The 143148-nt window shown below is 43.9% G+C and overlaps 2 protein-coding genes and 4 pseudogenes across 9 annotated transcripts, besides 10 other annotated features; 5 read left to right on the top strand and 1 right to left on the bottom strand.

Annotated features, from left to right (window-relative positions):
* CD99 (CD99 molecule (Xg blood group)) lies at positions 210 to 50224 on the top strand. 7 transcript variants are annotated; one of them, NR_135623.2, is made up of 11 exons: positions 210 to 342; positions 23337 to 23369; positions 26520 to 26567; positions 28576 to 28620; positions 29271 to 29339; positions 31542 to 31589; positions 32229 to 32279; positions 35175 to 35288; positions 42272 to 42289; positions 47118 to 47171; positions 49694 to 50224. NR_135623.2 is itself a non-coding variant. In NM_002414.5 (10 exons), exons 1-10 carry the CDS (start codon positions 276 to 278, stop codon positions 49717 to 49719), a joined length of 558 nt encoding a protein of 185 aa, NP_002405.1. In that variant the 5' UTR covers positions 210 to 275; the 3' UTR covers positions 49720 to 50224. The 7 variants fall into 7 exon arrangements, 6 of the variants coding, with proteins under 6 accessions (NP_002405.1, NP_001308297.1, NP_001308299.1 ...); NM_002414.5 differs by lacking the exon at positions 42272 to 42289 and having other exon boundaries at positions 47115 to 47171; NM_001321368.2 differs by lacking the exon at positions 42272 to 42289.
* On the top strand, positions 61211 to 83911 carry XGY2 (XG Y-linked 2 (pseudogene); annotated as a pseudogene). Its single transcript, NR_003254.2, has 3 exons — positions 61211 to 61250; positions 79465 to 79506; positions 83631 to 83911. The product of NR_003254.2 is annotated as an XG Y-linked 2 (pseudogene) (transcript).
* RNU6-1334P (RNA, U6 small nuclear 1334, pseudogene) lies at positions 93664 to 93768 on the top strand (annotated as a pseudogene).
* Positions 95770 to 96597, bottom strand: SRY (sex determining region Y). Its single transcript, NM_003140.3, has one exon. The coding sequence runs from the start codon at positions 96516 to 96518 to the stop codon at positions 95904 to 95906; it is 615 nt and encodes a 204-aa protein (NP_003131.1). The 5' UTR covers positions 96519 to 96597; the 3' UTR covers positions 95770 to 95903.
* Positions 96519 to 101519: a promoter, noted in NCBI's record as "-5 kb promoter". NCBI's record gives its function as "drives expression in the genital ridge, migrating truncal neural crest cells, and epiblast" and the evidence as "EXISTENCE:transgenic organism evidence [ECO:0001131][PMID:16411204, PMID:22539273]".
* Positions 96583 to 96614: a protein binding site, noted in NCBI's record as "CP2-2 site". NCBI's record gives its function as "positive regulation of transcription" and the evidence as "EXISTENCE:protein binding evidence [ECO:0000024][PMID:19902333]".
* Positions 96615 to 96928: a promoter, noted in NCBI's record as "HindIII/HpaI fragment for -300 promoter". NCBI's record gives the evidence for it as "EXISTENCE:reporter gene assay evidence [ECO:0000049][PMID:8434602]".
* Positions 96615 to 98589: a promoter, noted in NCBI's record as "PstI/HpaI fragment for -1975 promoter". NCBI's record gives the evidence for it as "EXISTENCE:reporter gene assay evidence [ECO:0000049][PMID:8434602]".
* Positions 96643 to 96657: a protein binding site, noted in NCBI's record as "FP1 DNase I footprint; Sp1A site". NCBI's record gives the evidence for it as "EXISTENCE:nuclease protection assay evidence [ECO:0001106][PMID:9582429]".
* Positions 96643 to 96675: a protein binding site, noted in NCBI's record as "WT1 site SRY2". NCBI's record gives its function as "required for promoter activity" and the evidence as "EXISTENCE:protein binding evidence [ECO:0000024][PMID:9815658]".
* Positions 96660 to 96683: a protein binding site, noted in NCBI's record as "FP2 DNase I footprint; Sp1B site". NCBI's record gives its function as "required for promoter activity" and the evidence as "EXISTENCE:protein binding evidence [ECO:0000024][PMID:9582429]".
* Positions 96817 to 96845: a protein binding site, noted in NCBI's record as "NHR1 (nuclear hormone receptor site 1); -327 to -298 SF1 site". NCBI's record gives its function as "positive regulation of transcription; antagonized by cyclic AMP" and the evidence as "EXISTENCE:protein binding evidence [ECO:0000024][PMID:11207191]".
* Positions 97502 to 97534: a protein binding site, noted in NCBI's record as "WT1 site SRY1". NCBI's record gives the evidence for it as "EXISTENCE:protein binding evidence [ECO:0000024][PMID:9815658]".
* RNASEH2CP1 (ribonuclease H2 subunit C pseudogene 1) lies at positions 98721 to 99354 on the top strand (annotated as a pseudogene).
* Positions 100145 to 101519: a transcriptional cis regulatory region, noted in NCBI's record as "-3.3 kb to -5 kb region". NCBI's record gives its function as "required for expression in the genital ridge" and the evidence as "EXISTENCE:transgenic organism evidence [ECO:0001131][PMID:16411204]".
* On the top strand, positions 136897 to 137133 carry TOMM22P2 (TOMM22 pseudogene 2; annotated as a pseudogene).

A 143148-nucleotide genomic window follows, 5' to 3' on the forward strand; every position in this document is an offset into this window, starting at 1 on the left:
GTGTACCGTACTCCCCTCGGCGCTGCCTGGGCCACCCCCGCCCGCCTACCCCCTCTGTCTCCTCCCCGGGCCCGGCGTTCCCGCCCCTTCTGTGCGCGCGTGGAGGCCGGGGCGGGGCGGGCGCAGCCGGCGCTGAGCTTGCAGGGCCGCTCCCCTCACCCGCCCCCTTCGAGTCCCCGGGCTTCGCCCCACCCGGCCCGTGGGGGAGTATCTGTCCTGCCGCCTTCGCCCACGCCCTGCACTCCGGGACCGTCCCTGCGCGCTCTGGGCGCACCATGGCCCGCGGGGCTGCGCTGGCGCTGCTGCTCTTCGGCCTGCTGGGTGTTCTGGTCGCCGCCCCGGGTGAGCGAGCGGAGGGATCCGGGTTGGGGGACGCGGAGGGCGCGGGCCGGGACTGGGGATCCGCTTGAGATGCGGCGTTGGGGGCGCCCCGCGGGGACACCCGGAGCCTCCTCCCTGCCCGGCAGGACGCGCTGTGCCCACGGGGGCCCAGGCCCGGAGGAGGCGCCCACTTTCTCCCCAACGCTTTTCCTGGAGCCGTTCCAGAGAGAAAAGTCAGCGTTTGTTGTCGGAGTTGCAAACTCTTACATGTGGGGCGGCCTTGGGAGAGGTGCGTCCGATTTTTCCCAATCTAGGGGACCTTCTTACAGATCTCTCTCCCTTTGCATGAGCCCCTCACCCCACCCCGTTATCTACCCCCAGGGTTTGGGGACCTGCGTCTTCAGGCCGCGCGCGGAGGCCGCCCTGGAGTTGCCTGTCACAGCCACGCCCTGCGTCCCGGGCCTAAATTTGGAATCGCTAGGAGCCTGAGACCCGGGTGGTGGGGGGAAGGGAAGGAAAAGTTAGAAAAAAACTTTGAGCCCTGAAAATGTTCAAAAATACTCTGTGGATGCGGGCTCCGGGAATTTCAGCGCGTGCTGTGCGCCAAGCAACACGGGGCGCAGAAAGAAACGTGTGCTTACCAAATTGTCCATCTGCGGCGGTGGAGAATTCGGAAAACAGAAAAAGTGGGCAGGGAAGAAAGAGCCACGGTCACCCTCCCACGCCCTAAACCGGGCCTATTTCTAATTATTACTTTAATCATGTTTTTCTGTTTCCCTCCCTTTGAAACGGAAACGGAGACCCTGCCGGATGTGGTATGTTATAAATTCTTTTTTCATGTTATAAATTCTTTTTTCAATGGTCAGTGCATTTTTTGCTCTTCGTATGGGCAGGCTTTTAAGTAGACCGGCTTGCGGGCAGTGTGGACTTCAGGACGGGCCTTATCAGGGCTGGACGTATTTAGGAAGGAGACGCGGGAACGCCCGGCCCTGGGGAGGACGGAGGAGGCCCGATTTGTGTTGATAGGATCTAGCTCAGCCTAGAGCTGCGGTGACTAGGCCGGGTCTCTATTTTTAGGGAGGAGTTGCTAATGGATTTACACCCTCTTTAAAGGGGTCCCGGGTATCCTAGAAATTGTGCTTTCACTTGGTAGAGATTAGAGATAATGAAGCCTGCTCCGTAGAGGAAAACTTGGAGGACTTTCCAGCCTGCAGGGGAGGTTCCAAGCAGAGCTTCCTGTTTCTCCCTTTTCTTCCTAAATGTCCTTCTTGCGGGCAACCTGTCACCACGGACGGGATGGCTCTGTAGGGTTTTATCAGCTGCATTTGTTCCCCAGGCACCTGCAGATGAACGGGTTTTTCACTTGTCTCTCTGCGAATGCATTCCTTCATCCTTCATGCCTGCCTTCCTTCTTTTGCACCTACTGTGGGCTTGGGGTCAGGGAAATATATCCAAGGGAGTGCTGGTGGCCTAAGAATTCAGTTTCCTGGAGAACAGAGGCATCTGAACAGGCAGACGGGAGACAGGGCCACAGGGACCTTTATAGTTCCATCACGAAATAACTCAGGGGTTCCCAGTGGTAAATCTTGGTGAGGGGCTTGGCTGGATTTTGAAGCCCTAGGGACAGATTTGCCGGCTGGTCTGGCGTTCCAGGTCATTGGAGCAGAGTGAGTGGAAAGCCTTATATTCTCTAAGCCCCAAACAAGTCGTTGCACAGTTTTTTTGTTTTTGTTGGTGGTGGTGGTTTTTTTTTTTTGGACGGAGTTTCACTCTGTCACCAGTCTGGAGTGTAGTGGCACGATGTCGGCTCATTGGCGTTGCACAGTTTTTAAACCCACAGCAGTGTTCATCTGGAACTCCTGATTTTGGAAGCAGACTGGGCTTAGGAACTCCAGCTGCTGATGCTTTGAGTAAAGGGAAGAGTACCTGTCTATGGGGTGGGTGGGTAGGGAAGAGCAGTGGGATAGGGGCATAACAGGGGCCAACCTATCCTTCCAATTGCAGAGGAGGGCCTGGCCGTCAGCACTGATGGATCTCCTTGAGGGACGCTTCTCACCCCTTCTTTGCAGTCTGACCCTGCTAGAGATGGAGACAGAAACAGCCTGTCCCAATAATATTAATACACGTTTCATCGGGAAAGTTGACTTTTGAGTTGGTGATGCTCAGAACACACTTTCTTATAGCAACGTGCATCAGGCTGCAAAACCCCGTTGAGCCTGAAGTAGGTTCTCAGACTGGTGCTGATAGCTCTGGCCTGATCTCAGAGTGTTGGGGACCCTGTGTTCCTTGGTTCCTTCATAAATTCTCAGGGGTACAGGTGGGATGTGGTGAGGGATGGATGGACAGAGGGAGGTGTATAGAGGAAAAGAGGAGGCTTCAGCTTTGTAGAGAGCAGGATGTCCCCACAGGGCGACGTTGGCCCCGAGGAGACACTTTGTGATGGTTGCAGACATTTTTGGTTGCCACCCTGGGGTGGGACATCCCACCATCCTGCAATGGGTGGGGCAGCTTAGGGAAGCTGCTCAGAATCTTTCAAGGGCCAGGACGGCCTCCAGCACAAAGAATTCATCTGGTCCCAAATGCCAGTGGTGTTGAGGGTGGAAAACCCTGAGGAGGGCTTGGGAGTTGCATGTATGCGCTGATTCAGGGCTGCCCCTGCAGTTAGGAGCCTGCCGTCCCGACAGTAGAGTCGCACACATCCGATGCATCCCTGCTCTCTGGCAAAGGCTGATTTGCCCCACCCCCCGGGGCAACGGCACAGCGGCCTGTGCGGTTTGAAAAACTCCAAACATCTACGGAACCGACATCTCTTGAACAATACCAGGCCTCTTCAGGATTCCCTCGCCCCAGTAGAGCAAGTGTGGGCTTCGTTGTTTTTTTTTTTTTTTAACTCTCTCCAGAGCTCTTGTCTCCTGCCCCTGTGGGTGTGTGTGGAAGTTATTAGGAGAATGTTTCTGGGCAGAGGAAGTGGGTTTTATCATCCAGCGAGTTTGCCTTGATTTTCCATCAGCGCGTTTGGCTCTGGTAAAAGTTGATTGCTTTGCATTTAACTCCCTACTTTAGGCCGAGCACGGTGACTCAGGCCTGTAAATCCCAGCACTTTGAGAGGCCGAGGGCCGGTGGGTCACATGAGGCCAAGAGTTCGAGACCAGCCTGGCCAACATGGCAAAACCCCGACTCTACTAAAAATACAAAAATTAGCCGGGCGTGGTGGTGAGCGCCTATAATCCCAGCTACTCAGGAGGCTGAGGCAGGAAAATCACTTCAGCCCGGGAAGCAGAGGTTGCAGTGAGCTGAGATCGTGTCACCGCATTATGGCCTGGGTAACAGAGAGAGACTCAGTCTCAAAGAAAAAAAAAAACTTCCTGCTTTAGCTCTTTCTCCTTTCTCTGTGTATGAGACAGAGTTTTCATGTAAAGACAAATACATGTCTTTACACTTTGGAGATACTCAAGTAAATGATTGTTTGTCTGGAAATCATTTTTCTTCCTGAAGGTCCTATGGTGGGTACATGCTGTCATTTAGAAAGAAATGCAGCTCATACAATACTTTTCCCAATTCAGCATTTAGGAATCATGGCGGGATTTCATGGATACTGTCTGGAATGTTTTCGGACTCAGATATCTTCCCCCGGGGAAATAGACTTCTCAGTAGCCACGTGGACCTTGTGCTGGTTTTCAGTCCTGCTGAAAATGTTCTGAGCACTCTTGTTACTTTAGGGGAAAAGAATTACGTGTCCTTTGTGATTTATAGACACAGTAAGAAATAAGACCTGTGTGTCTCTCGGGGTGCGAAGGAGGAAAAGTCTTTTTTTTTTGAGATGGAATTTTCCTCTGTTGTCCAGGCTGGAGTGAAGTGGCACGATCTCAGCTCATGGCAATCTCTCCATCTCAGGTTCAAGCAGTTCTCCTGCCTCAGCCTCCCAATTAGCTGGGACTACAGGCATGCACTGCATATCTGGCTAATTTTTGTATGTTTAGTAGAGAAGGGGTTTCACTATGTTGACCAGGCTGAAAAATATTTTTTTGAGGTGGGGTCTCTGTTGCCCAGACTGGAGTGCAGGGGTGCAATCAGGGCTCACTACAGCCTCCACCTCCTGGGCTCAAGCAATCCTTCCACCTCAGCCTCTGTAGTAGCTGGGACTACAAGCACACACCACTGTGCCTGGCCACTTTTAAATTTTTTTGTAGAGACAGGGTCTTGCTATGTTGCCCAGACTGAAAAAAAAGTCTTTTTTTTTTTTTTGAGACAGTGTCTCACTGTGTCACCCAGGCTGGAGTGCAATGGCAGGATCTTGGCTCACTGCGACCTGTGTCTCCCGGGCTCAGGCAATTCTCCTGCCTCAGACACCTGAATAGCTGGGAATACAGGCACATGTCACCACACCTGGCTATTTTTTGTATTTTTAGTAGAGACGGTGTTTCACCCTGTTGGACAGGCTGGCCTCAAACTCCTGGCCTCAAGTGATCTGCCCACCTTGGCCTCCCAAAGTGCTGGGATTACAGGTGTGAGCCACCTGAAAAATCATTGTAAAAATCAACTGTCCTACATTCTTATTTGGAAGTGACTCCTCTAACCAAAGACAGGGAAAAACAAACCAAACTTTATTAACATGCGTTTTTCATTGATACATGAGAGATACCTAGAAATGGGTAGTTTTCAAGGAAGTGGCTTGGATTCTAGCTGCTCTAGTACCCTCAACAAAGAACAGTCCATTTTTAGAGAATTGGCAGAGAAAGACAAAGGACTTTGAGTCTTCAGGGGCAGCAACAAAATGGCAGAGAAAGGCTGGTTATTGAAGCTTGTTCATTCTGAGTCCTGTGTTCCATGTCCCAGGCCCATGTGGATTTTCTGCTGTCTTCCGTGCTTCACCTCTGTTCTCCCAGTTGGGGAGGTGGGGTTCGGATTGCTTGTGAATGTGGGCTCATCGTTGCTGGTGTAGCTGCAGGCTGCAGGCTGTCCAGGGCTTGAGGATTTGCTGATATTCTTTCTTTTCTTTTCTTTTTATTTTGAGATGAAGTCTCGCTCTTTTTCCCCAGGCTGGAGTGCGATGGTGCGATCTCGGCTCACTGCAACCTCTGCCTCCCAGGTTCAAGCAATTCTCCTGTCTCAGCCTCCTGAGTACCTGGGATTACAGGTGCCCGCCACCACACCTGGCTAATTTTTGTATTTTTTTAGTAGAGGTGGAGTTTCACCATCTTGGCCAGGCTGGTTTCGAACTCCTGACCTCAGGTGATCCGCCCGCCTCGGCCTCCTAAAGTGTATTCTTTTTTGATTTATTCCCAGTCTCTTGGCTGAAACATGGTAGCTCACCAGCATTTCTACTCCCATTTGTCCAACTGACGGTATCTTTTCACATCTCTAGAGACCAGAAGGACTTCCTCTTCTTGAATTTCCTGTTCAGTATTCTTTCTTGGCTTGGTTCCTTGGTGAGTTTTGAGGAGATGGTGCATGGGTGTGTTTTTCGGCTTTGTTTTAGTATGACTCAGGGTTGCCACCATGCCTTGTACGGTCTCCTAGTCATAGTATTAAAGTTTCCGCTTAGCAGGAAACCAGAAACTTCCTTTCTTCTCCCCCAGAGTCAGATTCAAACCAGTGTTTCTCAAGTGGGCTGTGAAAGTAGCTTGCAGCCACCCACCTTGCAAAGAAGAAAATTCAACAGAGGAGAGGAGAAAATGCCCACAGGGTACATGGAAAGCCTTGCTAAAGAAGCCGCATGGGCAAAGCTTTTGTTCCGCTCCCTCTGTCCCGGTGGGCTGGGCTGAGATATAATATATGTTTGTCATTGTGGACGGCAGCTGGATGAGTCTGAAAGCGGTTGCAAACCCCTTTAATTCACTTTGCTTTCTCAACTTTGAATGGTGTCGTGGGCTGGGGTGGGTCCCCTGTTTTTGAGAATCACCTGAAAGAGTCTGATTTTCTGCATCTTTTCGGGGAGTAAAGCTGTTGCTCCAAAGCGCTGTTTAAAAGCTGATAATAGTGTATCTGGTTGAGCTAACAGCCCTTCTTGAGGAGGCAGCAGACTGGCCAGAGGGTTCTGCAGGCATTACTCATCAGCGACACCTGAGTTTGCCCAGGTAGCCTGACTCTTGTTTGTTTCTGCTTTGCCTGACCCTGCAAAATTATTGTCCAAATGCACCCTGGCAAGCATTGATCCACGAGGGGATGCTGACCAGAAGGAGCTTTCGTTTCTGCACGATGGACTGGAACACGATGGACTGGAATGATGACAAGAATAAACACACTGCATTGTCTTTTAGGGCCAATGGACTTGGAGGCATAGAGATTTTATAACTACTGCCAGAACCCAAATATTGCCAGTCGGCCTCTTCTGCTGCTGTTGCTAGCTGTCTTCTTCTGGGGGAAATGGGTTGGGTTCTAAATATGAATTAACACAGGGCTGTCTTCGATGAATTCAGCACAAAATGTTCTCAGCAATTGAACACTCGGAGAGAAGTGTTAGGCATTTAGTGCAGACTCATAGAATAGCAGGACAGGGAGGGATTTGGATCTGGGCAAGCAGGAGATGGATATGAACATCTGTCTTTTGAGACCGTGCCGAGGTGGCAATGAAGGTAGAGGCCCCCTGTGTTGAGGTCTTTACTCAAGAGGCTGTGGTCCTTTGGGACTAACATAGCATCCGATAGACAGACAAGATGGACAGCTACAGCCACCTATGGGAAGCGGTTTCTACTCTTAAACCACAAGCCCCTAGACACTCATCATATCATAAACATATCACCGGGCAGTGGCTTGCAATCTTTTTTTTTCTTTGTTTCTTTTTTTTTTTTTTTTTAGACTTGCCCAGGCCGGAGTGCAGTGGCACGATTGTAGCTCACTGCAGTCTTGACCTCCTGGGTGCAGGTGAATCTCTCACCTCAGCCTTCCAAGGAGCTGGGACCACAGGCATGTGCCACCCTCAGCTAATTTTTAAAATCTTTTTGTAGAATCGGAGTCTGACTACATTGCCCAGGCTGGTCTTGAACTCCTGGGCTCAAGCAAACCTCTCGCCTCAGCTTCCCAAAGTGCTGGGGTTACAGGCGTGAGCCACCATGCTCAGCCTGCAATCATTTTTTTTGAGACAGGATCTCACTCTGTCGCCCAGGCTGAAGTGCAGTGGTGTGATCTCAGCTCACTGCAGCCTCGAACCCCCAGGCTCAGGTGACCTGCCCACCTTAGCCTTCTGTGTAGTTGGGACTATGGGCACATGCCACCACACTCAATTAATTTTTACCTTTTTTGTAGATACAGAGTTTTGTTCTGTCGCCCAGGCTGGTGGACATATTTTAATCCTACAGAGTCCAGGCTAAAAACACACCAGTAACTGTGATGCCCATCCCTCCTGCATTCCTGATTTCTGAGTGATGGTTTCAGACACAAACCTGCTTGACCACCCTCCAGTAGCTCTTGCTGACCTAGATCCGAGGTTCTCAGCTTTGGCCCCATTGCGGGAAGCTTGGAAACGTCACTCTTGCCCAGGGTTACCTGGGTAGTCTGGTTTATAGACGTGTTAGGTGTTTTAATTTTTTTTTTTTTTTGAGACAAGATTTTGCTCTGTCACCCAGGCTGGAGTGCAGTGGTACAGTCATAGCTCACTGCAGCCTCAACCTCCTGGGTTCAAGCAGCCCACCTACCTCAGCCTCGAAAGAAGCTGGGACCACAGGTGCACCTCACCATACCCAGCTAATCTTTTCTTTCTTTTTGTTTTTTTCTTTTCTTTCCTCTTCTTTTCTTTTCTTTTGTTTTCTCTTCTCTCTTTTCTTTCTTCTTCTTCTTTTTTTTAGACAGAGTCTTGCTGTGTTGCCCAGGCTGGAGTGCCTTGGTGCAATCTTGGCTCACTGCAACTTCCGCCTCCCTGGTTCAAGTGCCTCTCTTGCCTCAGCCTCCTGAGTAGCTGGAACTACAGGCACGCACCACCACGCCTGGCTAATTTTTGTATTTTTAGTAGAGACGGGATTTCACTATGTTGGCCAGGATGGTCTCGAACTCCTGACGTCGTGATCTGCCCACCTCGGCTTCCCAAAGTGCTGGGATTACAGGTGTGAGCCACCGCGCCCAGCCTTTTTTTTTTTTTTTTTTTTAAATTACAGAGTCTCACTCTGTCACCAGGCTGGAGTGCAGCGATGCAATCTTGGCTCGCTGCAACCTCTGCCACCCAGGTTCAAGTGATTCTTCTGCCTCAGCCTCCCTCAGGCGTGAGCTGGCACGCCCAGCCAAATTTTTCATTTTTTGTAGAGACAGGGTCTCCCTATGTTGCCCAGTTTAGTCCTGAACTCCTGAGTTCAAGCCATCCACCTGCCTTGGCCTGGCAAAGTCTTGGGTTTATAGGCGGGAGCCACTGCATCCCGCTATTAGGAATTTTTAAAAAGCCCCTCGGAGGGTCTTCATGTGTGGCTGAGTTGTCAAGAATCATTGTTATTTTACTAGATATTCTGTTTCTTCCCTCCTACATGAGATTTCCCATGACCGCCTCTCGGATGTGAATGTCTATGCCATGGATTACATTTTTCAAAGAGCATTCAGTTTGTTATTTCATCTTCAGCGAGCCCTTAAGATATTTCTCATGGGCCTTTTGTAGATAAAGACACTGGGGTCAGAGAGTTCAGGAGCTTGCTGGTGATCACATGGTCAGCATGGGGAAAAATGCATGTGGACATGAGTTCTGTTGGTGGTGAGACGTGGGCACAGGGGTTGCTGGGCTTGGGAGTTGGTGGCTGCGTGTGTGGGCTGAACAGAGCTCCCCAGGCACGGCCTTGTGGACCTTGAGGGATGCCTGCCTTCACCACTAGTGTGACTTGAAGGGGAGGAGAATGTCCTGAATCAGTGATGGGCATTTTGATATGGAAGAGAACTCCCTTGAATCCTGGTGGTGAACTTAGACCAGTCACTGAGGCCTCTCCAGCTCCTCAGGGTCTCCGTGTTCTAGGTATCCATGTGTCCTTCCATCCATTTATCCATCCATTTATGCATCCATGCATCCATCCAGCCATGCATCCTCCTTTTATCCATCCATCCATCAACCCATCCTCCCATTCATTTACCCATCCATCCGTTCGTCCATCCATCCATCCATCAACCCATCCTCCCATTCATTTACCCATCCATCCATTCATCCATGCATCCATCCATCCATGCGTGCATCCATCCATCCATTTATCCATCCATCCATCCATCCATCCGTCGTCCCATTCCTTTATCCATCCGTTAATGCACCTGTCCATCCATCCATCCATTCTCCATTCATCTTTCCATCCATGCATCATCCATGCATCCATCCTTTTAGTTCATCCAGCCACTCATCAATTGATACATCCATCTGTCCACCATCCACTCATCTATCCATCCATTCACCCATCCTTTCATCAATTTACCCATCTACCATCCATCCATTTATCCGTTCACCCATTCATCTATCCATCTGTCCATCCATCCACCTATCTGTTCATCCATCCATCCATTCATCTATCCATCCATCCACCTACTCACCCACCCACCCATCCATCCACCCACCCAACCATCCATCCACCCAACCATCCATCCATACCTCCATCCGTCTACCCACCCACTCATCCACTTAACTACCCATCCATCCACTTATCCATGCATTCATCCATCCATCCACCTACCTACTCACCCACCTAAACTCATCTATCCACTCAACCATCCATCCACCTATCCACCCTTACCTCCATCCATCCCCTTACTGCCCATCTTTCCACTCATCCCATCCAACTACCCATCCATCCACCCAGCTGTCCACCCAACCATCCACCCACTCACTAATTTATCCACTCACCCACGCATGCATCCATCCATCCATCCATCCACCCACCCATTTACCCACCCACCCATCCATCCACTTACCTGCCTGTCCATCCACCCTCCCAGTCCATGGCTCTTTCATGTATTCCTTCAGCCAGCATAGGTTGAAGTTAAATGTACTATTGGTGCTATTTGCTGTGGTCCCTGTTTTTTGTTCTCTGCTTTGGAGGTAACAACCAGGGCATCAATTTGGGCATAAAAGCACCATTGTGGATGGAAGGCCTGGATGTCTGGAGGCACAGAGCAGGGACTACACTTGTTCAGGGGGTCAGAGAGAGTTCTCCCAGGAGGGGCCCTCCCTGGACACTGAGCTTCCAAGAATGAGCAGAGGAAACCAGGTGTAAGGAAGAGGAAGGGCCTCTTCTCAGCCTGGTAGACAAGCAGTAAGAGTGATGATGGGGCAGCTGCAGTTCATCTCAGACTAGAGGAGCTGCAGGGGCCAGATGGTGGGCAACCTCTGTTGCCACTGCTGAGGAGTGCAGATTTAAGCTCCCCTGAAGGGTTTGACGCAGACAGCTGTGCGGGGACGCTTAACCTGCCTAAGGCCCGTCTTTGGGTAACAGCATGCAGAACAGGTGGGAGGGGCTGGGGCTATTTTTGGCAGAGCGTGGATAAGTCAGTGGAGATAGAAGAGAAGGCACAAGCTATTTTAGGAGATATTGAGGAAGTTAAAATCTGTAACAGGTCCCTGCCTGCAGAGTTGACCACACGTTTGCATCACATGGGTAGGCTTTAAAATATAGATGCCTGCATCTCACCTTGGAAAGTTTCTGATTTAATTAGCCTGGGCATCAGGACTTAGGAAAACCCCACAGATGTGTGTAATTTGCTGCTGGAGTTGAGAACTGGGGTGCGGAGCTGTGCTCCTTAAACTGTAATGTGCTTACAGATCACCTCTGGTAATACTTGTGAGAAAGCGCTTCAGGTGGGCTAGGGAGAGGATCACGGAGGGCTTCCTGGAGAAGGTGACATTCTCCCAGGGCCTTGAGGGGTGAATAGACATTTTCCAGGTTCAGAAAGAAGGAATGGGCTTTCATGGCCAGGTAGAGGATCCAATGAGGCAGACGAGGGGCCCAAATTCTGTGACCCCCTACCCCTACCCCACCCCCAGGATGCCCCTGTATCAGTCCCATGGTGTAACAACCAAATTCACAAGATGCTGCAGAGGGGAAGAGATTTTAAATTTTCTGAGAAAGACAATGATATATTTTGGACACCATGAGAAATACTGTTATTAACTTGTTTTAACCTAGGTACACGCAATCTTCATCATTCAGTGATTCTGTATTTGTGACTTGCCTGCTTACTAAAATGTATTTGTCATCCCCACATCAATATTCCTGGCATTTAATTTTTTTATTTTAAACTTTCATTTTAGGTTCGGGGATACATGTGAAAGTTTGTGACTTAGGTAAACATGTGTCATGAGGTTTTGTTGTACAGATTATTTCATCACTGTGGTATTAAACCCAGGACCCAATAGTTACCCTTTATGTTCTTCTCCTTACCCTCGGCTATTTTGTTCATGCACAGAACGGCAAAAAAATTGAACTTTTTTTTTTTATTTTTTTTGGATGGAGTCTCCCTCTTTCGCCAAGGCTGGAGTGCAGTGGCGTGATCTTGGCTCACTGTAACCTCCGCCTCCTGTGTTCAAGTGATTCTCCTGCCTCAGCCTCCCGAGTAGCTGGGATTACAGGCATGGGATTACAGCCACCACGCCTGGCTAATTTTTGTATTTTTAGTAGAGACGGGGTTTCACCGTGTTGGCCAGGCTGCTCTCAAACTCCTGGCCTCAAGTGATTCACCCGCCTGGGCTTCCCAAAATGCTGGGATTACAGGCGTGAGCCACCACACCTGGCCAGAATTGAGCTTCTCAATAGCACATGTTCTCAGCTGAGGTTCAACAAAGCCAGACCCTGCCTTCTCGGGCCAGCGCGTACTGTCAACAGGGTTCTTTGCAAGGTCTATTTGGTGTCCCGTGTTTTGTGTTTTCGTGCTTTTTGTCAGTGATTTTGCGCTTTCAAATATCCCCAAGTCGGTGCTGACATGCTACCTAGCGTCCCTAAGTACAGGAAAGCTGGCATGGTCTCACGGGGAAAATACACATTTGATGAGCGTCATTTAGGCACGAGTTATAGTGCTGTTGGCTTCGAGATCAATGTGAGTGACTCCACAATGTCTATTCACTGCGGTGTCTTTAAACAGAAACCCACATAAAACGCGCTTAGGTAGTGATTGGTTCATGACCTCTGGGAACGTAGTCCTGTATTTACGTGGGAGCAATAGTTCACTATTCGCTAATTCAGTGTTCGCTGAGACTTTATAAAACGTAACTGCTTTGAATAACAAAGCTGTAATTAACAAACCGAGCTGTTAAGTGTGTGTGTGTGTGTGTGTGTGTGTGTGTGTGTGTGTGTGTGTGTTGGCCTCACATCATTTTACAGAGACACACAGGGCTCTGTGAACTGCTAATAGTTGGGACCGGCGGAGGGGTTATTTCAAGCTAGTCCAAAACTGCAGGGCAGAGACCACTTTGAAAGGAGATCAGCAGTCGGGGAGTGGCTGGGATGAAGTTGGAAAAAGTGCTGAGGCCCCTAAGTCAGTTTCCGGTGTTTCCACGTTAGCCTTGGGGGGTGATCACTCAGTTTCCTGTAGGGATGGGATCTGGGCTGGCATCTGCCTGTGGAAGGGGTGACAGGGACGGAGAGCAGGGAACCCCGAGCAGCCCTGCCTTGCTGTTGTCTGAGCCTCAGAACTCCTGAAGGCGGGGTCCTTCAGCATCACCCTGGAGTTTGTTAAAAATGCAGGCTCATGAGCCTCACCCCAGACCACAGAACGAAAATGTCTGGGGGTGAGACCCAGGATTCCACGTCTCCCCAGGTCCCTCGCAGGGCGATTCTGAGAACTGCCGGTGTGAGGCGTGCTCAGCCCAGCCCAAACATTCACACCATTCTTTGGCCTCTTGTAAAACTTGGCGTAGCTCAGGGGACGTTCCCAGAGTTATGGCACACGAACAAAAGAAAGTTTCCCACTTCTTACCAAACATATTGTAAAATTACAGGAAAGAGCTTGTTCTTTCACGTCTATACCCTTGTGCCGTCGTCCTAGTTAGGATGAAGCCGAGATGTTACCTTGTACCTTAGGCCACCGCAGACAAGGAAGTATATGCAGTTTAACCACCTGCATATAATCTTTTTCTTTTTTCTTTTCTTTCTTTTTTTTTGAGACAAAGTCTCATTCTATCACCCAGGCTAGTGTGCAGTGGCACAGTCTCGGCTCACTGCAACCTCCATCTGCCAAGTTCAAGAGATTCTTGTGCCTCAGCCTCCCAAGTAGCTGGAACTACAGGTACACGCCACCATGCCCAGCTAATTTAGCAGAGATGGGGTTTTGCCTTGTTGGCCAGGCTGGTCTCGAACCCCTGACCTCAGTGATCTGCCTGCCTCAACCTCCCAAAGTGTTGGGATTACAGGAGTGAGCCACCATGCCCTGCCTATTTTTTGGAGGCAGGGTCTCTCTCTGTTGCCCAGGCTGGAGTGCCGTGGTGCAGTGTCAGCTCCCTGCAATCTCAACCTCCACAAGCGCAGGCCATCCTCCCGCCTCAGCCTCCCAAGTAGCTGGGACCATGGGAGTGCGTCACAACACCTGTCTAATTTTTGCATTTTTTGTAGAGACGGGGTTTCATCATGTTGCCCAGGCTGCTGTTGAACTCCTGGGCTCAAGCAATCCTCCCACCTTGGCCTCCCAAAGTGTTGGGATTATAGGCGTGAGCCACTGTACCCGGCCACCTATGTATAATTTTCAAGCTAAGAAGACAGAGAGACGAGTTTAACTATTGCTACAGACATGAAGCCCTTCCCTTTCCATAGTTTGCTAGCAGAGAGTGTTTCCAGGGCCCGGCGGCCACTATCACCCACTGCGTTCATAGCTTTCCATGGGGTGAACAGATTGCGCTGGACTCAGCGGTTAAATCTAAAGTGTAGGATGTTTGGTGAACTCGGAGTTCCTTGCACTTGTCTGTGATCTGGCACATTGTGTTTTCTGTACTCAGATATGCAGTCACTGGCACACATCCTGTTACTGACGGGAAGCTGGACCCAGCACTGGAGTATTTCTGAGACTATGACACTCTGGTGTATTCCTGAAACTATTTATGACACTATTAAGCTCTTTTCTGTAATTTTACAATATGTTTGGTAAGATCTCAGCGCCAGATTTTTTTAAATGATGTGTTTATTTCTTTTAATTGACAAATACACATTGTATGTGTTTATGCGGTTGCACATGGTGTCTTGATGTATGTATCCATGGTGAGATGGATTTAAATATGCATGACCTCACAGACTTTGCAGCACTTTTTTGTGTGTGGTGAGAACACTTATTCAGAATGGGCTCCTTTAGTCGTTTTCAAATATTCAAGCCATTGTTACTAATTGCAGTCGCCATGGTGTCTCTGAGCTTTCCTGAAGTTATTTGTCCTGTCTCATGGACGCTTTGTGCCCTGTGACCGATCGTCTGCCCGGTGTTAAATGACACATCTTGAAAAAGAGGACAATACTTCCAGAGCGATTCGGTTTTATAGCAACAGAAAAGTAAGGGTGTTTTGACCATTTGAATAAAATAGTAAAATGAAATGTATCAGCTGCCTCCTGCTATTCCCACACAGGAGGACTTCCGGTGCTTGCTCCAATGTGGAGGCATTTTCTCTTGCAGCATTCTGAGCTACAATTATCTCTAGGCTGGGGACCCTTCCCGAGGCCCCCCAAACCTGGAATGAAAGTTTTTAGGGTCAGACCATGTGACTGGTTCCACTCGACCTCCAAAACGTTAAAAAGAAAAAAAAAAAAAGAGCCGGGCGCGGTGGCTCACGCCTGTCATCCCAGCACTTTGGGAGGCCGAGGCGGGCGGATCACGAGTTCAGGAGATCGAGACCATCCTGGCTACCACGGTGAAACCCAGTCTCTACTAAAAATACAAAAAAATCAGCCGGGCGTGGTGGTGGGCACCTGTAGTCCCAGCTACTCGGGAGGCTGAGGCAGCAGAATGGTGTGAACCCGGGAGGCATAGCTTGCAGTGAGCCAAAATCGGGCCACCGCACTCCAGCCTGGGTGACACAGAGACACTCTGTCTCAAAAAAAGGAAAAAACAAAAAACAAAAAACGCTTTGCCTTTGCTTGGCATCAGAGGACTCAGCAGCAAGTAAAGAGCACACACGTGCCCTCTGCACCACCTCCTCCTCCTTTTCTACAATGTCCTGAAAGTTTCGTGTTTAGTGGGCTTTGGAAAAGGGTGTGGAAAACCAGCAGGAGCAGATGAGTACTGGAGTGGCCAGCAGCAGGTGTGAACACCCTGGGGTGATGCTGGGGCTGAGTGAATTGGACATTTTTCAGCAGGGACACCCAGGCCAGTGGCGGGTCTTCATCCTCCCACCCTTAATGGAGATGAACGGCATTATTGAGAAAGCTGCAGGCACACACAGAGCACTGCTTAAATGATGTCCCTGGCTGCTGCTGTTACTATGTAATGATTGTGTTATTCTTATGAAAATCTGAAAGTTACAGGAATCTTGGAACTGCCTAATTTTTTTTAATTAATTAATTAATTTATTTCGAGACAGAGTCTCACTCTGTCGCCCAGGCTGGAGTGCAGTGGTGCGATCTCGGCTCACTGCAACCTCCACCTCCCGGGTTCAAGCGATTCTCCTGCCTCAGCCTCCCAAGTAACTGGGACTACGGGCGTGCACCACCACGCCTGGCTCATTTTTAATTTTATGTGAAACACCTGAATGATGTGATGATGGGGTTTAAGATAACCCAAGTGTTCGGGCGCGGCGGCTCACATCTGTAATCCCTGCACTTTGGGAGGCCAAGGCAGGCAGATCACTTGATGCCCGGAGTTTGAGACCAGCCTGGCCAACATGGCGAAACTCCATCTCTACTAAAAACACAAGAATTAGCTGGATGTGGTGGCACATGCCCATAGTCCCAGCTACTGGGGAAGCTGAGGAAGGAGAATCACTTGAACCCAGGAGGTGGAGGTTGCAGTGAGTTGAGATCATGCTACTGTACTCTAGCCTGGGCAACAGAGCAAAACTCTGCCTCAAAAGAAAAGAAAAGAAAAGAAAAAAACAGCAAAAAGAGAACCCAGGTACTGGCTCTCCTCCTGCGTTTGCCCCGGTTGAGTGCATTCCTGCATTAGTGCAAGCCTTAGTCACGTTGCAGAGGAACTCACACACCCCATGTGGCCTCGGGGACTTCACTCTGGGTTCGTCCTGTTTTTTGAGTTGCCTGGCTGATGAGAAAAAGTAAACATGGTTTGAATCAGTAGAAAGTGTCTTGTCAGACTGACTCATGCCATCTGTCGTCCGTTCCGCCTTGCCCTGATGAGCCATTACCCTGTCCCGGAAACATCTGGAGCTTTGAGAGGGCCGGGTGGAAACAGCAGTGGCAGTTGGGGGTTCTGCTGAGGGTCTGGTCTCTTTGCAAATTTGCAGAGAGGCTGAATGCCGTAAACGTGCAACACAGGCACCTGAGTTCTCCACCAGGCTCCTTCTCTGAGGGCATGGTTGCAGCTCTTGCTGGGTGGGTTTTGTTGGTGTTTTCTTCACATTTGTAGCCCCGGAGGTCGTTTTCAGGAGCAAAAAGGCAAGTGGGGGTGTCTGCTGTGAGCCCGCAATTTCCTGCCTACCACCTGAAAGCTCAGGGAATGTGATGAATTGGGAGATGAATCCTAGGCAATAAAGAGAGCAGTGGACTGAGTTAGGAGACGATAGCTTCATTTACAGAGATTCCTTTACTGACTGATGATCATTGATTGGGTTTGCTTCCCCATGAGGCTTCAAGCCAATAGCACGTGCATTTGCATCCATTTATATACACCTGGGGGACTGCCTTCCTCACACACACCTGGGGGACTGCCTCCCTCACACACACCTGGGGAACTGCATCCCTTCACATACATAGGGAACTGTGTCCCTCACACACCTGGAAGATTAGCCTCAGAGGTGTCTGCAGTACCAGATTCCACCAGGGAGTGAACGTCTGATTATGGGTGATTCAGGGTGCCCACGTCTATATGAAATCGAGAGCGGGTCACCTCCCTTTCCTCCCTACTCTCTGTGGGGTGGTGTTTGGGGAGCTGTCTTAAGTGTTAGTCACCCGAGGAGAAAATGGTGAGGGTGGGACTCTGTATCTGGGAGAAAGGAGACCTTGGAGGCAGGGGACAGACTGACAGAGCCTTGAGCGATGGAAGCTGAGGTCGAGGGCCCAAGGTCGATGATAGAATGCTTGGGGTTGTCTCTCCTCTGGTGTCCTTGTCCTTCAGGCATCCTGGAGTGACATTGAAATTGTTTCAATTAAAAACTGTAGAAACAGCACAGAGATAAGAATGGAAGACAAGCTCCAAGTGCGGGGCTGAGGCGAGTTCTCCAAGGACTAGGGCTAAGGGCAGAGGGTGGGAGAAGGGGAGAAGGGCGTGAGGGGCATACTGTGTCCTTTGCCACCCACTCTCAGACTTGTTGTCTTGGACCTCCGTCGGCTGAGCTTGGGGTCCGGGGAGCAGTGGGTTTGGACACTCAGTGGTGACGTCAGCCGTAGTCCTGAAGCAGAGGGGAAGTTGGCAATCCAGGCTTGCCTGGGGGTGACACTGGTGGCGGGAGGGCCTGTGCCCTCCCCTGTAACTGGGTTTGTGTGGGGTCCATGGGGGCATTGGGGTCAGTGGAAGGAACATGAAGTGAGCCAGAGCATCGTCACTGTGGCCTCTGAGGGCAGGTGGAGCAAGAAAAGGAGGAAGCTTCTAAGTGACACCTGGTCCCAGCTCAGTGGCTATGACCAGGGAAGTCATGTGGAGGAAAAGGCTGGTGGACTCTGAGGGTGATGGAGGAGGATGGGAGGGGCAAGCTAGGCTGGGGAGGTGGCAGGCCATGGACACACACCAGACAGACACACATGTGCATGCACACATACACAGGCACATACATGCATGCACACTCATGCCATGCATATATGCATGCATGCACACGTGTGCACCCACACAGCAAGTCACATGTGCACGTGAGCACACATGAAAACACACAAGCACATGCACATACTCCTGCAGTGCACATGCACACCCATATATGCATGCACACAGGTGTGTGCTCAGATAGCACCCTCACACATATGCACACAAGCACACAGGCAAACACGCAGACACATGAACAAATGCACATATATATTCATGCAGTGCACTTGTGCACATATACACATGCAAACAGGTGTGCATTCAGCACACTCACAATGCACATGAAAACACGTGTGCACACACATGCAGTGCAATACATATATGCATGCACATGTGTGCCCACACCATACACCCACACATACGTGCAGGAGCACACACGTGCACACACAGAAACCACATGAATGCATGAGCACGCGTATATGAAATACACATGTACACATGAGCACATCCACACGCGCACATGCATGAACATAGACACACACATGCATGTACATAGACACGCACATGCATGTACATAGACATGCACACGTATACCCAGGCCCTGCATTGGAAAAAATCCAAAATGTGGCTTGGTTGCAAAGAGCACATGAAGAGCTGTTGAATGCAGAGGTGCCCAGCAAGAAGCATGGACCTAAACCCGAAGGTGGTTGGGGGAAGCTTGGGGACACCTGGGTGGGCAAATGGCCCCCCTGAGGCCCAGGGACAGATGCAAAAACCCAGCAAGCCAGGAGGGTCTTTGAAAAAAAAAATGTGTACCACATGTGACATTTCCCATGTGAGGGAAGCATCGAGATCATACTGTGTTTTCCCTGTGCCCTGCGATTTTGCAGCTGACATGCCCTTTCTGTGGAAATATATAGCAGTCCTCATGCTAGGATTGCGTGTTCTGTGTCAGGCAGCTGGGCATGGGAGTGCAGGGTGTGGGGTGGAACCTGGGAGGAGAGTTCTAGTTTTACCACTGTGTTCCGGCCGTGGGGTGTCCTGGGGAATGGAGGCCACCTCCTGACACTGGAGTTTCCTGGGTTCTGCTGTGAGCGAGGAGTGGGAGAAGACAAGACTCTGGTCTTAGAAACCTTCCGAGTCTCGTACGCCCTTGACTGCCGTTTCTGAGTATTTCCTGAAGCTTGGGAAGGATGAGTCACTTTAAGGGGATTGTCCTATGTTGCTTTGTTTTGTTTCTTTAGTGACGGTGTCTATGATCATCTTCTGTTTATGAGGGTGAAATTACAGAAATAAGAAGGGTTACACTTAAAATAATATCTGTACTTTACTTTCACGTGTGGGGTTTTTTTTTGTCATTGCTGCTGCTTTTTTTTCTTTAACATTCTGACAGTTCTGTCTGCTTATTATTAAGTCTTCCTACCTTTCTAAAGAGAATGTCTTTCTTGCTAAAGAATACATTATGGACTCTTGGAATCTCTTTGTTGGGGTGGAGGGGGTGGGGACTTGCCCTGACTTGCTGGGAATGCCCATAGGGTTTAGAAGTCACGTCTACCGCTGAGGCACTAACAAAGGTAAGCCTTCAAGGAAGCACTGTCATTTCCGGGGAAGAGAGTTTTGAGGAAATTGAAACAGTTACGAATTGATCTAGCAGTCCCTCTACTAATGTATCTACATATGAAGATATGTAGAGATGACTTTTTTTTTTTTTTTTTTTTTGAGATGGAGTCTCCCTCTGTCACCCAGGCTGGAGTGCAGTGGCATGATCTCTGCTCACTGCAACCTCTACTTCCCGGATTCAAGCGATTTTCCTGCCTCAGCCTCCTGAGTAGCTGGGATTACATGCGCATATCACCACGCCTGGCCAATTTTTTTGTATTTATAGTAGAGACGGGGTTTCACCATGTTGGTTGGGCTGGTCTCGAACTCCTGACCTCGTGATCCTCTCACCTTGGCCTCCCAAAGTGCTGAGATTACAGGTGTGAGCCACCGCACCCGGCCCCAGAGATGACTTCTAAACCTTCAGGGTATTCCCAGCAAGTCAGGGCAAGTCTATATATATATAATATATATATGTGTATATATATATTTGTATAAATATATAATTCGTATATATAGTATGTATATATAGTATATATAGTATGTATGTATATGGTGTGTATATATGTAGTGTGTGTATACATAGTATGTGTATATACAGTATGTATGTATATAGTATGTGTATATATAGTATGTGTGTGTATTATATATATATATAGTATGTGTATGTGTGTATATATATATATGTTTATTTGGGATAAGGAAAGGAAATCAGTATGTCAAAGAGACACTCCCCTCCCATGTTTATTGCAGCACCATTCGGAGTAGCCAAGACATGCAGTCAATGGAAGAGCCCATCAAGGGATGAATGCAGAAAGAAAATGTGCTATATCAACTCTGTACATTCACTAAAAGCCATTCATTTGCACAGTGAGAATAAGTGCCTTTCATGCTATGTAAACTATGCCTCAATAAAGCTATTAAATGAACAAAGAAAATAGGGTATATTCACAATGGAATGGTATTCAGCTTTAAAAAAGAAGGAGGTTGGCTGGGTGCGGTGGCTCATGCCTGTCATCCTAGCACTTTGGGAGGCTGAGGCAGGTGGATCACCTGAGGTCAGGAGTTCAAGACCAGCCTGGCCAACATGGTGAAACCCCGTCTCTAGTAAAAATACAAAAAATTAGCTGGGCATGATGGGCGGGCGCCTATAGTCCCAGCTACTCAGGAGGCTGAGGCAGGAGAATTGCTTGAACCCAGGAGGCGGAGGTTGTAGTGAGCCAAGATCATCGCACTCCAGCTTGGGCAACAGAGTGAGACTCTGTCTCAAAAAGAAAAAAGAAGGAAGTCCTGCCATTTGCAACAACATGGATGGAACTGGAGGACATGATGTTAAGTGCAGTAAGCCGAGCACAGAAAGACAAATACCGTCTGACCCAAACACGCTTACGTGGAATCTAAAACCACTGAACTCACAGAAGCAGAGTGGAATGGCGGTGACCAAGGGGTTGGGAGTGAGGGGTGGGGGAAATGGGGAAATGATGGGTAAAGGGTACAACATTTCCATCAGATAGGAAGGGATAAGTTCAGGGGTCTACTGTACTCAGGGTGACTGTGGTTAGTAAGAATGCGTTGCATACTTGAAAATGCCTAAGACAGTAGCTTTGAACTGTTTGCACCACAAATAAATAGGCGAGGTAAGATGTAAATAAAGAAAAAAAATACTTCAAAAAATACAATTACAGATTTCTATGGAAACATATGAACATGAGTGCATATATATATTTATATGTGCGTGTGTCTGTACCTGCCTTATGGTTTATTCTGGATCAGTAGGATCCTCCCTTGCTACCGTCTAAAGATCTGCCGCATGCTGCAGGAGGAGCTGTAATTGCATTTATGATGTCTGGCAAGTGTCCTGTTGTGGAAACAGCCATTTCAGGGCTCTGAGGTTGTGGAAACGACTCCACTCTGGTTGCCGGCATGGGGCCCACAGAGCTGTTCCGAGCGTTTTGTCTACTTTCTACTTATTGTTGACACACACAGAAACACACACGCAGCCATGAGTACACACACACACAGACATACAAGCAGACGTGGACACACCTACCTGTATGTACATACTCAAAACACACCTTCACACTATACTCACCTACCCATACACACACGTGCACACAACTACATGTGTGCACACAAACACATGCATACATGCACCTATGCATATGCACACGTGGAAACACACCTGCACACTACACACACCTACACATACACACACAAACCCACAAATGCACACACCCACACAGGCACAAACACACAAATGCACACACCCACACATGCACAAACACACCTACACACATAAACATATTGACACATGCACACATGCACATGAAAAACACATATACACACTACATCCGCCTACACATACACACACAAACCCACATATACATGCACCTACACACATGCACACATAACACCTACACACATGCATACAGAACCCACACATACATGCATCCATAGGCACACAGAAACACACCTACACACTGTGCACACCTACATATGCACACACAAACCCACATGAACATGCACTGACACATATGCACACAAAAAACACACTACACACACAGAAACCCACAAAATACACCTCCACACTTACACAAAACACGCCTACACATATGCACATACACAAACCCACACATACATGCACCTGCCTATATGCACCCACAACACATACACATATGCACACACAGAACTCACCTACACACCCCATACATGCACACAAAACCCACAAATACATACATGTGCACTGCAAATGCCCAAATATACATGCACACTCACACACACATACCCCTGTGACATATGCATGCACGCTTCATTTATACATGCAGGAGCATAGCCTGGTCGTTTGCACCTGTTGTGGAACTGGACACACTTCCGGTGTTCACAGGGCTCCTGCGGGTTGTTCTTGGACCCCTCGCCACCCACCGCCAGGTGCTTCCTGACGGTTGAGAGATGTTGTATGCCTTTGGTGCTGAGGAGTGGGGACGCTGGATGTTGACGATTATCCTAACTCTTCCTCCAGTTGACCAAACAGTCCAAGTCGACTTTTCCAAATTTTCCTGAATTTGGCTTTTCTTCAGTGCGCCAGAGATGGCCAGCCACGTTGAAGTAGCATTGAAATTGTTGTAATTAAAGACTGTAGAAACAGGGTAGCCTATCAATAATTCAGCATGCCAGTTTCCTCATTCCGTGGGATTCCATGAGATTTTTTTTTAATGCATAATGCACGTGTCTTTCTGGGTTGTCTAGTGTTTCTACTATATTTTGGTTTGTAATTACAGGAAAGTTGCCAATAAAAAAGGGAGAATTTTGTTCCCCATGTTGTTTTCAGTACATATTCAAAATTGTTATTCATCTGTTTGAAAGGAACGACCTGTTAAGAATAATACACAAAATGATCGTGTTTTTACACTATTTTAATTTCTACTAAGCTTGAAGGTCATCATTTATTTAAAACCTAGGCTAACATATTCTTACTTTTAGGCATGGAAGTGAATATTTAGAATGAGAAGAGAAATCACGCACCTTGTAAATTTTTTTAAGTTGCTGTTTTAAATATCACAAAAAGAAAAATCGCATATCTTTTTTATCTCTATAATATTCAAATTTATTTTTATTTTTCTTGTTTCTAAGTTGACTCTTTTTTTCTCTCTTAGATGGTGGTTTCGATTTATCCGATGCCCTTCCTGGTGAGTATCAACATCATTTTTTAAAATCCCGTCAATATTTTATGTTAACATAGTATATACAGGCATATCCCAGCCATTTCCAGCTAGGTTCTAGACCACCGCAATAACAGGAGTCATAGCAATTTTTGGCTTCCCAGTACATATAAATGTTATGTTTACTCTCAACTGTAGTCTATTAAGTATGCAATAGCATTACCTCTAAAAACAGTATACTCCAATTGAAAATACCTTATTGCTAAAAAATGCAGATACAGAGACAGGAAGTGGGGCACGTGCTGTTGGAAAAAATGATGCCGAGAGTCTGGCTTGCCACAGGGTTGCTGCAGGCCTTCCGTTTGTAAAACACACAGTATTTGCAAAGCACCTTAAGACAAAGTGCAGTGAAGGAGGTCCGCCTGTATGTGTCCACCTGCCTTATTATAAAAACTAGACTCATAGATGACGAGGAAAAGCAAGATGCCCTTGTTAAGATAAATGAACCACCCTGGTGGAATAATTCACAGTCCTGTGATGGTCAGAGGCCGAGCAAAAACTTGCCAGGTCCTTGGGGAGGGGTCTAGAGGAGGTGAGCAAATGGAGGTCCCCAGGAGAGAGGGGCATCCAGTGCTGGCATCCTCCCTCTCGAAATCGGCACCCGCTGTCTCCATGGGGCCACTCCTTCCTTCTTCTGCAGCTCTTCCTGTCTCCCGCTCCTCACCCAGAGCCCTCGGTGAAGGGCATGGGAAAAGGAATTGAAGGAATTCCGTCTTATCACTCTATCAGCTTCTGGGTCTTGTCATCCCTTTGTATTTGTTTTCCGGGGCTGCCATAAAAAGGTGCCACCAACTGGGGGCTTAAACCACAGGGATTTATCATCTTCCAGACCTGGACAACAGAAGTCTGAGATCAAGGTGTAGACAGACCCATGCTCCCTCTAGGGGCTCTAGGGGAGGGTCCTTCCTGCCTCTTGCGGCTTCCGGGAGCTCCAGGTGTCCCTGGACTTGTGGCCGCATCACTCCAGTCTCTGCCTCCTTCTCCGTGGGGCCTCCTCCTCTGTGTCTGTGTCTCCTTTTCTTTGTCTTACAAGGATACTTGTCATTGGGTTTAGGGCCACTCTACTCCAGGATTATCTAATCTCAAGATCCTTCTCTTAAGCACATCTGCAAAGACCCTATTTCCAAATAAAGTCTCATTACCAGGTTTTAGGCTTTAGGATGTAGATATATCTTTTGCGGGGACCACTGCTCAATCCACTGCAGTTATATCCAGTTCTTTTTGGTGGCTCTAGGGGAGGATCCTTCCTGCTTCTCCCAGCTTTTGAGGGCTTCACGTGTCCCTGTGCTTGTGGCTGCATCACTGTAGGCTCTGCCTTTGTGAACGCTGGTCTCTTCCCTGTGTCTCCATGTATCTAAATTTCCTTCCTATAAGGGCACCAGTCATTAGGACCTATCCTAATCTATTATAACCTCATCTTAACTGATTACAACTGCAAAGACCCTGTTTCCAAGTAAGATCACCTATTGAGGTTTGGGGTGGGTGTGGATCTTGGAGGAATGCTTTTCAACCCAGGACAGCCCTCTTCATTTTTTTTTTTTTTTTTTCCGAGATGGAGTCTCTCTCTGTCACCCAGGCTGGAGTGCAGTGGCACGATCTCGGCTCACTGCAACCTCTGCCTCCCGGGTTCAAGTGATTCTCCTGCCTCTGCCTCCCGAGTAACTGGGATTACAGGCATGCACCACCATGCCTAGCTAGTTTTTGTATTTTCAGTACAGACGGGGTTTCATAATGTTGGTCAGGCTGGTTTCGAACTCCTGACCTTGTGATCTGCCCGCCTTGGCCTCCCAAAGTGCTGGGATGACAGGCATGAGCCACTGAGCCCAGCCACCCTCTTCACTTTTTTATGTTTTACTTTTTTTTTTCTGAGACACTGTCTCGCTGTGTTGCTCAGGTTGGAGTGCAGTGTTGGGATCTTGGCTCACTGCAGCCTTGACCGTCTGGGCTCAAGCAGTCCTCCCACCTCAGCCTGCTGAGTAGCTGGGACTACAGGCATGTGCCACCTCACCTGGTACAGTGAGCAACACGGGGTCTCACTGTGTTGCTCAGATTGGAGTGCCACGGTGGGATCTTGTCTCACTACAGCCTTGACCATGTGGGTTCGAGCAATCCTCCCACCTCAGCCTCCCAAAGTGCTGAGGCGTGAGAGGATTGCAGACACGAGCCACTGCACCTCGCCAGCTTTTAATTTTATGTCCTGTGGTGCAGTGCAGATGGTTTGAGCGGAAACAGTGCTGATGGGGATCATCTCTTTCCTGACCACCTACCCCTTCTTGGCCCTTGGGAACAACCATTCCCTGCAGTGGGAGGTGCCCTTAGTCTTACAGCCTCCACCTGATTTGCCTGATTGGCTTCCATTCTCAGAGGGGGCAGCCTAGGCAGAGGCCTGACGGGGCCAAAAGTGTGTTTCATATGAGAAATGTGAACAGCCTTTCAGCCATCAATCCGGTGTCTCTCCTTCTCATGCATAGATCTCGGGCTCTGAAAAGGGCAGTTTTTCTCCTAACTTTGCCATTCTCCTGCCTTCCTGGCTTATGTCTCAGTCATAGTCCCATTCAACGTCAAGAAGTGGAGAAGGGCTGGGCACGGTGGCTCAAGCCTGTCATCCCAGCACTTTGGGAGGACGAGGTGGGTGGATCACCTGAGGTCAGGAGTTCGAGACCAACCTGGCCAACGTGGTGAAACCCCATCTCTGCTAAAAATACAAAAAATTAGCCGGGAGTGATGGCATGCACCTGTAAGCCCAGCTACTCGGGAGGCTGAGGCAGGAGAATCGCTTGAACCCAGGAGGCAGAGGTTGTGGTGAACGGAGACCACACCATTGCACTCCAGCTTGGGTAACAGAGCAAGACTTGGTCTCAAAAAAAAAAAAAAAAGAAGTGGAGAAGGGGCTCCTGGTCTCTGTGGAAACCATGGCCGGTAGCAGCCTCTGTGTCTGTCTTCTGGGCTCAAGAGTCGTTGTATAAACCTCAGCTCGGTGTGGGCAGGTGAGAAAAAACAATGCTAAAAACATTCTCCGACTGTTTCCAAGAAAATGAAACATCCTTAACCACAAAAGAGTTGACACTTGTTTTCCCAGCTGCAACTTTTACTAACTGAAATATCTTATCTCTTTAGACAATGAAAACAAGAAACCCACTGCAATCCCCAAGAAACCCAGTGCTGGTGAGAAGGGCTTCTTCCTAGTATGCAAAGAAAAAGAGCAAATCATTTTCTCGGACAGCAGGACGGGACTTAGGCAACTAGAAAGAAGACAGAAGTGATTTGAGTGCTCCGGCTGGAGTCTGGTTAATAGTTAATACTGGAATTGTGTTATGATGTTACATTTCATGTAGTGATTCCAGTAAAAGAATGGTTGCTGATGTGAAATGTTTCGGGGCCATTTGGACAACATCTCTGTGTGCTTTTATTCTAAGGGTCTGAGTTACTCTGTCTTTAGATTTTCTTCCCTTTTTTTTTTTTTTTTTTTTTGAGATGGCGTTTCATTCTTGTCTCCCAGGCTGGAGTGCAGTGGTGTGATCTTGGCTCACTGCAACCTCCACCTCCCGGGTTCAGTGATTCTCCTGCCTCAGATGCCTCAGTAGCTGGGACTGCAGGCACCAGCCACCACACCTGGTTAATTGTTGTATTTTTAGTCGAGACGAGGTTTCACTATGTCGGCCAGGCTGGTCTTGAACTCCTGACTTCAGGCAATCTGCCTCCCAAAGTGCTGGGATTACAGCGGTGAGCCACCATGCACGGCCTGTGTCTTTAGATTTCAACTTCCTAGGAGAGAGAGCATTTGGTGCTGAGATCTCCCCCATGATGACCAACAAGTGAACTCATCTCTCAACCTGTGGGCACACACCTCATTTGTTCTCAGTGCTTGCTGTTCTTTCTTTCTTTTTTTTTTTTTTTTTGAGACGGAGTCTCGCTCTGTCGCCCAGGCTGGAGTGCAGTGGCGCAATCTCGGCTCACTGCAAGCTCCGCTTCCTGGGTTCACACCATTCTTCTGCCTCAGCCTCCCAAGTAGCTGGGACTACAGGCAGCGGCCACCACGCCCAGCTAATTTTTTTGTATTTTTAGTAGAGACGGGGTTTCACCATGTTAGCCAGGATGGTCTCGATCTCCTGACCTTGTGATCCACGCGCCTTGGCCTCCCAAAGTGCTGGGATTACGGGCATGAGCCACCACACCCAGCCCTCAATGCTGTTCTTTCAAACAAAAGTCAGAAACGAGGTCCACGTGATGGAATTGCCCAAGGGTCAACCCCACTGGCGGATAAACAGAGTAAAAATGATGCTAAAACTTATGGCATCAGTGTCTTACAGCTAAGACACTGTCTTGTCTTAGCACTTCTGAGTTTTCTAATATAAAACATTAATAGCTCCACTTCATTATTGGGCTTCCTGTCTAGAGTGTCAGCTCATGAGCAAAGGGACCCTGTGTCCCCAGATCCTTGAACTAAGCAATCATGCAGATAGCACCAATGAGTAGGTGTTGAGCGTCTGAATTTATACTATCATAGTCTCCTTGAGGAAGGGACTGGAAATTCCCATATGTCACTCAGGATGGCTCAGTACATGCTGTTGGGTGGATGCCAGCAACCATTCCTCCATCTTAGTTGGGTTTTCAAAATCATTCTTCATACTAGAAGACAAGATCTGAGGCCATGGTGAACTGTCACATCAGTTGCGGAGCACATATGGGTTGCTAGAGCCATGTTTTAGACACCCTCTAGCCTAAATCTGATCACAGTCATCTGTCCCCTTCTCTTAGGGTCTACCTTTCCAAAGTTGTTAGGGACCTGGGAGGAGAGGATGATGGGATGGGGAGTCAACAGGAGAAAATCATGTGCAGGCAGAATTGGAATTTCAACTTGGTCCAGGCAACACAATTCATTTATAAATTACTTTATTTCTCTCTCTCTCTCCCCACTGCCTCTCCTCTGAGAGCTTCTCTCCTAGCTTTTTATCTGTCTCTGTCTCTCTGTTTTTTCCTCTTTTTATCTGAGAGAATAGTGATGTAAAAATGGTCAGGAATTCACTTTTTCTAATGAGATCCTGGTCAAGCTGATATTCAGAAAAGTATTTAGGAATGTGGGGCCGTGGTGTGTTTTTGATCTGTTCACGAGGTCATTCCTTCCTCGTTTCTCTCTGGAATTTGGTATTAACTGCTCTTTCCCCTCTTTTAGGGGATGACTTTGACTTAGGAGATGCTGTTGTTGATGGAGAAAATGGTGAGTATTTTCCTTTAATCTCTTCTGCTGCTGATCTGCTTATTATCACCCAATTATGATCATTTCAGAGAGAATTCTCCCATTTAAATTATAAAGGGAACCAGTTTTCACAGTGGAAACCTAGGGAATAGGTGTGTCGGTTTGTTCTTGCTGTTGTCGTTGGGTTTTTCTTTACAACCAGTACGTGTGCTTTTATTTTAAAACTCTTACAGTCTTTGGAAGGACATGAGACAAATGTGCCTACCCTGGCCAGGGCTGGCTTCACCAGCATGTGACCTGTGCAGTGGCACAGGACCCCATGGCATGTTGGTTTGGCATGGGAACCATACTGGTTTACTGCTCTGTTGCCGCCATCTTGGAATACTTAAGAAAATTTGAAAAATGGGTCCCACCTTTTTATTTTGGCCCTAGAAATTCTGTAGCTGGTGTGGACACCCGCTTTAATTTTTATTAAACATAGTTGACATTAAGAACTGTGGCTGAAAGTTGATGGGAGGAAACTGGCAGGAGACTGTGTGTGTACAGGTATCCCCACCAGGACAAAGGCCAAGGTCCAATTTCTGTTCAGGGAACCATCTGTGTGTAAACTGATGTTTCATTTTCTTTACTGCAAGGCACTTAAAATTGCAACTCTCATCTTTCACAAACAGACGACCCACGACCACCGAACCCACCCAAACCGATGCCAAATCCAAACCCCAACCACCCTAGTTCCTCCGGTAAGAGTCTCTGACCCTGTGGGATGTCTTCATGTTGTTCAGAATTCAGCGATATTTATGTCAGCTGAGAGGAGGTGATTTCAGATGAGTGTGTGCTTACTGTTGACTGCCTGTGCAGTGTAATGCCCATGTTCATGTAATGGAAAATGTACATTTCAAAAATATATATTTAGCTTGGATTTTATTTTTAGTTTGCTTTTTTTTTTTTTTTTTTTTTTGAGACAGAGTCTTGTTCTGTCACCCAGGCTGGAGTGCAGTGGTGCCATCTTGGCTCACTGCAACCTCCACCTACTGGGTTCAAGTGATTCTCCTGCATCAGCCTCCTGAGTAGCTGGAATTACAGGCACACACTGCCATGCCCGGCTAATTTTTGTATTTTTAGTAGAGACAGGGTTTTGCCATGTTGGCCAGGCTGGTCTTGAACTCCTGACCTCAAGTGATCCACCCACCTTGGCCTCCCAAAAGTGCTGGGATGACAGGTGTGAGCCACTGTGCCTGGACTAGTTTGCTACTTTTGTTTCCAAGTTCCATCTTATGGAACTTCTAAAAAATTGCATACAATAATTTAAATGTAGACTTGATAAAGAGAAAAGTATTGGCATACACATTCCTTGTGGAGAAGCTAGTGTGTTTTAAATCTTTCTGCCCTTAAATATTTAAGTCAGTTTTTCTGACATATCACAGCATTTTCAGCGTAATTCGAATAGCACCAGTTTTTTTTTTTTAGCTGAATGGTTGTCGAAAGTTTATATGTTTAGGTTTTTTTGTTTACATATTTAATTTTTAACACAGAAGAATATTAATGATGTCCATATCTTGTTGACATTTTGATGGCTATTTGTGCTAGTATTTTATATATCTTTTTTTTTTCTTTTTTGAGACAGGGTCTCACTCTGTTGTCCAGGCTAGAGTACAGTGCTGTGATCATATTAAACATAAGAGCATACCACAGCCTCCAACTCCTGGGCTAGAGAGATCCCCCTGCCTCAGCCTTTCAAGTAGCTGGGGCTACAGGCACACAGCATCGTGACCAGTTAGTTTTTTCATTTTTTGTAGAGGTGGGGTCTCAGTATGTTGCCCAGGCTGGTCTGAAACTCCTGGCCTCAAGCAGTCCTCTTGCCTCAGCATCCCAAATCTCTGAGATTACAGGCACGAGTCACCTCACCCAGCCTATATATTAATCTAAATGAAATAAATTTTAAATAAAGTTCCAAGTCTTTTGTTTGTACTGCATTGTAACATTACTTTTTGCTTACTGATAGTCCATGAACATTTTTTCATGTCATGTAATCATTTCTATCGTATGAGTTTTACTGATAATCATGTACTATTACATACTACATATATAATTATATTCTTCCTGTAACTAATCCCTAATTCTGAAAATGTTATGTTTCTTCTGGCATTTTAGAATTATGAATTAACAAAGCAAATCTGAGTCAACTCCATGCGCTATTTTTATTCCTTTGAAGACATTTCTAGCATTCAAATAGTTTAGATCAACGTATATGAGTACTTTCGTAGCTTTTGACCTGGTTGTTAATTTGCTGCAGATTTTTACCAATTTATTTTGATGCCAGGGGTGTGTGCAAATGTCCCTGTCTTCACACCATCTCCAATATTAGTTATCACCTAGGAAACCTTTGCAAATAGTGTGAAATTTTCTATCAACTTTCTCCTGGTTTCATGACTTTACTTTTAAAATTAAAAAAAAAAAACAAACCTGCATCAATTGGCCGTGGATACTTCTTATTTTGTGTATTGTATGCTTTGCCTTTTATTCTTACATTCTGATATGACATTATTGATTTATAAGCCTTCTTCATTTATTTACAGACATAAATATTGCCAGCATGCAATATTATGCTCACGTTTTTCCACTTTATTTATGGTTTTTTGTTTTGTTTTGTTTTGAGACTGAGTTTAGCTCTTCTTGCCCAGGCTGGAGTGCAGTGGTGCCATCTTGGCTCACTGCAACCTCCACCTCCAGGGTTCAAGTGATTCTCCTGCCTCAGCCTCCCGAGTAGCTGGGATTACATGTGCCTGTCACCACATCCAGCTAATTTTTATATTCTTAGTGGAGATGGGGTTTCACCATGTTGATGAACAGGCCGGTTTTCATGAGTTTTTCCTTTATTCTAAGACATGAAGACCCTTGGAGGAGTTCCAGGTTGACAGGTGATGCTGTATTTTCTTTCCTAGGTAGCTTTTCAGATGCTGACCTTGCGGATGGCGTTTCAGGTGGAGAAGGTACAGTTATCTTGTTTTCTGTCTCTTTTCTCTCTCCATCCCATGATGCCCACCTGCTCTGTAGAATCACTACAGGGTCTAAACTGTCAGCTCTCTGTGAACTCACAGTGAAATGTTCAGCCATCTCTGTGGGAACTCCGCCTGTTTGCTGAGGCTTCAAGGATGTGGGAAGTAAAGGCTGCCCCGTAGAGGTTCGGTCCTCGGAGAAGAGTTCAGGGCCCAGGCAGCTGCCCCACTTTTCTGAGGGACAGGGCGTGATGAATGGGCCCTTGTCACCACCTCCTCACCCATCCGTTCACCTGTGTGTTCTTGCAAATAACTAGTGTTGTTTCAGCTTCATTTTATTAGGCTGTTTTCTGTAATTTAAGGAATGTGAATATTAAAGCCCTGAGAATAGTGATAATGCCTGGGAGTATGCGTTCTCAGAGTACCCCTAGAGTGTAACAGGCAGCACCTCAGCTCTGTAGCTGTGTAACATGCACCCTTAGAGTGTAATAGGCAGGACCCCAGCTCTGTAGCTGGGTAACATGTACCCCCGTAGAGTGTAAGAAGCAGGACCCCAGCCTCTTCACGGTCCTGGCTGTGAATTTTTCCTTGACCCCAAACCTTCCCATTGCAGACGTTGTTTTTGTCTTGCAGGAAAAGGAGGCAGTGATGGTGGAGGCAGCCACAGGAAAGAAGGGGAAGAGGGTAGGTGCACCTGGCTTCTGTCTTCTTGTCTCTCCCACGTGGTGTTGAGAAGGGGAAGCAGAATGTCTGAGAGCTGGCGGACTGCACTGGCATTGGCCTCCTAAAGCTACTGGCAGGAGGCACGGGTGTTCTGTGCCAAGTGCTCCCAAGTGATGTAGCTGCAGAGGTCCCCCAGCAAACCAGCCCTGCTCCGGGTGCCCACGTGACGCGGATTTTATGTTTGGTCACCTGCCCACGATGCCCTGGCTGGCGACCCGACCCCTACATCACGCTTCGCCTTGTCCTTGTGTTTACAAAAGCTCCTACACTCACCCTAACGATCAGAGGCTTGTGACGCAGTATCCTCGGTTGCGCTTGGCCCTTGAGAACGTCAGTAACCAGGTGGGAGGTGGGAATGTGGATCGCTTCCACCCTGGCTGTAACAGGCATTGTGTTCTCCATGGAAGTGCCGGTGATGTATCTCCTGTCTCCTTTTTCATAACCTTTTCCCTTAGATGGGACAAGAAAATAATGACAGACAGAATTCCTTTTAAAACTGTAAAGAAAACAAAATGAGGTAAGAAAGAGAAACAGAGAAGTAGGGAGGAAGAAAAAAGGGAAGGAGGGAAGGAAAGAAGGAAGGAGGGATGGAGAGAAGGAAGGAAGGAGGGAAGAAGGGAAGGAAGGAAGGGAGGAAAAGTGGGTAGTCTACCCTTGTTTTAGGTATTTATTATTTTTATGGGTACAGTTCTTGAATTCTAGGCTTTCTTTGAAGAGGTAGTAATCTGTAGCCCTCACCTAGGACTACAAGGTCATTTTTTAAAAAATAGCTAAGAAAACACATGTCTGGCATGTTTATCTCAGGCCATCGTTCTTGGCCTTCTAGAGAGTTAATGTCTACTATGTCACTTCATCAGGGAGGGGTAGTTAAGCTTGAAAAATCTTTCTATGACATGACTGTGTCCTGCACATATTAAAAACTGGCCGAGTGAACACACCACCGACAGGCCATGTTTGGAGCCAGTGTTTTTGCTGAAAGTCAGACAATTCTCCTTCCCCGTCGTGGAGGGCGGAGAAGATTCTATCTGGAGAAGGGTCCTCTGAAGCTCACATCTGGCATTTGGAATGAATAATCTCTTCAATGGCCAGGCACGCTGGCTCATGCCTGTCATCCCAGAACTCTGGGAGGCTGAGGCGGGAGGATTGCTTGAGGCCAAGAGTTCGAAACCAGCCTGGCCAACATGGTGAAACCCCTTTTCTACAAAAAATACAAAAATTAGGCCAGGTGTGGTGGCTCACACCTGTAATCCTAGCACTTCGGGAGGCCAAGGTGGGTGGATCACTTGAGGTCAGGAGTTCGAGACCAGCCTGGCCAAGATGGTGAAACCCCATCTCTACAAAAAATACAAAAATTAGCTGGGCGTGTGCCATGCACCTGTAGTCCTAGCTACTCGGGAGGCACAAGAATTGCTTGAACCCGGGAAGCAGAGGCTGCAGTGAGCTGAAATCGTGCCACTGCACTCCAGCCTGGGTGACAAAGTAAGACTGCATTTCAAAAAAAAAAAAAAACTAGCCAGGGGTGGTGGCACACACCTGTAATCCCAGCTACTTGGGAGGCTGAGGCAGGAGAATAGCTTGAACCCGGGACGCAGAGGTTGCAGTGAGCCGAGATCGCACCACTGCACTCCAGCCTGGGCAACAGAGCAAGACTCTGTCTCCCCGCCAAAAAAAAAAGAATTATTGCTGGAATAACATAAAAAAAAAAAAAAAGGCTGAGTGTGGTGGCTCATGCGTGTAATCCCAGCATTTTGGGAGGCCTAGGCAGCAGGCAGGTTGCTTTAGGCTGGGAGTTCGAGATCAGACTGGGCAACATAGCAAGACCCCAATTCTATAAAACCACAGTAATTAACCAGGCATGGTGGTGCACACCTGTAGTCCCAGCTACTCGGAAGGCTGAAGTGGGAGGATCTCATGAGCCCAGGAGTTTGAGATTGCAGTGAGCTGTGATTACATCATTGCACTCCAGCCTGTTTGACAGAGCAAGAACCCATCTCAAAATAATACACAATAATAATAATTAATTAAATAGAGATAGATTTAAAATGTCTGCATTGAAACCCAAAGCTATCTTCAAGGGGTGAAAAAGGAGCATTCTAACGATACAAAACGCATTGGCAAATGCCCCAAGCATTGCAGGTCTTTGCTTCTTTATCTTCTGCCCCTGCCTGGGCTCCTTCCTCCAGGTTTGATGTCCAGCTCTCTCTTTCTTTTTTGTTTTGTTTTGTTTTGAGATGGTGAATTGCTCTGTCGCCCAGGCTGGAGTGCAGCGGCACAATCTCGGCTCACTGCAACCTCTGCCTCCCAGGTTCAAGCGATTCTCTGGACTCAGCCTCCTGAGTAGCTGGGATTAAAGGCACCCACCCTTACTCCCGGCTAATTTTTGTATTTTTCGTAGAGACGGGTTTTACCATGTTGACCAGGCTGGTCTCAAACTCCTGACCTCAGGCGATTCACCTGCCTCGGCCTCCCAAAGTGCTGGGATTACAGGCGTGAGCCACCACGCCCAGCCCCAGCTCTCTTTCCATCTGTCTTTGTCTTTTTTTGTCTCTGCCTTGGTTCTGCTGAGCTTCTGCCCGTACCTCGCTGGCCTCTCTTCATGTCTCTTTTCTCCTGCTCCACTCCCTCCATGGTCTGACCAGGTCTGCCCAGCACGTGCGATGGGAGATTGTGCCTTGCTTTGCCTTCCTGTGTATCATTCTCGGCATGCTTCCTTTGCAAATCGGTCAGCTCAGGCGTCTGAGATGTTCTGAGGATCTTGGTGCTCTCAGACTGACTGTCTCTGCCAGCCACTGCCCCCTGGGATCTTCTCTGCACCGTGCGTGTCTCAATCACGATGCTGTGTGCTTCCTCCTGCAGCCGACGCCCCAGGCGTGATCCCCGGGATTGTGGGGGCTGTCGTGGTCGCCGTGGCTGGAGCCATCTCTAGCTTCATTGCTTACCAGAAAAAGAAGCTATGCTTCAAAGAAAATGGTAAGTCTCAGTCCGCCGGTGCCTCTCCTTCATGCCTTGCTGATTGGAAAACTGTGCTTTCTTTAAAAGGCAGAAACCAAACTCGGGCTGGCACGAAACAGGTGCACGATGGCTGATGGTTCGTGAAACTGCTAAAATTCTGGAATCGAACCTTCTGGCTTTGATTTCAGGGCTGTTCTGCCTTGTGTTTTGTTGTGTGAAAGTTTACAAGTTCCCCACTGCTGCAGTGCTTGGGTTGTTTACGTCTACCAAGTGGGAAATGGTTGGTACATATGCCGCGGAATTGTTGCTGGGGTTAGAGACAGTCCTGCAGGAAAGCCGCTACAAGTTACCCTGCAGAGAGCAAAGGTGGAAGACACTTAGCTCTGATCATTCCTGCCCTGTTATTTACAACCGATGTCATCATCAGGAGGAGAGCCGTGACCAGGGGGCCGCCACGGTCCTTTCTCCACTGAGAGTTAAGTTAAAAGCCGGCACAAGGCCGGACATGGTGGCTCACACCTGTAATCCCAGCACTTTGGGAGGCCGAGACGGGCGGATCACGAGGTCAGGAGGAGATCGAGACCATCCTGGGTAACATGGTGAAACCCCGTCTCTACTAAAAATACAAAAAATTAGCCGGGCATGGTGGCGGGCGTCTGTAGTCCCAGCTACTCGGAAGGCTGAGGCAGGAGAATGGTGTGAACCTGGGAGGCAGAGCTTGCAGTGAGCTGAGATCATGTGACTGCACTCCAGCCTGGGCGACAGAGTGAGACTCCGTCTCAAAAAACAAAACAAAACAAAAACCAGCACAGCGGATTCCCTTTCTGTTAGTACCGAAAACCCACAGGCACCCAGGACCTGGGAAGTTTCTTGGATCGGGACTAAAATTTACAGGGGAATTAGGAGGAGGACGTACTCACCATTGCAATCCTCCTAGGTCAGCTGGCAGGCTCTTTGGGACCTTGTATTGGGATCCGCCGTGAAGCTGGGAAGTAAGCCCTGCTATTTGGAACACAGCTAACGTGCATGCATCACTGGGCACTTACATTTAGCTCTTGCCTTCCCTCTTGCATGACCAAGCATTGTGGTTTGCAGGAATCCCATCGACCGGGAACAGCTACTCTTATTTTTTATTTCTTGAGACAGAGTTTCGCTCTGTTGCCCAGGCTGGAGTGCAGTGGCGCAATCTCAGCTCACTGCAGTCTCCACCCCACAGGTTCAAGTGATTCTCCTGCCTCAGCCTCCTGAGTAGCTGGGATTATAGGCACCCGCCACCACGCCCGGCTAATTTCTGTATTTTTAGTAGAGATGGGGTCTCACCATGTTGGCCAGGCTGGTCTCCAACTCCTCACCTCAAGTGATCCACCCGCCTCGGCCTCCCAAAGTCTTGGGATTACAGGCGTGAGGCACCACACCTGGCCAACAGCTACTGTTTTATGGAGGAGCCCCTGGGGTCCCTCACGCCTCTGGGTGTCTGAACTTCTCACCCTACTTAGATCTTAAGTCCTTATTCATTCTTGGTCACTGATGTCATTCACTCAAAGCACTGCCTCCTGAAGATTTTAGAGGGATTCCTAGAACATTTGAATAGATGCTGGTGTGGACAAAGTTAGACTGTAGGGGTGGAGTTTCCCCGTAATCTCCCATCATTCCAGCATTTGACATCCACAAACATTATTTAGAGCGTGAAATGGAGAGTCCTAAACAGCTTTCGGATCTCAAGACTTTAAATGAGCTGCTCGTGTTTATTTCCCCGTTCTTGCTGTGGGGTTTTGGGCAGTGCGTGGAAGACAGTTGCCTCCTACCTGGTGGGCAGACGAGTGGGAAATGGTGTTTGGTTGTTTCTTTTTTTTTTTTTTTTTTTTTTGAGATGGAGTCTCACTCTGTCACCCAGGCTGGAATGCAATGGCTCCATCTTGGCTCACTGCAACCTCCACCTCCCGGGTTCTCCTGCCTCAGCCTCCCGAGTAGCTGGGATTACAGATGTGCACCACCACGCACAGCTAATTTTTGTTTTTTTAGTAGAGATGGAGTTTCGTCATGTTGGTCAGGCTGGTCTCGAACTCCTGACCTTGGATGATCCGCCTGCCTTGACCTCCCAAAGTGTTGGGATTGCAGGCGTGAGCCACCGTGCCCAGCTGGTGTTTGGTTGATTGAATGGCAGTTTTGAGCGGGACCCAAATGGACAGATGACCACATTCAAGGAGATGCCTGTAAGAGACGTACGATTAGAATCACGTTGGAAAAAAGCAAACAGCATAACATTCTTCTCCCCTCTTGCTTCTTCTAGAAGTAGCGGAGGGGTTAAAACAGTAGGGACTCAATGGAAGGGAATTTTTGTTTGCTTTTCAATGACATTTCTTTTTCTTTTCTGAAACTGTTCAACTCACAGCATAATATTCAACCAGGAGGTAAGGAAGGCTTGTTTGCCAGGACAGGATGCGTAATATTCTAGATGTTGTATTTCAAACTCTCTGGCTTTTTTTTTTTTTTTTTTTTGAGACGGAGTCTCGCTCTATCGCCCAGAATGGAGGGCAGTGGTGCAATCTTGGCTCACTGCAACCTCGCGGGTTCAAGCAATTCTCCTGCCTCAGCCTCCGAAGTAACTGGAATTACAGGTGTGCATCACCACACCCGGCTAATTTTTGTATTTTTAGTAGAGATGGGGGTTCACCATGTTGGACACACTGGTCTCGAACTCGTGACCTCAGGTGGTTCCCCCCCGCAATCTTGGCCTCCCAAAGTGTTGGGATTATAGGCGTGAGTCAAAGCACCCGGCCTCTTTTTTAGAATCCCAGACAATTGTTGAACACTTTTGCATTAAACTACAAAGTCTCTGATTGATGATTCTCTGAAAATCTTTAGGTCAACCCAAATTGGATTCATGAGTTGCAAAGGATGTTTATTACCTTGTGCGTGCAGACGTAGGAACTTTTGGGATCTTGTAAGCCTATTTCATATTCACATCCTGTATTAGTCCGTTTTCACACTGCTATGAAGAACTGCCTAAGACTGGATAATTCATGAAGGAAAGAGGATTCATTGATTCACAGTTCAGCATGGCTGGGGAGGCCTCAGGAAACTTAACAATCATGGCAGAAGGGGACGCAAGGCACCATCCCATTATCACGAGAACAGCATGGGGGAACCTTCGCTATGGTTCAGTGACCCCAACCTGGTCTCTCCCTGGACACATGGGGATTATGGGAATTACAATTTAAGATGAGATTTGGGTGGGGACACAGAGGCTCACCATATCACATCTGAAGACACACAAACTTGGGAAAGCACCCAGGAGGCTTAATAGACTTGATTTTGTCAAAAATTTTGAAATAGAATTGGGAAAAGGAAAAACAACTTTTCCTCTACCTTATCCGCCCCGCCACCCCTGGGTCTTGGTCTTGGGTGGAAGCATTATCTTTTTTTATTGCAGGAGGTGGGGCAGGCATGAACAATGAAAGCTCTCACTGGGTAGAAACAATTTTCCTAGATTCTTCAAGAACAAAAGCAAATATGTCCTGGCGAGGTGGCCGACACCTGTAATCCCAGTGCTTTGGGAGTCCAAGGAAAGAGGATTGCTTGAGCCCAGGAGTTCAAGATCAGCCTGGGCAACATAGTGAAACCTCATCTCTACAAAAAATGTAAAAAATTAGCTGGGCGTGCTTGCGCCTGCCTGTGGTCCCAACTACTCTGGAGGCCGAGGTGTGAGGATTGCTTGAGCCCAGGAATTGGAGGCTGCAGTAAGCCATGATTGCACCACTGCACTCCAGCCTGGACGACAGACAGAGACCCTGTCTCTAGATATAAAAATAAAAATACCTTTTTTTTTTTTTTTGAGACGGAGTCTCACTCTGTCACCCAGGCTGGAGTGCAATGGCGTGATCTCGGCTCACTGCAGCCTCTGCCTCCCGGGTTCAAGCGACTCTCCTGCCTCAGCTTCCCGAGCAGCTGGGACTACAGGCGCGTGCCACCACGTCCAGCTAATTTTTCATATTTTTAGTAGAGACGGAGTTTTGCCGTGTTAGCCAGGATGGTCTTGATCTCCTGACCTCATGATCCACCTGCCTTGGCCTCCCAAAGTGCTAGAATTACAGGCATGAGCCACCGTGCCCGGCCCCCAAAATAATTTTTTTTAAAAAAGCATCCTTTCTGAAGAATTGGCTCAGGGGAGTCCAAGATTCACTTTATACTAATGAGATGCTAGGCTAATTTTCTTCTAATATTTTCTATAAGTCTCTTATTCTGATGCCAAATTAACAGAAGGTCCAACTTTCAATTCCTGGTTTGCTTTCTAGTTATCCTGGGATTGATTTTCTTGGCCTTTTGTAAATGCACAAAGCAAAGGGCCAAAAAGAAAATAAAATAAAGTATAACAAAGAGAAGCAAGAGATGGTGAAACCCCGTCTCTACTAAAAATACAAGAATTAGCTGTGCGTGATGGTGGGCACCTGTAATATCCCAGCTACTTGGGAGGCTGAGGCAGGGAATTGCTTGAACCCGGGAGGCAGAGGTTGCAGTGAGCCAAGATTGTGCCACCACACTCCAGCCTGGACAACAGAGTGAGACTCTGTCTCAAAAAAAAAAAAAAAAAAAGAGAAAGAAAACAAAAACAAGGCACTCTTCTATAAATACCAAGACCCTACCTCAAAAGAGGACCTTTCCAACTGCATCCACTCACAGCTTGGTTTTTATACCTGAATTATAAAATGAGTTTAATATTTATCTCAGTGACATGATTTTGTTAGTAGACATGGAATTGTGATGTTGGATCGAGTTATCCGGAAGACGAAAGATGTCAGAGCCCTCAGCCTCTGGGGCAGGATTTTGCTTTATGGGTTCGATTTCCGGGATGGTGATTTTGAGATCTGGCAACCCCATAGGTTCATGGGGAGCTTGGAGATTTCATAAGAAGGATGTGAGTATAGCATGCCCTGGTCCTTCAAGAAACCATGGGCCAGGCGCGGTGGCTTACGCCTGTAATCCCAGCACTTTGGGAGGCCAAGGCGGGTGGATCACCTGAGGTCAGGAGTTTGAGACCAGCCTGGCCAACATGGTGAAACCCTGGCTCTACTAAAAATACAAAAATTAGCCAGGCATGGTGGTGCACACATGTATTTCCAGGTACTCGGGAGGCTGAGGCAGGAGAATCGCTTGAACCCAGGAGGCAGAGTTGCAGTGAGCCGAGATCGAGCCACTGCACTCCAGCCTGGGGACAAGAGCGAGACTTTGTCTCAAAAAAGAAAAAAGAAAAGAAAAACCATGCCCAGTTTTGGGGATACTGTTATTCTACCAGACAGGCTCATTTTCCGGGACTGTGTCATTGCATTGAAATCTGTGGTGTTTGTTAAATTTGTATTAAAATGAGTCCCAGGCGAGTGAGTAGACATAGGTGAGTCTTCGGCATCTTTCCAACAAGGAGATGCCTTTATCAAATCCTGTGACTTGATATAGATTTACTGAGAAGCTTTGCAGTGTTATATTTTGGGGTTCACGGATTAGAAACTCCTTGTGGAATCAGATGGCTCTGTCTGTTATAGGTTGGTGCAAAAATAACTGCGGTTTATGCCATTAAAAGTAATAGCAACATAGCAAGACCTCGTGTCTACAAAAAACGTAAAAAAAAAAAAATTAGCTGAGTGTGGTGGCTCCCAGCTAATTTTTTACCTTTTTTTGTAGAGACAGAGTCTTGCTATGTTGCCATTACTTTTAATGGCAAAAACCACAATTACTTTTGCACCAGCCTCCGTTCCTCCCTTCCTACAGATTTGAGTTTGTGGTGCTTGGGCTTCTCCTGGTTTTTGTCCATGTGATACGAAGGGGCCTGTTGAAGCTGCTTCTCTCATGCACTCGGGGTCTGTGACTTCGCATCTGGGTGTGTTGGCTTCGCGGGGGACCTGGCTCAGACCACTAACCACACGGAGCCTGACCACTTCCCACAGAGCCCAGCTTCCGTGGCTGGCAAGGGGTGTTCAGGATGCTGTCCTTTGGCTGTGGTGGCTGGTCCTACTGCTCTGTTTGCCAGGGTCCTGGGCTCACAGTGGGTTTCTTGAGGCTTTGGCAAGATGGGCGATTGGCTCTCCCTGTCTCCTTCTTTCTCTTTCTTCTTCTCTGCCTTTCTTCCTTCCCTCCTCCTTTCTTTCCCCCTCCCTCCTTCTTTTCTCTCTTCCTTCCCTGCTTTTCTCTTTCTTCCTTTGCCCTCAGTTCTCCCTCTCTCTCTCTTTTCATTCTTTCTTGAACTCTCCCTCTTTCTTCCTCCCTCCCTCCCTTCTTCTTTTCCTCCTTTTCCTTTTTCTCTCTTCCTTTTCTCTATCTCTTCCTTTCTTCCTTCTCTTTTCTTCTTATGTACCTCTTTCTTTTTTCTCTCTTCTTTCCTTCCTTCCTTTCTTTCCATCCCTCCCTCCTTCTTTCCTTTTCCCCTCTCCATCCCTTCCTCCTTTCCTTCCTTCCTTTCTTTTTTTCCTCTCTATTCTTTGTCTCTCTTCATCCATCTCTCCTGTTCTTACATGCCTCTTTTCTTCCTTCCTTCTTTCTTCTCTCCCTCCTTCCCTTCTTTCCTTCCTTCCTTCCCTTCCTCCTTCCCTCTCTCCTTCCCTTCCTCCCTCCCTCCCTCATTTCCTTCCTCCCTGCTTCACTTCTTCCTCCCTCCCTTCCTCCATACCTCCCTGCTTCCTTTTTTCCAACCTCCTTCCCTCCTCGTTCCTTCCCTCTTTCTGCCTTCCTCCCTTCCTTCCTCCCATCCCTTCTTCCTGCTTCCCTCCTGCTCTCCCTGTTCCCTGCCTCCCTCCCTGCCTTCCTCTGTCTCTCCCTTCCTCCACTCCTTAATTTTGGTTTCCACTTCCCACTCTCACACTTTGAGCCTCTATCCCATTACTTCCTTGCTCAGAGCAGCTCTTTCTAACACCTCCCTGCTGCTGGGAGCCCCAGCGCACAGCAAAAGCAGACCCAGCACCAGTTTACTTTTTGTATTATTATTTTTTATCGTTTTCAACCTTCCATTTCAGATGGCTGAAGACCTAGGGGTGAGCAGAGAACCCAGCCCAGGCCTGCGGAGCGTCCTGACCGTAATCGTTTTATCTGCTAAGACATAGCCTTAAAGCAAACCCTTCCATCTGCCGCTCCCCTCGCCCTGCTGGCAAATTCCCACCACGATGGGATTCTCAATCACATGGCGGATTCTCTGCCTTCAGTTCCATATGCTTTTGCCTTTCTGGATGCACAGAAGCTCATTATAGCAAATCATATTTCTGCATAAGAGCTTCAGAAAATGAAGAGAAATGCAGATATTTTCTTTTAAACATGAATCTAACAGAAACAGGGCAGTGACTTCCATGTTTTAATGAGTTTTGTCCCTAAGTCCATCCCTGCCAAGGGAACAAACTGGGGCCCAGGGTGGCCACCCTCTTCCCTGCAGTGTCCTAGGTTAAGCTCACTCACGTCCTAAGGATTTGACCTTCCAGGTCATGCATGGATTTTTAAATCTTCAACGTTTTTGGCCGTTGACTTGCATTTCTCACTGCACTTCCTATGAAGCAGTTCTTAACTCTTTCTGTGATCAGTGTTCCAAACAGGTACACACCTTGGTTCCTAGAAAAACAAAATTCATACGTTGAGGAATCACCTAAACATCTCCTGATCTTCACACTGTAAGGCGTGTTGGGAATTGGTGGGTGGTCAGGTCCCTATTCACACATTTGAGCACGGAGCCTCTGCGGCCGTCTTCCTTGGATTCTCTCATATCCCTGAAAAACACAAATTGTACCTGGATTTTCCTTCTGTTTCCAAAGTCCACCAACTTGTTCTTCAATGTAATTGATTTTAACTTGTTTTCTTTCTTTTACTTTTCTTATTTTTTTCTTTCTTTTCATTTTTTTCTTATTTCTTTTCCTTCTATTTATTTTACTTTTCTTATTTGTTATATGTTATTTCTTTTTCTTTTCTTACTTTTCTTCTTTTTTCATTTTTCTTTTTTAAATTGGAGTCTCACTCTGTTGCCCAGGCTGGAGTGCAGTGGTGCAATCTTGGCTCACTGCAGCCTCCACCTCCTGGGTTCAAGCGATTCTCCTGCCTCAGCCTCCCGAGTAGCTGGGACTACAGGCACACACCACCACACCCAGCTAATTTTTGTATTTTTAGTAGAGACGGGGTTTCTCCATGTTGGCCAGGCTGATCTCGAACTTCTGACTTCAGGTGATCTGCCTGCCTCAACCTTCCAAAGTGCTGGGATTACAGGTGTGAGCCACTGTGCCTGGCCCTTTTTCTTTTTTCTTTTTTTTTTTCTCTTATTTCTTTTTTCTTATTTGTTTTCCTTTTTGCTTTTTCTTTTTATCTTATTTCTTTTACTTATTTTTCTTTTTTTTACTTTTATTTCTTCTCCGTTTTTCCTCATTCTTTTCCTCTTATTTCTTTGACTTTTCTGATTTCTTTTTTTTTCTTATTTTCCTTTTTTTTTCATATTCCTTTTAATTTTTTCTTACTTCTTTTACTTTTCTTATTTGCCCTCTTGTGGAAATGAGGCACAGCCTCCCTTATGGTTGAGCCGTAGTTCTAGCTGAGCACGGATGGTTTGATCCTCCTGTGTTGGGGCACTGTATGGTGTGAGGGCACAAAACCTTGACCCACATGGGTCTGGTCACCTTCTCACAGAGGTCACCTTTACAGCCCCCCAACTCTTTGAAGGATGTGTCCCAAGGTGTCTCAAGTCTGATGCAATGAAAGCTGCCCCCCATTGACCACAGGACTGAGTCCAGAATGTCCTGCGTGTTTCCCAGAGTGTCTGTCCTAACACCGCTTAAAGATTAGCCACTGCTAGACAGTGATCCTCAGGTATATGGTCTCAGGATTGGCCCCAAGCACACGGTGTGTGTGTGTGTATAAATATATCTTCACAAAGCATAGGTACCCATTAAAGCCATATTGCTTTGCTGAATGGTTCTAATAGCTACAGATGATTTCTAGCCTGAAAGAAAAGCACCACGAATTGTTTGAAGTTGACTTGTCAGATGTGGCATGCTTGGTCTAAGTTTTGACAGGAAGGGTATGTGGGTAGGGGTGTACGGAGCATCTCATGAGACCAGTTCTCCTCCTGAGAGGTCCGTGATGTTGGAACTGTTGCCCCAGATGGACTTTGCCCTTGTGAGACTTTATACTTTTCAATGCAGTTTTTCCCTCTTTAAAACTCGCCAGCTTTTATGTAGTGTTTTATAAAATTACAGGAATAAAAAGAATATCTTTTATGCTTTTTAACCAATGAGGGGAGAGGGAGAAATTATTTGTCCTCTGAAATGAATGCAGGTTTTCAATTTCTAGCCAGGACAGTTTGCTGCAAAATGCACCCGTGTTGACAACTTGTGACTGGCAGAACAAATGACATTTGTGGTGAACATTTTCGGATCATTTCGAATGTTCTTCTCTTCAGGGGGTTTTCCTCTCTTTTTCTTAAATCAAAGAATTTGGCCCTTTATGTGGGAGTCATTTAGTGGTTAGGGAGAACAGTTGAAACTGTGGAGTTCACGTAGCGTAAACTGGCGAGGCTGTCTCTGCTGCTGTCATTAAAAGTTACGCTGCTGGCTTGGCACGGTGGTTCACACCTGTAATCCCAGCATTTTGGGAGGCCGAGGTGGGCAGATCACGAAGTCAGGAGATCGAGACCATCCTGGCTAACATGGTGAAACCCCGTCTCTACTAAAAATACAAAAAATTAGCTGGGCATGGTGGCGGGCGCCTGTAGTCCCAGCTACTCGGGAGGCTGAGGCAAGAGAATGGCGTGAACCCTGGAGGCGGAGGTTGCAGTGAGCCGAGATCGCGCCACTGCGTTCCAGCCTGGGCGACAGAGCAAGACTCTGTCTCAAAAAAAAAAAAAAAAGAAAAGAAAAAGAAAAGTTACGCTGCTGCACCATACAAACGTGTTCCTTTATGAAGGCATTTGAACCACAGATGGGGCCGTTTTACAAATAGCACGGTCTTTGTGAGGGGGAAACGCATGGCCACAGATTCGATGAGCTTCTGCTGCTTCCCTTTGTGTTGAAAACGTGGGTGTTCCTTCACACCAACACTGGAAATAAATAAATACCTATTGATCTGTGCATCTCTTACGCGTTTCCAATTCTGTTGGCTTATGCTGTGGGTCAGAAAAGAAGCGACACCGACAACATTTGGGGACTTGACCCTGTTTGCATTGCGGCATGTTTGAAACATTTTTTAATGGAAATTTGGGAATAGAGGGCCGGGCGTGGTGGCTCAGGCCTGTAATCCCAGTACTTTGAGAGGCCGAGGTGGGCGGATCACAAGGTCAGGAGATCAAGACCATCCTGGCTAACACGGTGGAACCCCATCTCTACTAAAAATACAAAAAATTAGCCAGGCGTGGTGGTGCATGCCTGAAATCCCAGCTACTCAGGAGGCTGAGGCAGGAGAATTGCTTGAACCCGGGAGGCGGAGGTTGCAGTGAGCTGATATCGCGCCACTGCACTCCAGCCTGGGCGACAGAGCGAGACTCTGTCTCAAAGAAATAATAATAATAATAAATAAATAAATAAATAAATAAATTTGGGAATGGAAACAAGACTGGGAAAAAATGCTGGAGGAGGAAGAAAACCGGGTACACAAGACGCCTTGGCTGTCTTGTCCTTTGATGGCTGGGGAAGCTCTTAGTGCTCGGAGTCCTCACTCACCTCTCTGCATTCTGAGGGAGGTAGAAGGGGGGACAGGAGAGCCAATTCAACCTGAGAAGGATGATTGGTGGAGGTGGGTAAAGGAAGAAAGTCCCCTTTCCCTAGGTACTGAAAAGATGCTAATCTGCTGAGATTCTCTGTATTTATTTTTATTTATTTTAATTTTTATTTTGAGACAGTCTTGCTCTGTCACCCACGCTGGAGTGCAGTGCCACGATCTCAGCTCACTGCAACCTCCACCTCTTGGGTTCAAATGATTCTCCTGTCTCAGCCTCCCAAGTAGCGGGGACTACAGGTGCACGCCACCACGCCCAGCTAATTTTTGTATTTTTAATAGAGACGGGGTTTCACCATGTTGGCCAGGATGGGCTCGATCTCTTGACCTCGTGATCCGCCCGCCTGGCCTCCCAAAGTGGTGGGATTACAGGTGTGAGCCACCATGCCCAGCCTCTGCATTTATTTTTATTTATTTATTTTTATTTTTATTTTGAGACAGTCTTGCCCTGTCACCCAGGCTGGAGTGCAATAGTGTGATCTCGGCTCACTGCAACCTCCACCTCCTGGGTTCAAACGATCCTCCTGCCTCAGCCTCCCGAGTAGCTGGGAGTATAGGTGCACGCCACCACGCCCAGTTAACTTTTGTATTTTTTAGTAGAGACGGGGTTTCACCATGTTGGCCAGGCTGGTCTCGAACTCCTGACCTCAAGTGATCCACCTGCCTCAGCCTCCCAAAGTGCTGGGATTACAGGCGTGAGTCACCACGCCCAGCCGTCTGCATTTGTTTGATGAGTTTGGGGGCAGTTATAAATAAGAATCTTATTTTCACAGATGCACGTACTTTTTTTTTTTTTATAGAAAGAGCTTCCATGTGCGTGTTCCTCAGTGTTTAGGGAGAAGAAAGCAACCCTTAAAATAGAGGAAAATGAAGCTGCTTGGATTACCCTGTTGAAGTTCATCTCTGCCTGTGCCATGCATGAAAAAATACTGGCAAAGTCTTCACTTACATGAGTGTTAGACTCCATGTTCCCAGTGGGTCTCGGGGTTCAGAACTGAGTGCTCTCATCCAAGCAATAGGAGCGTCGACCTCAGGAAAGCCCAAGTGTTTTGTGTGTATTTTGAGGAGTGGGTTATCTGTTGCACTGAGCCTCTCTGTGTATTTTCTTCTTCTTTTCAGCAGAACAAGGGGAGGTGGACATGGAGAGCCACCGGAATGCCAACGCAGAGCCAGCTGGTAAGAAGGACGGGGAACGATGGCTTGCACACGTGGCCAGTGTTCCCATTTTATCTTCTCCATCCTCTCCCATCTTGCTGTCCTGCTCACATTCTCAAATTTGGTTGCATGGCTTTGAATGTCTTCCTTTATGTCTCGTTGCTTTGGAGGGATACTTTCAAAAGACAATGAATGTGTAAACTTCCTAGGGCCTGGGCCTTCAGAGAAGACCTATATGTGCCTAAGTCTCTGTTTAACAAAATATTAAGGAAGTTTTCCCAGGAGTTCGAGACCAGCCTGGCCAACATGGTGAAACCCTGTCTGTACTAAAAATACAAAATTAGCTGAGTGTGGTGGTGGGCGCCTGTAATCCCAGCTACTTGGGAGGCTGAGGCAAGAGAACTGCTTGAACCTGGGAGGTAGAGGTTGCAGTGAGCCGAGATCGTGCCATTGCACTCCAGCCTGGGCGACACAGTGAGACATGTTTCAAAAAAAAAAAAAGTTCCAAGTGGCACACGATTGGTGCATAGTTGGGAAGTCCACAGCTGGCTGGTGTGCACTGGGAATTAAAAGCCCATCTCCTGAAATATAACTCGTTAAGTTTTGCTGTCAACTTTTTTTTTGTTGTTAGAGATAGGGTCTCACTCTGTCGCCCAGGCTGGAGTGCAGTGGCACGATCATAACTTACTGCAGCCTCGATCTCCTGGGCTCAAGGGATCCTCCCACCTCAGCCTCCTGATAAGCTGGAACCACAGGCGTGCACCACCGTGTCCGGCTGATTTGTTGTTGTTTTTTTTTTATTTTGTAGAGACAAGGTCTCACTAGGTTGCCCAGACAGGGTCTCACTATGTTGCCCATCCTGAGCTCAAGCAACCCTCCGACCTCAGCTTCCCAGAGTGCTGGGGTTCTAGGCGTGAACTACCGCACCCAGCCTGCTATCACCTTCTAAAAATCCTCTCAACCAGGTGGAAAATGTGGTTAAGAAGAGACTTTAATTCGTGAGAAACTTCTCAGGGTAAAAGGCAGGCATTTTGCCATCAGAACCACTTTTGAAAATGGCAAGAAAAAAATGTGTGTGTGTATATGTGCGTGTATTTTTTTATTTTGTTTGTGCATACATTGGAACCTTCTCATTTGCCTGAGAGATGCAGTGCTTATTTTTAATAGCAGCTGTCAAATTGAGAGGGATTTTTAATGAAATGATTTAAAATATTTTAATTTTTTTTCTTTTTGAGATGGAGTGTCTCTCTGTCACCCAGGCTGGAGTGCAGTGGTGCGACCTCTGCTCACTGCAACCCCTGCCTCCCAGTGTCAAGTGATTCTCCTTCCTCAGCCTTCTGAGTAGCTGAGACCACAGGCACCCGCCATCATGCCCCACTAATTTTCTTTCTGTTTTTACTAGAGACGGGGCTTTCGCCATGTTGGCCAGAGTGGTCTCGAACTCCTGACCTCAAGTGATCTGCCCACCTTGGCCTCCCAAAGTGCTAGGATTACAGGCATGAGCCACCGTGCCTGGCATTCCATTTTAAAGATAGAGACTTCTACAAAGTTAGTGTCTCGCCAGACGCGGTGGCTAATGCCTGTAGTCCCAGCACTTTGGGAGGCTGAGGTGGGCGGATCACCTGAGGTTGGGAGTTCGAGACCAGCCTGACCAACATGGAGAAACCACGTCTCTACTAAAAATTAAAAAAAAAAAAAAAAAAAAAATTAGCCAGGCATCGTGGCGCATGCCTGTAATTCCAGCTACTCAGAAGGCTGAGGCAGGAGAATCGCTTGAACCCGGGAGGCGGAGGTTGTGGTGAGCCAAGATTGCGCCATTGCACTCCAGCCTGGGCAACAAGAGCAAAACTCTGTCTCAAAAATAATAATAATAATAATAAAAGAAAGTTAGTGTCTTGTTGACTGCTCTTTCGAGTCAGGGAAAGATGTTTAGAACAAGCTATATCTTAAAGAGAAAAGGAAGATTCCTTCTGCCCACTGCAATGAAGTTGTCTGGCTTCATTAGCCAGTACATTGGTATATGTGTGTGGAGCCCTCGTGACTTGAAGGGCGTGGCATTCCAGTGTTTTCTGCCACCATTGTTCTTAATTCCTTCTTCCAAATCCCAGCTTCTCCCTCCAAAATAGTTTTAAGACTGACATGCAGAATAAAGTTTCCAAAACTTAAATGAATGGACCAGAAAATCTCAGCCCAGCATCATTGCAAATCAATAAAAACTGCACACTCTCATTTAGAAGATTTATTCTTCCATTTGGTAAGTTATAGGCATTTGTTAGTGTCTCTGTGACGTCGTTAGTGGAAATTGCCTTCTGCTGTTTTCCTTCTGCTTTTTCTGCAGCATCCATTTTTTTTAATGAATGGCATCATTCAATGAAATTGATTGAATTGATTGAGATTTAGGGTTTTGCTTTCTCGTGATGAGTTTTGGGCCCATTTTTCTTATGCAGAAATAAAACCACTGGCTCCTGAAAGTTGTAGGAACTGTGTCCACGTGAGTGCTCAGGGACCTGGGAATGACTTTCTTTTGTCTCTGTCTCCCACAGTTCAGCGTACTCTTTTAGAGAAATAGAAGATTGTCGGCAGAAACAGCCCAGGCGTTGGCAGCAGGGTTAGAACAGCTGCCTGAGGCTCCTCCCTGAAGGACACCTGCCTGAGAGCAGAGATGGAGGCCTTCTGTTCACGGCGGATTCTTTGTTTTAATCTTGCGATGTGCTTTGCTTGTTGCTGGGCGGATGATGTTTACTAACGATGAATTTTACATCCAAAGGGGGATAGGCACTTGGACCCCCATTCTCCAAGGCCCGGGGGGGCGGTTTCCCATGGGATGTGAAAGGCTGGCCATTATTAAGTCCCTGTAACTCAAATGTCAACCCCACCGAGGCACCCCCCCGTCCCCCAGAATCTTGGCTGTTTACAAATCACGTGTCCATCGAGCACGTCTGAAACCCCTGGTAGCCCCGACTTCTTTTTAATTAAAATAAGGTAAGCCCTTCAATTTGTTTCTTCAATATTTCTTTCATTTGTAGGGATATTTGTTTTTCATATCAGACTAATAAAAAGAAATTAGAAACCAAGTACTTTTTTTTTTTTACTTAAATATTTTGCCGTGGGTGGATGTTAAAGAAGGCCGTGGTAATTTACAGGATGGGTTCCAAGTTCTCTTCTTCTGGGGCTTTAAGGCAGATTTCCAGCCTAAATGCTAGCTCTTTATTTCCAAAATGTCCTTGTTGGGCTCTTTTCCTTTCCCGTGTCCTGCCACATCGGGATGGGTACTCTTCTGCACCCAGATACTCCCAGCCAGATACTCTCCTCCATCCAGATACTCTGTTTCCAGATACTCTCCCTGCAGCTAGTTATCCCCTTGAGTCCAGATGCTGCCTGCTTCCAGATACTCCTCTGTATCCAGATACTCCTCTAAATCCAGGTACTCCCTACATCCAGATACTGTACTTCCTAAGATGTACAAGATGTACCGCATTTTCCCAACACTGAAGACTTGACCACAGCTTAAGTGGGTTGGTTAAATACATTATGGCCCAGATTGCAATGGATCTTCTGCCTTGTTAAAAAGAATGAATGAGTCAAGGGTCTTTTTGTTTACTGACACTGCCTAGCATGTATTGAAGCTCAGTAAACACTTGCAGAATAAATCACAGAAAAGCCTCTCTCCTTAAGAAGTTAAGAGATTGGCTCTGATACCAACAACTACCATACTATTCCAAATACTATTATTTCAAAAATTTATAAAGTATTTTATTCTATGTTCTATTAGCCATTAAGTAACTTTTTTTTTTTTTTTTTTGAGACAGAGTCTTGCTCTGTCACCCAGGCTGGAGTGCAGTGGGGCAATCTTGGCTCACTGCAACCTCCGCCTCCTGGGTTCAAGTGATTCTCCTGCCTCAGCCTCCCAAGTAGCTGGGACTACAGGCGTGCACCACCACACCCGGCTAATTTTTCTATTTTTAGTAGAGCCTGGGTTTCACCATGTTGGCCAGGCTGGTCTCAAACTCCTGACCTCAAGTGATCTGCCTGCCAAGGCCTCCAAAAGTGCTGGGATTACAGGTGTGAGCCACTGTGCCTGGCCCAGCCCTTAAGTAACTTTTTAATCATCATTCCCAAAATCATAGGACTTTCTTTACATAGAAGTTCCAAAATAATGAAACAAAAGACTTGTTTTACCCAGGTATTTAATGATCCAACAAGCCGTATAATTTAAACTCTATTTTTCAAGTAACCCACTTTCAATAAAATCATGTTTATTTTTATGTCCATGAGAAATTAAAATCAGTCATCTACAAAGATGGACATCCACCCTCCACAAAAAAATAAGTCTTGTTGACACATTTCTTGGAAGTATAGATTTATTTATAAGTAAGCCCTAATTTGACATATCTAAAAAAATACCTTTTTTTTTTTTTTTTTTTTTTTTTTTTTTTACTATTCTTCTTTTTACTCTTCTGCTTCTTGTTTAATGAGCCATTTCTGTGGATAGTATGATTACAATGAGCCATTTGTGTGGATGGTATGATTATAATACTTACAAAAATGTCAGTGTTATTCATAGAATGACAACAGATTTAATGCATTTTTTCTTTTTTTTATTCTAAAGTTAGTCAATGTGAAGAATCTGACCTCAAAGACAATTCTTGATAATTCATTGGGGAGGACTAGAAACACCACCCTCTAACTTTATAACGTGTCATTGGTCACTCAGCAAAGCGGCCAGGCATGCTGGTTTATCCAGCTTTCAGCCCTTGAAGATTCACCAGACTAAGGATTAAGTGAAAAAGAATATCTGCCACCTACTTCACTGAGGCGTAAACAGTCCCTATAGATCAATGAGAAAAGGACCCAACACCCGTATAAAAACAAAGGGCAATTCACATGTTTTCCAGAAATGGAACGCAGATGATTTTATGAAGATAGCCCATTTGATGTCGTTTTTCAACTAAGAGATTGGCAATAATCAGAAAGTTTGTAGGGCTCTTAGGAAACAGATCTGAGACATCATGTAAGTCCTGGGCATTTGCGAAACTTCTATGGGGAATGGACTGACAGTGTCCTTAAACAATTAAACATGCACATCCGTGGTCGGCCCCCTCAAGGGTGGAGAGGATGAGGCATTTGTGATGTCTCAATACATCCTGGAGAATCTAGAAGGTCACCTCCACACACCTGCACCACAGGTGGCATCCTATAGGTATTTGCTAAAGGAAGCAATGAAAGGGTAAGATAAATAACCAAGAGGTGCCCGCCACTGTGTTCACCCAATTTTACATACTCCAAGTTATCACTAGTGTCAAAATCAGAAGAAATAACTCCAATGCCAGAAAAAGCCAGCTGGCTGTGCCCTTCAATATCCTGAGAATGATGGGATGTGAAAAGGTGTCGAATCCTCAACAGCAGGGAGACTGCTTGGATGACTCCCACCCAGAACTGAAATTGAAGGCGGAGTTTCTGAGCTTAGAAAGGGGAAAGACCCAGCATTTATGACTGACTCCTTCATCCAACCTCTTTCCCCAAATCAGACGATTTTTGACATGGGTATGGTAACACCATACGTTTGCATAGAGAGATTCATGGGAAGCCTAGCTGCTGTGACGTGCAGCAGTCAGTTTTTAACACCATCATCAGTGGCGAAATGAAACATTCCCTTGAAATCGCCTTTCTCTGGATGACTATTTAAACAGCTTCACGTTAGCCTGCCTGTGCGACTGAGGACGTACTGATGATATCCTCATTTTCCGGTGGAGGAAAGTTTATGACGTCAATCCCATTCCGAATATCAGGACTTTAAATCTCTATGATGTTAGCACAAAATGCAAGTGGAGCCCTCTCCAAGCTTTCATAGAGCCATGTATTTTGGAAGCCTTAATGGGGAGACAGTTCTCAATGTGGAAAAGTTGTCATGTATCGCAGAGAAGAGAACAGACCACCATGCCCAGCTAATATTTGTATTTTTAGTAGAGACGGGGTTTCAACATGTTGGCCAGGATGGTCTCGATCTGTTGACCTCGTGATCTGCTCACCTCGACCTACCAAAATGCTGGGATTTCAGGCGTGAGCCACCGCGCTGGGCCCAATACATCTCTTTTCTTAGTTGACTTCTTTTGTATCTCTTCATAGCCTTTTCATATTTTTATATTGATTTGTATCTTTCATTTTTTATATATTTAAACTACCTACTTATGTTAATTCTGTGCCATGGTAACTTCCTTAATTCATGATTCATATGGGCATACATACAGTCATGGATACAACAGGCTTTCGTATATAAAATTATGAAAAAGTTTATTCTTTTAACATTTTGTGGGGATACAACAGGTTTTCATATATAAATCATGAAAAAATGCATCTATTCTTCTAACACTTTGTGAGGATACAACAGGTTTTCATATATAAAATTATGAAAAAAAATTCTTCTAACACCTTTGTGGGGATACAAAAGGTTTTCATATATAAAATCATGAAAAAGGCCGAGTGCGGTGGCTCACGCCTGTAATCCCAGCACTTTGGGAGGCCGAGGCGGCTGGATCAAGAGGTCAGGAGATCGAGACCATCCTGGCCAACATGGTGAAACCCTGTCTCTACTAAAAATACAAAAAATTAGCTGGGCGTGGTGGCACGCACTTGTAATCCCAGCTACTCGGGAGGCTGAGGCAGGAGAATTGCTTGAACCCGGGAGGTGGAGGTTGCAGTGAGCCAAGATCGCGCCACTGCACTCCAGCCTGGCCACAGAGCAAGAGTCCATCTAAAAAAAAAAAAAAAAATCGTGAAAAAAAGTATCTATTCTTCTAACACTTTTGTGAGGGTTACAACAGGTTTTCATCTATAAAATAATGAAAAAATGTATTCCTTTCTTAAGAACATTTGTCAGGAATGGGTATTAAATTCAATCAAGTGTTTTCTTGGGATGCATCATGCTGACTATGGTTTTCTACTTTGACCTGTTAATATGGTGAATTAAATATAATGACATATCATCGATCATCCTTCAATCCAATCTTATTTGGTGTTACACTTTAGTTTTGTTATTTTCTTTAGGATTATTGTGTCAATATTCAAAAGTCAAATTCATGTGTGTTATATGTTTGCATGTAATATATTTCAATATTGTGCTTTCTTCATACATACATTTTGGTAGATTTTCTTCTTTCTCTTGTGGAAAATCTGATTGGCTAAAGTTTTCTGGGCATGGGCTGTGTGTGTGTGTGTGTGTGTGTGTTTTAGAGGGGGCAAAGGGTTTTTGTTTCTTTCTGTTGGAGAGAGATTTATTTATTTAGAGATGGAGTCTCACTCTGTTGCCCAGGCTGGAGTCCAGTGGTGCAATCTTGGCTCACTGCAACCTCCACCTCCCAAGTTCAAGCAATTCTCCTGCCTCAGCCTCCCGAGTAGCTGGGATTACAGGCATATACAAGCACGCTCAGCTAATTTTTGTATTTTTAGTAGAGATGGGGTTTCACCATGTTGGCCAGGCTGGCTCAAACTCCTGACTTCAAGTGATCTGCCTTCCTCGGCCTCCCAAAGTGCTGGGATGACAGGCATGAGTCACTGTACCCGGCTGGGAAATGAATTTTTAAAAAAAAAACTTTATGTATTTCTACTTCTTCATTGGAAAGTCATTCGTATTTACTTAAGTTTTCAAATATCACAGTGCAGATTAGAACAAAGTAGTTGTTTATAATTCTTCCGCATCCTCCAAGTGTATGGAGAAGCTCGCATTCTTCTTGTTTTGTGCTGTCATTATTTTAGTTTGTTATCTTCGTCTACTTTAGTTTTCTCAGATAATGTTTAAATTATTTGGCAAATCATTTCTCAATTTTCAATGCATTAATTTCCTCCACCTGCTTTTCTGGAGTTTCATGTGATACCCACTCTCCCCACACAGGATGACTTCTCGAGTTGAATGTTCATTCCATTTATTTTCATTCTTTCTTGCTTAATGTTGTAAACAGGCGAGGTTCTAACTTTTCATCTGTGTACTACAAGCTCTCAAGTTCTTTCATGGGGAGTTTGTATCATGGTCATTTTCTAGTATTTAGCATTTTCAGCTTTTGTTTCCTGTCAACTCAACATTAAAAGTTTTTTAAAACGTCCGGGTGATATTGTTGCTTTGTTTGCTTTCCTGGTTTCATTATCCATTTTCAATTTTGCTGCTGTGAATTTGCACCGTCTCCTTGGGGAGTGATTTGGCTGTATATTAGTCAGCGTTCTCTAGAGGGACATAACTAATGGAATATATATATACACACAAAGGGGAGTTTATTAAATATTAACTCACACGATCACAAGGTCCCACAATAGGCCATCTGCAGGCTGAGGAGCAAGGAGAGCCAGTCCCAGTCCCAAAACTGAAGAACTTGGAGTCCAGTGTTTGAGGGCAGGAAGCATCCAGCACGGGACAGAGATGTAGGCTGGGAGGGTAGGCCAGTCTCTCTTTTTGCATTTTTTTGCCTGCTTTATATTCTAGCCTTGATGGCAGCTGATTAGATTATGCCCACCCAGATTAAGGGCGGGGGGCCTGCCTTTCCCAGCCCACTGACTCACATGGTAATCTCCTTCGGCAACACCCTCACAGACACACCCAGGATCAATACTTTGTGTCAATCAATCCAATCAGGTTAACAGTCAGTATGAACCATCACAGGCAGTGTCTACAAGCAATGAAACATGCACACACCTTTCTACCTAATTCCTGCCCATTCCTGACCAACGCTCCTAAGAAAGGAATAGATTTGATTTTTTTCTTGATTTTATATCTTAAAAACCTGTTGTATCCATGTCTGTATGTGTGCCAGGGTGAATCACAAAGTCAGGAAGTTAGTGTGACGCAGAATAAGGATATCTTTATTCTTTTATTTTTTATTACTTTTTATTTTGTTTTTGAGACAGAGTCTTACTCTGTCCCCCAGGCTGGAGTGCGGTGGCCTGATCTAAGCTCACTACAACCTCCACCTCTCCGGTTCAAGTGATTCTCCTGCCTCAGCCTCCCAAGTAGCTGGGATTACAGGCACATGCCACCACACCCGGCTAATTTTTGTATTTGTAGTAGAAATGTGGTTTCACCATGTTGGCCAGGCTGGTCTCAAACTCCTGACCTCAGGTGATCCATCCGCCTCGGCCTCCTAAAGTGCTGGGATCGCAGGTGTGAGCCATCATGCGTGGCCTAGAATATTCTTATTTCCAATTTTACAGCAACAGAATGTCTTCTGTCTTGTTTCTACTTTAAAAAAACAGTTTGCTAAAGCTTTCTTTGTAGTGCAGTTGTGAATTTTCAGGAGCATCCCATGAACATTGAAAAGGAGATGCATTCACGCTTTTTAAGGTTATCGAGGATGTGAAAATTAAAGTCGGCTTTGTAAATTCTGCCATGTCTGTGAGCTCCCAGCATTTGATCAGCTGAGGCTTCGAGCGGTGAAGTAGAGTGCTTTTCCCCTAACGTGCTCTGATCTGGAGCCTGCGTGTATTACCGCTGGGCACACGGCCTGCCCTGACCATACTTTAGTGAAGCAGAGGTGATAAAACTGGGTTTCCCAGGACTCCTGCAACACACAGCTTTGATGTCGGCAAACTAGAACCCGGGAGCCAAATCTGCCCACGGTGTGTTTTTGTACAGCTTTCGAGGTAAGAATTTTTTTGTATTATTGTCGTTATCGTTGTTTTGAGATGGCGTCTTACTCCGTCGCCCAGGCTGGAGTCCAGTGGCATGATCTCGGCTCACTGCAACCTCCGCCCCTGGGTTCAAGCGATTCTCCTGCCTCAGCCACCTGAGCAGCTGGGACTACAGGCATGCACCACTACGCCCGGCTACTTTTTGTATTTTCAGTAGAGACAGGGTTTCACCATGTTGGCCAGGTTGGTCTCGAACTCCTGGCCTCAAGTGATCTGCCTGCCTCTGGCTCTCAAAGTCCTGGGATTACAGACATGAGCCACGGTGCCCAGCCAAGAATGGTTTTTACATGTCTGAATAATTTTCAAAACTCCAAAGAACAATAATATTTTGTGATGCATGAAAATTATGTGACACTCAAGTTTTTATGTTCATAAAGTCCACTTGGCGCACAGACATTGGTTACATATTGCAGCAGAATCCATATGGTTTGCAAAGATAAATGCCTTTACTATCTGACCTTCTGCAGAAAAGCTTGTCTACTCTTGCCTCAAGAAGCATGTAAAATACTTACAACACTGGCACGTTAGGCATGCTGGAAATCGTAGCAATTATTTTGCACCTTCACTACATCTGAGAGGATTTCCTGAACTTAACCATTTAACCTAACTCCTCACTACCTTTTGGGAAACATTTTTTTTATTAAGGTGAAATTCACAAATCATAGAATTAACCTTTTTTTTTTTTTTGACCCGGAGTCTCTGTCACCCAGGCTGGCGTGATCTCATCTCACTGCAACCTCTGCTTACCGGGTTCAGGCAATTCTCGTGCCTCAGCCTGCCAAGTAGTTGGGATTACAGGCAGTCACCACCACATCTGGCTAATTTTTGTATTTTTAGTAGAGATGGGTTGCATCATGTTGGCCAGGCTGGTCTTGAACTCCTGACCTTAGGTGATCCACCCGCCTCAGCCTCCCAAAGTGCTGGGATGACAGGAGAATTCACCATTTTAAAGTGAACAATTCAGGTTGCTTGCTGCTTTCACAGTGTTTTGTGGCCACCACTTCTACCTAGTTCCAAGATATTTTCACTGCCCCCAAAAGAAATCCCATTAGCAGCTGTTTTTTATATTGGCTTCCTGGGGCTGTCATAAAAACATGCTTCAAACTAGGTAGGGGGCTTAAAAAACAGACAGTTAAGCTGTCACAGTTCTGGAGCATAGAGGTCTGAAATCAAGGAGCAAACAGGGTGGATTCCTCCCTCCGTCCCTCCTTCCCTCCCTCCCTCCCTCCCTCCCTCCCTCCCTCCCTCCCTCCCTTCCTGCCTTCCCTCCTTCCTTCCTTTCTCTTTCTTCCTTTCCTTACCTTTCCCCTTTCCCTCCCTCCCTCCCTCCCTTCCTTCCTTCCTTCCCTCCTTCCTTCCTTCCTTCCTTCCTTTCCTCCTCCTCCTTCTTCTTTCTTTCTTTCTTCCTTTCTTTCTTCTTTCTCTTTCTTCTCTCTCTCTCGCTCTCTCTCTCTTTCTGAGTCTCACTCTGTTTCTGTTGCCCAGTCTGTAGTGCGGTGGCACAATCTTGGCTCACTGCAACCTCTGCCTCCCGGGTTCAAGCAATTCTCCTGCCTCAGCTTCCCAAGTAGCTGGGATTACAGGCGCGCACCATCGTGCCTAGTTAATTTTTGTATTTTTAGTAGAAACGGGATTTCACCATGTTGGCCAGGCTGGTCTCGAACTACTAATCTCCAGTGATCCGCTCACCTCAGCCACCCAAAGTGCTGGGATTACAGACGTGAGCCACCGGGCCCAGCCAGCAGGGCTGATTTCTTCTGATGCTGTGAGGTAGAATGGATTCCATGCCCCTCCCATTGCGTCCAGTGGTTTGCTGCCAATATCCCTTGGCTTGTAGGTGCATCACCCCAATCTCCCACTTCATGTTCCCAAGGCCTTCTCCCTGTGTGCATGTCAGTGTCCAGATTTCTCTCTTCTTTTAAAATACCAATCATATTGCAGTATGACCTCATCTTAACTAATGATTAGGTTGGTGCAAAAGTAATTGCAGTTTTCACCTTCAAAAGTAATGGCGAGGAGCTGGGCACGCTACCTCACGCCTGTAATCTCAGCACTTCGAGAGGCCGAGGTGGGCGGATCACAAGGTCAGGAGTTCGAGACCAGCCTGGCCAACATGGTGAAACCCCGTCTCTACTAAAAATGCAAAAATTAACCAGGTGTGGTGGTGCATGCCTGTAATTCCAGCTACTCAGGAGGCTGAGGCAGAAGAATCACTTGAGCTCAGGAGGCAGAAGTTGCAGTGAGCTGACATCACGCCACTGCATTCCAGCCTGGGTGACAGAGCAAGCCTGTGTCTCAAAAAAAAAAAAAAAATTAATGGTGAAAACTGCAATTACTTTTGCACCAAAGTAATACATCTGCAAAGATCTTATCTCCAAAGAAAGTCACATTCTGAAGTACTGAAGGGTTGGGCTTCAATATATGAAGTTTGCGGGAGAAAAAATGCAACTCATAATATATCCATTCCCACGTCTTTCCAGCCCCTGGCAACCGGCAATGTGCTTTCTGTCTCTGCAGATTTGCCTGTTCTGGACATTTCAGAGAAATGGAATCCTACACAATGCGTTCTTCTGTGTCTGTTTTCTCTAACTCAGCATCCAGTTTTTGACGTCCATCCACTTTGTAGCAGATGTCACGGTGTCAGTCCTCTTTAGGGTCAGGGGACTTTGAAGGAAATATCTTTCTAAATGCATCAACTGCTTCCTGGACTCTGCCACTCAGAGCTTAGGACTGCACAAGCTAACTGCCTTAGAGCATTTCCCCCATATGCACACACACACACACATGAACACACATGCACACGCACACATGCACACGCACACACGCACACACACACAGACAGACACGTGCACACACACACACACCTGTGTGCACAGGAACTTAATCCATCCAAGTAACTTACCTTTATAAAGATGTTGCAGTCCAGGCGCGATGGCTCACACCTGTAATCCCAGCACTTTGGGAAGCCGAGGCAGGTGGATCACTTGAGGTCAAGAGTTCAAGACCAGCCTGGCCAATGCAGTGAAACCCTGTATCTACTAAAAATACAGAAATTAGCCGGGTGTGGTGTCGGGTGCCTGTAATCCTAGCTACTCGGGTGGCTGAGGCAGGAGAATCACTTGAACCTGAGAGGCGGAGGTTGTAGTGAGTTGAGATCACACCACTGCACTCCAGCCTGGGCAACAGAGTGAGACTCTGTCTCAAAAAAAAAAAAGGAAGATATTTCATAGAAGACAACTCCCAAACACCAGGTCAACAACATGAACAGACTTAACACTCCAGATGCTCAAATTTGCAGAGAGAAAAGTCCAAGGTTTATTTCTCCTTTTGGGTCTGTTTGCCATGAATCCTGCTTCTCTGGGAATTTAGAAGCTGCCCTCATAACTAAGACTGATTTTCCCCTTTCTCCTGCAGTTAATCTATTTACCAGAGGACTTCAAAGCTGTTTGCAAATGGTAACTTTTTAAGTGCTTGCCTACTGCTTCATGGTAGGTAGAGTGTAAGGGTTAACCCACGAGTTGTATATGGATAAATTAGACACACTCACAGATCTGCAGGGAAGAATATAATTAAAACCATTGTGAAAGCAGGAGTCATCATCGAACTCAGCTATCCAGTCATGTTTCTTCTCCAAGGAGATTTCAAACAGAAGATGTAAATTTTGGTAGTTACATAAAATGTCTCAGATTTAAATGAAAGACACAAAAAGCCACATATCTCCTTTTCCTGAACAACCGTCTCTGCTGAAATATTAGTTCTGCCACCTACAAAGACAACTGAAGGCTGAGGATAAAAAATGCCTCTTGGAAGTCACTGAGTTTGTTAGGTATAAAAGCCAAGACTTCAACTGAGGTCTTTGCACTGATGTGTACATTAACCCCACACTGGGTATCACTGTACAATCATGTCCTGCAGGAGGAAGATTACAGGCGGCCAGTGTCTTCTCTGGTTTCTGGGTTGGTGACTTTGAACTTGCTACAGCTCCCACACCCGCAGCGAGCAGAGTTGCCAAGCAAGTGTGCCGGCTTCCAGAAGCCTGAGATGCCCATTGGTGCTTGGGAACCACCCCAGTTTCCCCATCGTCTGTGCTGCTGCAGATTGGTTGGGGCAGCCCGGGGAGGCTGGCTCCGACACACGACTGAGTGTGCCTACACTGGTCCCACAGGTTTTCAGCTGTGGAGTTTGGGATCTGAGCTTGGAGCCCATTTGTTTCTGGCAGTTCCGCTCATATTTTCCACTTGAAGACATCGCCTCCCTTCCTTCCAAGCTGGGAGACCAGAAGTCAACAACAGGAGGGTGGAGAGGCCGGGTCTCACAATCCGCTTGGCTGGGGAGTCCACTGAGGTTCTTGCATCCTGAAGCAAACCATGGAGAGCTGGTGGGGACTTCCCTGTCTTGCGTTCCTGTGTTTTCTAATGCACGCCCGAGGTAAGAGGCATTTTGCTTTGAGGGAGATCTGCCTGGGCATGGATTTTTCTATTCTTGCTTTAAGAAACTCTTTCCAAAGGAGTTGCTATGAAGTGAATGGGGATAATTTGCCCAATGGGATTAGAAAGGAGACTAAGAGCGATGGGTGGCTGAGAGGGGAGGGAGAAGACGGGCTGCTCCCATTTGGAATCTGGGAATTAGATCCAGAAGGGCAGGATGTTAGCTGATACCATCTAGATATTCGCCATATTTTCCTGTTTTGATCCATGTGTCCCAAGCGTTTAAAAAATGACCTATTTAACTCCATGATTCAAGCATGACTGGGTGTGTGTGGAATGTCAGTCATTTCTTTCTGATTTTAAAAATTAGTTCTGACCATTTCCATACAGTAAAAGTAGAGTTGAAACTACTTCATCCCGTGGGGCAGATTACCAGAGATTCGTTTGCCGGAAGGGTTGCATTTATTCAGATTTTTAAATCTTTTCCTAAACACTGTCATTCATTCTTGCAAATTAAAACCACCTGAATTGTTCACATCAAAAACTTCGATATAAACTTGCAGGCTGGCTGTCCCAGATCCAAGATTAGATTTTTCAGTTCCGTACGAGGACCTCTTTAAGAAACTCCAATGAACTCATAAAGTACAGGATTTGAACAACGGTTGAGTAAGTTTCTTTGGTCATTTTCATGTGGCGATTTCAGAGAAGGGAACACCTGGGCGCATCTTAAGAGAGAGAAGTATTTCTGTTAGGAGTTAAAACACATCATTCAGATGTCCCTGTGGCAGCATTTCCTGTTTATCCTATTTAAAGACATGGACGTCATTAAGATTGGAGTTGGTTGTTTATGGGCGGAGGCGGTGTCGGGATGGATAGATCCTGGTGGACATAGTCTAGGATCTGCAGTGAGAATTTTTTATTATTCTGTGCTGTCTTCAGATCTCACCTAGTAAGTGGACAATGTGGCCATGCATTCATTAGCTTCTGTTTACAGGGAGATGTTCAACAGTAAACCCACCTCCCCAGAAAAGTACTTCCAGGAGTTTGTATCATTCACAGTAAGAGCCAAAGGTTAACCATATCCCCTTGGGCAAATCAACTTCTACAAAGTGCGGATACAGACAGTTCCCAACTTACCATGGTTTGACATGATGGTTCAATTTAAGATTTTTCAACTTTACAACGGTGTAAAATTGGTATGCATTCAGTACAAACGAAAACTGTACTTTGAGTACCCATACAACTTTTCTTTTTTTTTTTTGAGATGTCGTGTCGTTTCATTCTGTTGCCCAGGCTGGAGTGCAGTGACACAATCTGAGCTCACTGCAACCTCCACCTCCTACGTTCAAGCAATTCTCCTGCCTCAGCATCTCAAGTAGCTGGGATTATAGGTGCCCACCACCACACCCAGCTAATTTTTCTATTTTTAGTAGAGACTGGGTTTCACCATGTTGGCCAGGCTGGTCTTGAATCTTGACCTCTGGTGATCCACCGGCCTCCCAAAGTGCTGGGATTATAAATGTGAGCCACCATGCCCGGCCCCATACAGCCATTCTGTTTTTCACTTTCAGTACAATGTTCAATAAATTATGTGAGGTATGCAACACCTCATTATAAAGTTGACTGTGTGCTAGATGATTTGTCCATCCGTTGGCTGATGAAAAGTGTTCTGAGCACTCTGAAGGCAGGTAAGGCTAAGCTATGGCGTTTGGTAGGGTAGTTGTATTAAATGCACTTACAACATAAAATATTTTCTTTTTTTTAATGTGTTTTAATTTTTTTGAGGGAGGGGCCCACTGTGTCACCTAGACTGGAGTGCGGTGGTTCCATCATAGCTCACTGCAGTCTTCACCCCAGGGGTTCGAACAAACCTCCCACCTCAGCCTCCAGAGTAGCTGGGACTACAGGCATTTGCCGCTGTGCCTGACTAGTTTTTAAAACTTTTTGTAGAGACGGGATCTCACTATGTTGTCCAGGCTGGACTTGAACATCTCAGCTCAAACGATCCTCCTGCCTTGGCCTCCCCAAATCTTGAGATTACAGGCATCAGCCACCATACCCTGTCCTGCGCTAAATTCTTTGACTGACGGCAGCACTTCCTATGCACTAGGCATGGATTAACTTAGTTGATTGTCCCTCAGCCCTATGACGGGAGTGTCGTGCCTGATGTCATTTTACAGATGGTGTATTAGTCAGGGTTCTCTAGAGGGACAGAACTAATGCAATAGAAATATATATAGAGAGAGGAGTTTATTAAGTATTAACTCATATGATCACAAGGTCCCACAACAGGCCGTCTGCAGGCTGAGGAGCAAGGAGAGCCAGTCCAGGTTCCAAAACTGAAGAACTTGGAGTCTGATGTTCCAGCATCCACCATGGGAGAAAGATGTAGGCCAGAAGACTAGGCCAGTGTCTCTTTTCACATTTTTCTGCCTGCTTATATTCTAGCCACAGCGGCAGCTGATTAGATGGTGCCCACCCAAATTGAGGGTGGGTCCGCCCCTTCCAGTCCACTGACTCAAATGTTAATCTCCTTTGGCAACACCCTCACAGACACACCCAGGATCAATACTTTGTATCCTTCAATCCAATCAAGTTGACATTCAGTATTAACCGTCACAGATATGGGTAAACTGAGGCACTGAGGATTTGGACGGGGGCAGCCGGCAGCGGAATCTGAGCTGTCCTGTAGCTCTGTCTGGGAAGACTCCAGTGAGCATCCCGCTCTATCCCAAGCCTTGTCTTCTGAAAATCAGAATCATCCCTCCTCCAAGTGTTACAGGAAAGGGGTCCGGATCCAGACGCCAAGACGGGGTTCTTGGATCTCGCTCCATAAAGAATTCAGGGCTAGTCTGTAAACTGAAAACAAGTTTATTAGGAAAGTAAAGGAATAAAAGAATGGCTATTCCGCAGAGCAGCTCTTAGAGCTACTGCTTGCCCATTTTTATGGTTATTTCTTAGTGATATGCTAAGCAAGGCTTGGATTATTCATGCCTCCCCTTTTTAGACCATGCAGAGTTCCTGACATTGCCGTGGTATTTGTAATTGTCATGGTGCTGGTGGGAGGGTAACACTGAGGACAACCAGAGGCCACTCTCATCACCATCTGGGTTTTGGTGGGTTCTGGCCGGCTTCTTTACTACCACCTGTTTTATCAGCTAGGTCTTTATGACCTGTATCTTGTGCAGACCTTCAGTCTCATCCTGTGACTCAGAATGCCTTAATCATCTGGGAATGCAGCCCAGTAGGTTTCAGCCTTCTATTGCCCAGCCCCTATTCAAGATGGAGTCGCTCTGGTTCCAGTGCCTCTGACACAAGTAGCGCCCCTTAGGGAGGTTACAGGAGGGACTGGAAGGAAAGTGAGGTCTGGATCAGGGCCCTTCTGTGTAAATAAGATGATGTACATGCAGCAGCTGGGTATGTCCTGGGTAAAAATTAGTTAAATGCACAGACGACCCTGTTTCATCCCCAGCCATCACCAGCTGGAAATGGGGCACATTCCCAAGATCCCAAAAACATTCTGCAAGGCTGGTGCGATGATTGCTATGAAGTACTTAAGAAAACAGATTATTGTTCAGGATCAATAGCTAATGCATGTGGGGCTTAATGCCTCTGTGACGGGTTGATGGGTGCAGCAAACCACCATGGCACATGTTTACCTATGTAACAAACCTGCACGTCCTGCACACGTATCCCGGAACTTAAAATAAAATAAAGAAGACAGAATATTGTTAATGGTTAATATGCTGTAAATCATTATGATGATTACTAAATTATCAATACAAAAGAAGATAATAGCAAGACGGCCATATTCCTAATAGAGGTTGACATTTTAGCAGCCCTACATTTCCACTGTATTTAATTAGTATTTGCCGTCCAATCCAGAGGGGCATGAAGGAGCACGAGACAAAATCAGGTCTTCTAACAGCTGAGAAGAAGCTGAGAACCAGAAGTGGAAACCCCAAAGGGCAGTGTATGAAATGTCATTTATTGAGGGGAAAAAAAAGAAAATGACAGAGTTCGATAGAAGAAATAAGCACTAGTGTTTACATAATCAGTAGGGTGACTTTAGTTTACAATAATCTATTGTAGACTTCAAAATAGAAGAGTCGGAATGGTTCTAATATGAAGGAAAGACAAATATTTAAGGTGGATGGATATCCCAAGTAGGCTGATTTGATCTTTACAAATTATATAAATGTATTAAATTATTACATGTACCCTGAAGCTATGTACATCTGTTATGCATCAATTAAAAATAAATTAAAAGAAAAGGATATATGTCCAGGATATACACCAGCTAAGACAGTCTCTTCCAAGTCTATTGTACATTATTCCCTTATCAGATTTGAAACCTGAGAGTTCCCTGACGCCCCCTCACAGGATGTGCAACAGGGGTGTGTTTGATCTGTTTGACCGCCACACACTGAAACCTCTTATGGGAGGCAGAACTTGCAGACGGGCAGGTGCAGCAGCTAGTGTGAGTGTTTTTGAGCTCTGGGCCCCACGGTAGCATCTAGGGATGGGTGCCTGCGACCCCCGAAGCCCTAGTGGGCGTTTTACGGTGCTCTTTTAGCTCTGCCATCCGCACGTGGCTTAAGTGTTAGCCAGCTCAGTGCCGTCTTGGTACCCGGGTTCTTGTCCAGCATCCAGGAAGAATCAGGTCACACGAACCAGCTGAAGGATGGTAAATGCAGAAGAGTTTGTTGCCAGATGGAGATGACTCTTAGCGGGATGGTTGGGGAGTTGGAAAGGGGATGGAGTGGGCAGATGATCTTCCCCTGGAGTTTGGTTGTCCTGCGGCTAATCTCTTCTCCAACCATCCCCAGCTGAACACCTCTCAGTGTTCAGATGTTCCTTCTCTTCTCTCCTTCTCTGCTGTGCTGCTCTTTGGTTCCTCACCTTTTCTGCTCATCTGTCTGTCTGCACATGGGGTCTGGGGTTTGGGGTTATATGGGTACAGGACAGGCAGGCATGGTGGGTCAAAAGGCAACATTTGGGCACAAAAATAGGAATGCCTGTTTCCATTTAGGACTACAGGTTTCCAGGCTTGAGGGCGGGGCCTTTGCTGGGGAACTGCCCTCTTGTATCTAGTATCTTCAGGCCTCCTGTCCGTATCAACATGACTTAAAATGTGTGTGCATTTGTATAGAGCTGTGTTTCTATGTAAAGACTAAAAAAGACTTATGAAAAAGATCACTCAGAGCTCTGAACAGTAGCAAATCATATTTCTGAGTACTTCCTGTTGAGTAAAGGTAAGTGAGGATTGTGCCAAGTATTTTTCATTACTTGCTGCATTAGGTTGTCACAGGCTGTTTAGTTTACTTCTAAAAATTGGGATATGGGGAAGTTGTGGGCCGGGCACAGTGGCTCATGTTTGTAATCCCAGCAGTTTGGGAGGCCGAGTTGGGCAGATCACTTGAGGTCAGGAGTTTGAGACCAGCCTGGCCAACATGGCAGAACGCTGTTTCTACTAAAAATACAAAAATTAGCCAGGCATGGTGGGGGGTGTCTGTAATCCCAGCTATTCAGGAGGCTGAGACAGGAGAATCGCTTGAACCCAGGAGGCGGAGGTTGCAATCAGCTGAGATCATACCACTGCACTCCAGCCTGGGTGACAGAGTAAGACTCCATCTCAAAAAAAAAAAAAAAAAAAAAAAAAGGAAAAAAAAGTTATGATGATCGCCTAAGGTGAGAAGCCATACCACGCCAGCGTACAGAACCCCAAACCACGCCAGCCTCATCCTACGTCTCAGTTATATTTTTCTTGACTTGCTTCCATTCTGGTGCCCCCTCTCTCCCTGCCCCCTCCTTCCCTGCAAAGGATCTAGCAAATTTGTAGGTGTGGAAAGGGAACCACAAATGGGTCATTTCCCTGCCATTGTCACCTGGAGCGTGTAGCCATTTCGTGCAGTGATTCTCTGTCTTTGATGTGCAGGTCATCACCTTGAAGGGAGGAGGTATTAAAAGCGCCACCCAGTCCCCACCCACTGAGGTCTTTATTCAGCAGGTGTGGGTCAGGCATTTGGGAGCTGGGAGACCTGCATTTTAAGAAGCACCCCAGGTGATGCCCAAGCGGAGCTATGTGCTTCTTTTAAGAGATGATGACTCCGTGTGCAACCGTGTGGTTACCTTTGCGTGGAGTCTCATGGATCACTGCCACAGTGGGGAGGCAGCTCTGTGCTCTCCAATTCGGTGATGTGTCATTCACTCTATGCAGGCCCAAGGTGACACCCCCAGATACAGGTGCTGCCATCCAGCCATTCTCAACCAGGGATCATGTTTATCCACAGGGACACTTGTCGATATCTTGAGGCTTTGCGTTGCCACACTGATAGCAGGGATGCTGCTGGCATCTAGTGGGTGGAGCCCAGGGATGCTGGTCAACACCCTGCAGTGCACAGGACGCCCCACAGAAAAGAATGATCCAACCTCATATGTCAGTAGGACTGAGGCTGAGGAATCTTGCCTTAGCATGAGAGATCCTGTCTGTCTGTCTGCCTATCTCTAGATCTATCTATCGTCTACCATTATCCATCCACCTATCTGTCTCTATTATATACACCTATCATCTACCTAATCTATCTGTCAATGATTTTCTGTCATCTATTATCTATCTATTTATCTATCTTTCTACCTACTTCTCTATCCAACTCTCATCTCTATTACCTATCTATGTATCTATGTATCTATCTATGTATCTATCTATCCATCCGTCTATCAATCTATCTATTTATCTAGCAGTCCATCATCTATCTGTGACATTCTTCTGCTACCCAGGGATAATTGTGTTCCTCGAGTAACACTTGGCAATGTCTGGAAACAATTTTGGTAGTTGCACTGGGATGGGTGTTCTCGCATTCGGTGGGTGGAGACAAGGCATGTTGTTCAACACCTTACAGTGCACAGGACAGCACCCATGACAGAGAGTTACGCAGCCCCAAGTGTCATTAGTGCTGTAGTGGAGAACCTGCTGTTAGTTATAACTTCTAACCCTGCGAAAGGGGACAGGTTGGAAATGTCATGCTCCTGTACGCTGTAGGAGGTATAGTTGTCTGGAGGTATAGTTGTCTGGAGGTATAGTTGTCCTGTACAGTATAGGAGGTACGGTATAGTTGTCTGGGCATTTCTAAATGGATCTTACTGTCAGAATGCACTTGTAGGATCTTTTCCCCATAGGGCATAGAGCCATGGCACATATAACCCAGAAGCTGAGCATTCCATAGTTTCCTTCTTGGAGTAGGAAGGGGCTGTGCAGAAAAAGTCTATGGCTGTTTGGCACCTGAGTGTGAAGACATCTGGCAAATATTGGAGCCAATTAGCAGACAAGCACGGAGTCCAAGAAATGTCTCCCCTTTCTTGGATAACAACTGACCCTTCCTGTGAGGGCCCCCCTCATTCCAGCCATTTTCCTCTTTCTCATTGGCACACAGGGGGTAGAAAAGTGGGGTTCTGCCTGCAGGTGGGGCTCTGCCAGACACGGCAAAGCTCCTGGGGATTCCCCCGATGGATCAGGGGCCAGAGGCACCTAAACCTGTGAGCGATGTGTGCAGCCACGGTGCTGAGGCTGGGAAACTCTGCTGTAGTCTGTGAATCCCAACCTCTGGGAATGCTTCAGAATCAGATTCTGGGCTGATCTGGAATCTGCATGTGGCTGGATTCTGGTCTGATCCAGGCATGGAGGCGTGTGCCTGTAATCCCAGCTACTCGGGAGGCTGAGGTGAGAGAACTGCTTGAACCTGGGAGGCAGAGGTTGCAGTGAGCTGAGATTGTGCCATTGCACTGCAGTGAGCTGAGATTGCACCACTGCACTCCAGCCTGGGCAACAGAGCGAGACTCTGTCTCAGAAAAAAAAAATTAAGGAAGAGTATTATTGAGAGCGTAGGCCAGGCGCGTGATGTTGCTGAGATGAAACTGTCTCTCTAGATTCCCAAACCCTGGTTATCTCCACTGAACCAGGCTGTCCAATGGCATCCCCATTGTAATTGACCATGTTCCATGGTTTAAATCTGTTGTGAGCCAAATTGTACCCTCCTCAATTTTACAAATGGAAGTCCTAACCTGCAGGACCTCCAATTGTGACTGTGTTTGGAGATGGGGTCTTTAAAGAGGTGATTCAGGCTGGGTGCGGTGGCTCATGCCTGTAATCCCAGCACTTTGGGAGGCTGAGGCTGGCAGATCATGAGGTCAGGAGATGGAGATCATCCTGGCTAACACGGTGAAACCCCATCTCTACTAAAAATACAAAAAAAAAAAAAAAATTAGCTGGGCGTGCCTGTAGTCCCAGCTACTTGGGAGGCTGAGGCAGGAGAATCGCTTGAACCTGGGAGGTGGAGGTTGCAGTGAGCCGAGATCGCACTACTGCACTCCAGCCTGGGCGACAGAGCGAGGCTCTGTCTCAAAAAAAAAAAAAAAAAAAAAAGAGGTGATTCAGGCAAAATGAGGTCACTAGGTTGGGCCCTGATCCAACAGGACTGCAGACCTTATAAAAAGACGAGATGAAGACACAGACATGCACACAGGGACGATCCTGTGAGGACTTAGGGAAAAGATGGCATCCACAAGCCAAGGAGAGAGGTCTCAGTAGGAACCAGCCCTGCCCACACCTTGATCTCAGACTTCCAGCTTCCAGGCCTGTGGGAGAATCAATGTCCACTGTTTAAACAGCCTGGTCTGTGGGACTTTGCTATGGCAGCAGCCACAGTGGACAAACACATTTGTATTCCAATGAATGAGTTACCTCTGTAAGGGTTGAATTGTGCGTCTCCAAAATTTATATATTGAAGGCCTAATCCCTAGGACCTCAGAACATGACTGTGTTTGGTGATGGGGTCTTTAAAGAGGTGAGAAGGGTACAATGAGCTCAGGAGGTTGTGCCCTGATCCAATAGGACTGGGGTCCTTATAAAAAGAGTAGATAAGGACACAGACACACACAGAGGGATGACCCTGTAAAGACACAGGGAGAAGAGGGTGTCTACAAGTCAAGAAGAGAGGCCTCAGGAGGAACCAGCTCTGCCCATGCCTTGATCTCAGAATTCCAGCCTCCAGGACTGTGGGAGAATAAAAGTCTGTGGTTTGTAAGCCACCCAGCCTATGGTATTCTGTGATAGCAGCCTGCAATGGACTAAGACATCTCATAAGAAGAGCAGATGAGGACACAGACATGCACATAGAGGGATGACCACGTGGGGACACAGGGAGAAGATGGTGTCTACAAGCCCAGGACAGAGGCCTCAGGAGGAAACAGCCTTGCCCATATCCTGATCTCAAGACGTCCAGCCTCCAGGGCTGTGGGAGAATCAATGTCTGTTGCTTATAAGCCACCCAGTCTATGGTATGCTGTGACAGCAGCCTGAAATGGACTAAGACACCTCATAAGAAGAGGAGATGAGGACACAGACGCACACAGAGGGATGACCACGTGGGGACTCAGGGAGAAGACGGCATCTACAAGCCCAGGAGAGAGGACTCAGGAGGAACCGGCCCTGCCCACACCTTGATCTCAGACTTCCAGCTTCCAGGACTGTGGGAGAATCAAGGTTGTTGTTTAAGCTGCCCAGTCTTTGGGATTGCATTGTAACAACTCTGGGAAGCCATTACCAAGTCTCTGTCCTGCAAAGTGAGATCCATGGATCTGCAGCCTTGACATCCCCTGGGAGCTGATGAGAAACACTGTGTCTTGGGCCCAGACAGACCTGCTGAAGCATAGTCTGTGTGTCACCCATGTCCTGAGGGATCCGTGTGCATGCCACTCTGGGAAGACGGGTTTATAACACACCGTCAACCAGTGCCTCATTGCATGGTCTGCGGTATTTTCCTCGAGTTTTCCTTGCACCAAAGATGTCTTGCTTTTTGTGATGAATGATCATTCCTTCCTCTTCGACGACAAAATACTTCGATCTCTGCAGACACCGTCTGTTGTGTTACAGACAGACACTGAGGCCTGAATTCTCATTACCAATGTCTGCTCTAATAGAGCTTCAATCTGCAACTGCATAATATGGTCACTGGGAAGTCAAGAACGGGGCCAGTTGGTTGACCTTCTGGGGAGAGGCTGGGCTGCTTGGATGCTGAGACCGTGGAGGGTTCATGGGTTCCGAGGAGCAGATCATGCACCAGGGCGGCCTGCTCAGCTCTGGTGTCTGCAGCCCCGGTGAGCTTGAGCATTAGGGAGTCCCTGGATATTCATGTTGAGGTGTGGAGGAGGAGACTCCAGCTGTGTTTGATTTCCTGTCCTGCTGGAAATATAAACTTCTTAACCAATTAGAGAACAGAATGGATTTCATCTTATCCATGGGGCTAAAGTAGAATTCAGCCCTTGGCAAACAAGCCCCCCGGGAATAAGATTCCCCATTGGGGCAGCAGCCTTCCTTGTCACTTTCTGTTGCAACCTACGGTCCTAACCTAGTCATATGATTTAATTTTTTTTACTCTGTGAATCATGCCGTCCTGGGAGAGAGTGAGATGGAGCAAGGACAACCCTCTTAGGGGCCTGCCAGGCACTCTCCCTAGCATGGAAATAAAGGAAAACCTTGAGTTCCTTCAAGGGAAATTCCAGGCACCTCGCTGGCCTTGAGAAGTACATGGAGCAGCTTGATAAGCAAGAAGGTGATTGTAGTGTAGAACAATAGCCAAGGAAGTTAGAGCCTCAATATGTTTAGTTTCCTGTAAAGACTAAAGATAACATCCTTTTTTGAGATGGAGTCTTGCTCTGTCACCCAGGTTGCAGTGTAGTGGTGCAATCTTGGCTCAGTGCAACCTCCAGCACCTCCTGGGTTCAAGTGATTCTCATGCATCAGCCTCCCAAGTAGCTGGGACTACAGGTGCACACCACCACGCCCACATTTTTGTATTTTTAGTAGACACAGGGCTTCCCCATGTTGGCCAGTCTGGTCTGGAACTCCTGACCTCAGGTAATCTGCCTGCCCTGGCCTCCCAAAGTGCTGGGATTGCGGGTGTGAGCCACCATGCCCAGCCAAGATAACATCTTACTATATGGCCCTGAGTTGATTTTCAGGAACCCAGACCCCCACCAAATAAAAAATGCCATCTGCTGGCTCATAGACGTTGGGTAAGAGAAACTGAGGCCTGAATTCTCATTACAAATGTTTGTTCTAAATTCCTTCCCTGGGGCATGTGGCGGTGGGAGGGGGGTGGAAGGGGGGTGAGGGGACGTGCTGGAGGAAGTCACACCAATGGCCACAACTAACATTGATTTCTGCTGACCCCAAATGCTCAGACAAACTTGGCCTCCTTAACCAATGACAAATCAGAGAAACTTTGAATCCACATTAAGCCCCTGCTTCCAGGTATCCCGCCTTTTTAGATCAAAGCAATGTATAGCCTGCATGTATTATGGCTTTGCCTGTAACCTCTGCCTCCTTGCCATTGAAAACCCTCAGCTACTGGCCACCCAGGAGGTTGGGTCTTGAGGCATCAAGGAGGTTGCTTGATGCCCTCTAAATAGCTCGGAATAAACGCCTCACTTCCTCACGCTGCAATCCCAATGGCGGTGTTCGGCTTTACTGCACAGGGCCGGTGGACCTAAGTTGAGTTAGTGGGAGGTGTTCGAACCAGGGCAACTCCAGGTTGAGTAGGGGCTGTGTAAAATGAGGCCGAGAGCTGCCGGGCTGCATTCCCGGATGGTCAAGGCATTCTAAGGCACAGGATGAGATAGGAGGTTGACACAAGAAACAAGTCATAAAGACCTTGCTGATGAAACAGCTTGCCGTAAAGAAGTCGGCCAAATTTTACCAAATCCAAGATGGCGATGAGAGTGACCTCGGGTGGTCCTCACTTGTGTCTTCCCACCAGCACCATGACAGTTTACAAATGCCACGGCAATGTCAGGAAGTTACCCTATATGGTCTAAAAAGAGGAGGCATGAATGGGCCACTCCTTGTTTAGCATATCCTCAAGAAAGAACCATACAAATGGGCAACCAGTGGCCCTCGGGGCTGCTCCGTCTATGGAGGAGCCATTCTTTATTCCTCTGCTTTTCTAATAAACTTGCTTTCATTTTATGGACTCGCCGCAAATTCTTTCTTGTGCAAGGTCCAAGAACCCTGTCCTGGGGTCTGATTCCAGACCTCTTTCCGGTCACAAGTTCAGTCACAAGAACCATTATCATATGCTTTCTATATATACACATAGGTATTTTTTAATTGCTGAACTGGAGTCAAAGAGAAACCTTAGGATTTGCCTGAAGGAAGTCAAGATTTGTCCTTCTCGGGGTCCCTGTGCCAGCTTTGTAAAACCTCGGAACTTTCCCCTCTGTGGGCTTCCTCAAGCTGAGGAGGGCTCTATGGGCTTAGTACCCACTAAGTGGCTTCATCTGCAGCAGCTGACCCAAGAAAGTTGATTTAAATGAACCCACACTTCAGAGGAAACCAGTACAATCCGATGTAAAGAAATAAAAAATAGGCCGGGGGCGGTGGCTCATGCCTGTAATTACAGCACTTTGGGAGGCCGAGGCGGGTGAATCACTTCATGCCAGGAGTTCAAGACCATCCTGGCCAACATGGTGAAACCCCGTCATTACTAAAAACACAAAAATTACCTGGGCGTAGTGGCATGCACCTGTAGTCCCAGCTACTCAGGAGACTGAGGCACTAGAAGCGCTCGAACCAGGGAGGCAGGGGTTGTAGTGAGCCGAGAGTGCGCCATTGCACTGCAGCCTGGGCAACATAGTGAGATTCTTTATCCAAAAAAAAAAAAAAAAAAAAAAAAGGCTAGGCACGGCGGCTCATGCCTGTAATCTCCGCACTTTGGGAGGCCAAGGTGGGTGGATCACGAGGTCAGGAGTTTGAGACCAGCCTGGCCAACATGGTGAAACCCCATCTCTACTAAAAATAAAAAAAATTAGTTGGGCATAGTAGGGGGCGCCTGTAATCCCAGCTACTCAGGAGGCTGAGGCAGGCGGGAGAATCAATTGAACCTGGGGGGCAGAGGTTGCAGTGAACAGAGATTGCGCCATTGCACTGCAGCCTGGGCAACATAGTGAGGTTCTGTATGAGAGAAAGAGAGAAAGAGGGAGGGAGGGAAGGAAGGAAGGAAGGAAGGAAGGAAGGAAGGAAGGAAACAATTGCTTGAAAGGGCTTTGTTTCACCAGGGCACGCAGATCAAAGGACATTGGATTGAATAATGAAACAGAAGAGCCTGTCTGAATTTACTAATGTGGTTGCACGTCCCGTAATGATTGCAGTTGGCTCTAATTCAGTTCCGTGGTGTATAAATTCTGCTGGCAATAGCTGTAATTGGGGTCAGGGATTTAGATAGTCTCTGTGTGTTCCTTTTCATTTTCTGCTCAGAGCCTGCTGGGAGCTGATTTTCTTCTTTAAAGCGAGGTAAATAATTCAGTGGGGAGCAGAGGTTTTGCTGTGGGTCCATTGCTCTCCTGTGCTGCGTGGCAGCTGTGCTGGTGGCAGCTAATATTCAGTGGGCAGTGGCCTCGACATTGCATTATTATTCGAGCAATGGTACTGTTCTTTGCTTTGCAAAATTGCTGTTTGTTATATTGACTTTCTGGGGTCGTGGCCCCTGAAGCATTACTGAAAATCATGGACATGAAGCAGATTTATTAACTGGAGAAAAGACATACAAATGTATTTAATGTGTATACACGGGAGCATTCAGAATGAAGACCCCAAGTTACAAGGGGAGATTGTCTATATTTATGCTTTGGTTCATCCAAGTCTGGACAGCTGTGTAGAAATAGGGTTGGACAAAAAGGGCCTGATCCAATGCTAATGGCCTGAGTGGGGAAACCCAGCCAGGCCTGTGTGTCTAGATTCTTCTTGGCCTCTCTCTCTCTCTTTTTTTTTGAGACGGAGTCTCACTCTGTTGCCAGGCTGGAGTGCAGTGGCACAGTCTTGGCTCACTGCAATCTCCACCTCCCAGGTTCAAGCAATTCTCCTGCCTCAGCCTCCTGAGTAGCTGGGATTACAGGCACGCACCACCACGCTCAGCTAAGTTTTGTATTTTTAGTAGAGACGGGGTTTCACCATGTTGGCCAGGATGGTCTCGATCTCTTGACCTTGTGATCTGCCCTCCTCGGCCTCCCAAAGTGCTGGGATTACAGGCGTGAGCCACCGCACCCGGCCTCTTCTTGGCCTCTCTGAACAGTGCTCCTTCCTTCCGGGTATGGGGCTGGGAGCTTCTCTGGGATGGGGGGTCTTAGGACGCCCAAACAAGGCAGGTCAGGGAATTTCCTTATGGCCACTTTTTTTTTTTTTTTTTTTTTTTTCAAGACAGATTCTTGCTCTGTCACCCAGGCTGGAGTGTACTGGTGTGAACTCGGCTCACTGCAAGCTCCGCCTCCCGGGTTCACGCCATTCTCCTGCCTCAGCCTCCCGAGTAGCTGGGACTACAGGCGCCCGCCACCACACCCGGCTAATTTTTTTGTATTTTTACTAGAGACGGGGTTTCACCGTGTTAGCCAGGATGGTCTCGATCTCCTGACCTCGTGATCCGCCTGCCTCGGCCTCCCAAAGTGCTGGGATTACAGGTGTGAGCCACCGCGCCCAGCCTGTGCCACTCTTTATACAGATAGGATAGAGGGAAAGTTAGATTCCTGTTTTTAGGTTTTATGGCTGGCTTCGGGGGGAAAGGCGTTCTTGTTTCTGGGACCCGTCTTGGGGAAGAGGGATTCTAGTTCCTTCGGTGCCTTAGGGGAGAATGGGACTCAGAGACATGGGGGCTGGAGAAGTTCCGAGAGAAACTTCTGCTTCTGAGGCTGCTGCTGAGGCCTGCACTTGGCGGTATTGTTTCGTAAGCCTGAACCACGTGCAGGTCTGAATCAACATAAAGAATTTGGGTGGGAGGCAGGGGAACTCCAATAAGAAGCATCTTTGAATCCGGCAGGGGTGGAATTTGGGTCCCAGAGGGGTTTGGTGACTGCAGGCTACAGAAGAATGCTTCAAAGTGCTGTATCACATGGCTTTGCTCCGAAGGGTCCCGAGCACAGCTTTACCGGGGGCTCATGTGTAACGCTCGGCCCACCCATCCACCAACAGGAGCCACTTAATCGACATCTCCAGGATGCCAGCAACCGAGGACCGTTGTCATAGTCCCAGCACAAAATGAGGCTGCTTTCTTCTTGGGGGTTTAGGGATCCCAGACCACAAGGATTTGATTAAAAGCCGCTCAGTTCACTAACTATAAGCAAAGCAAATCAGAAATAGATCTCCTGTTCCTGCCCCGTCTTATGTTCCCAGTGGAAAATAAACCCCGTGAAAGCAATGGCGTCATGTGCAACCCGACCTTGGAGACAGAGACCCCAGAGTTAGCGTTGTCTACCTGGGACATCTCCCAGCCCAGGGGTCTTACTCCAGACCCGTGAGGACCCCAGGCGTGGCTTTGCTGCAACTTCCCTGGAGAGGAGAGAGGACAGGGGGCCCTGCCTGGGAGATAGATTTGCTGCCTGGCATGCGGGACTGGAGACTGTCTCAGTGCCCAGGCCGTCTGATGCTGGCCGGAGTCCGCCTGGTTTATGTAACGAGGTCTGGATGTGACCAACAACGGCCTCGTGTGTGTGAGTCACGCGTGCAGCAACTTCTGGCTGTAGTGCAACCCCTGAAACCAAGCAAAGCCTAAAGCCCCCAGGCTCCACTTCCTCTGTGACCCTCCCCACCCCCAATTCCTGTCATCTCTCAGGGTCATCCGGAGCATCTCAAAGCTGAAGGAGCCTCCGCTGCAACCTGGCCTCCTGCTGCAGGATGAGACGAGCTGTCTGCAGCCCTCCCGTGCCACCTGCCTGTTTTATGCAACAGCATTTCAGAGAGGAGGGACTGGGAGGGGAGAGACAACACCGAGGCCTTTGGTTATTTAGGGCAACAGCAGGGAGTGGCCGGGTGCACAGATTGGAGGAGATTAAGTGGTTGCTGAGGGGATGCCTGGGATTGCTGGGATGGGCGGAGACATAACACAGTGAAAGATATTGGTCAACGGCGAACACAGATTGGAATGTAAATTCTCAGGGTGTGTGCATAGCCGGGACGCTTAACTTTGGCGTCCTGGACAGGTGTCTCGACTGGAACTGCTGGCAGCCTTGGAGGGGAGATGTTGCACAGATCCAAGAGGCTGACACGGTTCCTGTCCCCCAGCCCAGTCTGAGCAGCTTGGACCATGATGATCAAGAGCGCTGGAGGAGGCCAGGTGCGGTGGCTCACGCCTGTAATCCCAGCACTTTGGGAGGCCAAGGCAGGTGGGTCACTTGAGGTCAGGAGTTCGAGACCAGCCTGGCCAACATGGTGAAACCCTGTCTCTACTGAAAATACAAAAGTTAGCTGGGCGTGATGGCATGCACCTGTAATCCCAGTTACTCAGACGGCTGAGGCACAAGAATCGTTTGAACCCAGGAGGTGGGAGTTGCAGTGGGCTGAGATTGTGCCACTGCACTCCAGCCTAGGCGACAGAGAGAGACGCCATCTAAAAACAAAACAAACAAAAAGAAAACAACAATAAAGAAAAAATAAGAAGAGAGCTGGATGGAGCAAAGATTTGCTGGGTTGTTCTTAAAGGCGAGCCTGTAGTGATCGCTGGTAACAGAGAACGTCATCTGAGAGGGACGTGGGGGCTCCCAGAGTTTGAGAGAAACGGCCGTGTGGGATTTGACCTGTGATGGCACCGCCAGCTCCCAGCCTCCAGTCTGGGCCCAGGGGCAGCTGCTGTGTGCACCCTGGGCTCAGAGTTCCCCTTCCCTCCAAGGTTTGTGACTTTGTCCTGACTTAGGGATTCCTGTCTGGGGATGCGTCTTCTGCTCCGGAGAGGCCCTAATTGCCTCCACAAGGAGCGGCAAAGCCTGCCCGGGTGGCATCTGACTGGAGCCATGCCACAGCCTATACGAATCTATGTTGGAGCCCTTGAACCTTCCCCCAGAGCAAGCGTCACCGAGGCAGACCGATTTTTGGGAGGGAGACAGACATCAGAGCGGGGGAGACCCAGTACCTAGGGCTCACCTGGTTCCCCCAGGCTTAGCCTCCTCCAGGGCTTAGTGTTTGAGTGAGAGATTGTCCCCCCTGGACAATTCTGTAGATTCTGACTCTGCTCCTGCCTTGCCCTGAACTTCCCAGAACCTCAGTTTCTTCCTTTGGGAAATATGCATGCTGGTCATACCAACATCCTTGGGTGGGCAGATGAGACTCTTGGGTGCCTGGCATTACTGCAACAGAACTCAATGCATAGTAAGTGCTGACTCAATGTGCTCCTGGCTGCATCCTCTACTTCCTGATAAATTCTCTGGTGGTGTTTTCTCTACAAGGCTAGTACTGGCAGGGGCAAGTGAGGAACAAGATCAAGGTGTGCATATATGTCAGCAAGAGGGACCCTTCACCCTCACAAATTCTGCAGTGTGTTTTTAATGATGTGTCCCAAAGATGTGAATGTTCTCTTCTCTCTGCTGCAGACACATTCATTAGATTAACTGCTTTTGGATCAGGTAGGAACCTCAGCTTGTCCACACAGGTTGCTTCCTGACCCTGTATTTGTCAGTGTAGGCTAGCTGCTATAACAAACAGCCCCCAAAGAATTAAAAGTTTATCTCTTGTTTGTGTTGCAGCCAGGTGAGGTGGCAAAGGTGTCCTATGCTCCATATAGTCTCTCAGGCATCCAGGACCCTCACATTGTTGTGCTTCACCTTCTTCTAGGGCAGCCCCTCTCAACCTAGACTCTGTGCGTGTGTGGAGGGGTGGGGGGGGCGTTGGGGGGCGGGGATATGCCTGTCCTAAGCTGTGAGTGGGACAGTCCAGGAGAGAAGTCTATGTGCTTGGAGAGAGGCTTCCTTCAAAGTTTCCTGGCCATGAGCAGGAATGAAGCTCTGACACAGGTTGCAACGTGAACGCAACTCAAGAGCATCATGCTCAATGAAAGAAGCCAGGCACAAAATACCACATATTGTAGAATTCTATTTATAAGAAATTTGCAGAACAGACAATTCATGGAGACAGAAAGTGGATAGTGGTTGTCAGGGGCTGGGGAGGCGGGAGGGGAACTAACTGCTGAATGGGGACAGGGGTCTTCTTTTGGGTGATGAGTATGCTCTGGGACTAGGTGGAGGTGGTGGTTGCATCTCCCATGTAGCTCATGGTCAGGTTAGTTTTAGTGCTCTGGGCGACCCTAGGCTTGCAGGAGGAGGGGAGCAGCATGAGGTGAGGAACAAGGGGGATTCTGGCCTTTCCATCATGGGGTGACTTATGCCCTGTTTGCTCCCAATAGGTCAAAGAGACTTTGATTTGGCAGATGCCCTTGATGACCCTGGTAAGTGCCGATATTTCAAGGGGAGCCTTCCCTTTTCAGCTTGGATCTAACAGCATCAGCTGTATAGTTACTTTGGGGTTGGATTGGGCCAGTGTTGGGAATTTCTTGGTCTTGAGATCTCTGTTCTTTGCAGGAGATTGCAGACACCTTGAGACAAACCTTTACACACTCTCTAAAAGTCTCAGACTCATTTCTTGGTAGGTCTGTGCTTCTAAACCTGTGGTTTAGGAATATGCTAGTATTTTATTATTTTATTTTACTTTATTTTGTTGAGATGGGAGTCTCGTTCTGATGCCCAGACTGGAGTGCAGTGGTGCAATCATAGCTTACCACATAGCCTCGACTTCCTGGCTCAAGTGATCCTCCCACCTCAGCCTCCCAAGTAGCTGGAACAACAGGTGTGTGCCCCCATGCCAAGCTAATTTTTTTCTTTTTTCTTTTTTGTAGAAACGGATTCTCACTATGTTGCCCAGGCTGGTCTTGAACCCCTGGGCTCAAGAAATCCTTCTACCTTGGTTTCTCAAAACACTGGGATTACAGACGTGCCTCAACATGCCTGGCCCAGTTTCTGCTTTTCTTACACTTCAGTTCATATCCCTCATTGTCCCACACCCCGATCCCAATCCATGGCCTCCAATCTCCCCAGTTTCTGCTTTTCTTACACTTCAGTTCATATCCCTCATTGTCCCATACCCCGATCCCAATCCATGGCCTCCAATCTCCCCTCCCAGAGCACACTTCATTCCGTTCTCCCCTCAACTTCTCTGGTTACCTTCACTGACGGGGCTGTGAGTTTTTCTTCTCCAGGGCACTGAGGACCTGGAATCTTCCCATTCTGTGTTTTCATCAGTCCAAGTTCAGCTAGAACCTTTCTGGCTGACCAGAATGCTGAAAATATGTGTCCTGGGCCCTGCAGAAAGTCCTGCTTGAGGCAGATAGTCTGATTGAGATTCAGGTGTATTCAGACCGCGGTGGGTGGGAGAAAGGGAAAGATTTGGTTTCTGATGCAGGCACAATGGAACCAAACATTTATTTTGAAAGAAAAATAAACTTTTGTGTACACAGAGGAAGAATCCATTGGGCTTTAGCATTGGGAACAACTGGTTGACCAGTGCAGTTACATAATGGTGTTTGTTGGAGGAAGAGAGAATGATAACCAGATCTGATCCTAAAAAGCCAACAACAAGATGATAGGAACTCATCTCTCTCCCAGTTTTCTGCACACAGTGATGTTTTTGCTAATAATTATCCTAAAAGGCAGATACAAAATTGTTGTCAGTGCAACAGGAAAATGTAATGACTCACCCCAACATGGAGATGCCATTTCTCCCATGAAGTTAGAAAAGGTGAAGGTTGAATCCTACCCTGTCAAGGCAGATTGAGGGGTGGGGGTTAGAGGCAGGTGTGTGGTTGCAACCACTTTGGAAGCATTGGGGGATTATCTCCAAAATTCAGACTGAGTGTGTTGCACCAGCGTTTGGTCTGGATAAAGAATGAGGCATATCTGCAAGAGAACCCTGTGCAATAGTGAAGGAGGGGCTGGCTGGTAGGCTCAGATACAGAACAAGACATGTTATTGATCTGAAAGATCACTGACATGTGACCCAGGAGTTCCACTTCTAGACAGATACCCAAGAGAATTGGGAGCAGGGACTCAAACAGTTATTTGTGTACCCATGTTTGCAGCAGCAATATTCACAATAAGCCAAAGGTGGAAACAACCCAACTGTCCATCAGGGGATGAATGAATGAACAGAATGTGGTCCCTCCAGGCAACAGAATATGATTTGGCTGTAAAAAGGAAGGGGGTTCTGATGCGTGCTACATGAGCCTTGAAACTGTGCTCAGTGAAACAAGCCAGGCACAAAAGGCCACAGGGTGTAGGATCCCATTAATATGAAATGTCCAGAATAGGCAAATTCAGAGAGACAGAAAGTGGATTAGCGATTGTTGGGCTGGAAGAGGGGACAAAAGGGAGGGACTGCTCGTGGCTATGGGGTCTCCTTTTGGGGGGATGAAACTGTTCTGGAACTAGATACAGGTGGTGATTGTACAATATTGTGAATATATGAAACACCATTGAATTGCACACTTTAAAATGTCAAATTTTATATGTGAGTTTCACATTAATTTTTTAAAAATCACATAAATAAACTTATTTTCCACTCACCTGCTACTACCTTTTCATTGCTCACCTAGAAGGCTGCCAGTGCCTGCAAACACATCTTTGAATGCATCGTTTTGCTACCAAGAGCCCCCCATGAATGGGCAGGCATGTGCCTGTTCATCCACAGCCCTTCCTCATGGGAAGGAAGCCCCAGTGCAGAGGAACCACAGTCACCTGCATGGCGACTGTGGGGAATTCACTTTTCACTGTCTATACTGCCTGGGCTTTAAGAAACTCTGTGAGTGTATCACTATTTTAAAAAATAGTTATAATTTTACATTTTAAAAAGGAGACAGAGAAAGGAAGGATGGGAGAGAGGGAGGGAGGGTGGGAGGAGGAAGGAAGGGAAAAGGAAGAGAAGAAAGAAAAGAAGGAAACAATGAAAGGACAGAGGAAAACAGGGAGGGAGGGAGGAAAAAGGATGGAAACAAGGAGGGAAGAAAAGGAAGAAGAGAGGGAACGATGGAGGGAAGGAAGGAAGAAGAAAGGAGAGGAGATAAGAAAAGACTGAGGGGAGGAAGGAAGAAGGAGAGGAATGAAGGAGGAAGGGAAGAAAGGAGGGGGGAAGGAAAGAAAGAAAAATAGGAGAAGAAAGGAAGAAAGAAAAAGAATAAGGGAAGGACGGAGGGAAGGAAGGAGAGAGGGAGAGGAGAAAGGTTGGAGGGGAGGAAGGAAGAAAGGAGGGTGGGGAGGAAGGAAAGAAGAAGGGGGAAAAGGAGAGAGGGAAGGAAGGAAGGAAGGAGAGAAGGAAGGAAGGAGAGAAGGAAGGAAGGAGAGAAGGAAGGAAGGAGAGAAGGAAGGAAGGAGAGAAGGAAGGAAGGAGAGAAGGAAGGAAGGAGAGAAGGAAGGAAGGAGAGAAGGAAGGAAGGAGAGAAGGAAGGAAGGAGCGAAGGAAGGAAGGAGAGAAGGAAGGAAGGAGAGAAGGAAGGAAGGAGAGAAGGAAGGAAGGAGAGAAGGAAGGAAGGAGAGAAGGAAGGAAGGAGAGAAGGAAGGAAGGAGCGAAGGAAGGAAGGAGCGAAGGAAGGAAGGAGAGAAGGAAGGAAGGAGAGAAGGAAGGAAGGAGAGAAGGAAGGAAGGAGAGAAGGAAGGAAGGAAGAAGGGAGGGCAGGAAGGGAGAGGGAGGTGGCAGGAAGGAGAAAAGGTGATGAGAAACCTTCTATTAAAATACAGGACATGCGAAACCATATGCCCCGTTTGGAGGTTCAAGCTCTCCTTCTTGCAGTCTCTGCATCCCCAGTGAATGTCCGCACCACACACAAACCCGTGTTCCAGCCGCCTCCTACCAAGGCAATGCTAGGCTGTTATGTAAACCATGCTTTCAAATACGGTGTTTCCTCTGTTTGGAAGAAGTCTGGCCATTGCACAGCCCTGAAGCTCCAATTTTCCCAGCCATGGCCGACTCCACCTCCTTTGAGCCATCTTCCTCAAACCTCCTCCTGCCCTCGTCTGCCCATCCACACTGCACACCCAGGTTCACTAAGCAGGGCAGTCACAGGCTGCACCCTGAGCACTCCTGACCTGATATCCACATCCATGCAATACATATTTGCTGAATGAATAAATGAATGAATGAAAGAAAGTGAGATAAGCCATCATTCTGGAAGCTGCAAGTCTTTCTCCTTCTTTTCTTTTGCCTCCCCCTGCCTCACCCTCCACCGTCCAGCCCTGTGGTGGCTCTACGGGCAGGTGGCTCACTTACTTGTCTTGGATGTTCTCAGCTACTTTGGCCATCCTGTGGGCATCCTCACAGCCTCAAGGGTGGATTGTTTTTGAATGGATTTTAAGGGTGTTTTCTTGTCTTTTTTCTCAATTCAACATGGAATTTGTGTCTATATCATTTACTTTGTATGGCTTTGTCACTCCCTTTTCACCTTTCATCAGGGCGTTCATGGCCTTTCTTCATGCTTCCAATGAATCTTCAATGCATATTGCATTTATTTTCTCTCTTTGTTCACAGAACCCACCAAGAAGCCAAACTCAGGTGAGTGTCTCTTCAGCTGGGAAAAACTGAGGCAACGTCCTTGAACTGATGCTTACGGAGGGGATGGTTGAGGATGTTTTACAGAACTGTGGGGTATATGAAAGAGATGCAACAACTGTACCAGATAGCAGATATTGAAAGCAAAATGTGGTGATTAGGGAAATGCAAATCACAACCACAGTGAAGCACCACTTCGTCCCCACTGAGATGGCTAAAATCTAAAATGGAAAATAACAAGTGTTGGCAAGGATGTGATGAAACTGGAATGTTTGTACAGTGCTGGTGGGAGTCTAAAATGGTACAGCCACTGTGAACAAATGCTTTGGTGGATCCTCCAAAAGTTAAATACAGGATTACTCTATGAACCAGCAATTCCACTCCTAGGTATGTACTCAAAATAATTGAAAACACGGGTTCCAAGAAAAATGTGTACACAAATGTTCAGAGCAGCACTATTCATTATAGCTAAAAGATAGAAATAACTCACATGTTAATCAGTGGAAGGAATGGATAAACAAAATGTGGTCCATTCACACAATGGAATATTATTTAGCCTTGAAGAGGAATGAAGCACTGAAAATTGCTACAAAGTGGTTGAGCCTCAAAAACATTTTGCAAAGAGAAAGAAGCCAGACACAAATGATCACATAATGTATATTTTTATGAAGATGAAATTTCAAGAATAGGTGAATCCCTAGAACCAGAAGCAATGTCGTGACTGCCAGGGGCTGGAGGGGAAAGAGAGAGTGACTGCTTGATAAATTCCAGGTTTCTTTTTGGGGGAACGAAAGCATTCTGGAAGTACACAGAGGTGATGGCTGCACAACACTGTGAATATTCTAAGTGCCCCTGAATTATTCACTTTTAAATGGTTAATTATATGTAAATTTGACTTCAATTTATTTATTTATTTTCAATTAAAAAGGTAACCTTTGGCTGGGGGCGGTGGCTCACACCTGTAATCCCAGCGCTTTGAAAGGCCGAGGTGGGCAGATCATCTGAGGTCAGGGGTTCGAGACCAACCTGGCCAACATGGTGAAACCTGGTCTCTACTAAATATAAAAAAATTAGCTGGGCATGATGGCACATGTCTGTAATCCCAGCTACTCGGGAGGCTGAGGCAAGAGAATCACTTGAACCCGGGAGGTGGAGGTTGCAGTGAGCCGAGATCATGCCACTGCACTCCAACCTGGGTGACAGAGTGAGATTCCGTCTCAAAAAAAAAAAAAAAAAGAAAAGAAAAGAAAAGAAAAAGAAATAATTCCCGGGGCCGGGCGCAGTGGCTCACGCCTGTAATCCCAGCACTTTGGGAGGCCAAGGCGGGTGGATCACAAGGTCAGGAGATCGAGACCATCCTGGCTAACACGGTATGTTGTACCTGAGCGAGTTAGAAAAACGCTTTGAGACAAATTAAGAGTCCTTTATAAGCCAGCGACCGAGAGACGGCTAATGCTTAATAGTCTCTCGGTCCTGAGGAAGGGGCTTGATTAACTTTTAGATCTTGGTTTAGGAAGGGGAGGGCTGGGGGTCTAGTGAAAACCATTTTACAGAAGTAAAGTAGGCAAAAAGTTAAAAGGATAAATGGTTGCAGGAAAGTAAACAGTTCCAGGTGCAGGGGCTTTAAGACTATTACAAGGTGATAGACGCGGGGCTTTGGGCGTTACTAATCAGACGAATTCCCGGGAACTGCGGATGTAGCTCGCCACAGTATCTTATCAGTTAACTGCATTCTTGGATGTGCTGGGAGTCAGCCTGCACGAGTTCAGTCCTTGAGGAAGGGGCTGCCAGTGAAAGAGCCAAGGTGGAGTCTGGCTGGCTCTCTTAGCTAAGGGAGAGTCCATTCAGGTGGAAAGAAGGCTAGGTGAGTAAAGGAAAAGGGAGAGTCTAAAAACAGGTTAGTAAAAACCAGGTTGGGCATTACAGGTGAAACCCCGTCTCTACTAAAAAATACAAAAAAAATTTGCCAGGCATGGTGGCGGGCGCCTGTAGTCTCAGCTACTTGGGAGGCTGAGGCAGGAGAATGGCGTGAACCCGGGAGGCGGAGCTTGCAGTGAGCCGAGATCTCCCACTGCACTCCAGCCTGGGCGACAGAGCGAGACTCCGTCTCAACAACAACAACAACAAAAAGAAATAACTCCCAGACTTCCAGCAGACTCCTTGACTGCCATGAGAGATGTCAGGAAGTCAATGGACGGGTGTTTATAGGTTGTTCAGGAAATGTTCACTATCAAGCAAGAATTGAAAATGCAGCTAAATTGCTGTTGGAGAGTGATGATAGCATAAAGATTTCCAACAAGAAGCTCTGCAAATTTTGCTGAAAAATCTTCCAAATGATGCTCTGCCATAAGAAGAAATTCACACCCTGAATAGCACAGCAGGATGCGAATAGCAATGCCAGCCAAAGACATTGCAAACAAGCCGGTAAAACTAAGTGATTGTTAGCTGTTTAAAAAAATAATAATAACTGGTGTTAACAACAAAGTGAAACTTAACTTCTGAAGATGAGGCTACCTTCACAGAGAGGATAAGAAAGGAAGAACTGAGTAAAAGTAGTTAGATATTGCTGGATTTTGACATTTTAAGGTTAAGTGTTCCTGCTAAAAATAAAAATTGAACATATAACTCCTGAACTAGTGGATGAAAATGAAGAATGAAGAATAAAATTAAATACAAAAAAAATGAAGAGTAAAATTAAATACCAAAATTAGCCAAGTGTTGTGGTGAATGCCTGTAGTCCCAGCTACTCAGGAGGCTGAGGTGGGAGGATCACTTGAGCCCCAGAGGTGGAGGTTGCAGTGAGCTGAGATTGCGCCACTGCACTTCCGCCTGGGTGGCAGAGCCAGGCTTTGTCTCAAAAATAAAAAAAAATAATAAATTAAAAACCTGAATACTAAATGGAAGTTAAGAAGGAAGGAATTAAAAAAGAAGAAAAGTAAAATAAAATAGTAGGAATAGTGAATCCTTAGTTATGTTAGATGTTCAGTGATTTAATAAATCTGTAAAAAGACGGAGATGAGATGATGCAATTTAAAATGTTTCGGCTGGGCGCAGTGGCTCACGCCTGTAATCCCAGCACTGTAGGAAGCCGAGGCGGGTGGATCACGAGGTCAGGAGATCGAGACCATCCTGGCTAACACGGTGAAACCCCATCTCTACTAAAAATACAAATAAAATGTTTCATGCTATTTACGAGAGAAGCATTTGCAACAAAATGCCAAAGAGAAGGTGAAAATAGCTGGAAAAAAAATGCGCAAAGCAAATAACCAATAGAAAGAAAGCCAAGTTGGGCTAGCAAAATCAGACAAAATAACCTTCGAGGTGCAAACAACTTTGAGGCCCAAATAGAGGTTCTTCCCACTAAAAGAATGATTCCCTGAATGATAATGGAATCTTGACCCAGCCTGCACCTCAGGTTAAGTTAAAAGTGGAAATTTAAAGATCTAAGTGTGAGATTTTAAAAAGCATTTCCCCAGAAATACCAGGATCTGTAGATGGAAATGTTATTAAGAATAAAGATGTGGAGCTGGGCGTGGTGGCTCACGCCTGTAATCCCAGAACTTTGGGAGGCTGAGACTGGCTGATTTCTTGAGCCCAGGAGTTTGAGACTAGCCTGGACAACATAGTGAGACCCCATCTTTACAAAAAAATTAAAAAAAATTAGTGGACATGGTGGCATGCACCTCTAGTCCCAGTTACTCAGGAGGCTGAGGTGGGAGGATCACCTGTGCCCAGGCTGAGGCTGCAGTGAGCCATGATCACGCCACTGCACTCCAGCCTGCGTGACAGAGCAAGACCCTGTCTCAAAAGAAAAGAAAAAAAAAGAAGAAAGAAATGAAAACCGTAGCTCAGAGACAGAGAAACTGAGCAATGCATAGGTTCAGAAGGGTTTGAAACAGACTGAATTGTGTCTTGGCATATGAGAGAGGTCGCAGCTATAAAACAATGAGAGAAGAAACCAAATTCCACATAGGCAGGACTGAGACAATTGGCTGTTCTTGTGGATGATACGTGATCAAATCTCAACCTCATGCGATACTTTTTTTTTTTTTTTTGAGATGGAGTCTCGCTCTGTCACCCAGGCTGCAGTGCAGTGGTGTGATCTCACCTCCCCGCAAACTTCTCCTCCCGGGTTCAAGTAATTCTCGTGCCTCAGCTGGGACTACAGGCATGTGCCACCACGCCTGGCTAATTTTTGCATTTTTTTAGTAGAGACGGGGTTTCACCAAGTTGGCCAGGCTGGTCTCGAACTCCTGACCTCAGGTGATCTGTCCACCTCGGTGTCCCAAAGTGCTGGGATTACAGGTGTGAACCACCACACCCAGCCTCATGTAATACTTAAAAATGAACTACAGGTGGATTACAAACCTGAATATAAAAGAAAACTTTTTTTTTTGAAAAATAGAGGGAAATGTCTTATAACCTCAGAGTTAGGAGGTTTTTCTTAGATACAATACAAAAAGCATAACCACGCCCATAGTCCCAGCTACTCAGGAGGCTGAGGCATAAGAATCACTTGAGCTCGAGAGGTGGAGGTTGCAGTGAGCCGAGATCCTGCCATTGCACTCCAGCTGAGGCTACAGAGTGAGAGTATAAAAAAAAAAAAAAAAAAGCATAACCTTTAAAAATGGGTTAGCCTATGTCTACATTTAAATAATAATAATAATAATAATGTTCCAACTTCAGGCTCTGAAAAAAGTCAAAAGATGAGCTGTCAACTAGAAGAGGCTCCTTACTGCTCATACCACCAGGGAAAGTTTAATATGCAAAATGCAGTCATCCTTCAGAATTCATGGGGGATTAGTTTTAAGACGCCTTCTTCCCCGCAGACACCAAAATCCACAGCTGCTGAAGTCTCTGATATAAAACGTGCAGTACTTGCATATAATGCAAGTATATGTTCCTGTATATTTTTATTTATTTATTTGGAGACAGAATCTCACTCTGTTGCCCAGGCTGGAGTGCAGTGGCGTGATCTTGGCTCACTGTAACCTCCACCTCCCGGGTTCAAGAGATTCTCCTGACTCAACCTCCCAAGTAGCTGGGATTACAGGTATGCGCCACCACCCCCAGCTAATTTTTGTATTTTTGGTAGAGACGGGTTTTAACCATGTTGTCCAGGCTGGTTTCGAACTCCTGACCTCACATAATCTGCCCACCTTGGCCTCCCAAAGTGCTGGGATTACAGGGATGAGCCACCGTGTCCAGCCTCTGGTATACTTTAAATTATCTCTAGGTTACTCATAACTCCTGATACGCTGTAAATGCTATGCAAATAGTTGTTATACTATATTATTTTTTATTTGTATTACTTTTTATTGGATTGCTATATTTTATTTTTTGAAATATTTTCAATACAAGACTGGTTGGATCTATAGATGCAGAAATTCTGGTTATAGAGCACAAACTGTGTATAGATAGCTCCTACCAAAACAGACGGATGGTGAAAAAAAGAAAAGAAAAGAAAAGAAAAAGAAAATGGAGGAGAGAGACTATGAGGCGACTAAAAGAAGAGGGATATGATCATTCCATTCGCTGACAAGAAAAATTCAAAGAAGAGGGAATTATGCAATTGACCAGCTGATGTGTGTTAGAAATGCTCAGGGTCACACATATTCATTGAAAGCCAATTTAAGCCACTATTTAAATTTAAACCGATTTAAACAATTGGGCTTTTTTTTTTTTTTCTAAAAAAAAAAAAAAGTCAATTAGGCCAGGCGAGGTGGCTCACACCTGTCATCCCGGCACTTTGGGAGGCCGAGGTGGGTGGATCACAAGGTCAGGAGTTTGAGACCAGCCTGGCCAACATGGTGAAACCCTGTTTCTACTAAAAATACAAAAGTTAGCTGGGCATGGTGGTGTGTGCCTGAGGCTGTGAGACTGAGGCAGGAGAATCACTTGAACCCAGGAGGCGGAGGTTGCAGGGAGCGGAGATCATGCCACTGCACTCCAGCTTGGGCGACAGACCAAGACTCTGTCTCAAAAAAAAAAAAGAAGAAGTATATTGGTTCCGTCTGGAAAGGTGGAGCACTTGAAGCAAAGGCAGGAAGACTGGAAGCAGGGAGAGGGTTTTCAGGTCACAAACAGGTGAGAGACAAAACAGTTGCCTTCTTTTGAGTTTCTGATTAGCCTTTCCAAAGGAGGCGATCAGATACGAATCTGCCTCAGGGAGCAGAGGGGGGACTTTGAATAGAATGGGAGGCAGGTTGGCCCTAAGCAGTTCCCAGCTGGACTTTTCCCTTTAGCTTAGTGACTTGGGGGTCCCGAGATTTATGTTCCCTTCACAGTGTATGAGTGAGAGCACTTGGAAACTGAGAGTGGAAGTGTCGCAGGCCAGGTCTCACTAACACAGGCCCCCACAACACCTGTTTCAGTATTGACTGAGTGGTTAAATATTAAAAGCCAGTGCTGTTATACAAAGGCTGGAATGTAACAAAAGCCCACCGAGAGTTTTTCCCAGGACTTTCCCGGGCCTTAAAGCATGACAAAATAATGAATGAATTCTTAACAGGACCCATTTAGGATTAAACAAGTTTTACTGGGGGTCTGCAGAAACTCCCCAGGCCTCCACAAACAAGTTTATTGGGGCTTTGAAGGAACTCTGCAAACCTCCTGGATTTAGCAGGAGACAACATGAGGGTAATCACCCCGGCACCTGGACCCATTAGATTAAGTCAATTTACTGAGGCTCCTGAGGAAGATCCTCAGGACTCAGACCTTAGTTATAGATTAAAAGAAGTTAAGGCCGGGCGCGGTGGCTCACGCCTGTAATCCCAGCACTTTGGGAGGCCAAGATGGGCGGATCACGAGGTCAGGAGATCGAGACCATCTTGGCTAACACCGCGAAACCCCGTCTCTACTAAAAATACAAAAAAATCAGCCGGGCGTAGTGGCGGGCGCCTATAGTGCCAGCTACGCCGGAGGCTGAGGCAGGAGAGTGGCGTGAACCCGGGAGGCGGCGCTTGCAGTGAGCTGAGATTGCGCCACTGCACTCCAGCCTGGGCGACAGAGCGAGACTCCGCCTCAAAAAAAAAAAAAAAAAAAAAAAAGTTAATCATTTATGTCGTTACATAAATGGGCACTTACACATAGACGTATAGCTCAGAAGGTATATAAGCTCTATAAAACTTTATCATTTTGAGTGGGTCTGGTAATATTATCTACATGCCTTCTCCCTGTAACCACTTGTAGAAATAAAAACTCTCTTCCTTCTCAGTTCATCTGCATCTCATTATTGGGCCACAAAAAAATAGCAGCCTGACCCTCAATTTGCTCAGGAAAGACAAGGGGACTTGGGAACACTCCTTACACTTCAAAGAGAAGGCTCAAGGCCATTAAGAAAGACCTGTTGGGGTGCCATCCTTCCATCTGGCTTAGTTAGTTCTTAAAAAGATTTACATATACCTCAAAAAACAGAGGGGAAAATACTAGTTTTCTAAAGGTAGTACTCTAATGAAAAGTAGGAGGAAGGATTACTTTCTTACCTGACAACAAGGAAAACTCAAATTACATAGATTTTAGACTTACAAAAATTTTCTGGACAGATATGAAGAACATTATTAAACTAACAAACAGCAATCCAGAACTTTTTTTGTTGTTGTTTTTGCTAAACGTATTTGTAGTTCTGTTAATTTCCTTACTGTAATCTACCAACTTTATGTGATCTCTGTCTAAAAAGCAGAACTTTCTGGTCATTTCTAAAGAGCATAGAGATTTTAAGGAACATCAGCAATATTCAAATTTAAGAAAACTGATTATAACTTAGAAATTCTGAGGAAGAAGAGTAATGAGGGGTAACTTGTTCTAGCAGAAAATCAAGTATATTTTTATAACCACTTTAATTATTTTAACTACATACCTTCATTCTGTGGTTAAAATTTAAGACACTAACAGTTCCAAATTTTGGTGAGCATGTATAGCAACGGAAAGCTCAGACATTGCTGTGGCAGTGTGAAATAGCACAAAAACCCTGGAAAATTCTTGGAAAGGTACACACAAAATTAACTGAGCTGAAAATTTCACTCCTAGATGTTGGCCCAGGTACATTAAAAACAGATGTCCACTTAGAGACTTGAGCTCAACTGTTGATAGCAGCTTTATTAATAAAAGCCTCAAGCTCAAAATAGCCCAGTGTTCACCACCAACAGTGTACATAAACTGTGGTAAATTCATGCAAATTTCAACCTGAATGAAAGAAGCCAGATGCCCTTCAGAATACAGCTCCGTTGATATAAAGCCTTGAACTCAGCCGGGCGTGGTGGCTCACGCCTGTCATCCCAGCACTTTGAGAGGTCGAGGTGGGCAGATCACGAGGTCAGGAGATCGAGACCATCCTGGCTAACACGGTGAAACCCTGGCTGTACTAAAAATACAAAAAATTATCCAGGCGTGGTGGCGGGCGCCTGTAGTCCCAGCTACTAGGGAGGCTGAGGCAGGAGAATGGCGTGAACCGGGAGGCGGAGCTTGTGGTGAGCCTAGATTGGGCCACTGTACTCCATCCTGAGTGACAGAGCAAGACTCTGTCTCAAAAAAAAAAAAAAAAGATCTCTCAATTGCATGATAGAAATCATGCAATTGACAGAGGAATTGCAAAAGGGCACAGGAAATTTTAAGGGTTGAAGGAATGATGTAAATAGCTTGTAACCTAGTTGGGGTGATAGTTACTCAGGCATATGCATTTGCCAAAGTTCATGCATCTATAAATAAAAGATCTGTGCACAATATCTCATGAAGATTTTTACTCTTGACATTATTACATAGTCCAATATGAAATAAAATATTAATTAAATTTCTTGAAATACTAGAACTCTGATAACTACCTTTTGTTTCTACACCTTGTAGAAACAAATCTTTGTGGAACAGATTTGGAACAAATATGGAAAATTAATGTATTTCACATCAGTAAAATCGTGACATTGGGAAAAACATTACCCACTTCAATGCCTAATGAAATAATGTCTAATCAATCATGAATATCTACATTACTCTTCACTAAGATATTTTTTAGATGGAGCAATTACTTTCAGGTTAATAATAGCAAATATTTAGTTAATTCTTCACTAATGCTGATGTCTGTTCTAAGTATTTCTTTTTTTCTTTTCTTTTCTTTTTTTTTTTTTTTTTTTGTTGAGATGGAGTCTTGCTCTGTCGCCCAGGCTGGAGTGCAGTGGCGCCATCTTGGCTCACTGCAAGCTCCATCTACTGGATTCAAGCCCTCTCCTGCCTCAGCCTCCCAAGTAGCTGGGACTACAGGCGCCCGCCACCAAGCCTGGCTAATTTTTTGTATTTTTAGTAGAGACGGGGTTTCACCATGTTAGCTAGGATGATCTCAATCTCCTGACCTCGTGATCCACCCACCTTGGCCTCCCAAAGTGCTGGGATTACAGGCGTGAGCCACTGCTCCCAGCCTGTTCTAAGTATTTCTTATATACACTCACTTATTTAATGCTTGTGTACCTTAATTCATGTAGCCTTCACATCTCTTCATGGGTTGGTTTTATTAGTAAATAGCATTTCAACTAACAAAATTATTACAGAATTGAAAAAACTGAGACTCAGACAGCGAAGTAAATTGTTCAAGCTCAAGCCTGTAAGTGGCACTCAAGTGAGCCAAAGCTGAAGGGTTTACCTTCCAGAGCCTGTGTTCTTTATTCAGTACCAAGCTCCCTCTTAATGTATTTTAAGTGTTGGCATTTTAAAATATAGCAAACATCCATTGGCAGCCAAAGCACACTTGATACTTATAGTTAGAATTTGTTTGTTTATTGATGTTTGTTTAAACATCACAAAAATACAAAAATGCTTCATTTCAGTAATTCCTAAGTAAACCATACATAAAGTATCAATTCCTCTCCTGGGAGTGTGCTTCACAGAAATTCTTATAAATGTTCTCCATTGTACATGTATAAGAATGTATAAAAAAGCACTGTTTGTAATAATTGAAACCAGTAAGTGTCCATTCATTTGTCCAACAAAAATAGAATGAAATACGCACAACAATTTTTTCTTAAAAATTCTAGTTTGGGCAGCATATACACTAAAATTAGAATGGTATGGAGAAGAATAACACTGTCCCTGGGCCAGGAGGGTATTCAAATGTGAAGTCTTTCATATTTTTGGGAGTAGAATTGTGGCTACCCTCTAGTAGGGTCAGGTGAAGAGATGAGTATTGTTATTCAAAAATTATAATATTTCATCTAGATAGAAGCAATTAGTTCAGATCTATTGTAAAGCATGTTGAATATAGGTAATAAGAATGTATTGTATGCTTGAAAATTGCTAAGAGAATACAATTTAAATGTTCCCAGTGCAAAAGGAAAGGGAAGTATATGAGGTAGTAGATACATTAGCTTGATTTAGTCTTTCCAAAATGTATACATGCATGATGTCATAATTTTTAATAATCTGAAAACCACCAAAATGTATTAAGCAAAAGAAGCTCCACATAATATTTTGTATTTATATTTATTCACATTGTTAAGGAAAAATGGTATTCAGTGATACTTGTTCAAACTTGATAAGGAAGACTATTCACGACCAACAGCACAGCAATGAGGTCTTGCACTGGGGGAGAGATTGGCCTTAGCTCCACATACACAGCTGGGTAGGTGGGGATTTATAGCCAAGGAGCAGGGAGTAGGGTCAATGGATGGACAATCACTAAGAGAAGACATCATAGATAAGGAGGATTCTTGCTGAAGACAGGCTAGGCTGATCAGACATCACCTAGAGGGTGGTGGAGGATGAGAAACCTGATCAGATATTGAGGGTGATCGATCAAGTGTTGAGTGTGATCAGATATGCGGTGGGGGTACAGTCTGGCTAACCTGGCTTAGGAGAGTTCTTTGCCAAAACTGAGTTTGGCAAGGAAGTGCACAGGCGAGTCTAGGAGAAGGTTCAGAAACCTGACTAAAGTTTGGTCAAACAGAGAATCTGTGTCAGAGGTTCAAGAAAAGGAAAATTAATGTATGGTAATGAAGGTCAGAATGGGTGTTATTTTTGGGAGAGTGAAAAGAGTGGTTTTAAATATTACAAAGTAGTTTTGAGTCAGTGTTTAAAAGGTAATGGGCAATATACAGTTCTCATTTGGCATAAAGCTCAGATTAAGTAATATTGTCTCTGGAATAAAGCTTTTTTTAAACCCTGAACTTTGAGAAACATGACATCCATCTCTAATATACACTCTTTTAGTGTTTGAGTTTTATTATTTAAGGTAATGTCTCTGAAAAGTTTTGAAATATTGGAAAGCTGACTTTGATACATACCATTAATTTTGACTTTTGATTTATTTTTATTGTAGAAAAATTTATTTGTAATTTATACTTTAAACTGTGGTTTACAGTTATTTGTAAACTTCTAGTTTCCTGCTTTAGCTTATGTGCAAATTTTATGAAGTCTTGGCATTACATTTTTATTTAAATCCCATCAAATTAAACCAGTTGGGTCACCAGCCCCCGCCCTTCCATCTCCATAATCTGGGTAGTCGGCGTTCTCAACATTCCTGTTGAGAATGAAAATTCTGTATTTTTCATTCCACAGGCTTAAAAGTTAATAGGCCATGGAAACAAGTAGATTGCCATTTTAAAAGATAGTTTTCAGAAGAAAGGCAAAATGATAAGTTTCATAGAGATACAAAAATGACAAGGAATTAAATATTTTGTTTTACCAGAGGCATTTTATAACTAGTTGAAAGGAAATGTCAACCGTTTGGATTTATATGGAGTAAAGGAACTGAATTGCAAGTGGAGGTAAAACTGGTTTTTTCCACAGCGTGAAGGGGAGAGAAAGAAACAAGTTTGATCCTGCTTACATATCCATTCCTTAGTTACCTGCAATTTATAGACACGTACAAAGTAGCTGAAAGACCAATGAATACACGGTCTAGAGAGGACTGCTTAACACGCTGCATATAGAAGTGTGATTTTTTTTGGTACAATTTTCAAGTGTGTTTCTCATTAGAGCATTTAAAGTAAGCCACAGTGTCCGTTTGTATCAAGTTAGTACTCTGACGGCCACAAACATAGGCAGGCTCACTTCTGGATGTCTTATTTCTTTGCATGTTAATCGTGTTGACACAACTTGTCTTGAAATTAAGTTTAAAATGAAATACCAGTAAAACTGAAATGAATAAGGCCTTTATTAGCCAGAGAAAAGAAAACAATATTGAAACTAAACATAAGAAAGTGAGGGCTGTAAGTTATCGTAAAAAGGAGCATCTAGGTAGGTCTTTGTAGCCAATGTTACCCGATTGTCCTACAGCTTTGTCCAGTGGCTGTAGCGGTCCCGTTGCTGCGGTGAGCTGGCTGCGTTGATGGGCGGTAAGTGGCCTAGCTGGTGCTCCATTCTTGAGTGTGTGGCTTTCGTACAGTCATCCCTGTACAACCTGTTGTCCAGTTGCACTTCGCTGCAGAGTACCGAAGCGGGATCTGCGGGAAGCAAACTGCAATTCTTCGGCAGCATCTTCGCCTTCCGACGAGGTCGATACTTATAATTCGGGTATTTCTCTCTGTGCATGGCCTGTAATTTCTGTGCCTCCTGGAAGAATGGCCATTTTTCGGCTTCAGTAAGCATTTTCCACTGGTATCCCAGCTGCTTGCTGATCTCTGAGTTTCGCATTCTGGGATTCTCTAGAGCCATCTTGCGCCTCTGATCGCGAGACCACACGATGAATGCGTTCATGGGTCGCTTCACTCTATCCTGGACGTTGCCTTTACTGTTTTCTCCCGTTTCACACTGATACTTAGAGTTACAGCTTTCAGTGCAAAGGAAGGAAGAGCTTCTCCGGAGAGCGGGAATATTCTCTTGCACAGCTGGACTGTAATCATCGCTGTTGAATACGCTTAACATAGCAGAAGCATATGATTGCATTGTCAAAAACAAGGAGAGTGCGACAAAATTGAAAGGTGCCAGAGTTCGAAACTTATTTTACTATCCAAAACTCACTTCTACCAGATTCTTTGTTACGTTAACTTTTGTAATGAAACTTGCATTTCTCCGCCCTCAACACCCCCTCAACCCCGCCCAACCAGCCTACCCCCTAGTACCCTGACAATGTATTCATTCTCAAGCAAAACATGGTAATTCAGTAACGTTGACTACTTGCCCTGCTGATCTGCCTCCCTGACTGCTCTACTGCTGTCCTGAAAAATGCGAATTTGACTTAATCGCCAATTTTTTCATTGACCTTTTATGTCACAAAACGAGAGGACACAAAAAGCTATATGAATTGTTTATCATTATCAATATATGTGTATGTTATCTTTAAAAAAACAAAGCTTAATGAGAACCTAATTGTCTTAACCACACACATACATACATAACTGCATATTGAATTTATAGTAATTATTATCGCTTTTTCTTCACTTCTATTTAAAAATTGAAAATTCTATACACATTTTTCACAGGCATTAAGTATCAGAATATTAGCATATACTTACAAGTATTTTATGCCCAACTTCTAGGATGGCTAACATTTGACTTTTAGAAAAGTAATTGTTTCGTTTAGAGAAAAAAAAATATGACCTAAGAACTCAAAACAGTTTCAGTGAAGTGTTAAGCTACACTAAAAAGGGGACACAATTCTTTTCTTTGCAGATTGTATAGTGGGATATTTTGAAGTCATTCTCTTCACTGTCACACAATTAGCAATTTAAAAAACAATCTTTTACAAGTCTAAATTAAATTTCCATTCACAACAAATAGAGCCATCAATTTATCATATTTCACCTTTTAGTTCAACCTCCTTCAAAATTTAAAGGTCACAGTTTACCAGACTAAACAAGTGAATAACTCTCCTCAATAAATCTTAAAGTCTGAAGAGAAATGACAAGATTTCTTTGCTGAAATAAAATGGGAGGAAAGTCCCCCCACTCACCAATGTTTTAATGCCATATTTGCAAAACAGGAGTAACAACTACAGGTTGCATAGTACACAGAACCTATTAATAAAAATAAACTCTCAGCAAAACTGAATGATGCCACAATTCCTAAGACAACAAAATAAAAATCCCGTAAAATATGAAAAGAGTTCATAGAACCAAATGTGGTTGGTTTGTCCAGTAAATGTTATAATGAATTAATATCAGAAACTTTAAAAAATTATATTCCATGAAAAGAAAAATATGAAAACTGTAATTTGTATCCTAGTTATCTACTAAAGTTTAGTATCTAAGATACAAAATTTAGTATTCATTATACAAAGTGGAAATATAGTTGGCTCAAGTTAAAACATGTATCTGGATAGCAAATAAAATGGTTAAATTGCAGTCATACACAGAAACAGATTTTCTACAACAGGAAATCCCTTACAAGATGAGAAAAAACATACCATTTCAAAACCTGACATGAAAATAGCAAAAAATGACACAAGGCACCACATAGGTGAACCTTGAAAATGTTACACTGTGTGAAAAAGTCAGATACAAGAGGCCAGATACTGAATGATCCCATGTATATGAAATATCCAGGAAAGGCAAATGAATAGAGACTAAAACCAGATTAATGGTTGCTAAGGACTGGATGAAAGAGGTTGTGGGGAGTTACTGCTGGTGGATGCACGGTTTCTTTTGAGGATTGATAAAATATGCTCTGGAACTAGAGAGAGGTGATGGCTGCACAACATGGTGAACCAAAGAGTCAGAGAAACTGAAGTCCAAATAAGGAGTTTGTTGGCAGTTTTAGAACTGTAATTAGAGAAACAGATTCCAGAAGCATCTGACATTGTGTCGTGACCGGCTGTTTTGAGAGACAGTTTTTAAAGGAAATAAGAGAAAGTTGGTACTCATTAGGTTACTTACAACCTATTATCTTAATTGGTAATGAAGGGTTATCTTAACAGTTCATGAGTTTCTACGCAAAAGTCCTTGAATCAGTGGTTTGGGTAAAAAGTCAGTTTTCACTATGAAGTCTTTTAATAAGTGGCAGCAATTTTTGTCTGCAGAATCTGCAAGTACATTTTGCAGTCAGGCAGTTGCAAGATGGGTTTCAAAAACAAAATGTTGTTGCTATGGTTAGGTCTTGTTGCCTTCGTTCCCCGGTACTACTGAATCGTCCAGTTTAAGAGGGATAAAGTGGCGTCGCACAGGAGCGAGGATGGAGAGCGGCGACTAGGCGGCTATGGAGAGGTACAGCGTCCAGTTGCGCCCAGCCACACTGCAGGACGCCGCCCCCGCCACACTACACCTGATACCCTGCGGCCCACCACGGTGTGGCGCTTCATCACGCCTGCCATCCGCCAGGGCCCCGAGGGACTCTTAAGTGTAGTTTCGGGGCCGCAGTCTACGGGGCGACGAGGTGGCAGTGCCGTCCGGCCTCGTGGGATACGTGATGGTGACTGAACAGGAGGAGGTGTCGATGGGGAAGCCAGACCCCTGGCGGGGTTCCGGGAGTGACAACCAAGAAGAGGAACCTCTGGAGCGGGACTTTGACCGCTTCCTCGGAACCACTACCAGCTTCAGCCGCTTCACCCTGTAGGGCATGGGGCTTCACCCTGTGGGGCACCCTGTGGGGCTTCCTTGGCCCGGAAGCCAAACTGCGTGGGGCCTTAACTTGGCCCAGCCTCGCGGCAACGATTCACGCGCAGGTGCCCAAGGACACAGAACCAGAGCTTGAAATTCAAAGCCGCGAACCCTTTACAGCAGTAAACCAGCTCCTTACTTTGTAGCCACTGGTTCCATCACCCCAGTAAAGGAGTTCTTCACAGCACACATTCACAAAAGATAAAGTGGTGAATTTTATATTCTTATATACATATGTCCAACCATCTATATGTTTTTAAGAAGGCAAAAAAGACCTCCCAGATGCATATATTACAGGACGGGGTGTGTGAGGAGACTCACTTGGGGGTGGCAGTCAACAAAATTTAAATAAAGACACGAGATTTTATTATTTTTCTGTCTACAGCTCCTAGGATAGTGTGTGACATGTAGTAGGTTCTCAGTATACTTCTCTGGTACTTAAATTAATGAAATGTGTAAACATGCCTCTGGGTTCAGAAAAACAAACTCAACCACTTAAAAAAAAAAAAAGGAAAAAAGTGTTGGTTCTCCTGTAAAGTAATAAACCTACATGCAAAAATAAGGATGCAGGGGGAGGCCGAGAGCATTAAATTTGCCTCTATAATATCATATCAACACATTTTAATCTCTCAACCAGGGCTAATAATTCACTCACTGTCTCCAGGGGACTACATTAACAGTTCTTCCAATATTGGGCCTTTATATCATCAGCTAACCATATGCTTCCCTGAGCGCCTGAGTGATCCCAGTTTCTGGAACACTATTCCTTTCTCTCAAATTCAGTAAATAAAAAGTTAAAGCGCTATATTGTTTTATATGAGTACGACCTTTAAGATTCACTGATGACTATTTCTCAACAGTTGTTAAATATTTTTACATCAGTCAGGCCCACAAGCAATGTTAACTGGTAGGAAGTTAGCTGGTCCTGTCAATGTTAAATCCAAACGGGCTTAACCAACAGCAAAAGTTGCCAAACTAAGGGATTTTTTTTTGTTTTTTTAATCTTAAGGTATGGTAAGAAAAATGTTCAAAGACATTAGATTCAAATAATTTCACACAGATCCTGGTTCATTTTTATATCAGAATAAAAATGAAATGAATAATGAAATAAAAATGAAAACTGAAGAATAGTAACTTAGATTGGTCCAATGCAATTAATTGCATTTGAGGTACATTAAGGTATTTTATGCTCATTAGTTAAATACCCTTTGTAGCCCTAATTTAATTGCTATGGTGTATGCAAACACAGTTTACCACTGCATAAAGAATAAAACCCACAACATTTTATATGAATTTATTTATTTTTTCTCCTCACAAGATGTACTTTGGTATTTCTTCAAATTCAGGGATGAATGCAGCAAAAATGTTGTGAATATTACTCCACTCATTCTCTCTAATTTTATCTCAAGATATTCCCATCAAAGTAGAAATATATGTGGTCATAAACCATCCCCCATAAATTGTATACTAGACAGAGTTGACTATTCTAAGTCAACTTATGTGTTCATTTATCCTGCAGCTTGGCTATAGGCTGTTTTTTGAAGTCTAATGGTTGGCAGGTCACCAAAGACACAAACAACAAAAGAAAAGGTAAATAAAATGCACAAGAGCAAAATTTAAAACTTTTGTGAAAGGACACTTACAAATAAAAAGGTGTAATAGAGTAACACTAAACTTAGGATTTTTAGACTTGTGATTATTTTTGGGACTTTAGAGTCAAATGTCCTTTCAAGATGTTGGGTTTGTTTTGTTTGCATGTTTTTTATTTTAACCATGCTAAATTCATGGGCCATATTTTCAACATCTAATTCTCAAAAAGTTAGAATAGTCTTCTGATTTGGTAGGTAGAAGTTAATGCTCACTTTAATTGCTAGGTTCTACTGTTTCAAGACTTAATCAGATAAATCACCTAGCAACTGATGCATTTAAACATGATCAATTTTACTGGCATCTTTTTTTCCCAGGGATAATCTAATTATTTGCCAGTGGGAGGATGAAGTAGGGTGCAGTGGGAAATAGAATGATCTCCTACCTGAGCCGAAGAACCTTACAAATGCATATCTACTACATGTAAATTAAACTATAAGTAAACAAAATAGTTTACAACTTTAAAATAATGCTGCCTGTTTTTTTCTCTAACTTCACCTGAATTATTTTTCTTTTACTTTATTATTTTGATTTTTTCAAAGTATAGGAAATTGCCTGTAAAAACAAGGTTTCATACTTGGGAAGAAATTTCTCATAGAGTGAAGCATTTTTTTTTTTTTTCAAATCAGTTGTAACTAACCGTCTTAAAATCACATTGTGGCTATCCATGCCTGAAATATGTAAACAGAAAACAGATGACATCCACAATTTTCCTTTCTTCCTTAAAACAAAGAGGTAACTTCACTCTTTCATTTACCTTCTGATGCACAAGTATGAGCTTCTCTTTTTAGTTCTTCTAATCAGCTTAGATACTACATGTTATAGCTTGTTTCTCTCCATAAAATGAAGGTCACTTTTGATCTTTTCCAGGGTCTTCCTTCAGTTCCTTTTTGTCCAAGGCTAACTACACTCCTCTTTGTCTAGTGAGCCAGCAGCTGTTTGACCAAGAACCATTTTAGGAAACAGTTTTTAAAGATACCTCATGGAAGCATTCTGTTGTACCCTTCCGTACATTATTTTTTCTCAGTCTGTTGCATTAAGATTAGAGACTGCTTTCTTTTTATTAATGTTTTGAAATATTTTGTTTAGTGTCCAAAGGCTTGGTCAAATCATGAATAGTTCTATTTTTCTTCTGAAAAATATTGTTCCTTTAGTGATTTATAGTTAAGAGATATTATCCTTTAGCTGTCATACATTTCAAAAATACTTTCCTGATTTTGGACTTAAAATTGCATTTATCCTTTTTATCTTAACCTTCAAAACAATAATATAACAATGATTATTATAATTTGTGCCCGTTTTTGCCTTCTTTGAATGACGATGGCTTTAGTATCTTACTGCTAAAAAATGTTGCTTGTTTGTAAAATAGCCTTTATGCAGAAACCTGCAGCAAGTATCCAATAACCACAACAGGAAAAATCTGAGGAATTCCGGGCTTTTCAAATTTTTGTATTACCTAGCAATTATATGTTATTTGAAATTTGATTAGAAAAAGGCTAAAACAATTGTTTGAGTCTGGTAATTAAAAAGTGGTAAGTCTTTGTCTGATCTATGATGGTTAGTAGTTTGTATTTTGTGGTAAAAACAATACTTACTTTCCATTTTCAAATAATTTTAATTGTTATAAGTTATTATAAGCGTCTTGTAATTAGTTTTTACTGCCTCTCTCATAGCTTTGGTTATATCTAATTTCTCATTTATAATATCACTTACATTTGCTTTATTATATTTGTATTTAATCTATACCAGCAAGAAGGCACTTAATATTGCAAGCTTTTAAAAGAAATAGGGCTTCTTCTTTTGCTAATCCTCTTTGTAATTCCTTTTGGCTTTTTGGGAGAAGTTATTTCTACTCAAACCTTGTTCAGGTCACAAAGAAGCTACAGATGAAGAACACGAAAAAATTGTTGGTTAAAATAAAACTATAACTAGGCTTATTTACGGTGAGTAATTTCTTTTCATGCTCCATTTAAATGTTTTTACCCTAAAGTAATGATGTAGGAGAAGTCTAAAGCAATGGTATTAATATACAAGTCCCAGTGAAAATGTGATTCATGAAACTCTTTGTTATTTTTGGCTGCATGTACATTGTTACGATTGTGATGTGAGATGAACATTTTGCATCTTTCAAAATCTTACATTAGTAGGGAGTTGCCCCCAACCTAGGAGAGAGAAAAAGTAATATATTTTTCTCACCTGTCAACAAAGCCAATAGGTGACACACTATGATGAAAGACAGATAAACGAGAATAACACTCATATTTATTTAGTAAATGTTTTACATGACATGAGAACCTTCAAAAATGAAGACCCAAAGAAACAGAAAGCTATGTGTTTTTGTTTGTTTGTATGTTTTTTTGAGGCAGAGTTTCGCTCTTTTTGCCCAGGCTGGAGTGCAATGGTGTGATCTCGGCTCACTGCCGAGTGGTCTTGGGTGTCCACTAGACAGGTAGATATTTGCATCGCAATCTCCCATATCCATGGCATATATCTTGGGGAAGAAAGAATACATGCTCAGGAAGGAATGTGTAGTTAGCTGCAGGCATGACAGCCTATAATTTCTACAACAACAGGGGTTATTTGGGAGGAAACTTAACAATTAATAGATATTTCTACATAAAGAGTAATACAAAAACTAGACATTTTGGAGGTTATTTCTAGACTCAATGTTAGCCAGATTCAGATTTTAAACTAAAGTAATTCTTGTCCCCACACTCTACCTCTAATTCAGCTGTTCCAATGTCATGTGCTGACCTCTTCTGAGATGGTCCCTGAGACTTTAGAAGGAGGCATCCAGTGCCGGACATTGTATTAATAAATTTATGTTCTAGTTTCAAGAAAAGGCCACAATGGCAATGTAAACAATAACAAGAATTATTAACTGCTTTTGCCATTGTAAGCCCCCAGAACTAAACCAAAGAGAAAGCCAGTGGGATAAAGGGAGGGTAGGGTCAAACATTGCAGTTATCTGGCTTTTCATGTCTTGCAGGGCTACCATTATGTTGTCAGAATTATCTAGAATATATAAACAGCATTCAGTTATAATAACCTGTTGCACTGGTTCTCTATTGTGCAGCAATTAAGATATCCAGTGCTGTGCAATTTCACCAAACAGTGTATACATGAGGTATATTTCAGAGTTCTTTCAAGAAATACTTTGGAAACTTTCATTGAGAGCCTGCTGAATATTCTTAGTGAGAGCTTCTACATGCCATTAATAGGTAATGTCTTTAATGCCCAAAGATGGTGCTAAATGATCATTCCAATGAAAAATAGCTCTTGTCTAGCTATTAATCACATGTAGGAGATTAGCAGGTCTGCCAACTAAATTTGTCCATCATCCTTGGACCCATGGAGAACCTAAAGTGCAGCATTCTAGCCAACCTTGTGGTACCCAAGGACAGAGATTAGAGCCACTCATGTAATCATTCACTACCATTTGGAGCACACCAGTTTAAGCTGGATCATCAGGACCGGTCTGTAGCAAGTGAGTGCATGGCCTGCAGGATTATAATGTATTGACGCTACTCCCAGAGTAAGGGTGGGTTATGAGTCATGGGTGTGGTTCCCTTATTATTAACATAGGGGCACCAACTGAGTTAAGTGCCCTGCAGTTGGTGTCACCCGAATTTGAAGAAAACTCTCTTTATGGCAAGACTTACGAGATTTCATAACAAAAACCATTACTTTTGAATTTTAGAATATAGGGTAGGATAGGCTAGCTATTACGCTTTTTTTATTATTGTTTATTTATTTATTTATTTATTTATTTTTTTTGAGACAAAGTCTCGCTCTGTTGCCAGGCTGGGGTGCAGCGGCGCAATCTCAGCTTACTGCAACCTCTGCCTCATGAGTTCAAATGATTCTTCTGCCTCAGCCTCCCGAGTAACTGGGATTACAGGCACATGTCACCACGCCCAGCTAATTTTTTGTATTTTTAGTAGAGACCCAGTTTCACCATGTTGGCCAGGATGGTCTCAATCTCTTCACCCTGTGATCCGCTCGCCTTGACCTCTCGAAGGGCTGGGATTACAGGTGTGACCCACAGCACCCAGCCTATTATACATTCTTGTGTGGCATTTACTGAAATGAGTCTTATCAGTAGGTCAATTAATCACATCATCCCCTGTCATACCAGCTAATGTGCTGTTCTAATGTTGAAGAGCTTTAATGAATGCTTTTTAAGTGTTGCCAGTCGTTTTCCTGCATAGACGATGCCCACCAAGGCAGACGAGAAGTGTTGAGAAGGGTAACAAAATGCAAACCCAGCAGGCCTCTTCTGTAAGTTGTCAGCATAATGTTGAGCCCTCTGTAGGAAGAGGTTCATTTTTCCTTTCATAGGTCAGAGAAGAAGAACAGAAGATTATGGGCCGAAATAGCAGTGTTTTGTAGGTACTTGGCAGAGCAGTTCTTTCCCATCAAACAAAATGACAGTGGAACTTTTATCTCAGTCATTATTAGAATATTGGCAGCCTGAGGATTATGGGCTGGGAGTACATACCAAGCATTTTGCCTGAGGGGTGAAGTTATCTATAAGCAACATCAAACAACCGTATTAAACAGCTGACCAAAGGGGCTGTATTCTGGTGTCCTGGTATGTGGAACGTTTTGGCCCAAACTCCAACAGGATCAATAGAGGGCACTGTAGCTGCCCAGGGGATTCCTTACTTTCTGACAAGAAATACCCTATCTAATCTGTGGGAAGTTGCCAGTCCAGTCCATATTCAATTGTCCTATCTCTTGGCTGAAGATCTTGGGGAATGCTGAATAACATTTGCCATTGATCTTTTACCAGCTCTGGTAGAAATATGTCTCCTCGGATCTTTTTCACAACTATGGTTGATGAACTTTTTTCTGGGGTGGTCCCAAGTCATGGGTATGGTGCCAGCTCTGTGTTTGTTTTGACTGAATTAAGATTTCTCAGCTGGGCACCGTGGCTCACACATGTAATCCCAGCACTTTGAGAGGCCGAGGCTAGCAGATCACCTGAAGTCAGGAGGTCAAGACCAGCCTGGCCAACAGGGTGAAACCCGGTCTCTAAAAATACACAAATTAGCCGGGTGTGGTGGCATGCGCCTGTAATTCCAGCCACTGAGGGATTACACAGAAGCGGGAGAATTGCTTGAACCTGGGCAGAGGTTGCACTAAGCCAAGATCATGCCATTACACTCTAGCCTGGGAGACAGAGCAAGACTCCATCTCAAAAAAAAAAAAAAAAAAAGATTTCTCATGACCTGAGGCAAAACCATCAGCTACCCAAGCAAGGTATCGGATTGCATCACTGTTTGCAGTTGTAACTTCAAAATGGCATTATTTTCTTTTTCTCGCTTTTTTTTTTTTCTAGTGAGACAGGGTCTCACTCTGTCACACAGGCTGGAGTGCAGGCTCACCTCAACCTTGACCTTCTGGGCTCAGGCAATCCTCTCATCTCAGCTTCCCAAGCAGCTGGGTTCACAGGCTCTGCCTACGATGCCTGGCTAGTTTTTGTATTTTCTGTAGAGACAGCATTGCAGTATGTTACCCAGACTAATCTTAAATTCCTGAGCTTAAGCAATCCGCCTGGCCTCCCAAAGTGCTGGGAATACAGATATGAGCCACCACGCCCGACCTTCTAAAGTAAAAAGAGTTACAGTGAGCTAAGATTAATTTGTTGTTGATTAACAATTACATTTAATGACTGGGCCCAGTGGCTAATGCCTGTAATCCCAGCACTTTAGGAGACCAAGGCAGGCAGATAACTTGAGGTCAGGAGTTGAAGACCAGCCTGGCCAACATGGTGAAACCCCGTCTCTACTAAAAGCACAAAAATTAGCTGGGCATGTTGGCTCACGCCTGTAATCCCAGCTACTTGGGAGACTGAGGCAGGAGAATCACTTGAACTTGGGAGGCAGAGGTTACAGTTAGACAAGATGGCATCACTGCAATCCAGCCTGGGTGACAGAGCGAGACTCTGTCTCAAAATAAAAAAATAAACATAAATTTAGTGTAGCCTAAGTGTTTGTGAAGCATACAGTATTACACAGTAGGGTCCTGGGCCTTCACCTTCACTCACTACTCACTCACTGGCTCACCCAGAGCAACGTCCAGCCCGCAAGTGCTAATCATGGCAAGTATCCTACCTGTATAGCTGTATTACTTTTTTTCATGTTTTCTACTATATTTTTTACTGTATATTTTCCATGTTTACACACAAATACTCACCATTGGGTTACAATTGCCAACTGGATTTCTTGCAGTAACTTGCTCTACAGGTTTGTAGCCTAGGAGTGCTAGGCTCTACCATACAGCCTAGGTGTGTAATAGGCTACACCCCCTAGGTTTCTGTAAATACACTTTATCATGTGCTTACAATGAGGAAATCACCTAATGATGCATTTCTCAGTAGGTATCCCCATTATTGAGTGATTGATGCAGGACTATAGCTTAAATGTGAATTCATTTGAAGTAGTTTGCATGATTAGCAGTTTGATATCTGGATTGTCTTTTATTCTTGTTAACACACACACAAATACACACACACACACACACACACACACTCCTGTTAGATAAAAACCTTGTCTCTGGCTGAGTGCGGTGGCTCATGCCTGTAATCCCAGCACTTTGGGGGGCCAAGGCAGGGAGATCACAAGGGCAGAAGTTCGAGACCAGCCTGGCCAACATGGTGAAACCCCGTCTCTACTAAAAATACAAAAATTAGCTGGGCGTGTGTGCACACCTGTAATCCCAGCTATTTGGGAGGCTGAGGCAGAATTGCTTCAACCTGGGAGGCAGAGGTTACAGTGAACCAAAATTGCACCACTGCATTCCAGTCTGGGTAACAGAGCAAGACTCCATCTCAAAAACACAAAACAAAACAAAACAAAAAACTGTCTCTGTCTATATTTTGTCTGGGCTCACCTTTTCTTATTTGAGATGCTTATAAATTCATTGTGTGATTTTGTTTTGCTCTGTTGAAAATGTGAAGATGAATCTCTGAATAAAAACGTTTTATTTGGGAAGTAAGACTTGCAATCTGGTGCCTACATGCAGACAGTGTGGTCATCAGTATGTCTGATGAACAAACACAAGCTTTAAGATTTTATAAAAGAAAAAGAGAAATGGTGTATTGTTCCTTGAGAAAGTTCATTGGCACTATTCAGGTTTTGGAGAGCTGGCAAGCAAGCTGATGGTGGTGCATAAAACTAGTCTTAGATTTTTAGCAAGTTGTTTCAGTAGCCAGGCTAGCTGAGAGTTACATTCTTGGAACAATCTTTTGTTGCTGTTGTTGTTTTGAGAGAGAGTCTAGCTCTGTCCCCAGGCTGGAGTGCAGTGGTGCAATTTTGGCTCACTGCAACCTCTGCCTCCCAGGTTCAAGCAATTCTGCCTCAGCCTCTCAAGTAGCTGGGATTACACGTGTGTGCATCCATGCCCAGCTAATTTTTGCATTTTTAGTAGAGACAGGGTTTCCCCATGTTGGCCAGGCTGGTCTCAAACTCCTAGCCTCAAGTGATCCGCCAGCCTTGGCTTCCCAAAGTGCTGGGATTACAGGCATGAGCCACCACAGCCAGTCTGGAACAATGTTATGTAACCTGTTTCCTCACCCATTATGGCCCCACAAACCCCAGCCTTTCAACTCTGTTTCAGTTGGCTATCACGAGTGACCCAACTTGTATAATCAACTTTTACGTTTTTCCATTTTGATAAAGACCTTTCTCTGAAAGCATTGCTGATCAACCATTTTGAAGTTAGGCTTAATTGTCCATTAATATCTGGATGGACCTGTCCTGGTTGCTTTCAGTCATGTTGAGGGGAACATTATGGAGGTCACATTTGAGGCCAGAAGGGAACATTTTCTCAAGCAAATCTGTCTGGAGTCCAGCATCAAGTTCTGTCTTATTAGTCGATAAGCATCAGCAACTGTCTCAAAGTGTTGCATTAACTTTATCTTTTTCTTTTGTTGAAATGGAGTTTCACTCTTGTTGCCCAGGCTGGAGTGTAATGGCACAATCTTGGCTCACTGAAACCTGCACCTCCCAGGTTCAAGTGATTCTCCTGCTTCACCCTCCCAAGTAGTTGGGATTACAGGCATGATCCACTATGCCCAGCTAATTTTTTGTATTTAGTAAAAATGGTTTCACCATGTTTGTCAAGCTGGTCTTGAATTCACTCCTGACCTCAGGTGATCCACCCTCCTCAGCCTCCCAAAGTGCTGGGATTGCAGGCGTGAGCCACTGCACCCGAGAACTTTATCTTTGTAGGAGAGTTGGCTTTACGAGGATTAGACAGGCAATAAAAACAAAGTTTAAAAAAATATATAAAAATAATTAATAGTAATATTATAAATTTAGTTTGTTTAACGGTTTTAAACTAAGATCCTAAGACTAAGAGCAAAAAGCCAGACAAATAAAAAGCCTGTGGGGTAAATTGGATGAAATCTGTGTTAGTTGTTTAGTAGATCTTATGACTAGATTGACTTAAAGCAAAGAACACCAGCTTTATAAAAAGGGACCCACTAGTATGATTTGAACAAAAAGTTGTGATACTGGTATTTTCAGTTGGCCACTAGGTGGACTAAAAGGATTCCTTATGCCAGGTTTTGTTGAATTACCGATAGCAGTTACTGACTGGAAAATTTTATCCTGCCAAATGAAGAAGAAGGTAGCATTAGCGGGGTGATAGTCTCATTCTGATTTAAAGTCTTGTTCTGATGTCTTAGGAAAAGTTCTGTACAGTGTGGGAAAATGTCAACTTTTTGTCTTGTCTTGAATGTCTCTGGTGATGGCATTGGGTGGTTTGGTAAACTCTTGGTGCAGCTAATGCAAATCTATTTATTTTGTGATTTGCTGCCTCATGTATCATGCAGAAGACTTGTTTTTAAAAACATGTGTCTGGGCCAGGCACAGTGGTTCATGCCTGTAATCCCAGCACTTTGGGAGGCCAAGGCGGGCAGATCACCTGAGGTCCAGAGTTCGAGACCAGCCTGACCAACATGGAGAAACCCCACCTCTACTAAAAATACAAAATTACCTGGGCGCGGTGGCACATCCCTGTAATGCCAGTTACTTGGGAGTCTGAGGCAGGAGAATCTCTTGAACCTGGGAGGCCGAGGTTGTGGTGAGCCAAGATTGCACCATTGCACACCAGATTGGGCAAGAAGAGCAAAACTCCATATCAAAAAAATATATATATACATATATACATATATACGTATATATGTATATATATGTATATAATCAGCTTATAAGACTTCAGGAACACCGCAATTTCTGTTTCCGTGTTTTATGGAACCAATGTGGATTGGAGGGCTCTAGACAATATACACAGCTACAATCTAGTAACAGCTGTATCATAGCTTTTTTTCTTCTTTTTACATTTTCATATAGGAATATCAGATTAAAAACTTATTGAGGCTAGAAACCCAAACCAAGGCAGACTTTAGGTTTTGCTTACAGCTTTAGGGATCATGAACCTGACAAGAAGTGACAGTTTTTATTTACGTATTGCAAGACCCTCAAAGTCACACATTTTATGTATACTTTTATATGGAATTGTACTCAAATGTATAACCCATGTTTTCAGTCGTATTCTGCTACAAAGAGAGAGCACATTTTTATTAGACTTAGGCAAATAACCATATTTCCATAGGACTATTCATAAATAGTTTGAAATTTTCAGGAATCAAAATAGAAAAGGGAAAAGAAAATATTTTTATCTTTGTTAATAAAAGTGTACTTTACCAAATTGTAAAAAGTTATGGATAGGTTAAGATAGAAAATTTCTTTAAGTCTGAGTAAAAACATTTGAGTAAAGGATCATTGATGTCTCAAATAACAGTCATAAAAACATTGTCAGTTATTCTTTTTTTAAAAAATTACTTTTTACTTTAAGTTCTGGGATACATGTGCAGAATGTGCAGGTTTGTTACATAGGTATATGTGTGCCATGGTGGTTTGCTGCATCCATCAACCCATCATCTAGGTTTTAAGCCCCACATGCATTAGCTATTTATCCTGATGTTCTCCCTCCCCTTCCCCTCTCCCCACCACAGACCCCAGTGTGTGTGGTTCCCCTCCATGTATCCATGTGTTCTCATTATTCAGCTCCCATTTATGAGTGAGAACTTGCAGTGTTTGTTTTTCTGTTCCTGTGTTAATTTGCTGATGATGATGGCTTCCAGCTTCATCCATGACCCTGTGAAGGACAAAATCTCATTCCCTTTTGTGGCTGCATAGTATTCCATGGTGTATATGTGCTACATTTTCTTTATCAAGTCTATCATTATGGGCATTTGGGTTGGTTCCGTCTCTTTGCCCTTGTGAATACTGCTGTGAAAAACATATGTGTACATGTACATTTCTATTAGAATAATTTATATTCCTTTGGGCATATACCTAGTAATGGGATTGCTGCGTCAAATGGTATTTCCGAATCTAGATCCTTGAAGAGTCTCCCCACTGTCTTCCATAATGGTTGAACTAATTTATATTCCCACCAACAATGTAAAAGCATTCCTATTTCTTCACAGCCTCACCAGCGTCTGTTGTTTCTTGACTTTTTAAAAATTGCCATTCTGACTAGTGTCAGATGTTATCTCTTTGTGGTTTTGATTTGCATTTCCCTAATGATCAGTAATGTTGAGCTTTTCTTAATGTTTGTTGGCTGCATAAATGCCTTTTTTGAAAAGTGTCTGTTCACATCCTTTGCCCACTTTTTGATGAGGTTGTTTGACTTTTTCTTGTAAATATGTTTAAATTCCATGTAAATTCTGGATATTAGACCTTTGTCAGATGAGTAGATTACAAAAATTTTCTCCCATTCTGTAGGTTGCCTGTTCAAACTGATAATAGTTTCTTTTGCTGTGCAGAAGCTCCTTAGTTTAATTTTATACCATTTGTCAATTTTTGCTTTTGTTGCAATTGCTTTTGGTGATTTCATCTTAAAATCTTTGCCCATGCCTATGTCCTGAATGGTACTGCCTAAGTTTTCTTCTGGAGTTTCTATGGTCTGGGCTTTGACATTTAAGTATTTAATCCCCATCTTGAGTTAATTTTTGTATAAGGTGTAAGGAAGGGTTCCAGTTTTAGTTTCCTGCATTTGGCTGGCCAGTTTTTCCCAGTATCATTTATTAAATAGGGAATTGTTTCCCCATTGCTTGTTTTTATCAGGTTTGCTGAAGATCACATGGTTGTACATGTGTGGTGCTATTTCTGAGGTCTCTGTTCTGTTCCATTGGTCTATATGACTGTTTTGGTACCAATACCATGCTCTTTTGGTTACTGTAGCCTTGTAGTATTGCTTGAAGTCAGGTAGCGTGATGCCTCCAGCTTTGTTCTTTTTGCTTAGGATTATCTTGGCTATATGGGCTCTTTTTTGGTTCCATATGAATTTTAAAATAGTTGTTTCTAATTCTGTGAAGAATGTCAGTGATGGGAATAGCATTGAATCTGTAAATTATTTTGGGCAATATGGCCATTTTCACCATATTGATTCTTCCTATCCATGAGGATGGAAACAAACACGATCCATTTGTTTGTGTCCTCTCTTACCTCCTTGAGCTTTGGTTTGTAGTTCTCCTTGAAGAGGTCCTTCACATCTTTTGTTAGCTGTGTTCCTAGGTATTTTATTTTCTTTGTAGCAATTGTGATTGGGAGTTCATTCTTGATTTGACTCTCTGCTTGTCCATTGTTGGTGTATAGAAATCCTTGTGATTTTTGCACATTGACTTTGTATCCTGAGACTTTGCTGAAGTTGCTTATCAGCTTAAGGAGTTCTTAGGCTGAGATGATGGGGTTTTCTAAATATAGGATCATGTCATCTGCAAACAGGGACAATTTCACTTCCTCTCTTCCTGTTCGAATACCTTTATTTCTTTCACTTGCCTGAGTGCCCTGGCCAGAACCACCAATTCGATATTGAACAGGAATGATGAGAGACGACATACTTGTCTTGTCCTAGTTTTCAAAGGGAATGCTTCCAGCTTTTGTCCATTCAGTATGATATTGGCTGTGGGTTTGTCATAGCTTTTATTATTTTGAGATATGTTCCACCAATATCTAGTTGATTGACAGTTTTTAACATGAAGGTATGTTGAATTTTATCGAAGGCTTTTTCTGCATCTATTGAGATAATCATGTGGTTTTTGTCAATGGTTGTTTATGGGATGGAATATATTTATTGACTTGCATATGTTGAAACAGGCTTGCATCCCAGGGATGACACCGACTTGATCATGGGATAAGTGTTTGATGTGCTGGTGGATTCTGTTTGCTAGCATTTTATTGAGGATTTTCACATTGAAGTTCATCAGGGATATTGGCCAGAAGTTTTGTTTTGTGTGTGTGTGTCTGCCAGATTTTGGTATCAGAGTAATGCTGGCCTCATAAAATGAGTTAGGGAGGAGTTCGTTCTTCTCAATTGTTTGGAATAATTTCTGAAGGAATGGTACCATCTCCTCTTTGTACCTCTCGTAGAATTCAGCTGTGAATCCATCTATCTGGTCCTGTGCTTTTTTTGTTTGGTAGGCTATTTCTTGCTGCCTCAATTTCAGAACTTGTTATTGGTCTATCCACAAATTTTACTTCTTCCTGGTTTAGACTTGGGAGGGTGCATGTGTCCAAACATTTATCCATTTCTTCTAGATTTTCTAGGGTTTTTTTGCCTAGAGACACTTATTGTATTCTCTGGTGGTAGTTTATATTTCTGTGGGGTCAGTGGTGATATCCCTTTTATTATTCTTTATTGTGTCTATTTGATTCTTCTCTCTTTTCTTTTTTATTAATCTACCTAGCAGTCTATCTTATTGGGTGTGTGTGTGTGATTTTTTTTTTTTTTCCAAAAAACCAGTTCCTGAATTCATTGATTTTTTGAAGGGTTTTTTGTGTCACTGTCCCCTTCAGTTTCACTCTGATCTTAGTTATTTCTTATCTTCTGCTAGCTTATGGATTTGTTTGCTCTTGTTTCTCTAGTTCTTCTAATTGTGATGTTAGGGTGTTCATTTGAGATCTTTCTAGCTTTCTGATGTGGGCATTTAGTGCTGTAAGTTTCCCTTTTAACTCTGCTTTAGCTGCATCTCAGAGATTCTGGTATGTTGTCTTTTTGTTCTCATTGGTTTCAAAGAGCTTCTTAATTTCTGCCTTAATTTTTTCATTATTTACCCTGGAGTTATTTAGAAGCAAGTTGTTCAACTTCCATGTAGTTGTGCAGTTTTGAGTGAGCTTCTTAATCTTGAGTTCTAATTTGATTGCATTGTGGTCTGAAACTCTTTGTTAAGGTCTCAGTTCTTTTCCATTTGCTGAGGAGTGTTTTACTTCCAATTATGTGGTCGATTTTAGAGTAAGTGCCACATGGCACTGAGAAGAATGTATATTCTGTTGATTTGGGGTGGAGCGTTCTGTAGATATCTGCTAGGTCCAATTGGTACAGAGCTGAGTTCAAGTCCTGAATATCTTTGTTAATTTTCTGTCTCGTTGATCTGTCTAATATTGACAATGGGGCGTTAAAGTCTGGTATTGCTGTGTGGGAATTGAACTCTCTTGGTTGGTCTCTAATAACTTGTTTTATAAATCTGGGTGCTCCTGTAATGGCTGCATATACACTTATGGTAGTTAGCTCTTCTTGTTGAATTGATCCCTTTACCTTTATGTAATGCCCTTCTTTGTCTTTTTTTCCCACTATTTGTGTTGGTCATACTTTTTTTTTTAATTATACTTTAAGTTCTAGGGTATGTGTCCACAACATGCAGGTTTATTACATAGGTATACGTGTGCCATGTTGGTTTGCTGCACCCATTAACTTGTCATTTACATTAGGTATTTCTCCTAATGCTTTCCCTCCCCCAGCCCCCACCCTATGACAGGCCCCAGTGTGTGATGTTCCCTGCCCTGTGTTCGAGTATTCTCATTGTTCAATTCTCACCTATGAGTGAGAACATGCGGTGTTTGGTTTTCTGTCTGTGTGATAGTTTGTTCAGAATGATGGTTTCCAGCTTCATCCATGTCCCTGCAAAGGACATGAACTCATCCATTTTTATGGCTGCATAGTATTCCACGGTGTATGTGTGCCACATTTTCTTAATCCAGTCTATCATTGATGGGCATTTGGGTTGGTTCCAAGTCTTTGCTATTGTGAATAGTGCCGCAATAAACATACGTGTGCAGATGTCTTTATAGTAGCATGATTCACAACCCTTTGGGTATATACCAAACAATGGGATCACTGGGTCAAATGGTATTTCTAGTTCTAGATCCTTGAGGAATCGCCACACTGTCTTCCACAATGGTTGAACTAGTTTACACTTCCACTAACAGTGTAAAAGTGTTCCTGTTTCTCCACATCCTCTCCAGCATCTGGTATTTCCTGACTTTTTAATGATCACCATTCTAGCTGGTATGAGATGGTGTCTCATTGTGGTTTTCATTTGCATTTCTCTGATGGCCAGTGATGATGAGCATTTTTTCATGTGTCTGTTGGCTGCATAGGTGTCTTCTTTTGAGAAGTGTCTGTTCATGTCCTTTGCCACTTTTTGATGGGTTTGTTTATTTTTTCTTGTAAATTTGTTTAAGTTCTTTTCAGATTCTGGATATTAGCCCTTTGTCAGATGGGTAGATTCCAAAAATTTTCTCCCATTCTGTAGCTAGCTTGTTCACTCCGATGGTAGTTTCTTTTGCTGTGCAGAAGCTCTTTAGTTTAATTAGATCCCATTTGTCTATTTTGGCTTTTGTTGCCATTGCTTTTCGTGTTTTACTCATGAAGTCTTTGCCCATGCCTATGTCTTGAGTGGTATTGCCTTTGTTTTCTTCTACAGTTTTTATGGTTTTAGGTCTAACATTTAAGTCTTTAATCCATCTTGAATTAATTTTTGTATAAGGTGTAAGGAAGGGAGGCAGTTTCAGCTTTCTACATATGGCTAGCCAGGTTTCCCAGCACCATTTATTAAATAGGGAATCCTTTCCCCATTTCTTGTTTTTCTCAGGTTTCTCAAAGATCAGATGGTTGTAGATGTGTGGTATTATTTCTGAGGCCTCTGTTCTGTTCCATTGGTCTATCTCTCTGTTTTGGTACCAGTACCATGCTGTTTTGGTTATTGTAGCCTTGTAGTATAGTTTGAAGTCAGGCAGCATGATGCCTCCAGCTTTGTTCTTCTTGCTTAGGATTGTCTTGGCAATGCAGGCTCTTTTTTGGTTCCATGTGGAGTTTAAAGTAGTTTTTTCCAATTCTGTGAAGAAAGCCATTGGTAGCTTCATGGGGATGGCATTGAATCTATAAATTACCTTGGGCAGCATGGCCATTTTCATTATATTGATTCTTCCTATCCATGAGCATGGAATGTTCTTCCATTTGTTTGTGTCCTACTTTATTTCATTGAGCAGTGGTTTGTAGTTCTCCTTGAAAAGTTTCTTCACATCCCTTGTAAGTCGGATTCCTAGGTATGTTATTCTCTTTGTAGAAGTTTTGAATGGGAGTTCACTCGTGATTTGGCTCTCTGTTTGTCTGTTATTTCTGTATAGGAATGCTTGTGATTTTTGCACTTTGATTTTGTATCCTGAGACTTTGCTGAAGTTGCTTATCAGCTTGAGACTTTGGGCTGAGATGATGGGGTTTTCTAAATATACAATCATGTCATCTGCAAACAGGGACAATTTGACTTCCTCTTTTCCTAATTGAATACCCTTTATTTCTTTCTCTTTCGTGATTGCCCTGGCCAGAACGTCCAACACTATACTGAACAGGAATGGTGAGACAGGGCATTGCTGTGTTGTACCGGTTTTCAAAGGGAATGCTTCCAGTTTTTGCCCATTCAGTATGATATTGGCTGTGGGTTTGTTATAAATAGCTCTTATTTTGAAATACATTCCATCAATACCTAGTTTATTGAGAGTTTTTAGCATGAAGGGCTACTGAATTTTGTTGAAGGCCTTTTCTGCATCTATTGAGATAATCATGTGGTTTTTTTCATTGGTTTTGTTTATGTGATGGATTATGTTTATTGATTTGCATATGTTGAACCAAGCTTGCATCCCAGGGATGAAGCCCACCTGATCATGATGGATAAGCTTTTGGATGTGCTGCTGGATTTGGTTTGCCAGTATTTTCTTGAGGATTCCTGCATCAATGTTCACCAGGGATATTGGTCTAAAATTCTCTTTTTTTATTGTGACTCTGCCAGGCTTTGGTATCAGGATGATGCTGGCCTTGTAAAATGAATTAGGGAGGATTCCCTCTTTTTCTGCTGATTGGAATAGTTTCAGAAGTAATGGTATCAGCTCCTCTTTGTACCACTGGTAGAATTCAGCTGTGAATCCATCTAGTTCTGGACTTGTTTTGGTTGGTAGGCTATTAATTAATGCCTCAATTTCAGAGCCTGTTATTGGTCTATTCAGGGATTCAACTTCTTCCTGGTTTAGTCTTGGGAGAGTGTAGGTGTCCAGGAATTTGTCCATTGCTTCTAGATTTTCTAATTTATTTGCATAGAGGTGTTTATAGTATTCTCTGATGGTAGTTTTTATTTCTGTGGGATCAGTGGTGATATCCCTTTATCATTTTTTATTGCATCTATTTGATGTTTCTCTCATGTCTTCTTTATTAGTCTTGCTAGTGATCTATTTATTTTGTTGATATTTTCAAAAAACCAGCTCCTGGATTCATGACTTTTTTTTTTTTTAAGGGTTTTTTGTGTCTCTATCTCTTTCAGTTCTGCTCTGATCTTAGTTATTTCTTGCCTTCTGCTAGCTTTTGAATGTGTTTTGAATGTGTTCTTGCCTTCTGCTAGCTTTTGAATGTGCTCTTGCTTCTCTAGTTCTTTTAATTGTGATGTTAGGTTGTTGATTTTAGAACTTTCCTGCTTTCTCTTGTGGGCATTTAGTGCTATAAATTTCCCTCTACACACTGCTTTAAATGTGTCCCAGAGATTCTGGTACATTGTGTCTTTGTTCTCATTGGTTTAAAAAACATCTTTATTTCTGCCTTCATTTCACTATGCAGTGGTCATTCAGGAGCAGGTTGTTCAGTTTCCATGTAGTTGTGCAGTTTTGAGTGAGTTTTCTTCATCCCGAGTTCTAATTTGATTGCTCTGTGCTCTGAGAGATGGTTTGTTGTGATTTCTGTTCTTTTACATTTGCTGAGGAGTGCTTTACTTCCAACTATGTGGTCAATTTTAGAATAAGTGTGATGTGGTGCTGAGAAGAATGTATATTCTGTTGATTTGGGGTGGAGAGTTCTGTAGATGTCTACTAGGTCTGCTTGTTGCAGAACTGATTTCACGTCCTGGATATCTTTGTTAACCTGTCTCAATCTTTCTAATATTGACAGTGGAGAGTTAAAGTCTCCACTGTCACACAAAATAATAATTTTGTCTCCCATTATTATTGTGTGGGAGTCTAAGTCTCTTTGTAGGTCTCTAAGGACTTGCTTTACAAATCTTGGTGCTCCTGTATTGGGTGCATATATATTTAGGATAGTTAGCTCTTCTTGTTGAATTGATCCCTTTACCATTATGTAGTGGCCTTCTTTGTTGGTTTAAACTCTTTTGATCTTTGTTGGTTTAAAGTCTGTTTTATCTGAGACGAGGATTGCAACCCCTGCTTTTCTTTTGCTTTCCATTTGCTTGGCAGATCTTCCTCCATCCCTTTATTTTGAACCTGTGTGTGTCTTTGCACATGAGATGGGTCTCCTGAATGCAGCACACAGATGGGTCTTGACTCTTTATCCAATTTGCTGGTCTGTGTCTTTTATTTGGGGCATTTAGCCCATTTACATTTAAGGTTAATATTGTTATGTGTGGATTTGATCCTGTCATTATGATGTTAGCTGGTTATTTTGCCAGTTAACTGATGCAGTTTCTTCACAGCCTTGATGATCTTTACAATTTGGCATGTTTTTGCAGTGGCTGATACCGCTTGTTCCTTTCCATGTTTAGTGCTTCCTTCAGGAGCTCTTGTAAGGCAGGCCTGGTGGTGACAAAATCTCTCAGCATTTGCTTGTTTGTAAAGGATTTTATTTTTCCTTCACTTATGAAGCTTAGTTTGGCTGGATATGAAATTCTAGGTTGAAAATTCTTTTCTTTAAGAATGTTGATTATTCTGGCTTGTTGAGTTTCTGCAGAGAGATCCGCATTAGTCTGGTGAGCTTCCCTTTGTGGGTAACCTGACCTTTCTCTCTGGCTGCTCTTAACATTTTCTTCTTCCTTTCAACCTTGGTGAATCTGACAGTTAAAGTGTCTTGGGTTGCTCTTCTTGAGGAATATCATTGGGTGTTCTCCATATTTCTTGAATTTGAATGTTGGCCTGACTTGCTAGGTTGGAGAAATTTTCCTGGATAATATCCTGAAGAGTTTTCCAACTTGGTTTCATTCTCCCCGTCACTTTCAGGTACACCAATCAAATGTAGATTTGGTCTTTTCACATAGTCCCATATTTCTTTGAGTCTTTTTGTTCATTTCTTTTTCCTCTTTTTTCTCTAAACTTCTTTTCTCACTTTATTTCATTAATTTGATCTTCAATCACTGATACCCTTCCTTCCACTTGATCGAATCAGCTACTGAAGCTTGTGCATGTGTCACATATTTTTCGTGCCATGGTTTTTAGCTCCTTCAGGTCATTTAAGCTATTCTCTACACTGTTTGTTCTAGTTAGCCATTTGTCTAATCTTTTTTCAAGGTTTTTAGCTTCCTTGCGATGGGTTCGAATATCCTCCTTTAGCTCAGAGAAGTTTGTTATTACTAACCTTCTGAAGCCTACTTCTGTCAACTCATCAAAGTCATTCTCTGTGCAGCTTTGTTCCATCACTGGTAAGGAGCTGCAATCCTTTGGAGGAGAAGAGGCACTCTGGTTTTTAGAATTTTTGGCTTTTCTGCTCTGGTTTCTCCCTGTCTTTGTGGTTTTATCTACCTTTGGTCTTTGATGTTGGTGACCTAGAGATGGGGTTTTAGTGTGGATGTCCTTTTTGTTGATGTTGATGCTATTCCTTTCTGTTTGTTAGTTTTCCTTCTAACAGTCAGGTCCCTCAGCTGCAGGTCTGTTGGAGTTTCCTGGAGGTTCACTCCAGACCCTGTTTCCCTGGGTATCACCAGCAGAGACTGCAGAACAGCAAATATTGCAGGACAGCAAATATTGCTGCCTGATCCTTCCTCTGGAAGCTTCATCCCAGAGGGTCTTCTGCCTGTATGAGGTGTCAGTCAGCCCCTAAGGGGAGGTTTCTCCCAGTTAGGCTACATGGGGTTCAGGGACCCACTTGAGGAGGCAGTCTGTCCATTCTCAGAGCTCAAACACTATGCTGGGAGAACCACTGCTCTCTTCAGAGCTTTCAGACAGGGACGTTTAAGACTGAAGAATTTTCTGCTGCCTTTTGCTCAGCTATGACCTGCCCTGAGGTGGGGTCTACAGAGGCAGCAGGCCTTGCAGAGCTGAGGTGGGCTCTGCCCAGTTCAAGCTTCCCCAGACTCTTTGTTTACCTACTCAAGCCTCAGCAATGGTGGACACACTTCCTGCTGCCAGGCTGCTGCTTGCAGGTAGAACTCAGCCTGCTGCATTAGCAATGAGCAAGGCTCCATGGGCATGGGACCTGCTGAGCCAGGCATGGGATATAATCTGCTGGTATGCCGTTTGCTAAGACTGTTGGAAAAGCACAGTATTTGGGCAGGTGTGTCCCAATTTTCCAGGTACAATCTGTCATGGCTTCCCTTGGCTAGGAAAGGAAATGCGATGCCCCACCCTGCTTCAGCTTACCCTCCATGGGCTGCACCCACTGTCCAACCAGTTCCAATGAGATGAACCAGTTACCTCAGTTGGAAATGCAGAAATCACTCTCTTCTGCATTGATCATGCTGGGAGCTGCAGACCAGAGCTCTTCCTATTCAGCCATTTTGGAATGGACCACACTTGTCTTTTTGATATTTGTTGGCTTAAAGTCTGTTTTATCAGAGACTACAATCGCAACCCCTAGTTTTTTTCTGCTTTCCATTTGCTTGATACATTTTCCTTTATCCTTTTATTCTGAGTAAAGTGTGTACTCTTGAATACAGTACACCGACAGGTCTTGACTCTATCCAGTTTCCCAGGCTGTGTCTTTTAATTGGGTCATTTAGCCCTTTACATTTAAGGCTAATATTGTTATTTGTAAATTTGATCCTGTCATCTTGATGCTAGCTGGTTATTTTGCACACTAGTTGATGCTATTTCTTCACTCTGTCATTGGTCTTTATAATTTCATGTGTTTTGCAGTGGCTGATACTGGTGTTTCCTTTCCATATTTAGTGCTTCCTTTAGGAGCTCTTGTAAGGCAGGCCTGGTGGTGATAAATTCTTCCAGCACTCATATGTCTGAAAAGGATTTTATTTCTCCTTTGATTATGAGGCTTAGTTTGGCCAGATATGAAATTCTGGGTTGAAAATTTTTTTCTTTAAGAATGTTGAGTATTGACCCCTACTCTCTTCTGGCTTGTAGGGTTTCTGCTGAGTATTCCACTGTTAGTCTGATAAGCTTCCCTTTGGAGGTGATCTGACTTTTCTCTCTGCTGCCCTTAACATTTTTTCCTGCATATGGACCTTATAGAATCTGATGATTGTGTGTCTTGGGGTTGATCTTCTTGTAGTATATCTTAATGGTGTTCTCTGTATTTCCTGAATTTGCATGTTGGCTTAGAGTAGCCATGGTTAAAAATCTAATGAAAGTTTATAGTTAACAAGGATATTTGGATATTTCATTTACATATAGCATTTTAAGATAAACACAAGAATAATGACTGATATTAGAGATCTATGAATTTATATAATTTTGAATTTTTTTTTTTTGAGATGGAGTCTCACTCTGTCACCCAGGCTGGAATACAGTGTCACAGTCTTGGCTCACTGCAAGCTCCGCATCCCAGGTTCACACCATTCTCCTGCCTCAGCCTCCTGAGTAGCTGGGACTACAGGCACCTGCCACCACGCCCAGCTAATTTTTTGTATTTTTAGTAAAGATGGGGTTCACCATGTTAGCTAGGATGGTCTTGATCTCCTGACCTTGTGATCCACCCATCTTGGCTTCCCAAAGTTCTGGGATTATAGGCTTGAGCCACCGTGCCCAGCCTAATTTTGAAATATTTATATTAACCCGTAAGTGCAATGAAAGGAAGATCTAGTATTGGTCAGGTGCGCAGGCTCATGCCTGTAATCCCAGTACTTTGGAAGGTCAAGACAGGTGGATCACTTGAGGGTCAGCAGTTCAACACCCGCCTGGCCAACATGGTAAAACCTCATCTCTACTAAAAATACAAAAAGTAGCTGGGTGTGATTGTGGGTGCCTGTAATCCCAGCTAACTTAGGAAGCTGAGGCAGAAGAATCGCCTGAACCCAGGGGGAGAAGGTTGCAGTGAGCCGATATCTTACCACTCTACTCCAGCCTGAGAGACACATTGAGAATACATCTAAAAAAAAAAAAGATCTAGTATTACATATTTCTGTCTCAGTGCAGTTGTGTTGCTGTAAAGGCATATCTGATTCTGTGTAACTTACAAAGAGGTTCATGTAGCTCACAGTTCTATGGGCTATATATGAAGCTTGGAATTAACATCAGCTTCTGGTGACAGCTTCAGGCTGCTTCCACTCATGGAAAGGAAAGGGGAGGCAGCCTCTGAAGAGATTATATGGCCAGAGAGGGAACTAGAGAAATGACAGGGGCAAGGGGAAAGAGAGGGAGGGGCCAGCCTCTTTTTAACCATCAACTCTTGAGGGAGATGATAGAGTGAAAACTGATTCGCTGTCCTCTCCCAGAAAGGGCATTAATCTGTACACAAGGGACCCACCTCCATGACCCAAAGATGATCCATTAGGCTGCACCTCCAGCGTTGGGGATAATATTTCAACAGGAGGTTTGGAGGGTCAAATATTCAAACAATAGCCATTTCTTATGTAATTTATCAAATAGGCCTAATCATCTAATATCTCCAAAAGGTGAGAGATATGTCTTTTGAGTCTTTTCAGGGGCCCAACTGGAAAATTCAAACATTAATTCTAGGTTAAAGGGATTTACATTTAGCATTTGATTTTGGGCAAGTTTGCCAAAGATGTTAAAAGGCACAGAACACTTGATTGAAACAAACTCGTAGGTCACTTAAAAAAAAAAGTAGTCATTTTTTAACCAGAAGGATAATCAAAAAACAAATTTACCAGAGTTAGCCATGGTATCATGGCTATCCACATTATCCACAAAAAATACCAAAACACATTATCTGCGAAAAACACAAAAATTAGCCAGGTGTGGTGTGTGCACCTGTAGTCCCAGTTACTTGGGAGGGTGAGGTGGGAGGACCACATGAACCCTGGAGATGGAGGTTTCAGTGAGTCAAGATCATGCCACCGCATTCCAGCCTGGGCAAGAGAGTGACAATTTGATTCAAAAAATAAATATATAAATAAGCAAGGAAATAAATAAATAAATAACATTGTTGTTGTTGTTTTCTTTTCAACTTTTATTTTAGGTTCAAGGGGTACGTGGGCAAGCTGGTTACATAGGTAAGTTGCATGTCATGGGTATTTTGTGTACAGATAATTTTGTTACTCAGGTAATCAGTGTGATATCTGATAGGTAGTTTTTCAATCCTCCTCAAGTAGGCCCTGGAGTTCTTAATTCATAGCTACCATTTATAAGTGAAGAACATGGGGGTATTTGGTTTACTGTTCCTGTGTTAGTTTGCTAAGGATTTTGGCCTCCAGCTCCATCCCTGATGCTACAAAGGCCATCATTTTACTTTTCTTTTTTCTTTTTTTACAGCTGCATAGTATTCCATGGTATATATGTACCACATTCTCTTTATGCAGTCCACCATCAATGGGCATCTAGATGATTCCATGTCTTTGCTATTGTGAATGGTGCTGTGATGAACATATGTGTACATGTGTCTTTATAACAGAACAATTTATGTTCCTTTGTGTATATCCCCAGTAATGGGATTGCTTGGTCAAACAGTAGTTCAAGTTCTTTGAGAAAACTCCAGTCTACTTTACACAGTGGCTTAACTAATTTACATTCCCATTATCAAGTGTGTAAACATTCCCTTTTCTCTGCAACCTCACCAGCATCTGTTATTTACTGACATTTTCATCATAGCTGTTCTGGGTGGTATGAGATGATATTTTATTGTGGTTTTGACTTGCAGTTCCCTAATGATTAGTGATAATGAGCATTTTTTTGTATATGTCTTGTTGGCCATGTATATGTCTTCTTTTGAGAAGTGTTGGTTCATGTCCTTTGCCCAGTTTTTGTTTGTTTGTTTGTTTTTTTTAGTCACAGTTTCGCTCTTATTGCTTAGGCTGGAGTGCAATGGCGCTATCTCAGCTCACTGCAACCGCTGCCTCCTGGGTTCAAGTGATTCTCCTGCCTCAGCCTCCCAAGTAGCTGAGATTACAGGCATGCTCCACCACACCTGGCTAATTTTGTATATTTAGTAGAGACTTTTAGTAGAGATGGGATTTCTCCATGTTGGTCAGGCTGGTCTTGAACTCTCGACCTCAAGTGATCCGCCCATCTCAGCCTCCCAAAGTGCTGGGATTACAGGCATGAGCCACCGCGCCCACCCCTTTGCCCAGTTTTTAATGAAGCGTGCCCAGGTTTTAATGAAGTTGTTGTATGCTTGTTGATTTGTTTGGGTTTCTTATAGATTCTGGATATTACCCCTTTGAGAGATGCGTAGTTTGCAAATATTAACTTCTATTCTGTAGGTTCTCTGTTTACTCTACTATAGGTTATTTTGTTGGGCAGAAACTCTTTAGTTTAATTAGGTCCTACTTGTCAAGTTTTGGTTTTGCTGCAATTGTTTTTCAAGTCCTTGTCATGAAGTCTGTGCCTGGTTCAATATCCAGAATGGTACTTCCTAGATTTTCTTCTCTGGTCTTTATAGTTTTAGGTTTTACATTTAAGCATTTAATCCATCTGGGGTAACTTTTGCATATGGCTAATAAAAAGAGATCTAGTTTTGTTTGTTTGTTTGAGACAGAGTGTCATTCTGTCGCCCTGGCTGGAGTGCAGTGGCGCAATCTGGGCTCACTGCAAGTTCCACCTCCCGGGTTCACGCCGTTCTCCTACCTCAGCATCCTGAGTAGCTGGGACTACAGATGCCCACCACCACACCTGGCTAATTTTTTGTATGTTTAGTAGAGATGGAGTTTCACCATGTTAGCCATGATGGTCTTGATCTCCTGAACTCGTGATCCACCTGCCTCAACCTCTCAAAGTGCTGGGATTACAGGCCTGAACCACTGCGTCTGGCTGAGATCCAGGTTTAACCTTCTGCATTTGGCTAGCCAGTTTTTCCAGCAACATTTATTGAATAGGAAATCTTTCTGTATTGTCTATTTTTGTCAGCTTTGTTGAAGATCAGATGATTGTAGACGTATGACTTTATTTCTGGGTTTGCTAACCTGTTCCATTAGTCTATATGTCTGGTTTTTTTCCATAGTATCATGCTGTTTTAATTACTGTAGTTTCATAGTATAGTTTGACATTGAGTTGTATGATGTCTCCAGTTTTGTTCTTTCCGCTTAAAATCGTTTTGACTATTCAGTCTGTTTTTTGATTCCAAATGAATTTTAGAATTAAATTTTATAATTTGTTTTCTAATTCTGTGAAAATTGTCATTGGTAGTTTAATAGGTATAGCATTGAATCTGTAAATTGTTTTGGGTGGTATGGTCATTTTAATGATATTAATTCTTCCTATCTATAACCTTGGAACATTTTTCCATTTGTTTGTGTCTGCTCTGATTCCTCTGAGCAGTGTTTTGTAATTCTCATGTAAAGACCTTTCATCTCCCTGGTTAGCTGTATTCTTAGGTATTTTATTCTTTCTGTGGCTACTGTGAATGGAAGTGCATTCTTGATTTGGCTGTCAGCTTTGACGTTACTGCTGTATAGAAATGCTGCTGCTTTTTGTACACTGATTTTTATCCTGAAAGTTTGCTGAAGTTGTTTATCAGATCTAGGAGCCTTTGGGCAGAGACTATGTGGCCTCTAGGCATAAAATCATATCGTCAGCATACAGAGATAGTTTGATTCCCTCTCTTCTTATTTGGATGACTTTCATTTCTTTCTCTTGCATAACTACTCTGTCAAGGACTTCTAGTAGTATGTAACAAATGAATGGTGAGAGTGGGCATCCTTGTCTTTTTCTGATCCTCAAGGGGAATCCTTCCAGCTTTTGCTCATTCATTACAATTTTGGCTATGGGTCTGTTATGTATTGCTCATTATTTTGAGATATGATCCTTCAATGCCTAGTTTGTTGATGATTTTTATTATGAAGGGATGTTGAATGTTATCAAAAGTCTTCTCAGTATCTATTGAGATGATCATGTGGTTTTTCTTGTTTATGGCAAGAATCACATTTGTTTATTTGCATATGCTGAGTCAACCTTGCTTCTCAGGAATAAAGCCTACTTGACCGTGGTAGATTAGCTTTTTGGTTTGCTGCTGAATTTGGTTTGCCAATGTTTCACTGAGAACTTTTGCATTTATGTTCACTAAGGATATTGGTCTGAGGTTTTTCTTGTTGTGTTTGCTGCTGTTGCATCTCTGCCAGGCCTTGGTATTAGAGTGATGCTGACTTCACAGAATAAGTTAGGGAGGAGTCCCTCCTCTTCAGTTTTATGGAATAGTTTCAGTAGAATTGTTGCCAGCTCTGCTTTATATGCCTGGTAGAATTTGGCTGTAAATTTCCCTGGTCCAGGGCTATTTCTTTTTCTTTTCTTTTCTTTTCTTTTTTTTTTTTTTTTTTTTGTTGAGACAGAGTCTCACTCTGTTGCCCAGGCTGGAGTGTGGTGGCGCAATCTCGGCTCACTGCAAGCTCCGCCTGCCGGGTTCACGCCATTCTTCTGCCTCAGGCTTCTGGGTAGCTGGGACTACAGGCGCCTCCCAACAGGCCAGCTAATTTTTTGTATTTTTAGTAAAGACGGGGTTTCACTGTGTTAGCCAGGATGGTCTCAGTCTCCTGACCTCGTGATCCACCTGCCTCAGCCTCCCAAAGTGCAGGGATTACAGTCATGAGCCGCCATGCCCAGCCAAATCCAGTGCTATTACAGGTTGGGGAAGTTTTTATTACTGTTTCTGAACACTTTCTTTTTGCTGTCTGTTGTTGTTTAGCTGATACACATTGCTTATTTGGAGTGTGTAATTTTATACGTGTCATCTTTTAGTGTAGTTGTAAGGATGATAGACTGTTTGATATCCTCTCTAGTGTTTGAATATGTTTCCAGTTTGAATCCCAGAAAATATTTTGCCTTTCAACTTTGAGAACCCATTTTGGGGTTGCTCTGGCTTAATACCATATACACAAAAGCCAACTAAATGCAAGCACAGATGGAAAAGAAACTATGTACTTACCAGGAAAGACAATAAGCTGTCCTCTCCAACTAAAAAGAAAAAGAAATTGGCTGGGCACTGTGGCTCATGCCTGTAATCCCAGCACTTTGGGAGGAGGCCAAGGCAGGGAACCACGAGGTCAGGAGATCGAGACCATCCTGGCGAACTTGGTGAAACCCGGTCTCCACCAAAAAAAAAAAAATACAAAAATTAGCTGGGCACGGTGGCTCACACTTGTAGTCCCAGCTAGTCAGTAGGCTGAGGCAAGAGAATCACTTGAAATTGGGAGGCAGAGGTTGCAGTGAGCCAAGATTGCACCACTGCACTCCAGCCTGGTGACAGAGTGAGACAACATCTAAAAAAAAAAAAAAAAGAAGAAGGAATTTTTTTTTTAACAAAAACTCAATCCAAAGGGAACAGTTCTTTCACCTGGACCTTAAGACTGAAGTCAACCAGGAATAGAAGAGTCCTCACAAACAAAAGATCTCCCACCTGAGGGGCAAGACCCCTCTCTATCCAGGTCCAAATAAAACAGAATTTGACCAAAGTTGGGACTTCAGTTCAAACATCTAGATATGACATTTTAGGTCATGGGTGGTGACTCACACTTGTATAATCTCAGCACTTCGGGAGGTTGAGATGTACAAGTTACATGAGTGTCATGAGTTTGAGACCAGACTGGTCAACGTGGTAAATCCCGTCTTTACTAAAAATACAAAAATTAGCTGGGCATGGTGGCGGATGCCTATAATTCCAGCCACTCGGGAGACTGAGGTGGGAGGATCCCATGAACTCAGGAGGTGGAGATGAAAATGAAATGAGATTACACCACTGTATTGCAGCCTGGGTGACAGAATGAGACTCTGTCTCAAAAAAAGTGACATTTTAATCAGTCTTGGAAATATAACCAAATGTTTTCAATTGTATTTTGGTATAGAGAATATTTTAATTGAACTTATGTAAATAATCCTAATTTTATAAGAATACTGAGAATAGTTTCAGAATTCTGGGGCATCAAGCTAGAATAGAAAAAATTACAAGGGGAAAGAGGCAACCTGCAGAAGTAGGGCAGCTCAAAGGGCCCCAGTGTCAGTTCCTCACATTATAGTTGTATGGGCCTGCAATTTTCTCCAAAATGAGTCAGCTCTGGAATCCTGTTTCTGACACAAAGCATGTCAAGGTCAAATAGAATATAGAGATATGGAGAGAATATAATATTTCAACTTCTCTGAAATTAAAACACTCTATTTGGGAAGAACGAATTGCTATTTGGGGCATAGACACAGACCAGGTGAACTTTGGTAGTTTGAGGAAGAAACAGAAGGTTAGAGATTTTATTTAAAAGAGAGAGTGAGAGAGAGAAAAATGTTACATTATTTTCTTCAAGAAAGTTCACTGGCACTAGTAAAGTTTGGGGGAGCTGTGATTGGTGACTGATTGTGGTGGGTAGAATTCATATTAGTTTAGCAGCAGGTTGTCTCAGCAGCTGATACATAAAACTGGACTGTGCTTACAGCAGGCAGAAATAATAGGCCGGGCACGTGGCTTATGCCTGTAATCCCAGCACTTGGGAGGCTGAGGTGGGCAAATCACCTGAGGTCGGGTGTTCGAGACCAGCCTGACCAACATGGAGAAACCCCATCTCTACTAAAAATACAAAATCAGCCAGGTGTGGTGGCACGTACCTGTAATCCCAGCTACTTGGGAGGCTGAGGCAGAAGAATTGCTTGAACCCGGGAGGCAGAGGTTGCAGTGAGCTGAGACTGTGCCATTGCACTCCAGCCTGGGCAACAAGAGCAAAACTCTGTCTCAAAAAATAAATAAGTAAATAAATAAATAAATAAAAAGAAAGAATAGTATGTGTCCTGAGTGATGGGTGTGACAAGAATGCCCCAATTGATATAACTGACTTTCACAGACTTCTAGCTGCATGTATTTATTTTTACTTTATGAGTAAATAATACGTATATATATTTATGAGATACATGAGATATTGTGATACACGCATACAATGTATAATAATTACATCAGAGTAAATTGGGTTTCCATCATCTCAAGTATTTATCATTTCTTTATTGTTATCATCCCCCTCCCACTACCCTCCCTAGCCTCTGGTAAGGATTTTCCCATCTCCATGAGTTCAATTCTTTTAATTTTTAGCTCTCGCAAATGTGTGAGAACATGAAAAATCTGCCTGGCTGATTTCCATAACATAATGTCCTCTAGTTTTATACATATTTTTGCAAATGGCAGAATCTCATTCTTTTTTATGGCTGAATACTATGCAGTTGTGTGTGTGTGTATGTATATTATATATATGTGTGTGTGTGTATGTGTGCATATATATATATATATATATATATATATATATATATATTTTTTTTTTTTTTTTTTTTTTTTTTTTTAATTTGAGACAGAGTCTTACACTGTTGTCCAGGCTGGAGTGCAGTGGCGTGATCTCTGCTTCCCAGGTTCAAGCGATTCTCCTCCCTCAGCCTTCTGAGTAGCTGGGATTACAGGCACCCACCACCACACCCAGCTAATTTTTTTTGTATTTTTAGTAGAGACAGGATTTCACCATGTTGGCCAGGCTGGTCTTGAACTCCCGACCTCGTGATCCGCCTGCCTCGGCCTCCCAAAATGCTGGGATTACAGGCATGAGCCACCACACCCAGCCTGTTTTGTCTGTTGATGGACATTTAGGTTTCTTCTAAATCTTGGGTATTGTGAAGAGTGCTTTAATAAACATGGGGATGACAGTATGTCTTCGACATGCTGATTTCCTTTCTTTCAGGTATATACTTGGCAGTGAGATTGCTGGATCACACAATCCAGCAATCTGGATTTTTAGTGTTCAGAGAAACATCCATACTGTTCTTTATAGTTGTTCTAGTAATTTACATTCCCACTAACAGTGTATTAGAAATCCCTTTTCTCCACATTTTTGCCAGCATTTGCTATTGCCCGGCTTGTGAACAAAAACCACTTTAACTGGGGTGAGGTTACATTTCATTGTAATTTTGGTTTTAATTTCTCTGATAATCAATAATAATGAACACGTATTCATAAACCCATTTGCCATTACTATGTCTTCTTTTGAGAAATTTTTACTCAGATCTCTTGCCAGACTTTTTTCTACTGTGTTGTTTGAGCTTCTTATATATTCTGGTTATTAATCACTTGTCAGATGGATAGTTTGCAAATATTTTCTCCTATTTTGTGGGTTGCCTCTTCTCTTTATTGGCTCCTTAGGGATTGCTGTGCAAAAGCTTTTTATTTTTATTTATTTTTTATTTTTATTTATTTTTTGAGACAGAGTTTTACTCTTGTTGCCCAGGCTGGAGTGCAATGGCGCAATGTTGGCTCACCGCAACCTTTGCCTCCTGGATTCAAGTGATTCTCCTGTCTCAGCCTCTAGAGTAGCTGGGATTACAGGCATGTGCCACCACACCCAGCTAATTTAGTATTTTTAGTAGAGACGAGGTTTCTCCATGTTGGTCAGGCTGGTTGTGAACTTCTGACGTCAGGTGATCCGCCCACCTCTGCCTCCCAAAGTGCTGGGATTATAGGAGTGAGTCACTGTGCCTGGCCTGCAAAAGGTTTTTAACTTGATGTGATGCTACTTTTCTATTTTTGCTTCAGTTGCCTTTGATTCGTGGTATTACTCAAGAAATATTTCCCTAGACCAATGCCCTGGAGAGTCTTCCCAATGTTTTCTTCCAGTAGTTTCATGGCTTGAGATCTTAAAGTCTTCAATACATTTTGATTTGATTTTTGTTTATGGTGAGAAACAGGAGCCTAGTTTCATTTTTATGCATATGAATATCCAGTTTTCCCTGCACTTTTATCAAAGAGACTTTCTTTTCCCCAATGTATGTTCTTAACACCTTTGTCAAAAATGAGTTCATTATAGACGTATGGATTTATTTCTGGTTGTCTATTCTGTTACATTGGTCTATGTGTCTGTTTTTATGCCAGTACCATGTTGTCTGATTTCTATAGCTCTGCTGAATAACTGCAAATCAAGTTATGTGATTTCTCCAGTTTTGTTCTTTTTGCTCAGAATGGCTTTGGCTATTCTGGGTCTTTTGTGGTTTCATACAAATTTAAGAAATATTTTTGTTCTATTGTTGTGAAGTGTCATTAGTATTTTGATAGGGATTTCACTGAATCTGTGGATTGCTTTGGGTAGTATGGATATTTTAATAAGATGGATTCTTCTAATCCATCAACAGGGAATGCCTTTCCATTTGTGTGTGTGTGTGCCCGTGTGTATGTGTGTGTCTATCTGTGTGTGTTCTTTAATTTCCTGCATCAATGTTTCATAATTCTCATTATAGAAGTGTTTTACTTCTCTGAGTAAGTTTATTCCTAGGTATTTTATTTTATTTTTTATTTTTTTGAGATGGAATCTCACTCTGTCACCCAGGCTGGAGTGCAGTGGCACAGTCTCAGCTCAGTACAACCTCCACCTCCTGGGTTCAAGTGGTTCTCCTGACTCAGCCTCCTAGTAGCTGGGAATATAGGCACCTGCCACCATGCCTAGGTAATTTTTGTATTTTTAGTAGAGATGGGGTTTCACCATGTTGGCCAGGCTGGTCTCAAACTCCCAATCTCATGTGATCCACCCACCTCAGCCTCCCAAAGTGCTGGGATTACAGGTGTGAGCCACTGTGCCCTGCCAACATTTTTAGTCTTAACATTAAAATTTTAAAGTAAAATACTGGTTACCAGAGGCTTATTGGTGGGGAGGACTGGAGAAATGCCAATCAAAGAGCACATAATTTTTAAGTTAAGCAGGAGGAATAAGTTTAAGAGATCTATTGTACAACATGGTGACTATAGTTAATAACCAATTTCATGCTTGAAAATTGTGAAGAGAAAACCTAACTCAACAACACATTTAAAAGATTGTTCATCATGTCCAAGTATAATTTATCTAAGGGATGCAAGGGTGGAGTATGCAGCCACAGCCAAGGAATGGCAGCAAGCACAAGATGCTAAAGAGAAATGGAATAGATTCTCTCCTAGAGCCTCTGAAAGGAGCATAGTCCTGCCAACACCTTTATTTCCACCCTGGGATACTGATGTGTGAATTTTGTATCATGTGGAACTGTGAGAAAATACATTTTATGTTGTGTGCCACCAAGTTTGTGGTAACTTATTACAGCAAACACAAGAATCTATACATCCTCCTAAGTATTTTCCTGTATGTAACTCCTTGTTTTTTTTCACAGAAGCACCAGGCACTGATGATCCATACATAAATGAATAGGTCCTGCATGTTTCCCTGCTCCTTTATAGAAGAGTCCAACACTTGGATTCTAAACATATGGAATAGTGCCACAGTGATCCAAGTACTAAGGGATGAGAGGAGAGTTTTTGTTTTTTGTTTTGTTTTGTTTTGTTTTTGTTTTTGTTTTTGTTTTTATCTGTTTTGATCTTGATCTGTTGCCCAGGCTGGAGTACAGTGGTGTGCTCACTGCAACATCTGCCTCCCAGGTTCAAGCAATTCTCCAGGCTCAGCCTCCCAAGTAGCTGGGATTACAGGCATGCACTACCAGGCCTGGCTAATTTTTGTATTTTTAGTAGAGACGGGGTTTCACCGTCTTGGGCAGGCTGGTATCAAACTCCTGACTTCAGATGATCCGCCTGCCTTGGCCTCCCAAAGTGCTGAGAATTACAGGTATGAGCCACTGTGCCTGGTCAAGTTTTTGCTTTTAAGTCAACCTCAGGGAGTTTGGGAAATGCCACTAAAAGATAATCACTCATATTTGAGCAGAGGAAGAAGCCATATTATATTCCAGGAGTGATAACAATCAGATGGTTATAGTTCCCTGTGATTGAGAATCACTTTATTTCCCAATATAAATTTGGAGGACACAGATTATGTAATTTCTGCAAGCTTCACATTTTGTAAATAAAATATCAATTAACATTTCACACTGTATTTATTGATGGAACTTAAGCAAGAAAACAAATTTTCAGAAGTAAGTTCTTCTGTGTTATTTTAATTGGCCCTTAGACAAACAAAATCCCCATCCACGTTTATTATAACAAGTCCTACAATACACAGTTGCATTTTAGAAAGTAATAAGTTTAATCTTATCTCTTTCAGTACAAAAACCTCTAAGAGTAACCAAGTTTGTATTCTACCAGGTTGTGTTAACAAGGTGAATAGGCAAAATTTACTTATGGTTTTGTCACATGTTGTTAATATCAGAGGTCAGTGTTATGCATATCACTCTACTGCTTCTTTTGCTTATGGATTTATTAGGCACACCAGTAAAAGTTAGAAGATAAAGGATATCATTTTAAGTTGTGACAAAGTAGCAGATGTAAGTAGCCAGGCTTGCTTATTCTGCTTGCCTGCAGAAGTTTACGAAGCCCCTCATATCGTGATGGAATGCAGCCCTCCGGAAGAATGCCCTGAAAATGATAAGCAGGACAGATCATGGGTTTCCATGCCTGTTGCATGAATCACTGCATTTTTAGAAAAGGTAAGTCTAATGACCCTGACCCTTGCCTCTTCCTGTACATAAGATACAGGAATTCATGACTACACCTCTTTAATCTATAACCAGATGTACCCTTGCACCCAAACTTTTGATGATATTTTGCTTTAGTGGTAACTTTTATAAAAAAATTAGATAAAATTTCTGAGCACACACAGATGCACCACCACCTGGGTATGGTGATCGCTCTTGGTTGAATCACCGTGTTGGAGTAGTCTAACAAAAACTTTCCAAAAGACTTTCCTGGGGTGTAATTCTCACTAAGACTATGAATAACATTAACTTTAATTATTTGAAAGCTTGATTTTCTTCTTTTTAGTTAAAAGTTATCCTGCTATGTGATTCTCTCAAAACATTCATTATGTTTTGCAGGAGAAAAATAGCCAAAATATTAAGAAATAGTAAATAATAAGCATCACTTATCATATAATTGCAAAAGATATTATAAAAGTCCTGTAATTCCAGCACTTCGGGAGGCCAAGGCAGGCAGATCACCTGAGGTCGGGAGTTTGAGACCAGCCTGACCAACATGGAGAAACCCCATGTCTACTAAAACTACAAAATTAGCCAGTCATGGTGGCGCATGCCTGTAATCCCAGCTACTCAGGAGGCTGAGGCAGGAGAATCACTTGAACCCGGAAAGCAAGGTTGCAGTGAGCCAAGATCATGCCATTCACTCCAGCCTGGGCAACAAGAGTGAAACTCCGCCTCAAAAAAATAAAATAAAATAAAATAAAAGACTTTAATATTTTCTAGAATATTTTATATGCTAGCATTACTAGACTGGGTTTGATGGGAATGGATTTCTTGATGTTTGGACATGTATTGGACATTAACTTTTGAACTTTGTGAATGCATTATATTTTCAAATGAGTTTATTTTCCAGTTAATTTTTAACTTAAATAACATATGCATGTTTTTTGATACTTCGAATTATGCACAATGGAATCTTTCCTGGGGAAACAAGAAAATGTGTGCAAAGATGTAATATGCTCACAGAGTTGTTCTTAATAGAAACAGGGGAAGTAAACCTAAATATTTATAAGTAGAGATAATGTTAATTATATCTAAATCCATATAATTTACATAAAATTTATGCAAAAATTAATGAAGAGACAGTTATACTACACCTCATGTAATCTCTAAATACATTTGCAGATTGATGTCTTTTCAAGACAGGGATGTCACCATTTCACTTTAAAATGAGAAAAGAGATAAGTAAATAGAGTTTCAGACCAGCAGGCTAACTTTGGTATAAGAAAAAAGAATAATGGAAGATAGACAAGAGGGTTAGAAGTAAGGAATCATCAAATAAACAGTTATGAAAGATACCCAGAATTAGAGTTTATATACTGAGAATGATTTCTCTAACAAGAAATGTGGGTAGAAATGCTCCATCAAAATGAGATTGTAAGCCTTAACAGAGCTATTATAATGCAGGATTCTGGATTCAATTTGGAAAACAGTTGAAGTAGGTTTAACATGCATAGGATGGACGTGCAGAGGGTGTTAATAGGATTTCCTTCCAAAAGATTACATTGAAGTCCCCATGTGAGGCTATACAAAAAATACAGTTACATGTCTAAATAGTTAGGGCTATCTGAACAAATTTCACAGAGAACTGGCCTTGGTCAAAGAACAAGCCTTGACACAGGGAAAGGAAGCACACACGTGCACACACACACACACACACACGCACATAATGCTGTCTACTGAATACAGTTTATAGTCATAATCATATAAAAACTGATATTTTTATATGGTCTGTTTTTTAAAAGGTTTTGTTATTTCTTTTTCTAGTTCTTTACTTTCCTGTGTAATTTTGTATTTGCAATTGTTTTTTGAGATGGAGTCTTGCTCTGTTTCCCAGGCTAGAGTGCAGTGGCACAATCTCAGCAATCTTAAAAGATTCCTGAATAAGTAGTTATGACTATTTCACCTCTTCGAAGGAGTGTTTTTACATTTCAGAAGGCAGATGGAGCTTAAGACTGTGGAGACATTCCAGGAGTTTTAAGACTCAGATGCCCCTTTTTTCCATAGAGACAGTCCCCAAAAAGAAACTACTTATTTTGGAGAGTATAAAGCTTTCTCTCCTTCTCAAAGGAGATTAATGGGCAGAGTGTATGTATACATAAGTCAGTTTCAAAATTTCTGGGTTCCTCATCTACAGCACAGACCATGGTTTGTGTAGAGTGACATGGAACTAGCTTTCCTCACTTCTCTTCAGAAAAGGAGAGAATTGGGGTAAACGGGATCTGGAACAGTTACTGCAGCAAGTTGGTGATAGTTAATACATTCTCTTCTCCAGGAACCTGGGGTCTGCTTTCAGGATAATATGAATAAATGTAGATATTAAAAATGTATCACCCATATTCTGGTATGTTTCAATATACTGAAAGAATATGTGTGTATGAACCTCAGAGCTTGGTAATGTATGTGTACATGGTGCTAAACCCACCAAAAACACAGGAAAAGGAAACACACAAACACACACATTCATACACACACACACACACACACACACGTAATGTTGTCTAGCAGTGAATACAGTTTACGTAGTCATAATCATGTAAAAACTGAGATTTCATATGTCTGCTTTTTAAAAGGTATTTTACTGCTATTTCTTTTTCTAGCTGTTAACTTGCCCTGTAATTTTGTATTTGTAATTGTTTTTTGAGATGGAGTTTTGCTCTGTTGCCCAGGCTGGAGTGCAGTGGCACAATCTCAGCTCACTGCAACCTCTACCTCCCGGGTTCAAGTGATTCTCCTGACTCAGCCACCTGAGTAGCTGGGATTATAGGCACATGCCATAATGCCTGGCTAATTTTTATACTTCTAGTAGAGATGGTGTTTCACCACGTTGGCCAGGCTGGTCTCAAACTCCTAGTCTCATGTGATCCACCATTGCCTCCCAAAGTGCTGGGATTACAGGAATAAGCCACTTCACCTGGCTTTGAAATTCTTGTATTTTCCCAAATAGACCCTTTGCTTGAAAAGTCATCTCTTTATATTTTATTTATGTTTTATCTTTTTTTATTTTATTTTAAAAACAGGATGTTCCTCTGTCACCCAGGCTGGAGTGCAATGGCAGGTCCATAGCTCACTGCAACTTCAAACTCCTGGGCTGAAGCAATCCTCTTGCCTTAGTCTTTCAAAGCACTGGGATTATAGGTGTGAGCCATCATGCCTGCCCATCTCTTTACATTTTCATTTCATGTTAATTTTATGCTATCAAATAACATAAAATGGCTCCATAGATGAAGCCACTTTTGATCTTTCACTCTTTGTGGCTAAGACTATGCATAGGTTTTCCATAGCAGCCTTGTCAATTAGGACCACCTCCTTTATGATCCTGGTTCTTGCTGTCATCTTTGAGACTGAGAAGTTGCAAATGGAACAACAGCAACAATGGCAGCTGCAGCAGACACTTCTCCAGCATTATAGTGCTGTAAGGAGGAATGTGTTCTGTCAGGGGCTCTACATTTACTTTCTGGAAAGACCTAGACTGTGACTGCTGTTTTTTGGGTTGCCATGGTGAGACAATGGCCTTAGTGCCACTCTGATTTACCATCATTTTGGGTTTCCCATCTCAGCACATCATTCATAGGTTATGTTGCAGATTTCTTTTTCTTTCTTTCTTTTTTTTTTTTGAAACGAAGTCTCGCTCTTGTCGCCCAGGCAGGAGTGTAGTGGTGTGATTTCGGCTCATTGCAATATCTACCTCCCCAGTTCAAGCGATTCTCCTGCCTTAGTCTCCTGAGTAGCTGGGATTACATGTGCGTGCCACACGCCCAGCTAATTTTTTTTGTATTTTTAGTAGAGACGGGGTTTCACAATGTTGGTCATGCTGGTCTTGAACTCCTGACCTCATGATCTACCCACCATGGCCTCCCAAAGTGCTGGGATTAGACGTGTGAGCCACCGTGCCTGGCCTGGTTGCAGATTTCTTTCAGCTCTTGTCATTCCAGTTGAAGAGAGACCATTCTAGAGATGGCTGCAGGCAAGCATTTAAAACCTTTGAGAGAACAACAGCACATCAGGGAGAGTATTATCATGACTATTGGGAGGATAATACCAAGAAGTTGGAGTATGCTCTTTACCTAAGGTACCACAAACCAGAACTTAAGATTAAATAGATCAAAGGATAAGCTAGATAAAGAGTCTACATACTTAACTAAGCAGTCTTTTCATTAATCTTCTACCAGTGAATTTTTCCAGTAGGCCATGAGTACCAGCAACTGGAGAGATACTTCTCTGTTCTGCCAATTCTGTGTGAACTCCAAAAGAGAATTTAAAGTTTGTTGCATCCTTTACAGTGGAATTTGCTATACAGCCTATCATGAGCATACATTTGTAATCATTGCTTCTTCTATTTTAAACCATGGAAGAAAAACCTAACAAATGATGCCTTTCAGGAAGAGTGAAGGCCTCCTGGTAATGTTCTCTTTAACCCATGATGTGGGTTAAGAGGAATGAACCAATATTTTGTTTCTGATTGATTATGAGGCAATGTATGTACCATTAAAGTTTCTTACTGACATTGGGCCTTTATCTTGTATCCACCAAAGTATAAAGTTATCCATGTATAAGGCTGGCTGTAAACACATTCACAAATAAAAGTACACCCCATAAGTGCATATAAGAGACCTCCTTTCCATTTCTATTGTTCATAGAGCCATAGCAAGATAAAATTTTCAAAGATAAGTTTCATGATAGTAGAAGTCTTAATCTGTGAACTTTAGAAAAGTTGCTTACATCAAAGACAGCATGCTCTTCTGGGGAGAAACCTCCCTGGTTAGTTTTACCTTAAGGGTTCCAATGGATGTACAGTTCCAAGAGTGTGGAGGGACCCTTCTCAGCTGTGAGATGATAAACCTAAAGTTCAAGGTCCTTAAGTTTTGCTGTAGTGTGGATGGCAAGGTCAGTTTTTCTTTGATGTTCTCAGAAGATCCAAACTGTAAAAAGCTTTCACAGCAAGGCTGCTGTGGTCAGACTGCCTCTCTAGATTCCTTCTCTCTGGGCGTGGCATCTCTAAAAAAAAAAGGCAAGAGCCCCAGTCAGGGGCTTATAGACCAAACCCCCATCACCCTGGGACAGAATACCTGGGGGAAGGGGTAGCTGTGGGCAGCTTCTACAGACTTAAATGTTCCTGCCTGTCAGCTCTGAAGAGAGCAGCGGATCTCCTAGCACAGCGTTTGAGCTCTGCTAAGGGTCAGACTACTGCCTCAAGTGGGTCCCTGACCCCTGTGTATCCTGACTAGGAGACTTCTCCCAGTAGGAGCTGACAGACGCCTCATACAGGAGAGCTCTGGTTGGCATCTCCTGTACGATGGTGGGTATCCCCCTAGAATGAAGCTTCCAGAGGAAAGAACAGGCAGCAACCATTGCTGTTCTGCAGCCTCTGCTGGTGACACCCAGGCAAACAGGGTCTGGAGTGGACCTCCAGCAAACTCCAGCAGGCCTGCAGCAGAGGGGCTGACTGTTAGAAGGAAAACTAACAAACAGAAAGGAATAGCACATCCATTCAGAGACCCCATCAGAAGGTCACCAACATCAAAGACCGAAGGTAGATAAATCCATAAAGATGGGGAGAAACCAGCGCAAAAAGGCTGAAAATTCCGAAAAGCAGAATGCCTCTTCTCCTCCAAAGGAACACAACTCCTCATCCTCAAGGGAAGAAAAATGGGTGGAGAATGAGTTTGATGAATTGACAGAAGTAGGTTTCAGAAGGTGGGTAATAACAAACTCCTCTGAACTAAAGGAGCATGTTCTAACCCAATGCAAGGAAACTAAAAACCTCGAAAAAAGGTTAGAGGAATTGCTAGCTAGAATAACCAGTTTAGAGAAGAACATAAATGACCCGATGGAGCTGAAAAACACAGCCCAAGAACTCTGTGAAGCATACACAAGTATCACTAGCTGAATCAATCAAGAGGAAGAAAGGATATCAGACATGGAAGATCAACTTAATGAAATAAAGATAAAAGACACGATTATAGAAAAAAGAATAAAAAGGAATGAATAAAGCCTCTAAGAAATATGGGACTATGTGAAAAGACCAAATCTACATTTGACTGGTGTACCTGAAAGTGATGGGGGAGAATGGAACCAAGTTGCAAAACACTCTTCAGGATATGATCCAGAAGAACTTCCCCAACCTAGCAAGGCAGGCCAACATTCAAATTCAGGAAATACAGGGAACACCACAAAGATATTCCTTGAGACGAACAACCCCAAGACATGTAATTGTCAGATTCACCAAGGTTGAAATGAAGGAAAACATGTTAAGGGCAGCCAAAGAGAAAGGTCGGGTTATCCACAAAGGGAAGCCCATCAGACTAACAGCAGATCTCTCTGCAGAAATCCTACAAGCCAGAAGAGAGTGGGAGCCAATATTCAACATTCTTTAAAAAAAAAGAATTTTCAACCCAGAATTTCATATCCAGCCAAAGTAAGCTTCATAAATGTAGGAGAAACAAAATCCTTTACAGACAAGCAAATGCTGAGAGATTTTTGTCACCATTAGAACTGCCTTACAAGAGCTCCTAAAGGAAGCACTAAACATGGAAAGGAACAACCAGTACCAGCCCCTGCAAAAACATGCCAATTGTAAAGACCATCAACACTATGAAGAAACTGCATCAACTAATGGACAAAATAACCAGCTAGCATCATAATGCCAGGATCAAATTTACACATAACAATATTAAACTTAAATGTAAATGGGCTAAATGTCCCAATTAAAAGACACAGACTGGCGAATTGGATAAAGACTCAAGACCCGTCGATGTGCTGTATTCATGAGACACATCTCATATGCAAAGACACACGTAGGCTCAAAATAAAGGGATGGAGGAACATACACCAAGCAAATGGAAAGCAAAAAAAGCAGTTTGCAATCCTAGTCTCTGAGAAAACAGACTTTAAACCAACAAAGATCAAAAGAGAAAAAGAACGGCATTACATAACGGGAAAGGGATCAGTGCACGCTAGTCACTTCCACTCAACATTGTGCTAGAGGTTCTAGTTAGGGGAACTGGGAAAGGAAAAGAAATAAAAGTCATATATACTGGAAAGAAAGAAGTAGACCTATCTCTATTTGCAGATGACATCATCTACATAAGAAGTCCTAAATAATCCCTTAAAAAAAACCCACAACTACTAACAAACTAATTAAGCAAGTTTATGTTATACAAGACAAATATAAAGAAATCAGTTGTATTTCTATACATTAGCAATGAACATCCAAAAAGTGACATTAAGAAAACAATGCTATCTGCAATAGAATAAAAAAGAATAAAATACTTTGGAAAATTTTAACAAAAGAAATGTAAAAATTATACACTGAAAACTCTAAATAATTGTTAAAATAAGTTGAAAAATATCTAGATAAGTGAAAGACACCCCATGTTCATGGATAATATTGATTATTATCTTAAAATTAAAGACTTATTATTAAGCCTTTAAGATGCCAATGCCCCACCAATTATCATGCAGATTCAACACAATCTCTATCAAAATCCTTGCTGCCTTTTTTTTTTTGGCAGAAATCGACAAGCTGAACTTCAAATTCAAAAATGCAAGGGACTCAGAATGGCCGAAACACTTTTCAAAAAGAACAAAGTTGGAGGGCTCACACTTCCCGGTTTCAAAACTTACTACAGAGTCATTAAGATAGTGCAATACTGGCTCACATGCATATGTATATGCATGCAATACTGGCTCACAGATGCATATTGATAAAACAAAATTGTGAAGCCAGAAAAAAAAAAACTTCCCTTACCTGGTGAAAATGCCCTGTAGCATAATAATTTACTGTTATAACATCAACCCTCTTGCATGCTAAAGCTTTTATATAACCAGAAAACATGCACTGAAAATTACAATTGAAATCCCTTAAAAGTGTTTAAATGGCCCACCAGCTGACCAAGTGTACCTAAAATTTTGTTTTCCCAGGAATATGGGACCAAACATTGGATACAAGATATTTTAGTAATTTGTTAAGTTACCACACAAATGTATTCAATTTGGATTATTTTATCTTTTCCATGATGAGTCATGGAATGCAGAATTTTTAATAATAAAGGCTTTAAAGACTTGGGAAGGACAAGGTGGCCATCCTGCTGGTTCTCCATGAGTCCATGCCTAATTAATATTACTGCCTCTTGAATACCAGTTGATTTTCCAAATTAGGTGCATAGCACTGATAACAAATGGGTTTATCATTAGCACTGATAACTAATGGGTTATCATAGGTAACGCAACTTGAGACTGTGGAGTTTATTCAAATTGTATATTTAAACAATTTCAGTATCAGCTGGTTTAACATGAAAATCTGACAAGGTAGTTTCTTGGTATTTAATTTTTTGTTCTTGGGTTAGTAGGTTTATATAAGAAAATTTGGTTATTCTGTGATTTAAAATAACTTAAGGCTGGGTGCAGTGGCTCATGCCTGTAATCCAAGCACTTTGGGAGACTGAGGTGGGTGGATCACCTGAGGTCAGAAGTTTGAGACCAGCCTGGCCAACATGATGAAAGCCCGTCTCTACTAAAATTAGAAAAATTAGCTGGGCATGGTGGCAGGCACCTGTAATCCCAGCTATGAAGGAGGCTGAAGCAGGAGAATTGCTTGAACCCAGGAAGTGGAGGTTGCAGTGAGCCCAGGCTGTGCCACTGCACTCCAGCCTGGGCAACAGAGCGAGACTCAAAATTCAAAAACAAAACAAAACAAAAAAACCGGAATAACCATAATTATAATGGATAGCATATATTTAGACATTAGAATTTTAGAAATCCCATACAATTTTGGAATGTATATTAGTCTTATTCACCAAAATATAAAATAAAGATTGAACATCATTTTGATGATCCCAAGTAACTAAGCATGTCAAGTAATCCTGTTAATCTCTCTTCTGGATGCTTTCAGGGGCCCTCTCTCTGATCCATCCAAAAAGCCAGGCATTAGGAAAGACATTGAAACTGAAGTTAGATTTTTGAATTTCAGATTACCATAAATTATGTATTTTGCCAAAATCATGACTCGGAAATTTTAAAGAAGTGAAAACCTTTCATATAACCTTTTATTTAAAAAAAAATTATACTGTTCTTACACACCTTGCATGTAAAACTGTTTCTAGCAGTCTTAATTGCATGTTACAATGTTGATTCTTAGCAATTTAATTTTAACATAAAACCTGTTATGTTAATTATGTGCTAGGTGTTGATAAGATCTGATTGTTTCCAGCATAGCTAGGGGTGTGGCCAACTCCACATGTCCCCAGGACTTACCTAGCTGGAAAGCAGGCAAGTTAAACAATTCTCAAAAGACAAAGAAGCAGCTTATAAACTTAAAGCATTTAGCAAACCTAATATTTGGACATAATTTAGACCACATGTTTACATTTTGAAGACATTTGTATTTTACCAATAACCTTTAAAACTGTTTATAAGATTAGTAAAGTTATGTGAACTAAAAGGCATTACACTTTTTACTTACTTAAAACAAAATATTTG

This window comes from Homo sapiens, chromosome Y (assembly GCF_000001405.40).
Source record: "Homo sapiens chromosome Y, GRCh38.p14 Primary Assembly".
Classification (NCBI taxonomy): Eukaryota; Metazoa; Chordata; class Mammalia; order Primates; family Hominidae; genus Homo; species Homo sapiens.

What these genes read in the sequence shown, in the direction of transcription:
- CD99 (NM_002414.5), top strand. Translation starts at nt 276, where the DNA reads ATGGCCCGCGGGGCTGCGCTGGCGCTGCTGCTCTTCGGCCTGCTGGGT. An exon ending in CAACCACCCTAGTTCCTCCG is followed by an intron (nt 29,340 to 31,541) that starts GTAAGAGTCTCT and finishes TTTCTTTCCTAG; the next exon opens with GTAGCTTTTCAGATGCTGAC. An exon ending in CAGGAAAGAAGGGGAAGAGG is followed by an intron (nt 32,280 to 35,174) that starts GTAGGTGCACCT and finishes TTCCTCCTGCAG; the next exon opens with CCGACGCCCCAGGCGTGATC.
- SRY (NM_003140.3), bottom strand. Translation starts at nt 96,518, where the DNA reads ATGCAATCATATGCTTCTGCTATGTTAAGCGTATTCAACAGCGATGAT.